Source organism: Magnolia sinica, chromosome 8, assembly GCF_029962835.1.
Source record: "Magnolia sinica isolate HGM2019 chromosome 8, MsV1, whole genome shotgun sequence".
Taxonomy (NCBI): domain Eukaryota; kingdom Viridiplantae; phylum Streptophyta; class Magnoliopsida; order Magnoliales; family Magnoliaceae; genus Magnolia; species Magnolia sinica.
This window is the reverse complement of record NC_080580.1, coordinates 10,669,860-10,771,676: the sequence shown is the minus strand read 5'-3', so window position 1 is coordinate 10,771,676 and position 101,817 is coordinate 10,669,860. Positions and strand designations below refer to the sequence as shown.

General features: G+C 40.6%; 6 protein-coding genes and 1 long non-coding RNA gene across 7 annotated transcripts; 1 reads left to right on the top strand and 6 right to left on the bottom strand.

Annotated features, from left to right (window-relative positions):
• Positions 1-16,097: 16,097 nt before the first annotated feature.
• LOC131252856 (laccase-17-like) lies at positions 16,098-23,047 on the bottom strand. Its single transcript, XM_058253605.1, has 6 exons — positions 22,919-23,047; positions 22,163-22,314; positions 19,497-19,741; positions 19,287-19,415; positions 17,215-18,171; positions 16,098-16,484 (listed from the first exon to the last, which is right to left on the bottom strand). The coding sequence occupies exons 1-6, from the start codon at positions 23,045-23,047 to the stop codon at positions 16,354-16,356; spliced, it is 1,743 nt and encodes a 580-aa protein (XP_058109588.1). The 3' UTR covers positions 16,098-16,353.
• A 6,305-nt stretch (positions 23,048-29,352) lies between these two features.
• Positions 29,353-32,687, bottom strand: LOC131252854 (laccase-17-like). Its single transcript, XM_058253602.1, has 6 exons — positions 32,540-32,687; positions 32,303-32,454; positions 31,597-31,841; positions 31,384-31,512; positions 30,116-31,090; positions 29,353-29,591 (listed from the first exon to the last, which is right to left on the bottom strand). The coding sequence occupies exons 1-6, from the start codon at positions 32,660-32,662 to the stop codon at positions 29,461-29,463; spliced, it is 1,755 nt and encodes a 584-aa protein (XP_058109585.1). The 5' UTR covers positions 32,663-32,687; the 3' UTR covers positions 29,353-29,460.
• A 7,252-nt stretch (positions 32,688-39,939) lies between these two features.
• Positions 39,940-43,161, bottom strand: LOC131252855 (laccase-17-like). The gene is made up of 6 exons (XM_058253603.1): positions 43,028-43,161; positions 42,789-42,940; positions 42,040-42,284; positions 41,827-41,955; positions 40,596-41,561; positions 39,940-40,074 (listed from the first exon to the last, which is right to left on the bottom strand). Exons 1-6 carry the CDS (start codon positions 43,148-43,150, stop codon positions 39,944-39,946), a joined length of 1,746 nt encoding a protein of 581 aa, XP_058109586.1. The 5' UTR covers positions 43,151-43,161; the 3' UTR covers positions 39,940-39,943.
• Positions 43,162-49,521: 6,360 nt separating this feature from the next.
• Positions 49,522-50,204, top strand: LOC131253866 (uncharacterized). The gene is made up of 3 exons (XR_009175317.1): positions 49,522-49,793; positions 49,870-49,967; positions 50,113-50,204. It is a non-coding gene; the product is annotated as an uncharacterized LOC131253866 (long non-coding RNA).
• A 5,355-nt stretch (positions 50,205-55,559) lies between these two features.
• Positions 55,560-55,901, bottom strand: LOC131254128 (uncharacterized). Its single transcript, XM_058255134.1, has one exon. It carries the CDS (start codon positions 55,899-55,901, stop codon positions 55,560-55,562), a length of 342 nt encoding a protein of 113 aa, XP_058111117.1.
• Positions 55,902-73,707: 17,806 nt separating this feature from the next.
• LOC131252853 (laccase-17-like) lies at positions 73,708-76,980 on the bottom strand. The gene is made up of 6 exons (XM_058253601.1): positions 76,836-76,980; positions 76,595-76,746; positions 75,849-76,093; positions 75,636-75,764; positions 74,405-75,370; positions 73,708-73,865 (listed from the first exon to the last, which is right to left on the bottom strand). The coding sequence occupies exons 1-6, from the start codon at positions 76,956-76,958 to the stop codon at positions 73,735-73,737; spliced, it is 1,746 nt and encodes a 581-aa protein (XP_058109584.1). The 5' UTR covers positions 76,959-76,980; the 3' UTR covers positions 73,708-73,734.
• An 8,691-nt stretch (positions 76,981-85,671) lies between these two features.
• LOC131254127 (uncharacterized mitochondrial protein AtMg00310-like) lies at positions 85,672-86,550 on the bottom strand. The gene is made up of 2 exons (XM_058255132.1): positions 86,282-86,550; positions 85,672-86,167 (listed from the first exon to the last, which is right to left on the bottom strand). Exons 1-2 carry the CDS (start codon positions 86,548-86,550, stop codon positions 85,672-85,674), a joined length of 765 nt encoding a protein of 254 aa, XP_058111115.1.
• Between the last annotated feature and the right edge of the window lie 15,267 nt (positions 86,551-101,817).

Genomic DNA, 101,817 nt, shown 5'->3' with positions numbered 1-101,817 from the left:
CAAATTTTGAATCTTTTAAGCTTAGGTCTATTTAATTTTTTATATTTCCTAGCCTTGGAATTAACCCCTTGCAAGCTTTGAGGTCAGTGAAACTTTTATGCATTCGACACTAACCGGTATAAAGTATATAATGGTCCATATTTAACTGAAGAATAATGTGTTGGTGGAACTACGAACCATTAGTTAGTTTAGGCAGGTAATGCCAACTATAGAGTGAAGCAACTTTTTTTGCAATCTAATACATTCAACTACTTTTCTATATGTAGATGACATTCAATGATATGATGTATAAAATAATATGAAATCGGTGCCGCCAGATTGTCCATTAGTCAAATGGGCAATGGCATGTTTGGGCAAGCTATATCATATGAGAGTGAAGTAATGCATTTGACATTTAATATTAAAAAATATTTATATCAATCTACTTAGATGGGAGAATGTCCATTTGACAAATAGCCAATTACCTGTTGAGGTGGTGAGATACAATTAAGAGTATAGCAACTTTTGCTCATTTGACAGTTGAGGTATTATGGTTACAAATGTCTATATTTGATGAGAGAATGTGCCTTAATTAGGTAGTTAACTGTGCGTGGTGAAAAGAGAGGAGAAACCTTACAAGTTTTCTCTCTTCTTGAATACACAATGTATAAAATTTATAAAAATGAGAACATTATTGAAAATAATGAATAAAATCTTTCTTTATAAATGAATTAATATAATTTATATAAGTCATAAATTTGTAACTTTCTTGAAATAATATTTTTTAAAATAGTAAACTTAATTAAAAATATAGTAAAACACATCTAATCTTATCTAAGCTCTTTTAAAACATTCAAAATAAATTGCAAAACTCTTAAAACATTAAAACTAAAAATACAAAGTGTTAATTTTAACCTTAGAATGATTAAATTTTATGAACAAGTTGGAAGCTTATAAAACTCACTTAAGTCATCAATATTATTGATAGCCTTTTCAACTATACCTCATTTGTGTGATTTCTATATCCAATCACAAAGTTAAGGCTAACAAAAGTTATAGAGCGCGTTCGCCCATCTCAGCATGATTTCTTCTATCATGACCCTCTATTAAGATGTCTATGACTTTTTTTTTTTGGTTAGCTTGTTAGTACACCTACTGTCAGCCCACTAAGGAATCGATGCCAAGACCTCAGTGTTGAAACGAGGTATCTTTCACTCAGTCTACCACTTGAGCTATGGATCTGAGTGTAGATGTCTATGACTTGCCTTGAATATCAGGTAGGTTATTGATCGGGGTGGCGCTATCAGGCAATGGATTGCTGGCAAGAAGAAATTTCACCACAAAGACAAGTATTCTCTAATTTTCTTTTCTCGTATATTTTCTTTCTATTTCGATCCTATCATGATTATCCCTTTTATAGAGATTTGGATCATTTCTATTTTAAGATTATCCATCATTACCTGAAAAACTATTACGCGAGAGAGAGAGAGAGAGAGAGAGAGAGAGAGAGAGAGAGAGAGAGAGTGTGTGTGTGTGTGTGTGTGTGTGTAGAGATGGGTGTTTCAGCCGTTACAGTAGAAAGAGATGGAGAGAGCCATTATAAAATGAGGCCATTGAAGTCATACATTCAATTTTCATTTGTTATTTGTAGAGATGGGTGTTTCAGCCGTTACAGGAGAAAGAGATGGAGAGAGCCATTATAGAATGAGGCCATTGAAGTCATACATTCCAACATCTCGCACTTGAACGATTCTGGCCAACATATTTCTCCCACTAATTAGTGATTCACTTCGTCGGTTAATTTATCCAAGATGATATAAGATATTTGTAATATACCAAAAATATATTTAATAGTCATTTTTCTTTTACTCTATGCTATAATTTTTTATTATTTATTTATTTTTTATATCATCTTTGATTTTGCTACTTCATTTGATTTATTCTACAATATGAGGATCTTATTTTTATCATTCACAGCCATAATATTTTGACTTATCATCACTCATATCTCAGACCTATAGAAAACACATTTAAAAAAAATATAAAAAAATCTTTATTAAGAACTATTTTTGTTAATGGATTTGCTATCATTTATTTAGAAGATAAAAAATTTACATTTATATTATCCTTTTGTTCTATATCATATATATAGAAATATTATATTTCAATGTGTTTTTCATTTGAGCTCACGATCCTATTCTTCATGCTTCTTGGTATGACTTAATTGCTACGGTAAATATGTATGAGTTGTTGAACATTAAAATAAAAATAAAAATTATAAACTCTTTTATTCAAATAACTTCAGTAGCTACTATACTTTATGGAATATATTCCACTTTCATTATATATTTAGTTACATATTCTTGTTTCTTACTACATTAAAATATAACTCAACTTTTAAAGTTAAAGATATATCCCGTTGTGAATTTTCTATCATCTATATCCCTAGTAAAGTGTGAGACCCGACCCGAGTTTGCTTGTGTGCATGTGTGTGTGTGAGTATGCATTTTGTTCATTTGGTCCTGCGGTCCTATGGGCCAAATTTCGGTGACCCGCGACCTTTGGATAGTGTTTGCGGATACCCTTGAGTTCGGTCATGTAAACTCGACTCGGGTTGACTTGAGACCTATATCATTGCGTCCGTCTCGTCGCCGCGATTCCAACGCCGCGTCCTGTGCGTTAATCCGATATGTACATCTCAAGTTATAATCATTGATCGATATGGGCCATTGATTGCATGATTGGTGGACCCTACCATGGGTTGCACATTTTTTCATGCCATCATTTCACCCTAGGCTGAGATTCCTAGAAAGGCTATGACCCTAAGCCTTGTTAATATCACCATAGGCCACCATCATTGCCTAAGAGAGAGAGCTCATCATTACAACTCTTAAAAGTCTCTCTCTCTTTTTCCCTCTCATTTCTTTCTCTCTCTTCTCTTCTTCCCCAGCAACTTCCCTTCCATCTTCCTCTCTTCTCCAGCCCCTTCTCCCTCAAATCCCCTCCCATCTAACCTTCAATAATCCATCTCACCCATTGAAACATGTCCCTTGAAGCATGAAGAAAAGATTGATGTAAGCTTGGAGTGAGATCCATTAAGGTGGGTGATTATAATTGTTGATCTTCTTTTCTACCCCTTTGATCTTATTTTTCTTCCTAGATGGACCATATGGGACCCACCAATCCATGGTGGGGATCCCATTTGATCCCATGGATGTGGCTCTTTGGCCCATCCTACATGCATGTCATGATCCATGATGGGGCCATTCTCCATGGACCCCATCATAATGTATTTAATGATCCACTCCATCTTAAAGTCATCTAGACCTTAAGGATCATGTTGGGATGACATCCCAACCATCCATAGCAATTATATATCATGCATGTAGTGATTTTATGTTGCATGTACAATCAATGTAGTTGTATGGGTATGATTCACTCTTGGGAGGGCCCATTAGTGGCGGGGCCCTACCACCCATGGCCGGATTACTCTCTTTTCTTTTATCTTTTCTCTGATGTATGGATGATAATGTGTGTGTGTCCCATTTAGTAGGCCTTGTATGTCCCAAAATAAATAAAAAATAAAAATCCAGCAAGGTGGGATGCCCTTACCACCTAACTCCATGATCATTGGACACCCTAATCAATGCATGCAAGTGTCCTAGTTCTAGTATGTGATCTGAACTTATGTGGGGCCCACTGAGGAAGGCCACACACCCTTTTTATGGCTGAGATTATTGAGATATAGGCTGATGTGTCCAGCCATGTATTGCTGTCCAAAAACCTGGACTGTTGCATGGACTGTCATGTTCAATCTTTGACATGGATTTTTGGATCATGATTGCCATTATTTTCTTTATAATTATGGGGTGTAATGAGAAGGTGTGGACCCCACCATGAGGTGTGATGGGTCATACCTCAGATGGCCCATGAAATGGTACCCAAAAAGGAGGCCCATAGGGGTGGGCGGTCCACCTTGTTGGGCTGTCCAGCCCACATGTATGGAGGGAGCCCACATGTATGGTGGGAAAATATACACTTTAGCTTGGTTTCTTTGAGGGATGGGCCACTTTTATGGACCCCACCTTACTTTATTTTATGAAGAAAATACTAAACTTTCCCCCTCTTGGATGAAGGTTGGGCCCACCTTATTGGGTAAACAATGCATGGACAGCAACATCTCTTCCTGGAAAGATTGAAATTCCTAATTTAATTAAAATATTTATGAGTATCCAAAAATCATAAAATTTTGTAGAGAGATGGTCCACTTATGGTAGGACCCACCTACAAAATTTTGGGGCCAATGGACACCTGTGCACACTATGGTGGTGGCTGGACTGACCCATTACAATACGGTGTCCAGATCAGTCCAATTTTTAGGACAGATTGATTTTTTTAAATAAATTAAAATATTTATATATGTCTAAAAATTTTGAAATTTTGTGGAGATATGTTCCACCCATTCTAGGACCCACTTACCAAATTTCAGGGCCAATGGACCTCTGTGCACACCGTGGCGAGGGCCAGACTGGCCCACCACGTTGGGACGTCCAAGTCAGTCTGATTTCCTGGACAGTCTATTTTATTTAAATAAATTAAAATATTTCTAAGTGTCCAAAAATCTTGAAATTTTGTGGGGTGTAGGTCACCTATGGAAGTATCACTCTGTAAAATTTCAGACCCAAAATATATTTGAGTTACCCGTGGTATGGCTGGAAGTGGTCTGCTAGGCAGGGACGCCCAGGCTGGGGCATCCAGCTTGCTTCGTGGGCCCACCTTGATGTGTTGAATGTCCCACCACCCATCCATGTAGGGTCCTTAGGGGATCGATCATACTTGCCCCCTTTTTATTCAAATAGAACCCATTAGGTGGATTTTTGGGCCAGATACCCCAAGCCTATAGGGCTGCCTACACATGGGACATCCCTGCCTTAGGCTACTGCTGGGCTTGCATTCTAATGGTCTGGCCCATTTCATATATGTATTGCATATCCTCTCTCATCTGGTGGGGGCTCACAGTGATGTGTGTAAGCCATCAAGAATTAATTATACTAAGAAATACTTCTAATGTTGAACTCCAACCAACCCAGAAATTTGGGTGGGCTGGAATTTGGCATTGAGCCCAATAACTGTTGCCTATAGATGTTCTTTGGGGCAATATGGCCCACTAGATTTGAGGAGGATTTATGTCAGTATCTTACCATCTTAATTTTATATTTTTTTGGGCTTAATTAGTGTATGATTAAAGGCCCATCCCAAATAGGATTCTTCTTGGGCTAGTCTCTTAGTTAAGTATGGGCCTTATAGCCTTGGTTGGGCTGGAACTTTTGATAGGCCCATTGAACCCTTGGGTCCTATATTTACTATGTCATTGTGATGGGCCTTGTGGGCCAAATACTCAAGTAGTTGGGCCCTTGTTTGCCCACTATAATAAATCCATACTTGGGCCGAGATGAGAGGCCTAACTTACATGTGTTAAAAATTTAAGGATTTCCCATATGTTGGGATAATGGGCTGCCCATTAGGCCCACCACAATGAATGAACCTATGACCCTTAAGGTTGGGCCCTAACCTTGCTTAAGGGCCCACCAGCTTGCCTTTATTTTTGGGCTTAGTGTATAGCTCACTAGGCCATGGGTTGATTGTGCCTTGGACCTTTCTTTGCATATGTAGCAGGCTACTTTTTGGGACCCAGTTGAGGTTGAATGTCCTCCTTGATGGCCCTAAGGTAGGCCCATAGAGGCCCTTATAGGTGATTAAAGGCCCACCTTGGGCCTGGCTAGGACCGTTCCTCCTTAGGATTTTGACTCTCTTAGTTTGTGGGCTATCCCAAAGTACTGGGCTCCCACTAGAGGACTTCTCTTCTTCTTAAAATACCTGTCAATGTGCCTAGATCTTGACCCTCCTTGGGACAGACAATTTCATATTCCTTAGGTAGCACACTTACATCGTTGCGACCCATATGCATCATCTATATGAATCGATTGTATTGTATAGTGGTCATTCAGGGATGGAGTTTCTCCCCTTGTGCACATTGAGTGCCTGAAACTTGTGCATGATCTGTGTGTGCGACTCATGCATCGGCATCGCATTTCATGAGGATACCGCCCTTGCTTCATCAGGGCCTTGCCTCCACAGGGACATTTGTGGATGACCGCATGTGTGGACACCGGAAATATTACTTGAGCATACCGGGTGCATAGGATGCCCATGGGTGAGATTCTCAAAACTTCCATGGTACCAAGGATCTGCTCTAATGCCGTGACCGGGTGGAATACATGAGCGTACGAGGGCCTTATACCGTTAGGCTGTGACTCCCACTGTCGTATAGTCGGTTGGATAGGGGTGTAGCCTTACCTGCCTGGTGAGAGGAGGTATTGCTAGGCTGAGTCTGACCAGCTCGTAAATGGGTCCGCTACCTTCAGGCCTTGTTAGTGATTGACTGTCCACAGGCGGGTAGTGAGGTCTCTTACGCTCGTTTGACTGTGCAGGGTCTGCAGAGCGGCAGTCTTTCAGCAGTGTAATGGACCCCAGTGATTTCCTTATGATTGGAAACGTACTTGACATATGGTTTGGATATGAGCATTAACATTACTTGCATCGCATTAGCATTGGCTGTACAAGCCCCTTCATGCATTGCCTTGGTACGGCGTCCAGTACTCTTTGCATCATATTCATGGTAAGCCTGGGTAAGGCTAGTGATGTTTTCTTTGATCATGCTTCTCTCCTTGTATCTCCTACTACTCTTCTGTGCACCATTATCACACACCTACACCACCCTCTAAGCTTCTATAAGCTTATGCACGATTGATGCGTGTAGGAGATTCTCGACAGGCGTCGTAGCAGCAGAGCGTGGAGCAGAGCTGAGCATTTGAGGACCCTAGTGTTGCCGACCTTTCTCTCTTTTCCTTTTTATCTCATGTATGTCCTTTTGGACCTTATGGATGATTGTAAAAGTTCAAATTCTTAGTGGATTTTGTGATGTGTGCCCTCTGTTATTCTCAGGAATACTTGCTGTGATCTTGGGTATACTTGTATTGGAATGATTATACTGTTATGGAAATCCTCCTTGTAGGATCCCAGGATTGGAACCTGCCTCAGGAGCCAAGAATGGGGTACTACGGAGGCTGTTGCGGCCAGAACCGGCCATCGGGCTACTTGTGAGTCCAGTTACCGAGTCTGGGGCGTGACATAAAGTCAGCATGAACATATCTTTTAACAGATAAGTGATTATCCTGATAAAATAATTTATATATTTTTTTAATTTTCTGAATATATCTCATATAATGCTTGCAACTGTTATCAAATGAGTAATTGCAGAATTATTTTGTTATCTACTAACTACCAATACGAAACTTAAAGTAAGCATAATACATAACATGGCATACATTATACTTCTTACAACATGTGCATATGATTTGTGTTTTATTTTTTTTCTTTATCATTGGTAGGGCCATATTTAGACAATTTCATCCCTTTAAATATAGGAGAATTTACTAATTTATAGTTATTTATCTTAAATTTCTTTAAAACTTTTTTAAGATATGATTCTTAAGATAAGTCTAGTTTCTTTTTTTTTTTTTTTTTCATCTCTATACTCATTTAAAATTATGAGTGTTAACAACTTTTCATCAATTAACATTCAATATTATGCTACTAATAAATGTTTATATTTGATAAGGGAATCTACATTTTTTGAGTAGCTAACCATTAGCTTATGCAAATGATGTTAAATTTGAAATGAAGTAGCTTTTCTATATTCGGCATTCATTGGTATAATGTTGATAACAATTTGCATTTGGTGGGAGATTGTGTATTGGTTAGATGACAAACGACTTGTTTAAATGACTAATGCCAAATTAGGAGTGGAACAACTTTCTCACATTTGATATTCTATGGTATAATGCCCATAATGTTTTATGTTAAATGAGAGAATGTCTATCGAGCTAATGACTAACGACTTGTTTAGATGGGGATACCAAATAATAAGTGGAATAACTTTTCTTTTTTCAATATTCATAAGTGTTGTTTTAACAACAATACATATTTAATAAGAGAATGTTTATGTTATCAAATTGAGCTTCGGCCAGACTAAGACTTGTTCAGGCCTGATCTATAAAGTAAAACTTGTACCTAAGCTAGCCTTGTTCAAGCATACAACATGCCAAAAGAAATAAATTTGAGCCTAACTTAGCCTCAACTTTAACACCCACTTTTATATAAGATTTTATTTGTTCATTAAATACCCTATGATGCATGATATATGACAAAAGTGTCATTGAACTAACAAGCTGAGCGGGGTTAGATTATGGCTTAGATGGTGGGCTCTTAGATAAAGCTCAAGTACATCGTGGTTGTTAAGCATGCTTAAATTTTAGGCCCAAGCCTAGTTCTCAGGTTTAATCCTAAACAATATGATCTATTGGATAACTTTTCCACACATGACATTCAATAATACGGTGGAGTAACTTTTTCACATTTGACATTTAATAGTATAATGCCCATAATGTTTTATATTAAATGAAAGAATGTCTATCGAGCTAATGGCTAACAACTTGTTCAGATGAGGATGCCAAATAATAAGTGGAATAACTTTTCTTTTTTCAATATTTAGAAGTGTTGTTTTAACAATGATTCATCTTTGATAAGAGAATGTTAATGTTATCAAATTGAGCTTTGGCCAGACTAAGGCTTGTCCAATCCTAACCTGCAAAGCAAAACTTGTGCGTAAGCCTTACTCAAGCATATAACAGGCTAAAAGAAATAAATTTGGGCCTAACCTAGTCTCAACTTTGACACCCACTTTTGTAGAAGATTTGGTTTATTCATTAAGTACCCTATACACTCAGATCCATAGCTCAAGTGATAGACTGAGTGAAAGATACCTCATTTCAACATCGAGGTCCTGGCATCAATTCCCTAGTGGGGTGGCTAATAGTGATGTGTGAACTAACAGTGGGGTGTACTAACAAGCTAACAAAAAAAAAGTACCTTATGATACATGATATATGACAAAAGTGCCATTGAACTAACAAGCTGGGCAGGGCTACACTAGGGCCTAGATGACGACACTCTTAAATAAAGCTTAAGTACATCCTAGTTATTAAGCATGTTTAAATTTTAGGCCCGAGCCTAGTTCTCAGGTTTAATCCTAAACGATGTGATCTATTGGACAACTTTTTCACACATGACATTCAATGTACCTATAATGGTTCACATTTGATAAGAGAATGTTCAGTGATTTGATGGTTAATATTTTGTTTAGGCATATGATATGAGATTTAGTGTAGAGTAGATTTTTCATAACTGACATTTAATGATCTAATGTTCATAACAACTGCCGTTTGATGGGAGAATGTATATGGGACTAATTTGCATAATTTGAGAATTGACAACCCAAAAAGACATATTTTGATAACTATCATAATAAGGGATAATATGATAGATTAATAGTTTAGAAAAAACAAGTTAAAACTACTCAAATAGTACATTAATTACTTATAGTGTCTAATTATTACATTTTTGTGTCATTTGTCATTTATAGTAAGTTAGATACGATGAATGGTACAAATAATTTAGCCATACAACTATGTGAATCCCATTTATAGCATTCTTTCTTATACAATTAATCCATATAGTAGTTAATGTTATTGTCCATGAATAGTATGGTTAATAGATTCAAAGAAATGATGTATTTTTGATACAATCACTATTCTTTGATGAGTTATACTTCTTCAGAAATTCTTAAATATATATCAATTTTTAGAGCTAAAATAATGAAATATGATATAATACATTGCGTAAAGAAGTGATATTTATGTTTTTTTTTTTTTTAATGCTCATAGTATTTTTTTAATTACTTTTATTTAGAATAGAAATAACTTTCGTAATATTTTTAAACTAAAATGGTGCATGCATAAAGAAGAACTCTTGCTTATCCTCCCTTCGAGCTATTATTACTTTTTGTTATTATGCTCATTATCTATAACAACAGATATCTCATGAATATCGTATAAATACAAGAAGCTAGAAATTTCTCTCAAATATTTAAATCTTACATTAAAACAAAATTTATGAGGTGTGAGATTATTATCATTTGTATTAGTTGAATGTGTTTTTTAAAAGCATTATGTTTTTCAAATGATTTCTTTGATATTGCTCAATTGAGCGTCGGACATATGTTATTAATTTGATCTCCATTATAATATGAGACAAGTAGATAATGACTTAATGGATGGAGGAGCCTTAATTGGACAAAAAGACTAAGATGCACATTATAACTTTTGATAACCATAACTTAGTAATTGGTTATTCATTTTACGTGTACATATAATTGAAAAACTATTTAGAGCTCTACCCCCTAATCTCAATTAGCTTCGCAAAATTCAATAAATTTAGATGTTAAATTAGGATTTTAAGTTAAAATATAATATTTTTAATAAGCTCCATTTTTCTATTTTAGTTTAAAGTTTTTATTTTAACCATTTAATAATTATTTATAAGTTTTAGTATGATTAAATGTCTTTTTACCATTTTTAATAATTTTTATTATTTTAAAAATGTGTCATATTTCAAGTTAAAATAGGTTTTAATGTTTTTTATTTTTATTTTTATTTTTTAATACAAGATTATTAGATATATTATAAACAATACTTTATTCAATAATTTCAATTCATTTATCGTTTTTTAAGATTTTCTTTTTAATTGTGGACTTAACAACTATACTTGAGAAGAATGTGATTTCTTCCATTTCTTCAGGCTTAATTTGTTATATTATTTGATATCATAATAAGGTCTTTTCTCGGGTTATCGTGTCCAATAATGGATTGAACAGCAATAATCTTACAAGCAATATTGTAGGAATTAATCATTATTTGAGGTAAATTTTGAGGCTTTTCAATAAGAAAACCAACAACGCATGAGGAGGTGCATGTGATGACTATCTGGATAGCTAAGTTCACAGAGTACCTTTAGATTTAAGGAAATAAATGACCTACAATTATTAAAGGGGCTTGTATTGGCCAGTTCATGGTATAACAAGTCCAATAAATGTGTCATATCATAGACCCTAATACAATGATAATGAGTCTAGCGATGAGGACGTGGACGATATCATCTTCAATATGGGGTATGAAAAACTGCTGAACAAGTTTGAAACTATTAACTTAAGGTACATCTCTCTTTCTTTAATGGTTAGCTACACATCGAGGACTTCCTCAACTAGTTTGCAAATGTAATATAATTCATAGATTATATGAAGATTCCTTGTGAGAAAAAAAGTAAATCTCGTAGTATATAAACTTGAACATAGAGCGTAAGCATGGTATGAGCAACACCAACCCTCACGAACAGGGTAATCGAAGGCACAAATACGAACTTAGTCTCGAATGAGGTTAATGTGAGTATGATTCAACTAGTAGACTATAATCGAGTATTATTCTATCTTACCAAGGAAAGTGAGGGCTTATGTCAAAAAATTCGATTATTTATCCTTACATATTAATTTGATAAAAATTAAGTCACAATAAGTACCAAGGTTCACAAGTGAATTATATAGGACAATATGCTTACGAATATATGACTCAATGGTGGACTCACAAGAGTTTCTACAGGATGTCATGGTTTTGAGCAACCATTGTGGTATGAGGGCATGGGCATGTGTGGGGTGTGTGAGTATGTGTGATGAAAAAAACTACATGGAACAATATAAGATTGGGTTGTGATGCAGCCCAACTTGATGCTTAATGACACTTTCAAATTGACGATCAGAGTATAAATGCAACTAGAGAGGTTTGTTATAAGAACTTAAGCAGTACGAAAAATTGTCATCATTGAACTATTATGGGCTATGATGTAGCCCTGAGAGAGAAGTCCTATCAGTGGATGTTCTTCCCAACATGGAATACTCAATACTAAAAACATGTCTTAAAACCCTATACTCCACCTCAACTAACCAAGTGTTATAGCGATGGTCAACCAAGGCATCGATTCAACCAATGCCCAAAGAGACAAATGACTAACCTAACCATTAACTTGGGTGAGGCAAGTAATGGTCAGTTAGATTTTGAAGAAGAAATGAACAAGAATTCCTAAAATGAAGAGTATCTCTCTTCATAATGTACATTCTAGAGCATAGTGAGAACCCCCATAGGCATAGTACACTCAAAACATGTACGATCAACTAGGATATTATGGTGTGGTCATAGATAAAGGCAACAACAAGAACATAATATGCAAGGTGGTGGTAAATATTTTACAATTGAAGATATTGTAGTGTGATCATAAATAGATGCAATAATAAGAACATAGTGTAAGTTGGTGGTAGATATTTTGCAGTTGAAGATATTATTGTGTGGTCATAGATGGAATCAACAACAAGAATACAATGGGTTAGGTGGTAGTAGATATTCTATAGTTGAATATAGAAAATACAATTTTTTATATACAATCAGATGTAAAACTAAGGTAACCGAATAATGCTTAGTTCCATTTTTAGTCAATAAACATATAAAGATGAAGTTGTATGTGATATAGTTGCCATTACAAGCATGCCAATATAGTTGTCATTACAAGTATGCCATAAGATATTACAACAATCATTACAGTATGATATTGAATCTATCGAAAGAGGTAGAAATAACATATATATCTTTTTCAAAAATGGGAATGAGATTACCCTTGTCCCTATGAGTGAGGAAAATTATCTCAAAGCTTCTCAAATAGAGGGATAGTCTTTTCTAGTAATACGTTGTGTAGAGTTTGTGGCTTGTTTAGAAAAATTAATTCCATCAAAGAAAACTTAATGAAATAATTTCAAAACATCTCCAGATGGATTACCTCTTGACAAAAGTAAATGTTTAAAATATTTCTAAGTGTTCAAAGAAGGTGACCTAATTATGGTTAGCCTAAAAAAAGAGCACTTGTTACTAGTAGTGTACAATAAGTGGAAAGATAAAAAGATCAGACCAGATACTCATGATGATCAATGATCATGCCTATATTGTTGATAATTTCGAGGGTATGTAAATATCACATACATTTTTTGTTATAAACTTGTTCAAGTACTATACATTGATAAGTCATATGCAACCACTAGTTAACTTGGAGATGATTTCTCTTTAGGTGGAGAGGATTGTTACGGGATGAGTAGATGACTACTTAATGGATGACTAGGATGGTACAAATTTGAGTTAGAGGGGCTCTGCTTGGGCACAAACGGCCTAAATACATGCTATTGCGTTTAATGACCATAAATTTGTGATTGGTTATCAATTTTGTGTGTGCAATATATTGTTGGAAAGCTATTGATGAGCTCTATAACTTGTTTAACAAACTAAGGGTTGATGTTCTCAAATAATTTCACAAAAGTCAATCATTTTAGTGTTAAATTAGGTTTTACGTTGAAACTTACTATTTTTAGCAAGTTTCAAATTTTTTTAAAAAAAATTTTAAAATCCAAGTTATAGCTTAAAGTCTTTGTTTTAGTCGTCTTATGGTTATTTACAAGTTTTAGTATGATTAGACATCTTTTATATTTTTAAAGTAATTTTTACTATTTTGAAAAAGTGTTCTACTTTGAGTTAAATTAGGATTTAGAATTTCTTTTTCTTATCTAAGGACACCAAATTCATTGAAAGCAACACTTCATTCAATAATTTCAAATTTATTCCTCATTTATAGAGATTTTCTCTTTCTTAGTGCGTTCAAGCGCTATGCCTAAGAAGATGTGACTTTTCTCTCTCCACGCTTTGATACGTTAATATAACGAATCAACGTATACAATTCTAAATGCATTAATTAATCAGAAAAGAGATTTTTTACTAATTAATATAATACTCTTTTAATTGCTATTTATAGGCAAATAAAATAATTAACATCTTGTAAGGTTATGTGTGCGTTCACCCATTTTTCATTTAGCTTCAAATCTACTATCATTTTTCATATTTTTCAAAGAAAGAAAAGGAACATTTTGTACCAATCTGTCCTTAAACATCCCAAATGCAATTAGTGACATGTGCGAAATTTAAATTGATTGTGTTCACCTTGTTATAAAAGCATAACACCATAAATATAAGCCCATTCATAATGTAACTAGGTTGCGCTAACACTTGACATTTTAACTATTTGCTACTTACTGAAATTGACAGTTAAAGTATCGACCATTGACATGGAAAGGTGAAATATATTCATTTTTTGGATGTCAAGCAAATAAGTACTAAGATAACACTACTATTGTTTTACGTTTGACAAGACATAATACAAATTGTACTAACTAATTAAAAAGAATAGTATTTATAGAACAAGGGAGGCAAGTGTCAATAATTCTTCTTAGAGTGAATACAAAATGTGTTTGAAAATAGTATAAATTGTTACAAATCTATAATAAGATTTGAGATATAAAATTTAATTAATTTAGGGTGATGTATACTCAAAAAGAATATTTAATATAGTATATACATCCAATTACCTTTTTCAAAATAGTTTTCAATAAGCTACCTCATTAATTAAGTAATTATCATCTTATGTCACATTTCTTAACATAGGTTGGGCGTTGGCCTCAAGAGCAAGGGGTTGGAGGCTATGGTGGGTCCCACCATAATGTTTATGTGAAATCTATCCGGAACACTCTATTCTTCACCCCCTGTTAGGCCTAGGGCAAAAAAAAAATAGCATCATCTATGATTTAGGTGGATCACACATTTGGAAATAGTATATAGGGCTCACTCACCCTCCAACTATTTCCCTTGGTATGGCCCACCTGAATCACAAATGAGTTTGATTTTTGATTTTTGAATCCCATGTCTAAATTTTGACATGACAACTGGTGATTGGAGTGGATTTCATATGGTTATCATGGGTGGCCCTGTAAAAATTAAGAGTGGACAGCTCTCTCCCACTTGTTTCCTTTGGTGCAGTCCACTTGAATCATGTGAACCTATTATTTATTTATTTTTATACCCTGGTCGGAGTAGATTGCCCTATATAAAAAAAAAAAAAACAAGAGTGGGTATTGTGTAAAAAATATATTTTAAATATATAAAAATTGGAAACGGTTGGGAGAAGGATGCCCACCATTTAATTTTTGTGAGGACCACCATGACGTGTATCTCTGCTCTGACCATTAAATTTGTAATTCCAAGTTAGGCCAAGGGTTGAATCATTAGAATGATCTATGATTTAGGTGGGCCACACTATGAAAGAAAATAATTGGGAGAGAGAAGTCTAACCTTGATTTTTACAGGGCCCACTATAATGACTATTTGAAATCCACTCTAATCATTAGATGCCACACCAAAAGGCCAGGGGCAAAAAATCAAGCTCATCCATAATTCAAGTGAGCCAGATCAAGGGAAATATTTGGGAAGGTGAATGTTGCCCCCGTACACTCTTTCCAATTGTGTGATCCATTTGGATCATGTATGGAGCTGATTTTTGGGACCTGAGCCTACCATGGTGTGACACTCAGGGTGGATTTCACATAAACATCATAGTGGAGCCCACCCAAGCCGTTGACCATTCGCTCACACGGCACAATTCTGACTTCTATAATTAAGAGATCTAACGAAAGTGGCGTAGTTTATTGAAAACTTTTTTCTTTATTGAAAAAAGATACCGAGATGTAAATACTATATTAGTGAGGTATTATTTTATTAAATTCCCTATAAAATACTTAATACAACGGTGGTACATGCTATAGATAACCAATTGGATTTATGCATAAATATTGTTAAGATCTCCTACAGATCTCCTTTCTATATATATTTTTATTTCATTCTAAATGAAACATAAGTGACAAAATTTTCCAAAACATAGCTTTTAAATTCTACACCTCTTCTTGAGGAATTGCATCCAAATAGGTTCTTTGGTTCTTTCATTATGCCCTTTTATGCAACAAAGAGACAATCAAGGAATGAAAGCCTTTGGATGCAGAGTCCATGAAATGAAAATTTTCATTTAGAGATTAGCTTCCTTTGAAATCCATCTTAAATGTACTTATGGTTCAAATTGGGGGTTGAACCCCTAAATAAGATTACTATGAAATGTAATTTTAACTAATTATCAAAATTCTATTCAATTGTCCATCCACACGCAACCTTAATATAATCTTTAAACATGAGTAGAAGAACTTAATAAAAATCTCAACAGCTTCATTAAGTATAGCAAAATTTCAAATATCGTTCTACATAATTAGAAATCCGCTCAAGAAATTAACAATCGTAGGCTGATGATTAAGATGAGAACATGGATATTACAATCAATAGCCGATTATTTCAAAATCCATGATACACAAGTATAAGATGGACACGGCATTGACCACTACGCCTTCAAAAAATAAGTGAACAAAAAGAAAGAAAGAAGAATGTGGAATCAGGCTCAACATTTGGGAAGATCAGACGGTGGAGGTGGCAGCTTCTGATATTGTCGCTTCCCATCCTTAACGACCCACGCCATCTTCAGACCCCAGCTGAGGTGGGCCTCTATGTGGCAGTGCATGAACCAAACACCTATTTCAGAACATTGTTCATTTCAATTTCCATGTCAGTTTAAGTTTGTATAACTTCAATAAACGGGTGAAATTGTGACCAAAAGAAGGGATGATCATGGGCCCCACCGTGTGTATGTAGCATGGTGTTGGCTCATGGTTCCCAACCTGATTAACTCGACTGAGTCTGAGTCAACTCGGATGAATCGCTACTGACTCGGACCAGTTGGTGATCCATGTTTGACATTGATAACTCAATCACAATATGATAGAATTCCTCTTCCCTCGAGTGGGACTGGAATCCTCTACAACACCCGTTTTATATGCAGTGGGGCCCAACATGTTTAATCCACTCTGTCTATCAAGTTCTTTGCTTGATGTTAGAATCTATGGCCAAAAGTCAGCCAGACCCACAACTCAAATGGGCCACACCACATGGAATAATGGGAATGGGGCTACTGTGGTGGTTATGATTCATCAAAACCGTTAATCGGGCCTCACCAGGATGAAGAAAAGATACAATAAAACTCATATGGGCCACAGCAGTTTTGGAAACAATTCTACATTGGTGTGGCCCATTAGAGTTTTTAATGGTTCACACCTGATGAACTGAGTGGATTTTACATAGACAACAAGGCGGACCCCACAGCCGTATTGTAGACTATTCAGTTCCCTTTGAGTGTGTTCGTTAGTGATTGCAATTCAATTAGATTTGAATGAACCAAACGCAACCAAATCCTATCCATAACTACCTGGATTATCAGCCCGGAAACGAATGGCCACCCAACCGCCAGGTGGAACTCCAACAGTATTCCTCTCCACAGGATCGACTAGGTTGAATTTCGACCGGTCTTTCTTTGCGTTGTAGTTCCCAAGACCTCGTCCGACTACGAAGAAGTTATGACCATGTAGATGGAGAGGGTGATTTTCCGGCCCCACAATGCTAGTGTCCTGCATTACCAGCTCAACGGTCGTATTAAAATGAAGCGGGACCACCTTAGTACCATGGCTCACCAAAGTATTATTTGGAGGTTTGCCGGTGTAATCAAAACGAAAAGGTGGCTTCTTTGGGAAATTGCTAGTATATACACCGTTCGATTGCTTCAAGTAGTGGGCCTCAAGGAGAGCAGTCGTTGGGAGTGTCATTGATACATTGTTAATAGAAGCAGCGAACTTAGCACCGTTGAATCCTTGGCACGTTTGATTCTTTGGGCAACGGTCCGTACCGAGGCCCACCGTGAAAAAGAACCGTTTATCAACGGTCTTCGGGACATTGCATGGAGATCCAGCGTCAGCTAAGCTACGAAATCTTCTGGCGAATTTCATGCTGAAGGAAGTGTCATTGAGAGGTGGAAGCTTTGGTTTGAAAACGGGGAAAGTCTTTATAGAAGATGAATTGGGGCGTTGGTATAGGAGGAATCCGACGGTTGTGGTATTATCAAAGGTGCCAGCACCGGGTGCGTAGGGTCGGGCTGCCATGATGAATGTGGCATTTGAGTTATGGTGTTTGGCTTTGAGTAGGACGTTGGTGGTTTGGCCTGGTGAGATGAGGATGGTAGTTGTGTTGAAGGGCTTCACATAGACAGCATCTGCTTCTACGACGGTGAGCGTGTGGTTGGCGATGCTGAAGAAGAGTTCGTCGTTGAGGGCCGCATTGATCAGACGGAGGAGATACGTCTTTCCTGGCTCTATGGTTAGTCTGAATGTATCTGGCCCACCAAACAAACAAAATCAGAAGTGAACATCTGGACTACAGATTATCCATAAGCCATACGATGCTATTGCCGATCCGGACCGTCCAAATCACGGGACTCATAGTCGATGGACCATGTCTTAAAAAAGTGGAAGCGGATTGGCTGGTGTACCACACACCACCGATGTGGCTGGTGTGTTGACGTCACCAAGTTCTGTGGGTCTCATCATGAGGTGTGAGTTACATCCAAACCTTCTGTTCACTTGGTGAGCTTGTCATAAGGCTTGAGCCGAAAAATAAAACAGATCCAAAAATCAAAAATCAAGTGGACCACATTGTAAAAAGAAGTGGGGGATTGAACGCCTACCATTGAAACCCTTTTGGGGTCACAAAAATTTTGGATTAATATTATATTTGTTTTTTCTTCTCTTCATTAAGTTCTGTGTGACCTTATGAACAGATTGGATGGAAAGTAAACGTTAAGGTGGGCCCTATGAATGTTTTAATGGTGAGAATCATTGTTCCCACTGCTATTTGTGGTGTGGTTCACTTGAGTCTTCGAAATTAATCATATTTTTCATCAAGAACTAAAATGATATCTCCAAATGGATGAACGGTGTAGATATTGTAAATACATCATTGTGGGGCCATGTAACTTTGATCTCCTTTGATCCGTTCGTACTACTCGGAGCTTGAGGAGCGTCAAGAGCGTCAGCGCGCATCTTCGAACGACACGTACCCACATCAGCTAGATTGGTGGTGTGTGGTACACCAACCAATCCGCTTCCCTAAAAAATACACTGATCGCAGATTCCTAACCATCCCATCAATGGCTATCTAATAAATGGATCAAAATTAGCCAAATCAGAACGTTCAGATCATTCGATCAAAATTCAATGGCCTGGATTGTACACTCCAAGCGGCTCATCAAGCCCATTCAACTCACCGAATAATGGGCCGGAGCCCATCTTGCTAATCAAATACCCAGCTTAGACATTGTTAGCTATGATAAATCAGGCCACTGAACTGGGCCATTTGGATGACATTGGCCCCACAAGCCCAAATTAACATGGGCCCACCCTGACCCATTGACAATATTAAATACGTGTGCGTTTATCTTGGTACGTGTACCTCTTGATGAGCAATTGTACAAAGGCCCCGGAAGACCGTTGATTGTGTACGCATCGGATACGTTAGGCCCACCTCCCGTTTGTAACGCCTGTGCGATTATGGCCTCAGGATCTGCATTAAACCACTCACCTGCAAGTAAAGCCCAGTTGATTAGAGAATTGTTGTAAGTAGTTTAAGTCATGTAATAGGAAGATCTAGACCGTTGTTTACCAAAGATAATTGGGACCTCCTTATGTGGCTTGGCAAATGGATAAGGAACGGTGCGCTTGGGCAGGATGATGATGGGCCCGTAGAGGGTTGATCTCAGCCATGAAAAGTGCGCGTGCCAGAAGAGTGTGCCTCGTTGGCCGATGATCGTGAAGTTGTAAAAGTACGTTTGGCCAGTCTGGATGGGGCACTGGGTCACGTAAGCAGGACCATCTGACCATCCGCTCAGGAGCTGTCGGACACCGTGCCTGCTCCGTTGATGACAACCGTCCATCAAACGGATCAAGAAACAATCAGCATTGCTTGAGTAGCTCTAATACATATCATTAAAAGTTTAAGGTAGCTTAGTAGGGAAATGATCAATATTAATTACTATACTTTCAGGCTATGTGGGGCCCACCGTGATGTGTGAGTGACATCCAAACCATCCATTAGATGTGGCCCATGTTTGGCCTACGTCCCAAAATCCAGACTGTCCATCCCGTTGTAGAAACTTCTAGATTGAATGTGGGTCCACCTCGTTGCGTATATGTCATCCAATCCAGTCATCAGTTATGCCACATTAGGATGAAGGGACGATCTGAGATTTTTATCTAGATCATGCTTGGGATGTACGGTGAACAAGAGGAGGCTCACCACACGTACGGTTTGGATTTCGTATAAACATTATGGGTGGGCTGCAACAGCTCGAGCGTATGGTAATTACCGCATGAAGGTACGTGAACGTTGCTGAGATGTATTTTTCTGTTGAAATGTTAGGTGTTTAGACACGTGCGAGATCCATGTCATTCATCATATGGGTATTAATGGTGAGATGCCTTGTCTCAGAAGCAGGCAGATATGATAATCTAGTAGCTAACCGTGTAAAAAAACATGAACGGTGAGGAGAAATTGACGAATGGTCCGATTTCGATGTATGCTTTCCCCCGCCTAACGATCATGTTGGCTAGGATTTGGAGACCAGGGATCTACGTGATGAACATAATACGATGATTTGAACCGTCCAGATTCTCGATACCATCCAAAATCATCCATGATCCCATTAATTGATAATACTAACCATCGATTTATGAAGTTGATTCTGGGAAATCGATAATATTCTTTGTAACGTTCTAAATCTATGACCACACTAATAGCACAGATTCCATAACATGGACGGTTCGGATGGTCGGACCATCTCAGCATTTGGGGGGCTTTCTATGTGGCGACGGATGCTGGCGGTCTCAGTCGCGACAGAGGCAATCCGACCTTTTGAAACCCTTCACCACCGTTGTATGCCTTCTTCATCTCGCAGGTTTCTAGATGCACACGGTTCGGTTCGGTCCGGTCCAGTAATGAGGTGAGATTGAAAACTGAATCGGACCGTTAGCACCCTAGAACCGAACTAAAACAAAAACCAGTTCGATTCCTGATCAGTTTCACGGCTTTAGGCTTTTTATAATCTGGTCCAATTGCATATTTTATTTTATAATTTAACCAATGTCCATTCGTATTATAATCTACTTGATGAATGGTTTAGATATTGTATATGGTGTAAAATATACATTTATGAAAACAAGCAAAGGGTGCATTATAAACCATAAATCATGAGTCAAATATACAACTAAAATATATTGTAAACTCACGATTCTAGGTTTGTTTCCACGGTTCGGATTCATGATTCGGATCACGGTTCGGTTCGATTCTACATACTCCAAATCAGAATCAAATCGAACTAAACAGTTTTTTAATTTTTGGAATTGAACCAGAACCAATGCACTCTAAAACCGGACTAAATCAGATCATTTGGTCGGTTCTAGTCCAGTTCCACAGTTCTACCAGTACGATGTGCACCTCTATTTCTAGTTATTGAAATTTGAAGAATGTTACGGGCAATCACCTCACAAGTGGAAACTAGAAACACGTGTACAAAATCGTATCCGTTCATCAGACGTTCCACACTGAGATAAACGGATGTACCAAAAATCAGGTTGATACGATCACGTTTAAGAGAAATTGACCAATGGCCAATTTATATGTACAGTTCAGTCTATCTTATAAACTGATTGGCCTGATTTTAGACATATCACACAAACGCAGGTGGGATCTCCTGATGAGCGGGTCCGATCTCGAACATGCGTTCCTTGCATCTACGTGTCAGGGCATGCAGTTGCCACGGCCACGGGACGGACTGAACTGAGTATCTCGCGAAATTTCAGAGTTCAATAGAAATTCATGCTAAATCCTACGTGTCCAAATGCAACCACGCGGCAAACGTGTACAAGATCCAGATAACCTTTTCTGTGGCCCATACCAAGAACAAGCCCGGTTGATCATGAGGCTGGTTAGGACAGAAAAATGAGAACCACCCATCAAGCTATTAGGATCGTCCGATTAGCCTGACTCTTGAATCATGGCCCATTTACAACTTTAGTCTTGATCTTGTACACATGTCCACATGGGAATTCATGTACCAATGGTGGGAAACGATCCTTGTGTATTTAACGTTTCTACTACTACTACGTATCCTGGTTTGATGACTTGTCCGAGTCTTATCTGACTCACCTGACCTCAGATTCAAGTGAATCGTGACTCGACTTGGAAGCTAACGAGTCAGGGTGAGTCACTGAGTCAAAAAAAAAGCTATGTCTCGCTCATTCTTAAATCTTGGTGCTGAGAGTGTTTCATACCAGTGGAAAGTCACATTGTTTTGAACATGGTTAACCACCTTAATCACGACCCGATCACCTTCCCTGGCTACGATCCTTGGCCCCGGAAACTGACCATTAACGGTCAGGATGCTCCTGGTGTGGCACAGGCGCGTCACATTTTGCAATTGAATCTGCACCGTTAAAAAATAACATGCAACGTAAGAACATATAACCTACATTTCTTTCATATACGAAAAACCCCGTTAGAAGCTTTGTAGGTTGAGCTAAATCTACAATAGGACGTGTGGGGCCCACAATGCTGTTTGCATGGCATCCAATATGTCTATCATCTGTGTCCCTTCATGTTCTCCTCGCCACACAAAAATGAGGCCCATTCAAAACTCATGCGCGCCACACTACAGGGGAAGTTAAGAGAGGGACACCCACCATTGAAAATCTTCCAGATGGTGTGTGGGGCCCAATGTGTCTGTATATGTCATCCAATTCATTCAGAAGATAGCCCACCGTAATGAACGGACACCCAAAAAATCAGGATATTCCGAAACTTTGGTGGGCCACATCACATGATTCAAGAGTTTTCAAGCATGAGTTTACCTGGTGCGGCTCACCTGAATTTTGGGTTTGCGTGAATTTTGGAAGCAAAGGAGAAAATGAGAGGGCTCACATGATGGATGGATTGGATGCCATGAAAATACAACGGTGGGCCCCACAGATCGAATTGCAGGCTAAGCTTGACCTACAAAGCTTTGTAGATCCAGCCTCAACATCACTTACGTTAAACTTGTAGTGTCTGGTTATGCCTGTGTACTCGCTGCGTGCAAGCTCAGGCCACAAGATCAATGGACACAGTGCAAGTAGCAGAGCTCCCAGTGGAACTGATGGTGTCAATAGAGAAGCACCCATCTGTATTTTTCAACGGTGAAAGCATGTGTGGTGTATTTATATATATATAAATATATATACAGAGATGATCAGAGCATGTGTTTGGTTGGTTAGGTAATGAGATAATCCAAAAGAAAAGACATGCATTTTGATGGCGTCTGATTTTTAAATAGGTGGGCCATCTGGTATGTGGTTGGCACTCATGTTAGTCGACCTGACTGTTAGAGTGTTGAAAAAGAAAGTTTATTTTATTCAGCCACGAGTTAGATTCAGTTACCAGAAATGGACCAACAACTCAAATGGTGGCCCACCAATCAAGGGATCATATTTTATATAACTTGGAAAATGATCAATGCAACGAGTCTGTTATGTTGAACGTGTATATTCCAAAACTTTGATCTGGACCATCCATCCAATGGAGCCCACTCCCCAGCAGACATGACATTACACAAATGGATGATCTATTGATCCTAACCATCCAATGATGGCCCTTTTCGTTCTAGACATCAGTTTTTCTCCAAGCCGCTGATCAAATGGTTACGATAGCTCGTAACCAGATCAAAGTCATCCTTGAGAGATATGAAAATTATTTGGACTGTTCATTTTGCAAGCCATCGATCAGATGGTTAGGATCATGCGATCAATGTGATTTTTGTTATGTGGCTTACGAAAAGTGGGTTGTACTGCGTGTACCAAAAAGATCCTACTGGATATCTTACTCCACGATTTTCTTCAACTCGATAGAGACTGTTGAAAAATTTCTTTCTTTTGAAGCTGTAGACAGGATCGACGGTTCTGATTAGCCTAGACTTGTGCCGCATGTACGGTGAAGATGATGACGTAGACAAGGAACCAGTGGATATTATTTGGATTAACGGTTCCGATTGGCCCTTACGAATCAGAATTATATTATATCTCTTAATTTCCATCTAGATGTACAATATCTTTGATTTCCCCCATCCATCGTCGATCTCGTGATTGCGTGTGGAGCATGCAATTGAAAGTAGCCGTTTGTGCTGTATTGTCCTAAAACAGCATCCATGTGATTCATGACTCAAGCCCATCTGGCATTTCTGGATAGTGTTAGGTTTACAATCGTCCATTTGAAATGCTACAAGTTGGATTGAAACTCATCTAAGATATATAGTGCCCATAAAATGGATGGTTAGGATCATTCGAACATTCAGCCATTTGCGTCGTGGGGGGCAATGAAATTTACTTGGAAGATAAATCCCACATGCATATCAACTTAAGGGTAATTTGATAGAGACCCACGATTGAGGCCCACCCTGATTGACGGACACACCGATCCTTTCTGTATTGGGTGATATAAAGTGGAGGGTTATACTCATTTCTTACCGAAAGTGGAAAGGGTTTGTATCTATCAATCGGGCAGGAGTGCGGATCGGCAGGGTTTCTCTCTCAAAAATATTACTAACTACAGTACTGAATGAGCTTTAAGCATGTGAAACTTTTCTGGGTCCCACGATATGTTTTTTTGTTAAATCTACACCGTCCATCAATTTTTACACGTAAATATAGAGCATGATACAAAAAATGATCTACATCCAAGGCTGAAGTGGATCACACCACAGGAAGAAGTGGGGATTGTACAGACGACTCGTCTGTTGAAACTTTCTCAGGGTCAACCGTGAAGTTTATTTTACATCTGACCTGTTAATGACATCCCAAATACCTGAATGAAGTTAAAATACAAGTGTCAGCTTGATCAGAGCCTTCTGTGATACTAAGAAGTTTTCAACGGTAGCATCAATTCCTACGGTCTTCAGTGGTGTAGTCCACTTTAGCTTTGAATCTGCATTGTTTTTTAGTTAGTTTCCATAGAATGATCTGAAAAAATGGACGGACAGCATGGATCTAAAAAATACATAATCATGAGCCTGACATAAATTTCACACCTCAAAAGATTCAGTTAAAAGTTCCTTGCTGGCCGTGTGTGGCGCAGGGAGTGAATTACGTGAGACCCAGCCTCATCCAAGACGGGGTACCTCTTACCGTGGGGCCCACCTTGATTTCTGTATTCTGTAGCCACTCCGTTCATCCGCTTTTTCAGATCATGATACCAAAATCTAAGAAGATCCAAACATGAAACACTCTACCATTAAAAGCTTTTTACGGCTCACATTAATGTTCTAGTAGATTTTATTTTCCATCCATTCTGTTGGTACGTTCATGTAAGAGTGGATGAAGAGGAAAAACAAATATCAGCTTGATACGAAACTTTTGTGGCTTGTTAACGGTCAATCATCATTTTTTTTTTGATATGGCCCACCTGATAATTGAATCTACTTTATATTTTGGACAATACCTTAAATAGATGTGAGAAAATGAATGAACCAGATGGATACAGAATATACACGCCAGAAGAAAACCGGAAGTACTGACATACGAAATTTTTATGGACCAATACGATATATGTATCAAATCCACACCATTCATCCATTTTCCAGTACCATTATCTTTCCATTCGAAGAATGAAAGTATTGACATATGAAACTTTTAAGGACTCGACCTATTATGATGTATATATTAAATCCACACCGTTCATCCATTTGTCCGTACCAATTCCATGATAGAAAAAATTAAGGTAAATCCAAAGCACAAGTGAGCCACACTAAAGAAATAGTGGGAATTGAACGTGTCGAAAACTTCCTGAGGCCACATAAAGCTACGATGAAGCTTTGTGTTTTCCTTTCATCCGGTAAATAAACCTCACATGGGACCTTAAAAGTTTTCAAGGGTAGTCATTCAATCCCCTGCTTTCTGTGGTGTGGTCCACTTGAGTTTTAGATGTGATTTATTTTTGGAATCATTTTATAGAATTATCTTTAAAAATTAATGGACAGAATAGATCTAAAACATAAATCATCGTGGGTCAGAAAAGTTACACACGTGAAAAATAATGTTATGTAGCGCGTATCTTGTTAGCCGGATTCGTCGGCGAGACGTGGACCAATGAGAAGTGATAGCACTGAATTTTACTGATTTTCGACACAGACGATCCGCACGTAGATATCAGTTCCCCTAGGATGTGGGAGTTGCATTCGGGTAACCAACGCACCCTCGGGCAGTAAATAGTACGTGGGCAGGCTACCCAACGCACCTGCACGTATGGTTAAGTTAGGAATTATGGATACTCGATCAGAGGTTTTGTACTCGGGTCCCATTTCTGACAAACAGGGTCCACCGGGCCCTTTGGTCTGCCGCTTCCTACCGTGGTGAACCACCAGGCCCACCGGCCGGGTCCAATCGGGGTCTTTTTTCAGTTGAATGTCAGCCCTAATTCCTTCAAATTCACCTCTTGATCCTTTTTGCTGTAGCCTTAATTCTAGATGTTAGTATCACTGTAGGAAGGAGACATTTTTTGGGTATGATCCATCCACAGTTGAATACAACAGAGACGGTCTGGATTGTTTTCATGTGGGACCCACTTGTCAGAACTAAGCCCACATGCGGGAAAAAGGCAGGCAGGCAATCTGCATGAACGGTCAATCAGGCGGGGTACTGTTAACAACATATGAATTGAAAGACTCTGGCGAAGCTCATTTCGCCATCTCTTGATTCGCCCATGTTCTTCGTGGTGCTTAATATATTGTGTTGTATTTCTTTTTTATTTATTTTTATTTATTTATTTTATTTATTAAATTATAAAGATATATTTTAAAAATAAAAATTTTATTTTTAAAAAGCAAATATTTTTAATATATATGAAGTTTATTTACAAATGCTAATTAGATAAGTTGCGGGAGGATGAGGTTTTGCTATTAGAACGAGGATTCAAATCTCCATAAAGGTTGTACAAAGTACTGTTTGCACTTCGTGCGGTGTGGACTGTAGGGTTGTTTGGACAATTCTTAGAGCTTTATTAGATGCATTTAGTACTTGGTGCATGCGCATCATCATACAGAATCAAAAGAGCCCATTCTTTTTGGCACATAGTTTATACCTATCTAATCTATGGGGATCTCTTGTGAAAATTGTAGCAACCATTCTGGCATAAATATGAAAATGATTTTAGATTTACAAAGATTTCTTGTGAGAAGACCATATAAAAGGATGTGGCTATGAATGATCTTGAGTAACCTACCTAGGGTTTTACCACCTCTAGAAGCTATAAAAGAAGAACACGACAAAGAGCTCCAGACTTATGCCAAATACAATTTATCTTCATAATATTTACATTTACCTTTATCTTTTCTTTTAACATAGCCTAGCCTAGTATTAAATTAGATCACTACTGTCAAGTGCCACTACGATAGTATCGTAGGAATAATCTAAACATCCACAACCTAACCACGTTCTTATTTAGAAGATCAAACATTCTGATCACATTCTGTTGACCAATTATCTAGATCATCTGTTTATACAAATGATTCAAGTATTTATCCTTTTATTTTATTATCTAGTTATTTGTTACTCTGTCAACTATAACAAGCATTATTTATAAATCAATAAAAATTGATATTATTTTTAGTATTTTTTAAAAATATTTAAATCTATTTATCTATTTCGTTGAGAATGACTGCAATCACTGGTGAAAGAATAAGTCCTTATATTATGAGACAATTTTTTTTATGTTACTCATTGTAACAATAGGTGATTAACAAGGACAATTGGGTCCTAGATCACTACTAAGCGATTAAGTCCTAGAACTCGGTTTTAATCGGTCTATCTCAAATGGAGAGTTGTAAAGTCAATCAAACATTGAGTTAAAGGATGATTCCGACACTCTTATATTTCCTGATCGCACAAGTAAACAGTGTACCAGCCCTCGTTAACATGTGTGGCCTTGAATTGCGCAAACACTTCCACATTTGCCACATTGTCAGGTGTGATGTAAGTACACACATGGGACTTGCTTTTACCGAGCCTAGTAATCTTCAAATATGCTGGACTGGGACGCCATTTAAATGTTGGCGGGGAAGCCCAAAACACCGATGGAACATGAGCTGCAATTCCTACAATCCAAACCATGAGTACGACTGTTGATAGATTATAGCCCGAAATGCATAGTCAGATGGTCTTATTGGTCTGATCTCACCGGTTGAATGTCGACTGTTGAACGTAATATCTTTAGCCATCCATTTGATGGCAATCATTTTGGATGGATAGGATCATCTGAAGGGTGATGCTAAAGTTCCATCCTCATTGGGACAGATTTGGAAAACTAGATTAGTGTGCGACTAGGTGCACATTCCATGGGTCACCTGCAATTTCAAAATGGTGTTGAACTTCTCATAACATCTTAGTAGCCCGAGGACAAGAAAGCAAAATAGAAATAAATTCTAATAAATTCGAAATTGATTAATGAATGAATAAAAACGAGTTCACAACCCTTTAAATAGGGGTACTAAGAGAAATCAGAATCAAACTACAACTAAAACTCTTAGAATTTGTGACTTACTATAAATAGTAAACTTACTATTTATAGACGGTCGTGATGTCTCTTAGTGCCAGGTTTTCGGCCAAAAATAGTAAGTGTCCTGATTTGGCTTACCAAACCGTTCTCTTAATTATTCTAAGCACTTTTCACGTTGGGCACAACTCCTAAAGCGCGTGGATGAAGAGTTATAATCAAACTAAAACTTACTATTTATGGTAAAAACGAAATTAAAACAGGGAAACGACCGTCAATCCAGGGGTTTTTCACAATTTCGGGCTGCGCAACCCGGCGTAGCGGGGTTGGTTGGCTTCAGTAGCTCGTTCTACCCCAAAATCATATATTTTACGTCAGATAACTCGGTTGAATGTCGACTGTTGAACGTAATATCTTTAGCCATCCATTTGATGGCAATCATTTTGGATGGATAGGATCATCTGAAGGGTGATGCTAAAGTTCCATCCTCATTGGGACAGATTTGGAAAACTAGATTAGTGTGCGACTAGGTGCACATTCCATGGGTCACCTGCAATTTCAAAATGGTGTTGAACTATCACCATGGATTTGCTAGCCCCCACATGGCATACACTGACAAGATTCAAACCGTTCATCCTGTATGTCCACAAGTAGAAACGGATAATTTATTATATGGTTAGAACGGTCTGATCGAGGTTAATTTTTGTTAGTGGACTATAAATAGTGGAGCTCACAGAATAAACGGTTCAGATTATCATGCACACGTTCCACACATACAATTCAGCGCACTAGAATTTCGTGCTCCACAGGCCATGGATCACCAATTCATTTTAAAGGGCTATACAATGCCAAAATGTAGGAAGATGGTAAGCTGACGATGAAATCGAAACCGTTGATCTTATTGATGCCACCCGTACAAACTCGATCTTGATAATACAAACTAGTCCATCTTTTCATGGAGGCCGAAAAAAAAAAAAATGCAAAATAGAAATAAAAATGAAAATCGAAGAAAGTGGCACATTCCAAAACGAAATGAGACTGTCACAGCCGTCCAAGCTTAACACTTGGGAAGATCGGAAGGTGGAGGCGGCAGCTTCTGATTGGGCAGCTTCCCGTCCAAGACGACCCACGCCATCTTCAGGCCCCAGCTGGTGTGGGCTTCCAGGTGGCAGTGCATGAACCATACACCTATTGCCATGTCATCCATCATGCCATGTCAGCATAAAATTACGTGTTAGATTATCCTTATATATAAGAATGTATCTGAACGTGAAGAATGCCATGATGCGTCCATTTGGTTGAAGTGGAGCCCTCGGATAGAAGATCAGAACCATCAAACTCCCGGGCCCACCATGCATGTTGGAAATTTCTATCATCCAAAATCTGGCCTTCTTTCTGGACCTTAGCTGTATTTTTAATCAACTGTCTGTTTGTGGGTCACTGATCAAAGGGTCAGAATCTTCTAAATTTCGATATTCTATATATATCTATATCCAAGATGGGACCATCAGAGTGGATGGTTTGGATCAAGTAAACCTGGCTCCACTTGCATGAATCAACGGACACTGTTATTGCTGAGATACAATAACCCATGACTAGGGAGAATACGAACTCAATACACTGGATGACCGAGAGTTGATGCGCCAAATTTAAAATTGCACGTCAGGATTCCCGGCTACCATTTCCTTGTGCATTTTAGATAGATTACTGACCTGGATTGTCTGCTTGGAAGCGGATGGCGACCCAACCACCTGACGGAACTCCGACGGTGTTCCTCTCGATAGGGTCGATGAGATTGAAGTTGGACGGATCCTTGTTGGGGTTGTAGTTTCCGAAGCCTTGCCCTACAACGAAGAAATTGAAACCATGGAGATGGAGAGGGTGACTCTCCGCTCCGAGAATGCTAGTGTCCTGCATCACTAGCTCAATGCTCGCATTGAATGGAAGCACCACCACCTTAGTGCCATTGCTCACCATCGTGTTGTTTGGAGGGGTACCCGTGTAATTAAATGGGAATAGAGGGTTATTTGGGAAGTTGGCATTGTAGACGCCGTTGGATTGTCCGAAGAAGTGGGACTGGAGGAGGGCTGTGGTCGGCTGGACAAACGAGATGTTGTTGACAGATGCGGCGAACTTGGTGCCGTTGGGCCCTTGGCAGGTTTGGTTCTTGGGGCATGGCTCGGTCCCAAGGCCGACTGTGAAGAAGAACTGCTTATCGACAGTCTGAGGAACGTTGGCTGGGAATTGTGCATTGGCGAGGCTACGCAGTCTATTGGTGTAGTTAGTGGCGAAGGAAGTGTCATTCAGAGGTGGAAGGGACGGCCTGAAGAGTGGGAGTTTCTTCATGCCAACAGCATTTGATGGATGAGATGAATTGGGTCTTTGGTATTCAAGTAATCCGACGGTCGTGGAGTTGTCGAACGTGCCAAGGCCTGTTGCATAGGGTCGGGCTGACATGAAGAAAGTGGCATTTGGGTAATGTGGCTTGGTCTTTAGGAGGACGTTTGTGGTTTGGCCCGGTGTGATAAGGAGGATGTCGGTCTCAAACGGCTTAACATAGACTGCGTCGACGTCGACGATGGTGAGAGTGTGGTTGGCAATGCTGAAGAAGAGCTCATCGTTGAGTGCAGCGTTGATCAGACGCAGGAGATAAGTCTTCCCAGGCTCAACACTCAGCTTGAATGTATCTGAGCCACACCATGCAACCCCAAAGAAAAGTGAGATACGATGGATACAAGTTCCAAGTGGGTCGGGATGGTCTCGGACGTTATTTCAATGGGCCCATTAGGCCTAGCCCAGGCATCAATTAGGCCTAGATGGATAAATGGGGTAGTCACAAATTGACTACGCTTTAGATTGAGACCCATTTATGCTAGCATGAGAAGTGGTTGGGCTTGAATTGTAAATGGGCCACGATTCTAATTTCCTGGGCCCGGCCTCTACCTCACATTCCAAATTACTGCAAAGGAAGTAGAACTACCTGTTGCTGAGCAGTTGTACAAGGGACCAGGGAGGCCGTTGATAGTGTATGCATCGGAGACATTTGGGCCGCCTCCTGTTTGTAGAGCCTGTGTGATGATGGCCTCAGTGTCTGCATTAAACCACTCGCCTACGAACCAGATTCAAGTTCAATTTAATTAGCTTGATTTATCGTATTTAGACTGTATAAACATATGATCTTTCTTGTGATTACCGAAGATGATCGGGACTTCCTTGTATGGTTTGATGAATGGGTAAGGGACGCCGTGCTTGGGGAGGATCACGATGGGACCGTAGAGGGTTGATCGCAGCCATGAGATGTGCGCGTGCCAAAAGAGGGTCCCCCTTTGGCCGATAATCGTAAAGTTGTAGACGTAGGTTTGGCCAATTTGGATGGGGCACTGGGTCACGTATGCAGGCCCATCTGCCCATCCACTCCTGAGCTGTCGAATTCCATGCCTGTTCTCAAATCCACCATCCATCAAACAATCCGAATCAAATGCATTTTGGGTTAATACACAAGTATATATTCTAAATGTAATCTCCTTATGCTTACAGAATTATGTGTTTATCCTACTTGTGGTAGATCGTGTTGGTCATAACATGGTGGGACCCACATCGATTTAAAGGCTATTTCTAATGCCTGGTGTGACAAAGTAGATGAATGGTCTGGTTTAGAGACTAGTCCATTGTATTATTCCCCTTGCATTATTACACCGCATTAATGGCTTCCATATATTCTCATGAATTAAGAGAATGGTCCATGCATCCATGGGATACACTTGAGGGAGGTTGTCATGTAGGTGGGCCCCACAGAAAGTTTCTAACAAAAGGTGGGCCCCACATCATTGGTTGGGCATCTGATCATATCATTCCACATAAGAAAACATATATATTAAAGTTGTAAGATGGTTCCATACCAATGGAGGGTGATATTGTTCTGAACATGGTTAACCACCTTAACAACGACCCTGTCACCTTCTCTGGCTACGATCTTCGGCCCTGGAAACTGACCATTGACGGTCACGATGCTCTTCGCGTGGCACAGCCGCGTCACGTTTTGCAACCGAATCTGCCAACAAACAGTTGAAAAATATTAAAGAGGAAAATGGTAAATACAATTAGGTCGACATGGCGGATAACAGGCAAGGACATACATCGAACTTGTAGTGCCTGGTAATGCCTGCATCCTTGGTATGTGCGAGCTCTGGGAAGAGGAACATTGTACTCAATGCTAGAAGCAATGCAGCCATGGGAGCTGAAGCTTGAAGAAGAGCCATCTATCTCTCTCTCTCTCTCTCTCTCTCTCTCTCTCTTCTCTCTAAAGAGTTTGGTGTTGCTACTGGTGGAGTCTGGATGTTTATATAGAGAATGTTTGGCTGATTAGGTGATAAGATTATGGAATTCATCTTCATGGTCATGAATTATATGATAGTTGTCCCCCACAATATTAATGGGTTTTCAGTTCTGACAAATGGGGTCTATTGCCAGTAATCCAATCTATTGGTCTGTTGTGTCCCACAATGGATGAGTAATGTTCCAAAAATCACCAAGATCGGAAGATATCAGCCACCAATATTTTGACCATTCTCACTCGACGGTTGTTGTAATTTTCTCATTTGAACAGCCTATTCTTGACCACAGATGAAAATAATTAAGATTTTCCTATCTACAGTAACTTTGAGGAAGAGATTATCCACTGTTGGATACAACTTACCAACAGCCTGGATTATCGAACTATGGGGCCCCACATGTCAGATTCAAAAGCTCGTGTGTACCCAAGCCATTAACGGATGATCTATGTGCTGGTCGACCTTAACTGTAGAGTATTGACCAAGGGACTTTTTTTTTTTTTATAACCGATAAGAAAGTTGATACTCTGGCAGAGAGATGATGCTCGGCCATTTTCAAATAACTTAGAAATTGCATATGGGACCAAAAAGGAAATCAAATTAAACTGTTCAACTTATCCGTCCCTATTTAGATGTACCCCCATTTCATTTGATTATTTAATTTTCTACTATAGGATTGGAGGACATTTATTGGACGGCTAAAATTGAAAAATTATCCAACGGTCCTATTTCATCAAACAACTATCCATGAATCAGTGGTTAGGATAGTCCAAAAATCTGATTTTGGGGCTATTACTTATCTACAGTTGGTACCACAAACTACTCCGTTTAATAGAGTCCTTCAATTCTGTATCTGAGTGCCTGCGTATCAAACATCATCATCTGCCGGAGTATCAGGTAACCTCGCTTTTCCCATACGTAAGGAAGAGGAGATAATACGCTGCATTTTTAAAGCGTGCCAAAAGAATAGAGGGGCTATGGTAGCTGCCAAAAGAATATAAAAAAGGGTACATGCACCAAAAAGAGGGGCTATGGTAGCTTCCCAGGTTTTGTACGCTGAATTTCATACATTGGGTGGGCCCCAACTTGGATGATTGACCAAAAATAAATATGGTTATAAGATATTGATTGGACCTAGATGCCATTGGTGCAATAAGATATTTTATCATGCGTTCTCTTCCATTGGTTCCTTCTTCTATTTGTACAATGCGTTAGGCCCATCATTCAGTGATCCAAACCGTTGATATTATGGGCCACACAGTGGATGGCCCTTGTATTTAAAATTCCCTGCAGAATTTAAACTCTTTTGCAGCTGCCGACAGATTGATAATTGACGAAGCAAATACAAGTTCCACAAAGAAGGCCAAATATTTTACAGCTAGGATCTTCCAATCTAGATTACTTTTAGTGCATCTGCCATCCTCTGTGAGGTGAGGCCCACCATAGTAGCGGTTTGGATAATTAAACGTTGATTCTACTTGATCCAACTTGTACAAATTGAACCTAAAAGGTACATACAAGTTTTGGGTCCCACCATTGTATGATACATAATGAGGAATTGTTACATACGTTTAGCTAGATGTTAGTGTTATCATTCCCTTTCCTTCAATTCTAACCATTTATCTTGATGGTCACGGCAAACATATGACAATTATCAGACGGGATTCCTCTACAACACTGGCTTTATCACAATGAACACAAGAGTTATCACCTGATAGATGAGTAGATTTCACATATAAAAACATGGTGGGCCCTGAATAGCACAGGTGTTTCACGTAGTGTGTAAAGCAGGTGGTGTAGACTAAGCCGGCCTGTGAGTATCATGTCAATTGCTATTAGGTCGATTTTCACTGTAGAAAGACATTGACAAGCTTTCATGGGCCTGTAATTACAGGTGGTTTTTGGTTTTCCACGATAAGATATGGTCCAAACATGAGAAATGACTTCCCGCCCAACTCAAGGCTCCTACCAACAGGCCCCCCATCACTTCCCTTCAAGCAAACTATCTTCTTGTCTTTCCCTAACCACCCTAATGAAGTTTCCATAGCTAACTACACGTGACAAAAATATTGGGTCCAGAATCCGTGTGCTTTTGCCACATACTCATCCACCATACATCTAGCATACATACATTAATCTAGACCGTTCGGATTGTAAACCCCAATGTGGATGGGAGAATGGACCAAAAATCGCAAAGAGCTGACGATCTCTACCATTTAACCTAACCAGTTGAATTTGGATCCATTGGAGGATTTCAGGTGATCGGGACCATTGGATCAATGGAGCTTTCTGTCCACAGTGGGCCAATGATTTGGATGGGGTTGATTTGTGCGTATGCCATTTCGCTTTTATGTTGGATGTATTGCCAATGTCTACTAAGCTATGGTAAATGCACAACATATTCTGCTTAGGATAAAAATAAAAGATAAGGAATTGGGACGTGCAAGCATACATGTTTGGTATTCATACGGTCGCGAGGATGACAGGATTTGCACCATTAGGTTGAACCAACTGCTCTCCTTACAGGCTACTCTTTCCCGGCCCTGCACCTACTTCCCCTTGCAATACATTAGCATGCACATATATCCATGCATGTACATACCTACATTATTTATTTATTTATTTGAATGTGGGCTCTTTTAAATTCCTACAGGTATCACGGCTAAGTAACAGTAATGGCTGTTGTGAAATGGAAGAACATGAAAAATGATAAAATATTACCTGTGGGAACTCTCTCTCTCTCTCTCTCTCTCTCTCTCTCTCTCTCTATTACATGGCCCGATTTATTTGAATATTTACAAGTTTGGTCGACCACATATACATACATAAGCACAGGCGCATGTGCATGATGTATGTGTAGGCGTTTTTTATATCTTTATAAAATATGAACTCTTAAGTTGTCCAATTCAATTACCATAAAAAATTAATTAAAGACTAATCTAATGAAAAAAGTGAGTCGTTATAGGATTTAAGTTGAATCTAAATTGTAAAATCCAATCATTTAAAAAAATTTAATTTAAAACTAATTTAAAAGGAAAAAATAAATCTTATTAGGATTTAATATCTATAATAAGAGAGGAGAGTGAAAAACCTAAAAATAGAGGACTTCAGGACTTTCTCCATGTGTTTAAAAACGTGTGAAGCTTCTCGCTGCTCGCACACACACACACCTCTAAGGAGAGAAATAGGAAACATGTGAGCCAAGAGTGACAATCAATGCTATTAAATCAAGCACTTGTTTCTCAAGTGCTTTGGAATCACATTATTCAAGATGCTATCTAGTTCTCTAATATTATGGTTTTCAGTTAATAAACCCGTGTATGAAGATATAAAACCCTAACCGTTCATCATATTCTGATAGCGGTTAACATAAATATCACCGGTATGCCAAAACTACTGTATCCACAAAACCCATATACTAAAATGAGTTCCAGTATTATTCATTCATCATGCATCTGAACTCAACTTCCACAGCCACACCAGAGTTGTCAACCAAACACTCTATATCATGTATAAAAACTCTTCCTGTTTTCTTAGGACGTACCAAGTGTGGAATGTCTTCTTGACATTTTGGACGTTTATCTCATGGGCCCAAGTACTATTGATGTGCCATAAGCCATAAATCAAGATGGGCTAGTCACCTGGAGGGCCCCACATGCGCATGGAATTCGTACCAATATTGGCCACTCCTTCCAACTGTCCATTTCATCCACGTTCAAGGATCATCCTAAGCAGTGCAATCCTCATCTCAACTGGGGCGAATATTTTGTGCAAGCACATAGCACACAAGTTTCTCTATGCATCGCAGTTAGAATCTGAAATTTTTTGGTCAGTTCCTTGATGAGTGGCTAATAACAATTGGTCCATCCAAAGTAAACCATCCAAATTAAATAGGCCGGTTGTAATTATCTTTTGGATCTGGGGTCATTTTTTCATGATCCAAACCATTGATATAATGGCCTCACCTTGGATGGGGTACCCAAGAAAACAATAGTTATAGTTTCGGATATTCAAACTCTTTCATCAACTATGAACTGTTTTCGATTTTAACCGTTGTTCAATGGGGCATTAATAGGATGTTCAAATCTTTTATATAATTTTGAGTATAGTCCATCCAAGGTGAGGCCCATCATATTAATGGTTTTGATCATTGCAACATGATCCCTTATTCAACAACTACAGGACGATGAAAAAATAGCAAAGTGATCACTAGGTGTATCCTAGCAAAACACTCCGTGTTTATTACCATATTATGGTTCACATTCCAGGAATTGTAAACGTGGATGGTTTATCATGCCTTGTACTTTCTATGAAAAACAAAAAAAACCCACATCAATCGTGTGATCCATGGTGCTGAATGGTGGATTGACAGTGGAGTCCATTGGAAGTATATGTTCAAGGTTTGTAACATCCAATCCACGAGCTTTACACAATGATATGATGCACCGGATGTGTACCATATCCCTCCCAATAACTACTTACATCCATCTTGGTCCTTTTTAGCCTTCCCATGTTCTTTTAGATTCTTTAGCTTTTTTTTTTTTTTCCTCGAAATGATTTTTTCATTGAAAGGGAAAAATTTTACAGAGGGATATTGGGGCTGACCTAACATCAAAAAGGGGAAAAGATCCGCCTATTGCGAGAAAGTAAAATAACAGCTAAACCCTTAGGTAAAAATCAATCCTTTAGCTTATATCAACTCATTCCTAGCTTGTGGTTCCCTACCCATGGCTAGATTCAGTTAATTTCAAAATTGAGGTCATGGGTTCAAATGCTCATGTCTCGCGCGTGTGGGTGTGAGTGTAAGAGTGTGTGTCAGTAAAAGAAAAAAAAGAGTCACTCATAGCTTGTGTGGTTCCTTATTTGCATTGCACATGAACAAATCATTTAAGTCTATTTTACCTTATTTTTTTATGTAGAGTGGGTCGCGGACAATTTCATGGCGTCAAGATGGACCAAAGAAGGCTCGATCGGAGGCAGAAGTGATTTGGACCGTTAGAACCTTAAAACATGCATATCTCACAAACTAGAATAATTTATTCAACGTACCATATACGATTTTGGGTAGGAGAGGTACTTTATCCAACCAACCCTGCTATAGCGGGTTGCCCATGCCAAATTTGTAAGATTCCATCAAATCGATGGTCGAAAATTCATTTTATCTCTATTTTTACTACTACTAATAAGTTTTAGCTCGATCATAACTTTTGATTCTTTGAGCTTTAAGAGTTGTGTATAACGTGAAAAAGGCTTAGAAAATTTAAGAGAACAAGATGGTTATGCAAATTTAGGACACTATTTTTGGCTGAAAAACAAAAGGTCCAGTGGAAATCATGACTGCCATTACTATTTATAGTAAGTCACAATTTTAGAGAGTTTGAGTTGTAGTCTGATTCTGAAACTTCTTCTTAAGGTTCATATCACTATTCAAGAGATTGTAAACTATAACTATTATTTATTTATTTTTTTATCTTTCTTTGTGGATTCGAGGAATCACTGTGAGGAGTCTAGAGAAGCTCCGCGGATTCAAAGTAATTACTCCTTGATTAAGACAGTGCTTGACCTCATCACGCCCATCCTGGGGTCAATTTTATTATCTATTGATGCTGCTCCAATGTACTTGATCAAGTGTAGTGAGGAGAGTTTTTGCTTGGAGTTGTTAGGCATGGATTATTGGATTTGTAAGGATTTAATCACAAAACGGTATGATTTTATTATCTACAAAAAGTAAGTTTACTATTTATTGTAAGTCACATTTTTAGAATATTTGAGACAAACTTGGTGTAAGTTTGAGTTCCTTATTTAATGAGTTGTAATTTCAATTTTTATAATCAAGTTATTTCAAACTTTATTAGGAATTATTTTTGCTTTTATCCCTGGTAGATTCAAGGTTGCTCTGTGAGAAGTCCAAAGAGCTTCTCAAATCTGGAGTAGTTATCCGTAGAGAGTGATCAACGTCATCAGGTTCTTCCCTGCGCCACTATCAGAACCGTTCATCATCAAGTTAATTTGATCCAATCTCCATGCATTGCATTACTAGACTAACATATGACTCAAAGTATGTTGCTATCTCCTTTCTAGTTCATGATTCCCTGATTGATATCTCTGCACATGCATGAGCTTCATGATCTTAGTCATAAAATCATGACCGTCGAATTGATTCCATGAATTAACAATTTATGTTGGAGATTTTCTTTTTGCTCGGGAATTAGGTTTGGTATTTATTTTACACCAATGGAAAACTTTGTGTGTACGTTGCTCTCTTCAGGAAGTGGACTATTCAGGCCACTTGATCAGTGGCTCGGATGCCTCCCACGCTTGCCACATTGCCACGTATGATGTCAGTACAGAAAATGGGCCCTCCATTCACGCATGCTTTGTAGCCTTCAAATATGCAAGAGTTGGTGCTTGGTCACCATTTAAATGTTGGTGGGGTACTCGTATCACTGTACTGATGGACCATGTCCTGCAATTCGGACCATTCAAAACCACTCGCGAGTCCCATTATTGATGGATTATAGCCCAAAATTCACGCCGTTCAGATAGTCTTATTGGTCTGACCTCGCCCATTGAATATCCACTGTTGATCGTAATATGGTTAGCCATCCGTTTGATGGCCACCATTTTGGATGGATAGGATCATCTGAAGGGTGATGGCAAAGTTACTAGGACAGATTTGGAAAAATGAGATTAGTGTGCGACTAGGTGCGAGTTCCATGGTTGGCCTGTAATTTCAAAACGGTGTTAAACTATCACCATACTATCCTGCGGTTTCCTAGCTTCCCACATGGCATACAGGGACAAAATTCGAACCGTTCATTCTGTATGTCCACAAGTAGAAACGGCTCATTTATTAGATGGTTTGGATGCTTTGATGGAGGCTATTTTTTTTTTTGCTAGTACTAGACTATCAATAGTGGAGGCCACAGGATAAACGGTTCGGATTATCATTCACACGTTCCACACGTTCAATACAGTGCGCTAGAATTCCGTGCATCCAAAGATAATGAATCACCAACTCATTTTTAAACGGCTATAAAATGCCACAATGTAGAAAGATCGCATGGTATAAACTGATGATGAAATCGAAACCGTTGATCTTATTGATGCCACCCTTACAAACTCAATTCTGATAATACAAAACTACTCCATCGTTTCATGAAAATAGAACACTCTAAAACCAAATGAGTCCCCCCAAAACGTCCAAGGTCAACACTTGGGAAGATCGGAAGGTGGAGGTGGCAGCTTCTGATTGGGCAGCTTCCCGTCTAAGACTACCCACGCCATCTTCAGGCCCCAGCTGGTGTGGACTTCCAGGTGGCAGTGCATGAACCATACACCTGTTACCACGTCATCCATCATGCCGCGTCAGCATTAAATTACGTGAAATTAGATTATCCTTAACTGAAAGAATGTATCTGAACGTGAAGAGTGCCATGATGCGTCCATTTGGTTCAAGTGGAACCCCCTGCTAGATGATCAGAACCGTCCAACTCGTGGGCCCCACCATGCATGGTGGAAATTCCTAAAAAATAGTCCACTTTCATAAATACTAACCATCCCAAAAGTTTTCTACGCATTCCGTATCCACGATGGGACCGTCAGATTGACGGTTTGGATCAACTAGAAATGGGCTGCACCGCATCTGGACACTGTTATTGATGAGATATACAATAACCCATGACTCATGAGAATACAAACTCAATCCATACAGGGATAACCTTCTCCCCCACCATTTAAAGGACGTTTGGCGGGAATCCAGCAAGCATTTCAAAATGAGAATTTCCAAAAACCAATTTTAAAATTGGATGTCAGGATTCCCGCCTACCATTTCCTTGTGCATTTTAGATAGATTACTGACCTGGATTGTCTGCTTGGAAGCGGATGGCGACCCAACCACCTGATGGAACTCCGACGGTATTCCTCTCGACGGGGTCGACGAGATTGAAGTTGGACGGATCCTTGTTGGGGTTGTAGTTTCCGAAGCCTTGCCCAACAACGAAGAAATTGAAACCATGGAGATGGAGAGGGTGACTCTCCGCTCCAAGAATGCTAGTGTCCTGCATCACCAGCTCAATGCTCGCATTGAATGGAAGCACCACCACCTTAGTGCCATTTCTGACCATCGTGTTGTTCGGAGGGGTACCCGTGTAATTAAATGGGATTAGAGGGTTATTTGGGAAGTTAGCATTGTAGATGCCATTGGATTGCCCGAAGAAGTGGGCCTGGAGGAGGGCTGTGGTCGGCAGGACAAACGAGACGTTGTTGACAGATGCGGCGAACTTGTTGCCGTTGGGCCCTTGGCATGTTTGGTTCTTGGGGCATGGATGGGTCCCAAGGCCGACCGTGAAGAAGAACCGCCTATCAATGGTCTGAGGGACATTGGCGGGGAATTGTGCATTGGCGAGGCTACGCAGTCTATTGGTGTAGTTAGTGGCGAAGGAAGTGTCATTCAGAGGTGGAAGGGATGGCCTGAAGAGTGGGAGTTTGTTCATGCCAACAGTGTTTGATGAATTGGGTCTTTGGTATTCAAGTAATCCGACGGTTGTGGAGTTGTCGAATGTGCCATTGCCTGTCGCATAGGGTCGGGCCGACATGAAGAATGTGGCATTTGGGTAATGTGGTTTGGTCTTTAGGAGGACGTTTGTGGTTTGGCCTGGTGTGATGAGGAGTATGTCGGTCTCAAACGGCTTAACATAGATGGCGTCGACATCAACGATGGTGAGGGAGTGGTTGGCGATGCTGAAGAAGAGCTCATCATTGAGTGCAGCGTTGATCAGACGGAGGAGATAAGTCTTCCCAGGGTCCACACTCAACTTGAATGTATCTGACCCACACCATGCAACCCCAAAGAATAGTGAGAGATACGATGGATACATGTTCCAAGTGGGTCGAGATGGTCTGAACCGTAGTCCCATTGGGCTTAGTGCATGTGTTCCTCTTGAGACAAGCACAGGCATCAATTAGGCCTAGTTATATAAATGGTCTGTGTTCAAATTGACCACACTGAGCCAAGATCGAACCCATTTATGTCTACCATGAGATCGGGGTGGGCTAGAACTGTAAATGGACCGCAATATAAGTAGAATTACCTCTCGCGGAGCAGTTGTACAAGGGACCAGGGAGGCCATTGATAGTGTATGCCTCCGAGACGTTTGGGCCGGCTCCAGTCTGTAGAGCCTGTGTAATGATGGCCTCAGTGTCTGCATTAAACCACTCGCCTGCAATTCAGATTCAAGTTCGTTTTAATTATCTTGATTTATTGTATTTAGGCTGTATAATCTTATGATCTTTCTTTTGATTACCGAAGATGATCGGGACTTCCTTGTATGGTTTGATGAATGGGTAAGGGATGCCGCGCTTGGGGAGGATCACGATGGGACCGTAGAGGGTCGATCTCATCCATGAGATGTGTGCATGCCAAAAGAGGGTACCCCTTTGGCCAATAATGGTGAAGTTGTAGACGTAGGTTTGGCCAGTTTGAATGGGGCACTGGGTCACGTATGCAGGTCCATCTGCCCATCCACTCCTGAGTTGTCGAACTCCATGCCTGTTCTCAAATCCACCATATATCAAACAATCCAAATCAAATGCATTTTGGGTTAATACACAAGTATATATTCTAATCGTAATCTCCTTATGGTTATGGAGTTATGTGTTTTTCCTTACTTGTGGTAGATCATGTTGGTCATAACATGGTGGGACCCACGTCGATTTACAGGCTATTTCTAATGTGTGGTGTGACAAGGTATATGAATGGTCTGGATTAGAGACTAGTCCATTGTATCATTCCCCTTGCATTGTTACACCTCATCAATGGCTTCTATTCTCATGAATTATAAGAGAATGGTCGATGCACATCCATGGGATAATCTCAAGGGAGGTTGGCATGTAGGTGGGCCCAACATAAGAAGGTGACTAACAAAGGTGGGACCTATGTCACTGATACCAGAAGGGTTTCTAACAAACGTGGCCCCCACATCATTAGTTGGGCATCTGATCGTATCATTTCCCATAAGAAAACAGATATTAAAGTTGTAAGATGGTTCCATACCAATGCAGGGTGATATTGTTCTGAACATGGTTAACCACCTTAACAACGACCCTATCACCTTCTCTCGCTACGATCTTCGGCCCTGGAAACTGGCCATTGACAGTCACGATACTCTTCGTGTGGCATAGCCGCGTCACATTTCGCAACAGAATCTGCCAACAAACAATTCAAAAACATCAGATGAACATAGTAAATGCAATTTGCTCAACATGCATGGCGGGTAACGGGGTAGGACATACGTCGAACTTGTAGTGCCTGGTAATGCCTGCATGATCGGCATGTCCGAGCTCAGGGAAGAGGAACATGGTACTCAATACAAGAAGCAATGCAGCCATGGGACCTGATGCTTGAAGAAGAGCCATCTCTCTCTTTCTCTTTTCTCTTAAGAGTTTGGTGTTGCTATACTGGTCGAGTCTAGATGTTTATATAGAGAATGTTTGGTTGATTAGTGATGAGATTATGGAATTCATTTTCATGGTCATGAATTATATGATAGGTGTCCCACACAATATAGATGGGTTTTCAATTCTGACAAATGGGGTCTATTGCTAGTAATCGAATCCATTGGTTTGTTGAGTCCCATAATGGATGAGTAATGCTCCAAAAATCACCAAGATCTGAAGATCTCAGCCGCCGATGTTTGGACCTTTCTAAGTCGACGGTTGTTGTATTTTTCTCATCTGAACCGTCTATTGCAGACCACAGATGAAATTATTAACCTTTTCCTATCTAGAGTAACTTTGAAGAAGAGTTTATCGACTGTAGGACACAACTTACCAACAGCCTGGATTATTGAACTATGGGGCCCCACATTTCAGATTCAAAAGCTCGTTGTGTACCCAAGCCATTGACGGATGGTCCATGTGCTGGTCGACTTTAACTGTAGAGTGTTGACCAAGTGAAGTTATTTTATTTGACCTTTTTCCACCGAGAAGAAAGTTGATACTCCGGCAGAGAGATGATGCCCGGCCATTTTCAAATTACTTGGAAATTGCATATGTGACCAAAAAGGAAATCAAATTAAACTGTTCAACTTATCGGTCCCTATTTAGATGTACCCCATTTCATTTGATTATTTAATTTTCTACTATAGGATTGACATTTATTGAACGGCTAAAATTGAAAAATTATCCAACGGTCCTATTTCATCAAACAACTATCCACCAATCAGTGGTTAGAATTGTCCCAACAATAAGATTTTGGGGCTATTACTTATCTACAGTTAGCACCACAAACTACTCCGTTTAACTTGAGATAATAGAGGCCTCCAGTTCCGTTTCTCAGTTCCTGCGTATCAAGCATCATGATCCGCCGGAGTATCAAGTAACTGCCCTTTTCCCATATGTAAGGAAGGGGGAGATAATACGCTGCATTTTTAAAGCCCACGCCCTCTCTTCTGCTTTTGGCATTATTACATATCTAGGATAGCATAAGGCTGCCAAAAGAATATTAAAAGGAAAAGAATATTAAAAGGGTGCATGCACCAAAAAGACGGGCTATGGTGGCTTACGCTGAATTTCATACATTGGGTAGGCCCCACCTTGGAGGGTTGACCAAAGATAAATATGGTTATAAGATACTGATTGGACCATGATGCCTTTGGTGCAATAAGATATTTTATCATGTGTTCTCTTTCACTGAATCCTTCTTCTATTTGCACAACATTGTGTTAGGCCCATCATTCAGTAATCCAAACCGTTGCTATTATGGGCTACACAGTAGATGGTCCATGTATTGAAAATACCCGGGAGAATTTAATATCTTTTGCAGCTGCCGACAGATTGATAATTGATGATGCAAATACACGTTCGACAAGAAGGCCAAATATTTTATGGCTAGGATCTTCCAATCTAGATTACTTTTGGTGCATCTGCCAACCTTATGAGGTGAGGCCCACCGTAGTAGCTGTTTGGATTATATTAAACGTTGATTCCACTTGATCCTAAACGGTACATATAAGTTTTGGGGCCCATCATTGTATGATACATAACGAGGAATTGTTACATACGTTTAACTAGATGTTAGTGTTATCATTCTTCTTTCTCCAACTCTAACCGTTAATCTTGATGGTCACGGAAAAACATATGGCAATTATCAGACGGGATTCCTCTACAACACTTGCTTTATGCAAGCTCAGAAACACCCGAGCTCTTTGGAGCTTATCATGTTGTAGATGTAAAATCCACTCCATCGATCAGACCAACTATGTGATTTTAGTACCTGGAGCCAAAAATTAACCAGGTCCACTGCACAAGTGGGCCACAACATAGGAAACAATAGGGATGGGATGATAGCTATAGGTTTGTGTGTGGGGCCATCATGATGTATATCTTTCATCAAATTCATTCATCATGTTTGACTCACCTGGATGAAGGAAAGATACATAAACCACCGCAGTCTAACACTCAAGCGGGCTGAAACGTGTGAACTTAAAGGTTTTAGGTGCAATCTTACTTTTAAATTTTATTATTTTACTTTTATTTATTTATTTATTTATTTATTTATCAGGCCTAATCTCTAGCTTGTACAATGAACACAACAGTTATCACCTGATAGATGGAGTGGATTTCACATATAAAAACATGGTGGGCCCTGAACATCACCTGTGTTTTACGTGGTGTGTAAAGCAAGTGGTGTAGACTAGTCGGGCCTGTGATTTTCATGTCAATTGCTATTAGGTCGTTTTTGCACCGTAGAAAGACATTGACAAGCTTTCATGGGCATGTAATTACTGGTGGTTTTTGGTTTTCTACGATAGGATATGGTCCAAACATGAGAAATGACTTCTCACCCAACTCAAAGCTCCTGCCAAGAGGCCCCCCATCACTTCCCTTCAAGCAAACTATCTCCTCGTTTTCCCCTAACCACCCTAATGAGGTTTCCATAGCTAACTACATGTGTGACAAAAATATTAGGTCAAGAGTCTGTGTGCTTTTGCCACATACTCATCCACCATACATCTAGCGTACATACGTTAATCCAGACTATTCAGATTGTCAACCCCAATGTCGATGGGAGAATGGACCAAAAATAGTAAAGATCAGACGATCTCTACCATTTAAACTAGCCAGTTGAATTAGGATCCTTTGGATGATTTCAGGTGATCGGAATTGTTGGATCAATGCAGCTTCCTGTCCACAGTGGGACAATGATTTGGATGGGGTTGATTTATGCGTATGCCATGTAGCTTTTATGTTGGATAGATTGCCAATGTCTACAAAGCTGGCACAACATATTCTACTTGGGATAAAAATAAAAGATAATGAATTGGGACGTGCAAGCATACATGTTTGGTATTCATACGGTTGTGAGGATGACAGGATTTGCACCATTAGGTTGAACAACTGCTCTCCTTACAGTCTACTTTTTAGCCTCGATTGCATAGGAACCAAAGCGAAAGGTCTACTTTTTAGCCTCGATTGCATAGCGAGGCGAAAGGTCTACTTTTAGCCTCGATTGCATAGGAACCGAGGTGAAAGGTCTAATTTTTAGCCTCAATTGCATAGGAACCGAGGCGAAAGGTCTACTTTTTAGCCTCAGTTGCATAGGAACCGAGGCGAAAGGTCTAATTTTTAGCCTCAGTTGCATAGGAACCGAGGCGAAAAGTGTAATTTGTAGCCTCAGTTGCATAGGAACCGAGGTGAAAAATCTACTTTTTAGCCTCAGTTGCATAGGAACCGAGGCGAAAAGTCTACTTTTTAGCCACAGTTGCATGGGAACCGAGGTGAAAGGTCTACTTTTTCGCCTCAATTGCATAGGAACCGAGGCGAAAGGTCTACTTTTTAACCTCAGTTGCATAGGAACCGAGGCGAAAGGTCTAATTTTTAGCCTCAGTTGCATAGGAACCAAGGCCAAAAGTCTACATTTTAACCTCAGTTGCATAGGAACCGAGGCGAAAAATCTACTTTTTAACCTCAGTTGCATAGGAACCGGGGTGAAAAGTCTACCTTTTAGCCTCAGTTGCATAGGAACCGAGGTGAAAAGTCTACATTTTAGCCTCATTTGCATAGGAACCGAGACGAAAAGTCTACTTTTTAGCCTCAGTTACATGGGAACCGAGGCCAAAAGTCTACTTTATATCCTAGAACCAATGCCAAAAGTCTACATTTAAGAATATTAAAAAAAAAATTTGAGAATATTGAAAGAATTAATAATTTTTAAAATTTTTGACAATTGTGAAAAAATTGAGAATTTTGGAAAAAAATGGAGACAATTGGGAAAAAATTGAGAATTTTGAAAAAAAAATATTGAGAGTTTTGAAAAAGATTTGAATTTTGAATTTTTTAAGAATTAAGAATTTTTTAAAATTTTGAGAACTTTTAAAAAATTTTGAGAACTTTTAAAAAATTAAGAATAAAAAAAATGATAATTATGCAAAAGTATGATTTTTTTAAATTGAGAATTTTAAAAAATTAAGAATTTAAAAAAAAAAATAATAATTTTGAATTTGAGAATCTTGAAAAAAAAAATTGGAAATCTCTTTAAAATTGAGAAATTTCAAATAATTGAAAATTCTGAAAAAAAAAAAAAATGATAAAATTGGACTTTTTAGCCCCGGTTGCATAGGAACCGAGGCCAAATTTCTGCCTTTTAGCCTCGGTTGCCTAAGGAACTGAGGCTAAAATTCTATTTCTGAAATATAAATTCGACAGGCACGCATGGATGGACGGTGTAGATTTCCCACAATCATGGTGATGGGCCCCACCCAGCATCCTTACGTAGGAACCCAATCCGCGCCCCTTAAACAGTCCTCTCACACCATTCCTTTCCAACCGAAACCCAACCCTACCCTAGCTCCTCTCTCTCTCTCTCTCTCTCTCTCTCTCTCTCTCTCTCTCTCTCTCTCTCTCTCTCTCTCTTCTCAGGGATATCCGTCTCCATAGAAGGAGAAAAGCTCCTCCTCCATCTTCGGTTCTTGTCTTCATCGGATCTCTCTCCATCTCTCTCTCCGATCATTAGATCCTTGAAATACAGTGAGCTTTTTTCCAAATATTCTCCACTTAGGGTTTATTTTTTCAAATTTTTTTCTCAATTTTTGGTGCTTAATCTATTTTAATCTGAATCCAGCTTATATCTCTTGATTCTGAGAGATTTCGTCGGATTTTGATCCGGTTCTTGCGGATAGATCTGTTTTCCTTTCGGATCCCATTGTTTGGAGCTTTACTTTTTTATTTTTGTTTTTGAAATGCTTATGTGTTTTTTTATATTTGATTCTAGGTCATGATTTGGATTCTTTGTTTTAGAGTCTGAAATGTGTGGAATTTTTTATCTGGTGGTGGCCTTTGTGTGTTTTTTTTTAGTGTTTCTAGTGTTAGATCTGGAATTCGGTCTGTTTGAGATTGTGGTTGTCTGATTCTTTTGGTTGTATTTGCTAAAATTGCGTGGTTTCGATCGGATCTGGTAATGATTTCTCTGTTCCTGGCCCTTTTGTTTTGGAAATGGTGTGATTTGGTGAAGAAAGCAGTATTTGTGGCGTAGTATGTCCGGTTCTTGTAAAATTTTCTTAAAATTATCTAATAAAGGTTTAATTTTTGGCAATGAATGAGATCTCTAAACATTTCTTTCACTCCTGTGAAGAACTATGGATGGACAAACTAATACAGAACTTTACAGGGGATACAGAGTGTCCGGATACATGTTTTATTCTGTGAGGTAACAAAAGCCATTGAATTTTTCAGATGTGTTCATGTCTTGTATCCATGGTATTAAAAATGGCTGAGTTACAGCCATAATGGCCGTTAGTAGCAGTAAGGGTTGTGACCGTTACGCAATGTGGTGCTGTAATCCCCAACTTGAAAAAAAAGAAAAAAAAGAAAAAGAAAGAACAGCCCATAATGGTCCTGTAATGGGCGTAACAGCTGTTATGGTCCTGTAACAGGCCAACACGAAGCCATAACGTGCCCATTACATACCAATTCGAGCCCATAATGGGCCGATACACCTTTAAGAGAATTTCAACTGTTACAGGGCTGTAACGAATATTACAACTTGTATCGTGATGGCTATAAGGTTGGCCATTACGGTCACTATTACTGTTATTGAATTCCTTGATTGTATCAGACCCTAAGGACACTTGATAGTTAGGAAGCCCCTCCACTTTGTTAAATCAAACAAAACTTCAATAAAAGAAATAAGATGAGCCTAATGAGGAATGGTAACTCATTAGTACGGATTTCAGTTAGTACGGAAACTCGATTGTACCATACCTTTTCATCTCTCTTCGTTCTCCACCATTTCATATCTTAGTTCTTTATTCTCGTCATTCTCTACCATTTCATACCATAGTTGTTTATTCTCTTCATTCTCTGTTATTGATTATGTATCTAAAAACATTGTAATTAATTGTAGTCGATCCGGAATTTAGCTTCATCTGTTAGCTTTACTAGAATATGTTGTTAAGATATGCCTTTTTATATACTGTTGCCAAGAGACTGTTTGACTGGAAAATTTCAGCTGCAAACTGTCACTCTTTAAGAATCTGGAGCAAACTTACGGGAATTAGGCATTTTTTACTGATGGATTTTATAAGGGTGATTGGATATTATTAGTGCTTTACATACTCACCTGATTTTGCACAATGCTGCATATGGAGGTGCTTTTTGGCCAGGGTGCATGTGGTGCTAGCTAATCTCTAGCCATCCAAAAACTACATTGCGGTCCACTAGATGGACTGGGAAATTGCTAGGTTTGGCCGAGTATGGACTGAGGGGTCTCTCTTGCAGGTATGCTGTGGTTTCTTTAAAGCTTCTCTATGTTTTCACAATGCAAAATTCTGCTTATGATTGTATGAGATGGGAGCTTGTTCTATAGATTTATAATAGATGCTGTATTATCTTTCAAAAGAATGTGGTCCCGACCCAATTGAGGAAGTTATGCCCAAAGTGTAGTTAGCATAGTGTCCCAGTGGGAATCAGAAGTTTAACTGGTAATGGTATCATCTCTCCTTGATAAGGGCAATAGTAATGGATAGATGATTGAAAGGAGAAATGAAGTCAACCATATAGGGTACGTTCAATTTATTTGGGTGCATTTTCAGTTAAACTGATACCTTTTTATTATTATTATTTTTCATTTTCTTCAGATACTGAATCTGCTAAGGCATTTAGAAGACAACTGAAAGAGACAATCTACTCAGTGCTGTTTGATATGAATGTTCCTGCTGTTTGTGCCATCAATCAGGTAGGAGCAGTATCTGAAGAATTGTGCAGTGTATAAGCACTTTATTTGTCTGTTTGTCTGTCAAAATCAGGTTGCTTGTTTTGAAAACCAATTACTTCCATTTTCTGTTTTTTTTAGACTGAGAATTTATTTCTCATTGTGGCAGGCGTACACGAACAAGCTGGAGAACAAGGTTTCACGTCTGGAAGAAGAGAATGAAAGGCTCGAGAAGCAGAAGGTCGCACGATGAAAAAATAGCAATGTGATCATCAGGTGTATTCTAGCAAAACACTCCTGTGTTTATTATCTTATTATGGTTCACATTCCAGGAATTGTAAACGTGGATGGTTGATCATGCCTTGTACTTTCTATGATCAGGGAGCTGAATGGTGGATTGACAGTGGGGTCCACTGGAAGTATGTTCAAGGTTTATAATCTGACTATCTTCATGTCCAATCCATGAGGCCCTCCTATCATATCGAGAAGAAAGGAAAAAGGACGTAAGACGTGCGCACCACACCAATCCTTGTCCTATCAAGGACAAGCTCCCCACGGGAAAGGGACGGGAAATCAGACGACACATGGAAAATCTTGTTCTGCTGATTGATGCTACCCCGGCGAGCAAGACTGTCAGCCACCCTGTTTGCCTCTCGAGGAATGTACCTTATGGATATGTCACCCGCAGAACTAATACGGTCAAATTGGTACGTATTTCTAGTAAATCAAATACCAAGGAGGGGTGCTAGCTTTGGAGAAAATATTCGCCACAAATAGGGAGTCGCTCTCAACCTCAATAGTGGAGAACCCCTGCTCTATGCAGATGGTGAGACCATGGACTACAGCTTTCATTTCCGCCTAGAAACTGGATCCGACACCATACCCTTTAGCAAAGGCAAACTGAAAAATTCCTTTGTCATCCCTACAAACTCCCCCACTGCCAGAAGGGCCGGGGTTTCCCCTGGACAAGCCATCAACGTTGAGCTTCATGGCGCCCCTGAGGGGTTTTTCCCATCTGACATAAGATACAGAAGTGCGGGAGCCAGCTAGAGGAGTGAGCCAGAGATCCTTCACCACTTCCCTATCGGCCTGGTTCTTAGTTGGGGGAAGGGGAAAAGCGCTTGATATGTGAAAGAGCCAAGATTGGACCTTGTGAATGGCTTGGGAAGGGTCAAAGCGGGCCCCTTCAAAGTGGAGGGCATTCTTGGCGGTCCATATTTCCCAGAGAATCAGGGCTAGGGTGAGTCCTCTCAGGACGCCCAGAAGGGAGGAGTCCTTGGCCATGGACCACCATTGGGAGGTTCTCAGGCCAGCCGATTGGTTAGGAAGGAGGGCCATCGAAAGAACAGAGGAGAAATGGGACCATAGGGAAGACGCCAGGTCGCCAACCACAAAGAGATATTCACCCCATTCATCCGCTTTGCAAGATTAGTTTTGCACACATGACACAAGATGAGGTGGATACAAAACTCAAGTAGGCTACGCGGAGAGGAAGTACGGAAGTACGTTGAAACATTCTTACGACTAAAGGTGTACATGAACCGAGCTAGCTCCGGTTAGTTCGCTTGACCCGACCATGAGTCAGACATGGTGATATGGGACACTGTGTTCGAATTATCGGCTTACAGTGGGGTGACGTGCCTGTTACATAGGTAAAATATTGGGTGATGAGCTCGCCATGTTGGCAAAACATTGGGTGATAAGCCTCCCCGTATTGACCTGTGAGCACTAATAGATGTGATAGATTATTGTTCAAACGCCCCCTGTCAAATACCTAGCAGATGGTTCCGTGTTAGAGTGTAACACCCTAAAAATTGGGGGTCGTGCATACGCTCAACTCCCAAGTTTCCGGGTATCACTTATGACCAATTTTGTTGTTTTAAGTTTAATCCAGTTTAATGCGCAGCAAGGAATTACTTAGGGCATGAATCACAATCACACCTAAACTACTAAAATGGAAGCGACTAAAGATATACAAGTCCAAAAATATAACTATGGGTCGCATAAGGCGTTGCCCAATAAAATTACAAAAAAAATAATATGTCCGAAAAGAATGATGTGCTGAGTCCCCTACTCAGCGATCCAAATCCGTCCACAATATCTACGGCGAACCGCCCATCAACTGGAAGTAGGACATCTTGTCCTCCTCGTCAATGCCAGCGCCGCTCGGCTCCTCGAACTCATCGCTACCTGCAGCTATTGAAGAGTTAGGTTGGTGTTTTAAAACACCGTCCCAGAGTAGGAGTGAGTGATCAACTCAGTGGGTGCTATTAATCTTAAGTTATATCAGGCATCAGTTATCTTATGAATTTAATGAAAGACAAACATCCATAAATCCTTAACTAATCTTGTTAATGCATATGTATGATAAATGATATGATGCATGACCTCGCCACAACACTCCCTCGACCGACTCTGTCTAACGATCGCACATGACCAGTACTCCTTCATTGCGACCTTAATTGCCGAGTCGCCAAATCCTAACTAATGTAATGTATGAATAATGTTAACCGAGTATTTAGTTAATTCTGTTCATCCAGTAGATTGAAAAAACTGGTACATCACACGTATCAATACCCTCAACTAGTTGCGAGGCCAAGGCCCCTCAACGTGCGAGGCTAGGACCCCATGATCCTTGATCCGTCGGGTTCCCCATCCCCGACTTCAAGCATATGGGCAGTGCTGAGAAAAGGGATCACTCGCGGTCACTACGGGGAGGCTCGTCACCGCAGCGTAGGCCGATAGCTTGGACATAGTGTCCTATTCCACCATGTCTGGCTCATGAGTCAATGGATCGGTTTCAATTTAGTTATCAATGGGTTACAACGGTTGAAGGGTGTTCCAGGTTCCATGTATATGTGACCAGACAGGGTTAACAAAACAAGATTGGTCAGTAAGCAGACTAAACAACACGGGTTCAAGCGAGTATGTGACAGATAACATCGGGTACCAGCAACCCCTGTAGTCTAACTACTGTCACTCATATGCACCTGCCCAAATTCACAGGTTTAGCCTCAAGGTAGTCCTTCCAACGGGACCACCGTCTCTCTCCTTAGATTCCTGACCAACTCATGAGTTTTGATGGTAATCCATAACACTTCAACAATTAGGGTTATCAACTAACATAAGCAATGTCATGCATTCATAATTCTCAATATAAAATTCAGATTTTTCTACGACGCAAATGCTAACATTTTTGTGAAATAAAGATGCATATGTGATGTGTGGGTTAGTGTGGAAACCAAGCATTTCATAAATTTTCTAATACTAAAAATATACACAAGGGTTAGTATATCAAACATGTTATGGGGAATCATCATACAAGAATTGAACAAGGATTATACAAGCAATCATCAATTTCATACCCAATCATGTTGAGAAACATCAAACATTAGATTCATACTAAAATTGGTGCTAAGCCACTTAAGATTAATAATCCGCATCTTGTAACGTTTCGCCCAACTCATGGGGCTCCTTGGGTTAGAAAATTGAAAAAAATGATTCCTATATCAATTTAGAAGCAATTAGGTAAGATTCATGCAATTTATTTTTAGAAAAACCTAGGTTGGGGAGTAGGTTTTGTCTCTTACCTTTCAATCGTGAATGAGGTGGATTCGGCGGAGGGAAATGATTAACATTAGGGCTTGATTAGAGGAGACCGATGAAGGGGAGCACTAAAGCCTCCCCCACCCTACTCTCTCTTCTTCTCTGCTCCTCTCTCTTCCTCTTTCTCTCTCTCTTTCTTTTCTCTAGGATAAAATCGTATGGGGAGAGGGGGTGCCCAAATGAGGCCCTTTTATAATGTTAGATTTGGTGTAAATGGCCCCAAGGGCTAGGTTTTTACTATACTAGACCTATGAGAGGGTCTTTTTAAGCTCTAGGGCCCACTATAGGGTGTACATATTGATATACACCGTAGGATAGTTAGCCCTAATGATGATCTACATATGTATATGATCGGCCCGACATTTGGATGAGCCGATCGACAGATATGATTAGAAGTCTGTTCAACGATCACCGATGGTCGATCGGGGCCGCAGCTATACGGATATGAGCAGGAAAATATCCTTACTTTATGTGTAAATTTTGATCATAAACCGACGGTTCAAAATCCTCAACTTTGCATACGAGTGGATAACTCAATTCACTTAAGTTCCAGCTCCTTTCTTTAGGGTATTTGCACTTTTCATGCACTTGTCATTTGGTTCAAGTTGAGCGGTTCTAGATAGTTCCCTAATCTAACTCCTACGAGAGGCATCAAGCCCAGTAAGATAGACATTATTCTATAGTTTTGGAACTAGTGGCCCACCAATGAGCGGTCTAGAGCTTGTTAGGAGAATCGGGGCATTTCTGGAATGAATTAGGTATTGAGATTTCTCGTGGGCAATGATTAGGGTTTGGATTAGTTATGTTCATAATATGGCCTATTTATCACTAGTGAAAGTGGAGATTTGGTCATGATTACTCTAAACCGTTGATTTTAGGCTAAAAGAGTAACGGGGTTGATTTGGTCTATTATTCAAGATCCGGGCCTTATCTGACTCGGCCCCGGTTAGATCTTTAATTTAGTCATGATTGTCTTAATTAGTTAGCGATGGGTCGGTTAGATTTGGGTCCTATGTGAGTAAATCATGGGGCTACACCTGATGTTCAAGTGATCGGGCGGATTCGTTGGCTTCCTACGGCTGATTAATCGGACTTGTGTGGTTCTTTACTGGTACTATCCTTTTATAAACTAACATTGAGTGCTAATGGTCATTAAGTGATATTATAAGTTAATTAATAAAAAAATTTCAAGGATTTTTGAAAATCCAAAACAGTGAAAATTCAGGATGTTACAGTTCGTTTTTATTCCATGCATACACATAATTCTTAGAGTCGTTCTTATTCCTCCCTACACATTTGAAGATCTACAATATTTGGATCTCGTGAATTTTTATGAACACAAGCGAAGAAAATGGTCCAGGCCCTCTTGAGCCTCAGGGTAGCCGAGATTTCTCTTAAAGTTTTTATGCCGAGCCCACCCTCCTTGGTGGGGAAAGTGATTCTTCTCCAACTTACCCAGTGGTATTTTTTTCTGCCTTCAGACCACCCCCAAAAGAAGTCTGCGAGCTTGGACTCCAGGGCCTGCAGCCTTTTAATGGGAACGTCAACCGCAGCTAGAATATGGACGGGGATACTGGATAGGACATGCTTGATAAAAGTAGTCCTGACAGCCTGATTGAGAAAGCGAGCCTTCCAACCCGAGATCCTGGACTGGATTTTCTCAACAAGGGGGTGGAAGGAGGCCGGGCGGACTCTTCCTTTGGCCAGCGGGACACCGAGGTAGAAGAAGGGGGCGGAAGAACAAGTAATACCAGTCAACCTTTCAATGTTATGAGTCCTCGACAGCGTCATCCTAGCAGACGCAAGAAAGCTACTCTTGGAGTTATTGATCTTGAAGCCTGAAATGTTCTTGAATTCCTAGAGGAAGGCTACCAGATTTCTGATAGAGGAGCGGCTGTCGTTGGTGAAGATGGTAGTGTTGTCAGCGAAGAGGAGATAGGATGGAGGCAGGCTTCATCTACTGGTTTTGTAGGACTCGCAAGCACTGGATGCGGATAGATTCTTCAGGCCCTAGCTGAGGACTTCCATGACCAAAATAAAGAGGTTGGAAGAGAGGGGATCTCCATGATGTAACCCTCTTTCAGCTTTAAAGAAGCTAGAGGACTCCCCGTTGAAGAGCACAGAGAACCATGGGGTCGACCAACACTGCTCAGCAATGGAAATCCATGCCTGGCTGAAGCTAAATTTCTGCAGAACTGCCGTTAGGAAGGGCCAGCTGACACAGCCATAAGCTTTCTCTAGATCAAATTTGAGGATGAGATTACTTCCCTTGACTTTCATATCTAAGTCACAGAAGATTTCCTGCGCCAGGGCAATGCTGTCGGCTATTGACTTGCCTTTGACAAAGGCCATTTGCTCTTCTAAAATCAGCTTCGGAAGGATGGAGCTTAAACGAGCTGCAATCACCTTGGAAAAATTTTGTAGATGTAATTGTGTTGAGGGTCAAATATTGCATACTAGACCCCAATTATTACCTGGATTTATGAAGTTTAATGGCTCAATTTAATCGTGTTTGTAATGCAAGGTGTATTTATGAGCTTAGATCGAAATAAGATGCTAAACGCATGGATTTAACGCTCCGATGACACCAAAGGCAAGGGACGGACCCAGGGGACCGAGATCGATAGATTTACATGACAGAGATCCGAGAAAAATCGAGAAACCGAAACTCAAATGGCTTAAAAAGGGTCTAGAATGCATGATCACGGGGTTCCTACCATCCGTTCGGCTTGAAACTCCATACGTATCCATAGTACCATAAATTAACCGTACACCTCAGATTTGAGCCATTAGATCCTTGTGAAAGTGGCCCAAAGGATACATCAGCCCCTAAAAGCCTGATTTGGGGCCCACCTAATGTCGAGTTCGCTTTAACTTTGGTCCCCACGGTTAAAATGGTATGGGGAACAAAATGGACGGTGTAGATTTATCAAAAGAAACAATGTGGGACCCACTTTACGTGAGTGCGTGTGCACAACACACGTACACTCACGGTGCACCAAATTTGGTCAAACCGGTCAACCACCGCTGACCCGCTCAAATTTGAATTAACAAGGATTTCGCAATCCTGCGAAACAGAGGCTGCGGTTCATTCTTGTGGGCCATCATCGCAATTCAAAGGTCCAATCCGACCATCCATCAACTGGGCCCCGTCCACTAACTATTACCTAGGTGGAAATTTTCTAAGAAGAAGCATGTATCGGATTTTGACCGTCAAAACGTAAGACGGATGGCGGAGAAGAAAACCATGTGGACCACACCGAATCTAACCCAAAACCGGTCAATTCCGACTGGTTTTTCGTAAGGAATCTAATGAACAGGGTGGATTCATCCAAAAACATCACTGTGAGGCCAGCCGAACACATCAGCGAATTCACATGCGTAATTACGTCCGAGAAAATCAGAATTTTAGGAAAGTAATGGCCCACCATCGTTGATCGTATGGCTGATCCAGACCGACCATCTTATAGACCATCCAAAATCGTCAAAGGAACATTGTTCTTTTTTTTTAGGTGGACGCTAGGAGAACCAGCGAGAGTAGCATTCTTGAGTTTTTTCGCTACGTGCGCACGGTATTGTGCAAAGAATTCGCATCCACCGACATCTCCAAGCCAGCCGACTTGCTCCAGCCTATAAAAGACGTGACAGAGAGAGTGGAGGAATGGACACACTGCTCCCCCTCACGGTTTCTTTAATCAAACTGCACAACAACAACCAGAGAAACCTCAAGAGGATCCGATTTTAAAACATTGTGAAAAGCAAGATCTTTTCAATCAGGGTATGCTATAAGCCTTGTAAGACCTTAACAAAACATTACGAGGACGTAAGGCTGAAAATACGATTGGGAATAAGGGGAGCCTCCCAGCTCAACCTCTCCCCAATCCAAAGCTACAATATGAAGTTGGCAACCCAAGCACTTCAAATCAAATGGAGCACACTAAATCCATCACCACTCTTAGGAGTGGGAAGATTATTGATAAAACCCTTCCGGTTAGGCCCAAAAAGCCTCAGAACTCGAAGAGGACAACAATGATGGATTTAGTGATGCCCCATAAAAATTAGAATCGGAACTTTTAGAGAAGCCGGTTGCTCCATTTCCCCAACGGTTGGGTGCACCAAAACCTCTCTCTAACTCTCGGGATATTCTAGAGGTGTTAAAATAAGTGAAAGTCAACATTCATCTACTTGATGCCGTAAAATAAATACCTTTATATGCCAAATTCTGAAAGACCTATGCACAACCAAACGACGACAGAGTATTCAAAAGAAGATCTTCTTAACTAAGAAAGTGAGTGTCATCCTGAAGCAAGACGTGCCACAAAAATTCAAAGATCTCGATAGCCCAACTATATCATGTGTAATCGGGAATTATCGAATTGATCACGTACTTCTTGACTTAGGAGCGAGCGTCAATCTTATTCCTTACTCAGTATACAAACAGTTAGGTTTGGGTAAATTAAAACCCACCCAAACCACACTACAACTTACTGATCGCTCTGTTCGTATACCAAGAGGGATAATTGAGGATGTATTGGTCTAAGTTGATAGATTTTACTATCCTGTAGACTTTATCATCCTAGACACCGAACCCATCAATAACATGAGCACTCAGATTTCCGTCATTCTTGGTCGCCTATTCCTTGCTACTTCAAACGCAATTATCAATTGCAGGAATGATGTTATGACTATGTCTTTCGGGAATATGACATTAGAGTCAAACATCTTTTTTAATCACGGCAGAAACTCAGAGGATGATGACGATTTCCACGACATTAACATGATTGATTCTTTCGTGGAAGATAGAATGCATCTGACCTTATCCTTCGACCCTCTAGAGACGTGCCTGACACACTCCCATGACTCGGATGATGACATGATTCGGGAGAGGTGTGCCTTGCTTAATACTGCACCGGTACTTGAAGTTAACTGGTGGAGGCCACAATTTGAAGAATTGCCCCAAACTGATGTCGAGCCTCTATCGTCTAACCTCAAGCCACTGAAGCTTGACCTAAAACCTTTACCCTCTGATTTCGAATATGTCCATTTAGGTCAAGAAGAGACATACCCAGTGGTGATTTCATCTTACCTTGAGAACATGCTCACACCCCAAGTGCAGGGTTGTGATGTAGTAATAAACTCGGTAAGACCGAGGTCGAATCCACAGGGACTGAAACCTGTACGTTATCTGAAAATAACCAGATCTAGAACTAGACTAAGATGCGATCTAAATCAAATAGAATTTAAGGAATAATTATGGAATAATTATCTAAAACTTAAGGAATTCGGAGGAAGAAAACTAGGGATTCAGAGGATCCACTTGTAGAGATCAGGGAGATCTTATGCCTGCTTCAAAAATCATGAAAATTAAACTGAACTTCTTCTGATATAATTTTAAAGAGATGAAAGGTATATGAATTAGAATGGATTCCATCACCAAACCATGCCTATGAGACAAAGTAAACAACAGAATTAACTAATTACTAACCAATCAACAATGTATGAAGGTTAGGAAGGTTACCGACATCCAACCATGCCCAGGAGACGATGGCGAACAACAGGGTTTCCTAACGTCATAATCAAAATACAGAAAAAGAAATACTCAAAGCCATTGCAGACCCATTGTAATTTCAGTCACAACAGACCATTAAAGACTAAGAAAAACATTCCTTTAATAATCAACTAAAATCAACATCAGTTCAGTCTAAACAAAAGGCACAAGCAAAAAGGTCCCACATCACGCTGCAAGCTTCACCTCTTAGCCCTAGCTAAGAGGTTCAACCGGACATGGATGGGCTGGATCTCTTAAAAACAAAATAAACAAATTAAAATAAAAATAAAAGGAAAAAGGAAAAAAAAACAAAACTCGCTTCACGCCTCAAAGGATGTCTCCAAATTTCCGTCTAAAAAGCTCCTCTCCTCCTTTCACTTTTTCTTTCTTTTATAGGCTAAAAGGACGTGGGCCGGGAGAGAGCTGAAGCTCCTTACGCACGTTGCTGGAGTTGGAGCCGTCCTCTCTTCGCAGTTCGAATCGTAGCAGGAATGGATTTCTTATGGTGTTTTTCTGGTGGGGCCCATTCTCGGTTTCAGACAGGAGATCCACTCCGTTCACCAGATTCTCCTCGAAATTTCGACCGGAGACGGTCGGTTCTAGTCGTCCGTTGATGCGGCCCACTGAGATAATCAGGCTGCAACGGCAGTTAAACGGTCTTCTTGCGATCACTATAACAATCATGTGAATGTACATGGCCGCCAAATATCAGCATGACTTCGATTGATTTTGGAATTCCTACAATATGAACCGGTCGGATCTTCCTCTTGGCCAGCCATGGTGGCCCACCTGGGTCGACAGATCCAGCCGCAGAACAGAGCTTACGCAGCTCTGTTCGCGCTGGTGGGATGGTGGGGCCCATTATTGATGTCATCGGAGAAATCCACCACGTCCATTACGTTCTACTCGAAAAACCGGTTGGAAAAGACTAGTTTTGGACGTCCTCTGATGTGGTCCACTGGATTTCTTATTGCACCGCTCGTCCTACTTTTGAAAGGCAGGGAACCCATTCTCGCTGTCTTTTGCAATTCTGTCCTTTAGGCTATGATAAGAGGAAGCATGGTCTTCTGATGGACGGTCTAGATCAGACCTTTGGAGCATGTTGGTGGCCCACAAGATCGGACCGCGATCTCTGTTTCATAACAGAAACAGAACTTCCCTTTTGAAGAGGAGACGTCCAGAGGACGGTTTGCCATGCAAGTCTTAGTGCAAAAAGTGTACTATGTACACTGTATAATGATTATGAAAAATCCACACCATCCATCTTGTTGTCCATTTCATTTGAGTAGTAGCCGAAGTTAAAGAGTATCTCGGACGGGTGGGCCCTAAATCGTGGTTTTATGGGTGATCTATTAGTTGACCACTTTCACGAGGATCCAATGGGTGAAATTTGACGTGTACGGTTAGTTTTTGGTCCTCGAGCCATGTATAAAGTTTCGAGCTAAACGGATGGTGGGAACCCTGTGGTCTTGCATTCTGGACCAATTTCGAGCCACTTGAGCTTCAGTTTTTCGATTTCCGCGGATCCCCAGCATGTAGTTCCATCGATCTTGGTCCCCTGGAATCCGTCCCTTGCCTTGGTGCATTCTGAACGTTAAATCCGTGCTTTTAGCATCCCGATCCAATCTCAGCTCGCAATTCCACCTTGCAACACAAACATGATTAAAATGGGTTATTCAATGGTACCATGTTCATAAATCCAGGCAATAACTGGGTCTGATAAGTATTCATCTCACCTTGAGAACAAACAAGAGAGTATGCTCATTTCTACTCTCGAAGAAGATAAAGGAGTTATTGAACAAATCATCACAGATCTTGATAGGATGAATGAACTCCTTTCAATTGAATGTTTCAATTCTTTGAATGATTGTTTGGCACACTTTGCAAATTCAAACGATCCCATGATATAAGAAATAGTGGATGCCTCGCAAGACAATACCTCAGTAGTTGTCACAGACCGGGAGAACCCTTATTCTGAAGTACCTCGTCCCCCAGATCCTGAATGTTTACCATTAAAGGAGGAGGAGCTGAAAATTGAACTAAAGAGTGAAACTTCAGCGTGTGTTGAGACTACACCACTTACTATAAAATTTTCTGAATTTCATCTACTTGTAGTCTCAGATTTATCATGGTGTACTAACTTTGAAATTTTTTCTGCCACAGGTGAATCATATATACTTTGGACACTTCGGTTAATTAATTTTTTTTTAATGCTGAGGTCCCTCAATTTCTCTGGACATTCATGCTCCAAGACATCCAAGCCTACTACAAAACGGGCTTTTGGATGAATCTTGTTGAAAAACCTTTTGAGAAATTTACCAAGATACTGCCAAATGAAGAACCTGGATGCATGATTGAGTAGATTTTCCATGCTTTCACAGTTGAGGATAGTAAGTTTATCGCTTTCATAAGACTAGGGTAGTTTGCTTTATGTTGTTCTAAGATAGATGGTTTTATGCCATTAGATTAGTTTGCTTGATGCATTGTTTTAGGATAGTTTATTTTCGTTGTTTAGGATAGCTGACCGACGCCCATGCTACAATCTCTTGAAAAGTCTCTCTCTCGATTTGTTGTCCAGGTACTATCTTCCCATCATGTTTCATTTACTTTCGTTGTCCCATGTGCATTGCATGCTCATATCTTTTACATTGAGGACGATGTAGATTTTAGGTTGGGTGTGAGAGATTAGGTTTCCTAATAAGTGTTTTCTTAGTCTTGAGCAAAAATTGTGAAAATTTTTAATTTTTCTGGAATTTCTTGTGAATTCGAAGTGATTTTGACAGCTATGTAGGGCACTTAGAATTTCAAGATACGTGACGTTAGTAATTTATGACTCTTGGATTCAGTATCTGTTAGATTTCACATTTAAGTTTGAATTGTTAATCTAGAATTAGAAGTTATAAACATTGATTGAGTCATGATTTCACACATCACATCTTGCTTTCACATTAAGGTTTCAGTTTGATATTGAAGGGTTAACTTGGTAATCACTAAGCATGTAAGAAACCAGCTTGGAAAATTTGTTATCATGATCAATTGAAGAAAAAGAAAAACAGATACCTTTGGAAAAGGTTGGGCGAATAATCTTCACCATAGGTTTGCTCCTATAGGTGTAGATTTAATTCTCCATGGATGATATGTGAAATAAGTTGTGTGTACAGTCTTCATCATAGGTTTGCTCCCTGTAGGTGAGAATTTGATTTCACTTCTTGGCGTTACTTTTAATGGAAAAATCAAAAGCTGAAAAATTGTAAGGAAAGTTTTGGTTTAGGTTGGGTTATTCGGAATGCTCTGTTTGATTATCTATGTTATCATGAAAATTGACTATTGGACCCTTCATTGTGATAAGTTGAGGTTACACTATACACCCATGAACTCGATGTTTAGAATTGTTCTAATTGATAGATTAATACTTTGAACTTGACCATGAAGTTTACCAAGCACTCGAGTTTAGGAGAAAGTAATGCCCAACATGCACAAATCTTAGAATTTTCGTATCTGGATTATTTTGCAAAATCACTCGAGTTTATAAAAATTGTCTTGTAATTCTAAACTTACTTTTCTCATACTTTGCTTGGGACTAGTAAGATGTTGGTTGAGGGTTGTGTTGAGGGTCAAATATTGCATACTAGACCCCAATTATTACCTAGATTTACGAACATGATATCTTGTTTAATGGCTCAATTTAATCGTGTTTGTGATGCAAGGTGTATTTATGAGCTTAGACTGAAACAGGATGCTTAAAGCAGGGATTTAACGCTCTGATGACACCAAAGGCAAGGGACAGACCCCAAGGGACCAAGATGGACAGATTTAGATGCCAGATATCCGAGAAAAATCGAGAAACTGAAACTTAAATGGCTTAAAAAGAGTCTAGAATGCAAGATCATAGAGTTCCTACCATCCGTTCGGCTCAAAACTCTATACGTAGCAATAGGACCATAAATGAACCGTACACCTCAGATTTGAACCATTAGATCCTTGTGGAAGTGGCCCAACGGATACATCAGCCCCTAAAAGCCTGATTTGGGGCCCACCTGCTGTCCAGATACACTTCAAATTTGGTCCCCACGGTTAAAATGAGATGGGGAACAATATGGACGGTGTAGATTTATCAAAAGAATCAATGTGGGTCCCAATTTACGTGAGTGCGTGTGCACAGCACACGTACACTCACGGTGCACCAAATCTGGTCAAACCGGTCAGCCACCACTGACCCGTTCAAATTCGAATTAACAAGGATTTCACAATCCTCTTGCGAAACAGAGGCTGCGGTCCATTCTTGTGGGCCACCATCGCAATTCAAAGGTCCGATCCAAACCGTCCATCAGAGTTCTACAGGTCCACTAACCATGACTTAGGTGGAAATTTTCTAAGAAGCAGCATGTATCGGACTTCGACCGTCGAAACGTAAGATGGACAACAGAGCAGAAAACCATGTGGACCACACCGAATCTAACCCAAAACCAGTCAATTCCAAATGGTTTTTCGCCAGGACTCCAATGAACGGAGCGAATTCATCGGAAAACATCACAGTGGGTCCCATCGAACACGTCAGTGAATTCTCATGCGTAATTACGTCCAGGAAAACCAGAATTTCAAGAAAGTAGTGGCCCACCATAATTAATCGGATGTATGATCCAGACCGTCCATCTTGTAGACCATCTAAAACCGTCGAAAGGGACATGTTTTTAATGTTTTTGGTGGACGCTAGGAGAACCAGCGGGAGCAGCATTCTCGGGTTTTCTTCACTACGTGCGCACAGCACTACGTAAAGAATTTGCATCCACCGACATCTCCAAGCCAGCCGACTTGCTCCAGCCTATACAAAGACATGAGAGAGAGAGAGAGTGGAGGGGGAGATTCATCTTGGACGTGGAGAGGAGCACGAGAGAAAGAGCCGTGGAGCGGGCTTCATTGGTTTTTCTTCCTTTTCTTTTTCTATTTTTTTCCTTTTAATGTTTTCTTTTTTAAAAAAAGATGTTTAGCTTAATCATGTCTATTTTAGGCTAAACTTCTTAGCTAGGAGCTAAGAGTTGAAGCTTGTAGCATGATGGGAGACGTTTTGATTGTGCCTTTTGTTTAGTTTGAATGATGTTGATTTTAGTTTAATTAAAGGAATGTTTTTAGTTTTTAATGGTCTTTTGTGACTGAAATTACAATGGGTCCGTGATAGCTTTGAGTATTTTTCTTTCCTTTTTATGTTATGACGTCAGGAGTCTCGTTGTTCACCATCGTCTCCTGGGCATGGTTGGATGACGGTACCCTTCCTAAACCTTCATACATTATTGATTGGTTGGTAATTAGTTTAATTCTGTTGTTTACTTTGTCTCCTAGGTATGGTTTGGTGATGGAATCCATTCTAATTCATATACCTTTCATCTCTTGAAAACTATATCAAAGGAAGTTTAGTTGATTTTCATGGTTACACCCTTCAACTGGATGAAGATGGGACTCTAAGTCCAGTTGAGTTCTTGAAACAGGCATAAGATCTCTCTGGTCTCTACAAGTGGATCCTCTAAATCCCTAGTGTCCTTTTCCTAAATTCTTTAAGTTTTAGATAATTATTTCATCATTATTCCTCAATTTACACTCGATTTAGATTTTATCTTAATCTAGTTCTAGTTCTACGTAGTTTCAGATTACGTATAGGTTTTAGTCCCTTGGGATTCGACCTCGGTCTCACCGAGTTTGTTACTACATCACAACCCTACGAGTGAACAAGTTTTTGGCACCGTCGCCGGCTGACGGTTACATTTTCTGAAATTAATTAGTTTTGAGATTAGTTTAAGATTAGGATTTTTCTAACCTTAGATTTTAAGGTTTAGGTTTTCTTGATTTTTAGAAACTAACCTATTTTTCTTGTTTTGTAGGATTCGATATATACTTTCTAAATTGGTAATATCTTTCTATTTTCTAACCCTCTTTCTCAAGATCAATTTTGAGGATCAGGTTACTTCCCCTGACTTTCATGTCCAAGTCACGGAAGATTTCCTACGCCAGGGCAATGCTGTCGGCTATAGACCTACCTTTGACAAAGGCCATTTGTTCCTCTGAAATCAGCTTCGGAAGGATGGAGTTTAATCTAGCTTCAATCACCTTGGAAAAGATTGTATACGCAATTGCATAGGCTAATTGGGTAGAATTGTGAAAAGGATTTGGGAGCTGTACATTTTGGGATTAAGCATAGGAGGGAAGCGGTGATAGCTCGAGGGAACGTACCTCCCTGAAACAAGAATTTTACTGTAAGGTGAATGTCGATTCCGACAATGTTCCAGCAGGCTGAGAAGAAAGCGCCAGATAGGCGTCCGGCCCGGGGGCCCCGTCAGCGGGCAGATCCGAGATAGCCTGCTTCACTTCGTCGAGCGAAGGGATAGCCATAAGATCATCATTATCTTCGGAGGAGACCAGCTGCGGGATAAGGTTGAGGAAGTCTCCAATGGGGTCTGTAGAATCAGCTGAGTAGAGATCCTTGAAGAAGTTAGCCGCAGCCTCTTTTAGTTGGGCTCGATTCGTAATTTTCATCCCGTTTTGCTGCACTATTTCTTTGATTTGGGAACGGCGGATGCGGTTGGAGACAGAGGCATGAAAGAACTTCGAGTTGCGGTCTCCTTCCTTAAGCCATCGGTTTCTAGATTTCTGCTTCCAAAACAGTTCTTCCAATGATTCCAGCCGGGCGAGATTCTGTTTCTCCAAATCCAACTTAGATAAGTTGGTGGAAGACAGGTCCGCAATCGACTCTTGCTCGAGCTTCTCCACCTGCGCCGTGGAGTCCTTGATCTGGGTGAAAATGTTCCCAAACTCCTTTGAGTTCCAATGCTTTAGGGCTGCTTTTGTGTTTTTCATCTTGCAGAGGAGATGGATCATAGGGTTAATGAACACTTCCGATTTCCAAGGGTTAAGAACCATCTCTTGAAAACCCTCATGGCAAACCCACCGCCCTTGCTAATGATTCCAACATTGTCACATCATTGACCGATCTCCATTATTTCCAGTAGCCAGATACGGGGAAGATGCTGCACTTGGAAGGAAGGAAACATGTGGATCTAGTCCGGGGAACATAAAACACGGTCCAGTCTGGCCCATTTCCTGCAAGTCCCAGACCTGTTATTACACCAGGTGAAAGCATTCCCAGAGAAGCCTGCATCAATGAGGGAGGTCTGATTGATAGCGTTGGAGAATTCCGTTGAGCTAGGACTCGTCAGAGAGTTACCACCAATTATCTTGGTTTGGGAAACAACAGCATTAAAGTCTCCACAAACGATCCAAGGGCCTGATAGAACAGAAGCCTGATGCACCAAATCGGCCCATAATTCTCTCCTGCGTAGGTAGGAACATTTAGCGTAAACACAGGTAATGAAGATAGGCTGATCCAGGAGCGGCGTCGAAGCCCTTAAGGCCAGCAATTGATCGAAGGAAGAAAGAGCGTCGACCTCGATTGAGTCATGATGAAAAACCCAAATTTTACCTCCCGCCGACGTGTTGGAGATAGAACAATGGAAGCCCAATTTCAGACCGGTTGAGATACGCCTGGAGTCAGCAATCATGGGCTCACTGATGATAAGAATGATCGGTTTAAAGGACATAATCAGCCTTTTAACATGTCTGACCGAGGTAGAATTCTCAATTCCCCTCACATTCCACAGAAGAATACTATCCATCTAAAACACTGGCTGAGTTGATGGCCCTGGTACTCTTGCTCCTCTTATTTCCCCTCCAGGACTTGATGAAAGAGCTCAGATAGCCTAATTTAATACTGTCTGCTTCTCCTGCTGGGCAGTTGAGGTCCTCTTCTGGATTAGGGTAAGGACCTGGCTGGGCTGTTGATGTTCTTCTTCTCACATAGTGATGCAGGATACCAGAGTCCGGAGGAATATGATTTGGATGGATAAGGTTCCCTCCCTGAGCACTGTCTGAGTCACAGTTGGAGCAGTCGAGGAAGTAAGGGGATAAATCTACATGGATATTTCCCACGTTCGGTGTAAGAGTGTGAGGGGTAGACAATGGATTCAGCTGAGAAGGGGAACGCTCTCCTGAAAGGGGCCCTGGCTCTACTTCTTGGTCTAGAGAGGCCGAGGTCAGGTTGGGGTTGTCGTGGGTTGGTAGGTCGTTCCCAGTATTAATGTTAGTTGTCGAGGTAGGAAGGAAGGCCGCTAGGGAGGGGTCAATGCCATCAGAGAGGGAGGGGGCATTGCCATCAGAGAGGAAGCATTTAGGCAAAGGGGTAGTGGGGAGCTGAGCGGGGGGGTGGGGTGGAACATGAGGGTGGGGGCTTAGGGATAGGATTGGAGGGGATGGGTGCAGGGTGAGATTGAATCTGAGGGGTTAGGTAGGTAATCAGGGAAGCCCCAGGCTGTAGACAAGGTGAGAATTGATGGTGGAGATCTAGGATCCTGTAAGGTTGTGAATCCCTTACAGGGAAGGCAACGGCTAGGGGTTCAGCCACGTCAGGGGATTCAGGGGTGAAAGGGTTCTCAGAGGCCGCGCCTACCAGAGGACCGGGAACCAGACTCGCCAAGGAGTCTGAAACATGGGAGCTCTGAGAGGCATTTTCTCGAGTAGATGGAGTGCAATGCAGAAGTTGCCCTCTATCCTGGTAAAAGGCAGACAGGACCCAATCCCTAGTGTTTTGGCCCTTATCAGGTGGTAATATAGGTGATTAGGAGGATGCCCGAATTCATTATCAAAATTTTCTAAGATCCCTATGATTGGAAAGTCTCGACCGGCTACCTTAAGGTGGCAAGAGCTGTGAATATCCACTCTTGGTTTGAGAATCACTTGAACTCTGCCAAATGCCTGAAAAGGTCATATCTAGTAGAGGAGTCCACCTGAACTACTCTTCCAAAATGTTGCCCGATATCTACAATCGTCGACTCGAACCAAGCATGGGCAAGGATCCCATACAACCTGATCCAATGGCCATCATGGCCAATCACCGCACGTGGATGCCAAGGTTCCACCCTGTGGATACCCATTTTAGTGCAAAGTCTGAAGTGAATGAGACCAGCTCTTCTTTGGATTTGAACGTGATAAAAAAACTATCCAAATCTATTCGTGCGATGTTAATTGCTGCTGCCAAATACTGGATGATGAGGGTGTTTGGGGATGTGAATCCCATAAGGGACATCACCAGCTTCCTTCTTCTGAACTCTACCGCGACCCAATCTGCTATAACCGTGAAGGAATCCGCAAGGTAAGATTGAGAGGCTTTAGGAGGGGTTTGTTTCTTGAGGATCTCAGCGTAGTGGTGAGGCTGGGGCTGGGTGGGTTCGGGGTAGTGGTGACGTTGGGGCTGGGTTGGTTCGGGGTTTTGTCGAGTGATAAGAGTGGGTTTCGTCAGAGGCCTGGATTTGGAGATTGCTGCTTGAACAGAGACAACCCTCCCATTGATTCTCTTACCATTAAGCACTCCAATGGCAGCTCGAGCTTCGGCTTCGTAGAGGTAGCGGACGAATCCATAACCCCTTGGTTTGATAGATCCAGGTAAAGTGGGAATCACTACCAAAAAAAGGGGCAAAGGATTCCAGAAGATGATTCCCACATCTTCCCTTGAAAAATCAAAGGGGAGGTTGCCGATGAAGACCGTGAATTCGGGAGAAGGATTGTATGCAGGGGCAGCCGCTGTAGCTTCTGCGGAAAAACCGGAGGTGGGTTTATGGTTGGGGAAGGGATTTGGAAGACGCCCCTTTTTTCTGGTAACCCTTGTCCAACTCATTCGGCCACTACTCATACACACCTTTGGAATTGTAAACGTGGATGGTTGATCATGCCTTGTACTTTCTATGATCAGGGAGCTGAATGGTGGATTGACAGTGGGGTCCACTGGAAGTATGTTCAAGGTTTATAATCTGACTATCTTCATGTCCAATCCATGAGATTTACACAATGACATGATGTACAGGATGTGTACTATATCCTTCGCAAGAACTACCTATATCCATCTTGGTCCTTTTTAGCCTTCTCCATGTTATTTTAGAGCCTTTATCTTATATCAACTCACTTCTAGCTTGTGGTTCGCTATTCATGGCTAAATTCAGTGAGTTTCAACATTGAGGTCATGGGTTCAAGTACCCACATAGTACACGTGGGTGCAAGTGTAAGAGTGTATGTGAGTAAAAGAAAAAAAGTCACTCATAGCTTTTGCAGTTCTTGGTTTGCCTTGCATATGACCAAATCATTTAAGTCAAATTTACCTCATTTTATTATCTATTGATGCTGCTCCTAAGTACTTGATGAAGTGTAGGGAGGAGAATTGTTGTTTGGAGTTGCCGTTAGGCACTGAATTATTGGATTTGTAAGGATTTAATCACAAAACAATATGATTTTGTTATCACCGTGTTTTTGTTCATATATATTAAGTCACACGGCTAATCCCTCTCTTTAATATGTTGTCTTCATTAGTTATGGTTGGGTATGCCTTTTCAACTCCAGAGAAATCATCTCCTCTTTAAACATGTTTAGCCACGAACGATTCTCTCTCTCTTGCTATGGGTGAGATGACTTTTCAAAACGTGGTTACATGGTGAGGGCTATGTGACTATACATATATAGCTATACAAATAATAACTTTTGTTAGTGGGTCTACTATCATTTCTTTAAATGATTAAAAAATTATTATTATATCATTCTTTTACATAATATCATATATGTAAGAATGTTGCGATTTGATTTGTTTTTCTTTTAAGTTTATAAATCTTTTTTTTTTTTTTTTTAATTTTTTATTGTGGTAACTATGGTCTGATTATTGTAATAAATCTCCTCACGGGTAAGTCCCACACCCCCAGGATATGGAATTACTGGATCACTGGGATCAACAAGCTGAGACAGGGGGGCACCTCCTCTCTCAGGCTCATCCATAGGGAAGGGAATGGTCCGGCTAACTGGATGGCCCGAGAAGGGAGCAATAGCCAGGCAGTTTCAGTGATCGACTGTCTGGGCAACCTCCATGCCGCGGTTCGCGGCCTCCTCTTCTTAGATAAGGTCGGTCTGGGTTCCCGGGTGGGCAAGTAGCGCTCCCCTAGTTTTTTTTCCTTTCTGTTTGCTTTTTCTTCTTGGGATGGTTGCCTTCAGCCCTGATCAGCCTCCCCTGTACAATTTGTAGATCTTCAATAGGCTTTTATGATAGGTGGGGACTGTTTCTTTTTGTCGGGTCCCACCCGAAGATTTGTATTCCCTTTTTTCTTTTAACCATCCCTTTTCTCCAATATATATATATATATATCTATATATATATATATATATATATATATATATATATTATATTTAATATTAAGTTTATAAATCTTTTTTTTTTTTTTAATTTTTTATTGTGGTAACTATGGTCTGATTATTGTAATAAATATGTATTGTTTATTTAGAGATTTTCTTTAGCCTTGAGTTGAATTCTTTAATACAGACAACTTCAGTAATTACTATGCTACCGTTGATCTATTCCACCTCTATTTTGTAACTAGTTACACAACATTAATTTTTAATACATGAAAATACAACTCCACTTTTTAACGTAAAGACTTAATTTCAATATCTTCAACAAAGTCAACATCAACAAAATCTCTAACTAATAAGTGATAATATTTTATAATTTTTTAATTCCTTGAATATGTTGCATAATATAATTAATTGTTAGCTAACGAGCAATTCATGGATTGCATTAATATCTACTAACTAAATCAGTAACGAAGCTTAAGTCTAATACACATCATTACATAAATTATATTTGTAGAACTGGTAAGCCCCACCTAGCTTTCAAGCATAGAAACTCCACCCATGGGTTTACCCAAACATTGCCACCATGATTTTGACATGGATTAAATTATGTAAATGCTCTTTTAATTGCTCGATCAAAACCTTTCATGTCCTATATATTAATATTTCTTTTATTATTATGTGTGTGAGTGTGTATTTTATACAGTCACCCCTATGCACACACGTGAACACATGTACATACAACTACTTTAGCCTTAGTTAAAATTTTCCTTTAATAACTTGGATTCTAAATTTTAAAACTAAATCATAAAATGAAACTTCCCATCAGGACATACTAACATGTGTAGGATGGAAAGTCCACGAAGGATTGATTTCTATGATAATACAGAGATTCAAATTTATAAATAAGAGAGACTTTTGACTTTTTCCATGAAAGCACACACTCAGATGGAATTGAGCCGAATGTAAGTCATTATTAATATAAAAGAAAGTTCAGATATTCTTGATAGTGTGCCTTGGCTCGTAAGTAACACTAGGAAGGACGTGTTGAGGTCTAGCACCGTCTTCCTCATTGGGATAATTTCTTTGAATCTATTGAGCTTCTCCGGACTCTTCGTAGAGATACTTCGAATCCACGATGAAAAGAAGAAAGTAGAAAATAATTTCTAGAAATTCATAAATCATTGATAATTGTCCGATCTATATGTATCCATGTCACACCATTAATATAGAAAAATAAAATAAAATTCATAATGACAAAAAATAGCAAAATTCTAACTCTAATAAAAATCCTAATTCTAATAATTAAAACTCTTCTAAAGCCTAATTTCTAAAAATAAAAATTCTAAATAAACTTTTGCAAGAAGATTACTAAGATGATTATAAGTTATTCTTAAAAAAGAAGAAAATCTAAAATTTTAAAAATAAAAAATATTTAAAGATTCAAAATTATTAAAAATAGTAATTTTTTCTTAAAAATTTATTTTTGAGCTAAAGCACACGTTTTCTGATGAAACGGACTGATGTAACCCACTTTGTGGGTTGGTTCACCTCGGATGATTGCTAGGTTGAGCGTCCCGTAACTATACTCGGATCAAAAGTTATGATCAATTTACGGTCCACCATCTTTTGGCCCAACCATGCTAGGAATGCATTCATGACACATGTTCTACATTAGTAAGTAGACGTCCATTAATGCTCAAAATATGGACCCTAGCTCACAGCCTGCACATGCATGTGCTTCATGATCGCAGTCATGAAGCCATGGCTGTTGATTCCATGAATTAACAATTTATGATGGAGATTTTCTTTTTGCTCAGGAGTTAGGTTTAGTATTTATTTTAAACCAATGGAAAGCTTTTTCTGTGTATGTTGCTTTCTTTAGGAAGTGGACTATTCAGGCCTCTTGGTTAGTGGCTCGGATGCCTCCCACGCTTGCCACATTGCCACGTATGATGTCAGTACAGAAAATGGGACCTCCATTCAAGCAAGCTTGGCAGCCTTCATTCTAGAGTTGGCGCTTGGTCACCATTTAAATGTTGGTGGTGTACTCGTATCACTGTATTGATGGACCATGACCTATAATTCGGACCATCCAAAACCATGAGTCTCATTATTGATGGATTATTGACCAAAATTCATGCCCTTTAGATACTCTTATTGGTAGGGGTGTACATCGAGTCGAACCAAGTCGAGCTGGCCTCAGCACAACTCGGCTCAGCCACTAGTTGACCTCGGCTCGAACTTGGCTCGGTCCTCGAGCTTGACTGGCCAGCTCGGCTCGGTTCAGTCAGTAGCTCAGGCTAGTTCGAGCCGAGTTCGAGCTGAGTTCCCCTGTGCAGCATTTCCACAAACACCTAAATTGTATTTTCAAGAATCTACTGTATGTGAAATAAAAGCAATAGTTTTTCATGTATTTTATAAAACACCTTCTAAGCAACATAAAAACTAAGAAAAAAAGGATATTTGTTTCATGTACATACCTTCCTTGCCATCAACCACACTTTGTTGAGCCATTTCATCAAACACTTGGTGAGCAACATCAATAGTAAAGTAACCGAGTCACCGAATTGGTTTGATGAGTTCAATTCAAGCTAGATTCAATCCGAGTCGGGTCGAGCTGGGGCCAGGTCGAACTCATTTTTGAGCTCAAAAAATCAGTTTGACTCGGCTCGAACTCAACTTCGATCCGAGTCAAATCGAGCCTTTTCGAGTTGAGACGAGTCAAGCGAGCTAACCGAGCTAGCTCGGTTTGTGTAGACCTCTACTTATTGGTCTGACCTCGCCCATTGAATGTCCACTGTTGGCCGTAATATGGTTAGCCATCCGTTTGATGGCCACCGTTTTAGATGGATAGGATCATCTGAAGGGTGATGGCAAAGTTCCACCCTTACTAGGACATGTTTGGAAAAATGAGATTTGTGTGCGACTAGGTGCACATTCAATGGTTGGAGTGTAATTTCAAAATGGTGGTAAACTATCACCACACCCCAGCTGTTGGCTAGCCTCCAACATAGCATACACGGGCAAAATTCGAACCGTTCATTCTGTATATCCACAACTTGAAACGGCTCATTGATTAGATAGTTTGGATGCTCTGATGGAGGCTATTTTTATTGTTAGTACCAGACTATCAATAGTGGAGCCCACAGGATAAACGGTTCGGATTATCATTCACACGTTCCAAAAGTACAATACAGTGCGCTAGAATTCCGTGCATCCAAAGATAATGAATTACCAACTCATTTTTAAACGGCTATAAAATGCCAAAATGTAGAAAGATCGCATGGTATAAACTGATGATGAAATCGAAACCGTTGATCTTATTGATGCCACCCTTACAAACTCAATTCTGATAATACAAAACTACTCCATCGTTTCATGAAAATAGAACACTCTAAAACCAAATGAGTCCCCCCAAAACGTCCAAGGTCAACACTTGGGAAGATCGGAAGGTGGAGGTGGCAGCTTCTGATTGGGCAGCTTCCCGTCCAAGACTACCCACGCCATCTTCAGGCCCCAGCTGGTGTGGACTTCCAGGTGGCAGTGCATGAACCATACACCTGTTTCCACGTCATCAATCGTGCCATGTCAGCATAAAGTTACGTGAAGAGTGTATCTGAACATCCTTAAAAAGGAAAGTATCTGAACGTGAAGAGTGCCATGATGCGTCCATTTGGTTCAAGTGGAGCCCCCGGCTAGATGATCAGAACCGTCCAACTCGTGGGCCCCACCATGCATGGTGAAAATTCCTAAAAAAATAGTCCACTTTCATAAATACTAACCATCCCAAAAGTTTTCTACGCATTCCGTATCCACGATGGGACCGTCAGATTGACGGTTTGGATCAACTAGAAATGGGCTGCACTTGCATGGATCACCGCATCTGGACACTGTTATCGATGAGATATACAATAACCCATGACTCATGTGAATACAAACTCAATCCATACAGGGATAACCTTCTCCCCCACCATTTAAAGGACGTTTGGCGGGAATCCAGCAAGCATTTCAAAATGAGAATTTCCAAAAACCAATTTTAAAATTGGATGTCAGGATTCCCGCCTACCATTTCCTTGTGCATTTTAGATAGATTACTGACCTGGATTGTCTGCTTGGAAGCGGATGGCGACCCAACCACCTGATGGAACTCCGACGGTATTCCTCTCGACGGGGTCGACGAGATTGAAGTTGGACGGATCCTTGTTGGGGTTGTAGTTTCCGAAGCCTTGCCCGACAACGAAGAAATTGAAACCATGGAGATGGAGAGGGTGACTCTCCGCTCCGAGAATGCTAGTGTCCTGCATCACTAGCTCAATGCTCGCATTGAATGGAAGCACCACCACCTTAGTGCCATTTCTGACCATCGTGTTGTTCGGAGGGGTACCCGTGTAATTAAATGGGATTAGAGGGTTATTTGGGAAGTTAGTATTGTAGATGCCATTGGATTGCCCGAAGAAGTGGGCCTGGAGGAGGGCTGTGGTCGGCAGGACAAACGAGACGTTGTTGACAGATGCGGCGAACTTGTTGCCGTTGGGCCCTTGGCATGTTTGGTTCTTGGGGCATGGATGGGTCCCAAGGCCGACCGTGAAGAAGAACCGCCTATCAACGGTCTGAGGGACATTGGCGGGGAATTGTGCATTGGCGAGGCTACGCAGTCTATTGGTGTAGTTAGTGGCGAAGGAAGTGTCATTCAGAGGTGGAAGGGATGGCCTGAAGAGTGGGAGTTTGTTCATGCCAACAGTGTTTGATGAATTGGGTCTTTGGTATTCAAGTAATCCGACGGTTGTGGAGTTGTCGAATGTGCCATTGCCTGTCGCATAGGGTCGGGCCGACATGAAGAATGTGGCATTTGGGTAATGTGGTTTGGTCTTTAGGAGGACGTTTGTGGTTTGGCCTGGTGTGATAAGGAGTATGTCGGCATCAAAGGGCTTAACATAGATGGCGTCGACATCGACGATGGTGAGGGAGTGGTTGGCGATGCTGAAGAAGAGCTCATCATTGAGTGCAGCGTTGATCAGACGGAGGAGATAAGTCTTCCCAGGCTCCACACTCAGCTTGAATGTATCTGACCCACACCATGCAACCCCAAAGAAAAGTGAGAGATACGATGGATACATGTTCCAAGTGGGTCGGGATGGTCTGAACCGTAGTCCCATTGGGCTTAGTGCATGTGTGCCTCTTGAGACTAGCACAGGCATCAATTAGGCCTAGTTATATAGATGGTCTGTGTTCAAATTGACCACACTGAGCCAAGATCGAACCCATTTATGTCTACCATGAGATCGGGGTGGGCTAGAACTGTTAACGGACAGCATTATAAGTAGAATTACCTCTTGCAGAGCAGTTGTACAAGGGACCAGGGAGGCCATTGATAGTGTATGCATCCGAGACGTTTGGGCCAGCCCCAGTCTGTAGAGCCTGTGTAATGATGGCCTCAGTGTCTGCATTAAACCACTCGCCTGCAACTCAGATTCAAGTTCGTTTTAATTATCTTGATTTATTGTATTTAGGCTGTATAATCTTATGATCTTTCTTTTGATTACCGAAGATGATCGGGACTTCCTTGTATGGTTTGATGAATGGGTAAGGGACGCCGCGCTTGGGGAGGATCACGATGGGACCGTAGATGGTCGATCTCATCCATGAGATGTGTGCATGCCAAAAGAGGGTACCCCTTTGGCCAATAATGGTGAAGTTGTAGACGTAGGTTTGGCCAGTTTGAATGGGGCACTGGGTCACGTATGCAGGTCCATCTGCCCATCCACTCCTGAGTTGTCGAACTCCATGCCTGTTCTCAAATCCACCATATCAAACAATCCAAATCAAATGCATTTTGGGTTAATACACAAGTATATATTCTAATTGTAATCTCCTTATGGTTATAGAGTTATGTGTTTTTCCTACTTGTGGTAGATCATGTTGGTCATAACATGGTGGGACCCACGTCGATTTACAGGCTATTTCTAATGTGTGGTGTGACAAGGTATATGAATGGTCTGGATTAGAGACTAGTCCATTGTATCATTCCCCTTGCATTGTTACACCTCATCAATGGCTTCTATTCTCATGAATTATAAGAGAATGGTCGATGCACATCCATGGGATAATCACAAGGGAGGTTGGCATGTAGGTGGGCCCAGCATTAGAAGGTGACTAACAAAGGTGGGACCTATGTCACTGATACCAGAAGGGTTTCTAACAAACGTAGCCCCCACATCATTTGTTGGGCATCTAATCATATCATTTCCCATAAGAAAACAGATATTAAAGTTGTAAGATGGTTCCATACCAATGCAGGGTGATATTGTTCTGAACATGGTTAACCACCTTAACAACGACCCTATCACCTTCTCTCGCTACGATCTTCGGCCCTGGAAACTGGCCATTGACAGTCACGATACTCTTCGTGTGGCATACCCGTGTCACATTTCGCAACAGAATCTGCCAACAAACAATTCAAAAACATCAGAGATGAACATAGTAAATGCAATTTGCTCAACATGCATGGCGGGTAACGGGCTAGGACATACGTCGAACTTGTAGTGCCTGGTAATGCCTGCATCCTTGGTATGTCCAAGCTCTGGGAAGAGGAGCATGGTACTCAATAGAAGAAGCAATGCAGCCATGGGACCTGATGCTTGAAGAACAGCCATCTCTCTCTCTCTCTCTCTCTCTCTCTCTAAAGAGTTTGGTGTTGCTAATGGTCGAGTCTGGATGCTTATATAGAGAGTGTTTGGTTGATTAGGTGATGAGATTATTATTTCATTTTCATGGTCATGAATTATATGATAGCTGGCTCACACAATATTAATTGGTTTTCAGTTCTGACAAATGGGGTCTATTGCCAGTAATCCAATCCATTGGTCTGTTGAGTCCCATAATGGATGAGTAATGCTCCAAAAATCACCAAGATCTGAAGATCTCAGCCGCCGATGTTTGGACCTTTCTAAGTCGACGGTTGTTGTATTTTTCTCATCTGAACCGTCTATTGCAGACCACAGATGAAATTATTAACCTTTTCCTATCTAGAGTAACTTTGAAGAAGAGTTTATCGACTGTAGGACACAACTTACCAACAGCCTGGATTATTGAACTATGGGGCCCCACATTTCAGATTCAAAAGCTCGTTGTGTACCCAAGCCATTGACGGATGGTCCATGTGCTGGTCGACTTTAACTGTAGAGTGTTGACCAAGTGAAGTTATTTTATTTGACCTTTTTCCACCGAGAAGAAAGTTGATACTCCGGCAGAGAGATGATGCCCGGCCATTTTCAAATTACTTGGAAATTGCATATGTGACCAAAAAGGAAATCAAATTAAACTGTTCAACTTATCGGTCCCTATTTAGATGTACCCCATTTCATTTGATTATTTAATTTTCTACTATAGGATTGACATTTATTGAACGGCTAAAATTGAAAAATTATCCAACGGTCCTATTTCATCAAACAACTATCCACCAATCAGTGGTTAGAATTGTCCCAACAATAAGATTTTGGGGCTATTACTTATCTACAGTTAGCACCACAAACTACTCCGTTTAACTTGAGATAATAGAGGCCTCCAGTTCCGTTTCTCAGTTCCTGCGTATCAAGCATCATGATCCGCCGGAGTATCAAGTAACTGCCCTTTTCCCATATGTAAGGAAGGGGGAGATAATACGCTGCATTTTTAAAGCCCACGCCCTCTCTTCTGCTTTTGGCATTATTACATATCTAGGATAGCATAAGGCTGCCAAAAGAATATTAAAAGGAAAAGAATATTAAAAGGGTGCATGCACCAAAAAGACGGGCTATGGTGGCTTACGCTGAATTTCATACATTGGGTAGGCCCCACCTTGGAGGGTTGACCAAAGATAAATATGGTTATAAGATACTGATTGGACCATGATGCCTTTGGTGCAATAAGATATTTTATCATGTGTTCTCTTTCACTGAATCCTTCTTCTATTTGCACAACATTGTGTTAGGCCCATCATTCAGTAATCCAAACCGTTGCTATTATGGGCTACACAGTAGATGGTCCATGTATTGAAAATACCCGGGAGAATTTAATATCTTTTGCAGCTGCCGACAGATTGATAATTGATGATGCAAATACACGTTCGACAAGAAGGCCAAATATTTTATGGCTAGGATCTTCCAATCTAGATTACTTGTGGTGCATCTGCCAACCTTGTGAGGTGAGGCCCACCATAGTAGCGGTTTGGATAATTAAACGTTGATTCCACTTGATCCTAAACGGTACATATAAGTTTTGGGGCCCATCATTGTATGATACATAACGAGGAATTGTTACATACGTTTAACTAGATGTTAGTGTTATCATTCTTCTTTCTCCAACTCTAACCGTTAATCTTGATGGTCACGGAAAAACATATGGCAATTATCAGACGGGATTCCTCTACAACACTTGCTTTATGCAAGCTCAGAAACACCCGAGCTCTTTGGAGCTTATCATGTTGTAGATGTAAAATCCACTCCATCGATCAGACCAACTATGTGATTTTAGTACCTGGAGCCAAAAATTAACCAGGTCCACTGCACAAGTGGGCCACAACATAGGAAACAATAGGGATGGGATGATAGCTATAGGTTTGTGTGTGGGGCCATCATGATGTATATCTTTCATCAAATTCATTCATCATGTTTGACTCACCTGGATGAAGGAAAGATACATAAACCACCGCAGTCTAACACTCAAGCGGGCTGAAACGTGTGAACTTAAAGGTTTTAGGTGCAATCTTACTTTTAAATTTTATTATTTTACTTTTATTTATTTATTTATTTATTTATTTATCAGGCCTAATCTCTAGCTTGTACAATGAACACAACAGTTATCACCTGATAGATGGAGTGGATTTCACATATAAAAACATGGTGGGCCCTGAACATCACCTGTGTTTTACGTGGTGTGTAAAGCAAGTGGTGTAGACTAGTCGGGCCTGTGATTTTCATGTCAATTGCTATTAGGTCGTTTTTGCACCGTAGAAAGACATTGACAAGCTTTCATGGGCATGTAATTACTGGTGGTTTTTGGTTTTCTACGATAGGATATGGTCCAAACATGAGAAATGACTTCTCACCCAACTCAAAGCTCCTGCCAAGAGGCCCCCCATCACTTCCCTTCAAGCAAACTATCTCCTCGTTTTCCCCTAACCACCCTAATGAGGTTTCCATAGCTAACTACATGTGTGACAAAAATATTAGGTCAAGAGTCTGTGTGCTTTTGCCACATACTCATCCACCATACATCTAGCGTACATACGTTAATCCAGACTATTCAGATTGTCAACCCCAATGTCGATGGGAGAATGGACCAAAAATAGTAAAGATCAGACGATCTCTACCATTTAAACTAGCCAGTTGAATTAGGATCCTTTGGATGATTTCAGGTGATCGGAATTGTTGGATCAATGCAGCTTCCTGTCCACAGTGGGACAATGATTTGGATGGGGTTGATTTGTGCGTATGCCATGTAGCTTTTATGTTGGATAGATTGCCAATGTCTACAAAGCTGGCACAACATATTCTACTTGGGATAAAAATAAAAGATAATGAATTGGGACGTGCAAGCATACATGTTTGGTATTCATACGGTTGTGAGGATGACAGGATTTGCACCATTAGGTTGAACAACTGCTCTCCTTACAGTCTACTCTTGCCCGGCCTTACACCTACTTCCTCACTTTCATACATACGCATATATACAAGTATATCCACGCATGTACATACCTACATTCCTTATTTATTTATTTGAATGTGGGCTCTTTGAAATTCCAACTGGTGTCATGGCTACGTAACGGTATTGGCTGTTGTGAAATGGAAGAACATGAAAAATGATAAAATAGAACTTGTGGGAACAGACACTGAAGATACTATTGAATCAAGCACTGGTTTCTCAAGTTCTCTCGAATCACATTACTCAATATATTATCTAGGTCTCTACTATTATGGTTTTCAGTGTGTATGAAGATATAAAACCCAAACCGTTCATCATGTTCTGATTGCGGTTAACATAAATATCACAGGTATGCCAAAACTACTTTGTCCACAAAACCCATATACTAAAATGAGTTCCAGTATTATTCATTATGCATTTGAACTCGACTTCCACAGCTCCACTAGAGTTGTCAACCAAACACCCTACTTCATGTATAAAAATTCTTTCTATTTTCTTAGGACGTACCAAGTGTGGAATTGAGTGTTTTCTTGACATTCTGGCTGGCCCTTTGTCTCATGGGCCTAACTATTGATGTACCATAAGCCATAAATCAAGATGGTCTAGTCACCTGGAGGGCCCCACATGCCCATGGAATTCGTACCAATATTGGCCACTCCTTTCAACTGTCCATTTCATCCACGTTCAAGGATCATCCTAAGCAGTGCAATCCTCATCTCAATTGGGGCGAAAATTTTGTGCAAGCATATAGAACACAAGTTTCATCGCACTTAGAATCCAACTTTTTTTTTTTTTTTGTCAGTTCCTTGATGAGTGGCTAATAACAATTGGCCCATCCAAAGTAAACCATCCAAAATACGGCCAGTTGTTATTATCTTTTGGATCTGGGGTCATATTTTCATGATCCAAACCATTGATATAATGGGCCTCACCTTGGATGGGGTGCCCAAGAAAACAATAGTTTCAGGTATGGATATTCAAACTCTTTCATCAACTATGAACTCTTTTCCTTTGAATATAGACCATCGATTTTAACCGTTGTTCAGTGGGGCATTATTTAGCAGGATGTTCTAATCTTTTAAATAATTTTGAGTATCATCCATCCAAGGTGAGGCCCATCAGATCATTGCAACATGGCCCCTAATTCAACAACTACAGCACGATGAAAAAATAGCAATGTGATCATCAGGTGTATTCTAGCAAAACACTCCTGTGTTTATTATCTTATTATGGTTCACATTCCAGGAATTGTAAACGTGGATGGTTGATCATGCCTTGTACTTTCTATGATTAGGGAGCTGAATGGTGGATTGACAGTGGGGTCCACTGGAAGTATGTTCAAGGTTTATAATCTGACTATCTTCATGTCCAAGACAAAGTGGCCCTCCTATCATATCGAGAAGAAAGGAAAAAGGACGTAAGACGTGCGCACCACACCAATCCTTGTCCTATCAAGGACAAGCTCCCCACGGGAAAGGGACGGGAAATCAGACGACACATGGAATATCTTGTTCTGCTGATTGATGCTACCCCAACGGGCAAGACTGTCGGCCACCCTGTTGGCCTCACGAGGGATGTACCTTATGGATATGTCACCCGCAGAACTACTATGGTCAAATTGGTGTTTCCAGTAAATTACATACCAAGGGGTGCTAGCTTTGGAAAAGATAGTCACCATAGATAGGGAGTCGCTTTCAACCTCAATTTTAGAGAAACCCTGTTTAATGCAGATGGAGAGACCGTGAACAACCGCTTTCATTTCCGCCTAGAAACTGGATCCGACACCATACCCTTTAGCAAAGGCAAACTGAAAAATTCCTTTGTCATCCCTACAAACTCCCCCACTGCCAGAAGGGCCGGGGTTTCCCCTGGACAAGCCATCAACGTTGAGCTTCATGGCGCCCCTATTAGGTTTCTCCCATCTAACATAAAACACCGAAGTGCGGGGGCCGGCTGGGGGAGCGGGCCAAGGATCCTCCACCACTTCCCTATCTGCCTTGTTCTTGGTTGGGGGGAGGGGAAAGGCACTTGATATTTGAAAGAGCCAAGACTGGACCTTGTGAATCGCTTGGGATGGGTCGAAGTGGGCCCTGTCAAAACGGAGGGATTCCTAGCGGTCCAGATTTCCCAAAGAATCAGGATCGGGGTGAGCCCCCTGAGGACGCCCAGAAGGGAGGAGTCCTTGGCCATGGCCCACCATTGGGAAGCTCTCAGGCCAGTCGATTGGTTAGGGAGGAGGGCCATCGAAAGAACAGAGGAGGAATGGCTCCAAAGAGAAGATGCCAGATCGCCAACCATAAAGAGATGGTCAAGGGATTCCTCAGAGTGGGAGACGTTGCAATAGACACAAGAGGAGGCCAAATGCACGCCCTTCTTCTTGACGTTGGAGTCCACAGGGACGACATTGTTCAAGACTTTCCAGCAGAATACAACGACCTTAGGAGGAAGGTGCGGGTGCCACGTCCACCTGGCCCAATTACGTTCCTGACCATGGAGGTGAGAGAGCTCCCACGCTGATTTGACGGAGAAATTACCTGACTTTTCTCTCGTGTAGACTGCTTGATCCTTGCCTGATTTTAGCGCAATACCTTCTACGAATCTTGACCTTTAACTGGTGATTATCATCGTTCTGGTGGTTAGATTAATCCCAAACCGAACATCAACCATTAAAATGGCCTTGGGACCTATTTAAGTGAGTCTCAACGGTATATTCAATTACTAGAAGGTAAAGATTGTCAAACGGTGGTGTAACACCACGAAAATTGGGGGTCGTGCATACACTCGGGTCCCAAGTTCTCGAGTATCACTTATGACCAATTTTGTTGTTTTAAGTTTAATCCAGTTTAATGCGCAGCAAGGAATTACTTAGGGCATGAATCACAATCACACCTAAACTACTAAAATGGAAGCGACTAAAGATATACAAGTCCAAAAATATAATTATGGGTCGCACAAGGCGTTGCCCAATAAAATTACAAAAAAAATAATATGTCCGAAAAGAATGATGTGCTGAGTCCCCTACTCAGCGATCCAAATCCGTCCACAATATCTACGGCGAACCGCCCATCAACTGGAAGTAGGACATCTTGTCCTCCTTACAACTCGTCCTCCACATCCAGACTCGCTCCGTCATACTCCTCGTACTCTTGTTGAAAAGTCTGAGAGTGAGTGATCAACTCAGTGGGTGCTATTAATCTTAAGTTACATCAAGCATCAATCATATTATGAATTTAATGAAAGACAAACATTCATAAGTCCTTAACTAATCTTGTTAATGCATATGCATGATAAATGATATGATGCATGATATTGCCACAACACTCCCTCGAGCGACTCTGTCTAACGATTGCACATGACTAGCACTCCTTCATTGCGACTTCAACTGCCGAGTCGTCAAATCCTAGCTAATACAATGTATGAACAATGTTAGCCAGGTATTTAATTAGTTCTGTTCATCCAGTAGATTTGAGAAACTGGTACACCCCACATATCAATACCCACAACTAGTTGCGAGACCAAGGCCCCTCGACGTGCGAGGCTAGGACCCCACGATCCTTGATCCCGTCGAGTTTCTCATTCCCGACTTCAAGCACATGGGGAGTGTTGAGAAAAGGGATTGCTTGCGATCACTACGGGGAGGCTCGTCACCCCAGCGTAGGCCGACAGCACGGACACAGTGTCCCATTCCACCATGCCCAGCTCACGAGTCAGTGGATCGGTTTCAATTTAGTTATCAATGGGTTACAACGGTTGAAGGGTGTTCCAGGTTCCATGTATATGTGACCAGACAGGGTTAACAAAACAAGATTGGTCAGTAAGCAGACTAAACAACACGGGTTCAAGCGAGTATGTGACAGATAACATCGGGTACCAGCAACCCCTGTAGTCTAAGTACTGTCGCTCGTATGCACCCACCCCAAATCTACGGGTTTAGCCTCAGGACAGTCCTACCAACGGGACCACTGTTTCTTTCCTCGGATTCCTGACCAACCCAAGAGTTTGATAGTATTCAATAACATTTCAATAATTAGGGTTATCGACTAACATAATCAGTATTATGCATTCATATTTCCCAAACCAAATTTCAGATTTCCCACAAAGCAAATACTAACAATATTATGAAATAACGGTGCATGTGTTGTGGAGGTTAGTGAGGAAAGCAAACATTTCATATATTTCCTAATACCAAAATATACACAAGGGTTAGTACATCAAACATGTTATGGGGAATCATCATACAAGAATTGAGCAAGGATTATACAACCAATCATCAATTTCATACCCAATCATGTTGAGAAACATCAAACATTAGATTCATATTAAAATTGGTGCTAACCCACCAAAGAACAATAGTTCGCACCTTGTGACGTTTCGCCCAACTCATGACGCTCCTTGGGTTAGAAAATTATGGGAAAATAATTCCTATATCAATTTAGAAGTAATTAGGTAAGATTCATACAATTTATTTTAGAAAAACTTAGGTTTGGGAGTAGATTTTGTTTCTTACCTTCCAATCGCGAATGAAGCGGATTCGGCGGAGGAAAATGATCGACGCTAGGGCTTGATTGGAGGAGACCGATGAAGGGGAGCACTAAAGCCTCCCCCACCCTACTCTCTCTTCTTCTCTGCTCCTCTCTCTTCCTCTTTCTCTCTCTCTTTCTTTTCTCTAGGATAAAATCGTATGGGGAGAGGGGGTGCCCAAATGAGGCCCTTTTATAATGTTAGATTTGGTGTAAATGGCCCCAAGGGCTAGGTTTTTACTATACTAGACCTATGAGAGGGTCTTTTTAAGCTCTAGGGCCCACTATGGGGTGTACATATTGATATACACCGTAGAATAGTTAGCCCTAATGATGATCTATATATGTATATAATCGGCTTGCCATTTGGATGCGCCGATCGATAGATGTGATTAGAAGTCAGTTCAACGGTCACCGATAGTCGATCGGGGCCGCGACTATAAAGATATGATCAGGGAAATATCCTTACTCCATGAAAAAAGTTTGGTTATAAACCGACGGTCCAAAATCCTCAACTTTGCATAAGAGTGGAAGATCCAATTCACTGAAGTTTCAGTTCATTCTTTTAGGGTATTTGCACTTCTCATGCACTCATCCTTTAACTCAAGTTGAGTGGTTCTGGACAGCACCTAGGTCCGACTCCTACGATGGATGTCAAGCCCAGTAAGACGGATATTATTCTATAGTTTTGGAACTAGTGGCCCACTAACGAGCGGTTTAGAACTTGTTCAGAAAATCGGGGCATTTCTATAATGAATTTGGTAGTGGAATTTCTCGTGGGCCATTATTAGGGTTTGGATTAACTATGTTCATAGTGTGGTCTATTTATAACTAGTGAAAGTAGAGATTTGGTCATGATTACTCTAAACCGTCGGTTTTAGGCTAAAAGAGTAACGGGGTTGATTTGGTCTATTAGTCAAGATCCGGGCCTTATCTGACTCGGCCACGGTTAGATCTTTAATTTAGTCATGATTGTCTTGATTAATTAGCGATGGGTCGGTTAGATTTGGGTCATACGTGAGTAAATCATGGGGCTACATCTGATGTTCAAGTGATCGGGCGGATTCGATGGCTTCCTACGGTTAATTAATCGGACTTGTGCAATTTTTTTACTGTTTCACCCATGTTTAAACTATCATTAAGTGCTAATGGTCATTAAGTGACATTATAAGTTATCATTCCAGACATTGCTATTGTCGTCTCCCAGTAAAAGATGGGAGTTGTCTTCGACAAGATGGAGAAGCTTCCTGATACCTTTCCACGCTGGGGAATCAATGTTGCGCTGACTAGCGGATTCACGGGAGTCGTTGATCATGTATTTGGATCTCATGAATTTCGCCCAAAGAGTGTTCTTATGGGCAAAGAAGATGGTCCACGCCCGCTTGAGCCTCAGGGCAGCCGAGATTTCTCTTAAGGGTTTTATGCCGAGCCCACCCTCCTTGGTGGGGTAAGTAATACGCCTCCAACTTACCCAGTGGAATTTTTTACTCCCTTCAGACCACCCCCAAAAGAAGTCTGCGAGCTTGGATTCTAGGGTCTGCAGCATCTTAATTGGAACATCAACCGCCGCGAGAATATGGACGGGGATACTAGAGAGGACATGCTTGATGAGAGTTGTTCTGGCAGCCTGATTAAGGAAGCGGGCCTTCCAACTTGAGATCCTGGACTAGATTTTCTCAAGAAGGGGATGAAAGGAGGCTGGGCGGGCTCTACCTTTGGCGAGAGGGACACCGAGGTAGAAGAAGGGGGCGGAAGAACAAGTAATACCAGTCAACCTTTCAATGTTATGAGTCCTCAACAGCAGCATCTTGGAAGACGCCAGAAAGCTACTCTTGGAGTTATTGATCTTGAGGCTTGAAATGTTCTTGAATTTCTGGAGGAAGGCCACTAGATTTCTGATGGAGGAGCGGCTATCGTTGGTGAAGATGGTAGTGTCGTCCGCAAAGAGGAGATGGGATGGAGGCAGGCTTCTACTTCTGGTTCTGTAGGGCTGGCAGGCGTTGGACGCGGTCAGCTTCTTTAGGCCCCGGCTGAGCACTTCCATGACTAGAATAAAGAGGCTGGGACAGAGGGGATCTCCCTGACGCAGCCCTCTCTCGGATTTAAAGAAGCCAGACGACTCACCGTTGAAAAGCACTGAGAACCATGGGGTCGGCCAACATTGTTCAGCAATGGAAATCCACGCCTAACTGAAGCCAAATTTTTGCAGAACCGCCATAAGGAAGGGCTAGCTGACACAGTCGTAAGCTTTCTCAAGATCAATTTTGAGGATCAGGTTACTTCCCCTGACTTTCATGTCCAAGTCACGGAAGATTTCCTACGCCAGGGCAATGCTGTCGGCTATAGACATTCGGTGCACCAATAGAGCATTTGAGCCGTGATCGAATTCGATCCAAAGTCTAGATGTTCTGTCAATCGTCTCAGCTGATGGAAATGACGGCAGGTGTTAAGGGTCAAATATTGCATACTAGACCCCAATTATTACCTGGATTTACGAACATGATACTGTTTAATGGCTCAATTTAATCGTGTTTGTGATGCAAGGTGTATTTATGAGCTTAGACTGAAATAGGGTACAGCATGGATTTAACGCTCCGATGACACCAAAGGCAAGGGACGGACCCCGGGGATCAAGATGGATAGATTTACATGGCGAGATCCGAGAAAAATAGAGAAACCGAAACTCAAATGGCTTAAAAAGGGGTCTAGAATGTAAGATCACAAGGTTCCTACCATCCGTTCGACTCGAAACTCTATACATAGCCATAGGACCATAAATAAACCGTACAACTCAGATTTGACCCATTAGATCCTTGTGGAAGTGGCCCAATGGATACATCAGCCCCTAAAAGCTTGATTTGGGGCCCTCCTGCTGTCCAAATACACTTCAAATTTGGTCCCCGCGGTTAAAATGAGATGGGGAACAAAATGGACGGTGTAGATTTATCAAAAGAATCAATGTGGGACCCAATTTACGTGAGTGCGTGTGCACAGCACACGTACACTCACAGTGCACCAAATCTGGTCAAACTGGTCAGCCACCACTGACCCGCTCAAATTCGAATTAATAAGGATTTCACAATCCTGTTGCGAAACAGAGGCTGCAGTTCATTCTTGTGGGCCATCATCGCAATTTAAAGGTCCGATCGGGACCGTCCATCAGAGTTCTACAGGTCCACTAACTATTACCTAGGTGAAAATTTTCTAAGAAGCAGCATGTATTAGATTTTGATCGTCGAAACGTAAGATGGACGGTGGAGAAGAAAACCATGGGGACCACACCGAATCTAACCCAAAACCAGTCAATTACAAATGGTTTTTCTCCATAAATCCAATGAACGGTGTGGATTCATCTGAAAACATCACAGTGGGGCCCACCGAACACGTCAGCGAATTCTCATGCGTAATTACGTCTGGGAAAATTAGAATTTCAAGAAAGCAGTGGCCCACCATCATTAATCGGATGTATGATCCAGACCGTCCATCTTGTATACCATCTAAAACCGTCGAAAGGGACATGTGTTTAATGTTTTTTGTGGACGCTAGGAGAACCAGCGGGAGCAGCATTCTTCGATTTTCTTCACTATGTGTGTATGGTGCTGCGTAAAGAATTCGCATCCACCGACATCTCCAAGCCAGCCGACTTGTTCCAGCCTATAAAAGACATGAGAGAGAGAGTGGAGAGGGGGGGAATGGACAAACTGCTACCCCACAAGGTTTCTTTAATCAAACTTCACAACAGCAACAAGAGAAACCTCAAGAGGATCCAATTCTAAAACATTTTGAAAAGCAAGATCTTTTCAATCAGGTATGCTACAAACCTTGCAAGACCTTAACAAAACATTACAAAGACTTAAGGCTAAAAATATGATTAGGAATAAGGGGAGCCTCCCAGCTCAACCTCTTCCCAATCTAAAGCCGCATTATGAAGTTGGCAACCTAAGCTCTTCAAATCAAATGGAGCACACTAAATCCATCACTAGTCTTAGGAGTGGGAAGATTATTGATAAAACCGTTCCAGTTAGGCTCAAAAAGCCTTAGGAATCAGAAGAGGACAACAATGATGGATCTAGTGATGCCCCACAAAAATTAGAACCGAAACTTCTAGAGAAGCCAGTTGCTCCATTTCTCCAACGGTTGGTTGCACCAAAACCTCTCTCTAACTCTCAAGATATTCTAGAGGTGTTGAAACAAGTGAAAGTCAACATTCCTCTACTTGATGCCGTAAAATAAATACCTTTATATGCCAAATTCCTGAAAGACTTATGCACGACCAAATGACGGCAGAGTATTCAAAAGAAGATCTTCTTGACTAAGAAAGTGAGTGCCATCCTAAAGCAAGACGTGCCGTAGAAATTCAAAAATTTCGGTAGCCAAACCATATCATGTGTAATCGTGGACTATCGAATTGATCATGTACTTCTTGACTTATGAGAGAGTGTCAATCTGATTCCTTACTCGGTATACAAACAATTAGGTTTGGGTGAATTAAAACCCACCCTAACCACACTACAACTTGTTGATCGCTCTGTTCGTGTACCAAGAGGGATAATTGAGGATGTGTTGGTCCAGGTCGATAGATTTTACTACCCTATAGACTTTATCATCCTGGACACCGAACCCATCAATAATATGAGCACTCAGATTCCCGTCATTCTTGGTCGCCCATTCCTTGCCACTTCAAACGCAATTATCAATTACAGGAATGATGTCATGACTATGTCTTTCGGGAATATGACATTGGAGTCAAACATCTTTTTTAATAATGGCAAAAACTTAGAGGATGATGACGATTTCCACGACATTAAGATGATTGATTCTTTCGTGGAAGATAGAACGCCTCTAACCTTATCCTCTAACCCTTTAGAGACGTGCCTGACACACTCCCATGACATGGATGATGACATGATTAGGGAGAAATGTGCCTTGCTTAATAATGCGCCGGTACTTGAAGCTAACTAGTGGAGGCCACAATTTAAAGAATTGCCCCAAACTGATACCATGCCTCTATCGTCTAACCTCAAGCCACCAAAGCTTGACCTAAAACCTTTATCCTCTGATTTAGAATATGCTCATTTAGGTCAAGAAGAGATATACCCAGTGGTGATTTCATCTCACCTTGAGAACAAACAAGAGAGTATGCTCATTTCTACTCTCGAAGAAGATAAAGGAGTTATTGGACATATCATCACAGATCTCGATAGGATGAATGAACTCCTTTCAACTAAATGTTTCGACTCTTTGGATGATTGTTTGACACACTTTGCAGATTCAAACGATCCCATGATACAAGAAATAGTGGATGCCTCGCAAGACAATACCTCGGTAGTTGTCACGGACTGAGAGAACCCTTATTCTGAAGTACCTCCTCCCCCAGATCCTGAATGTTTACCATTAAAGGAGGAGGAGCTGAAAATTGAACTAAAGAGTGAAACTTCGGCGTGTGTTGAGACTACACCACCTACTACAAATTTTTCTGAATTTCATCTACTTGTAGTCTCTGATTCATCATGGTGTACTAACTTCAAAATTTTATCTGCCACAGGTGAATCGTATATACTTTGGACACTTCAGACAATTAAAAGAAAACTTTATGCTGAGGTCCCTCAATTTCTTTGGACATTCACGCTCCAGGTCATCCAAGCCTACTGTAAAACAGGCTTTTGGATGGTCTTGTTGAAAAACCTTCTGAGAAATTTACCAAGATACTGGCCAACAGAAGAACCTGAATGTATGATTGAGTAGATTTTACTACTTTCATAGGACTAGAGTAGTTTGCTTTATGTTGTTCTAGGATAGACGATTTTATGCCATTAGGTTAGTTTGCTTGATGCATTGTTTTAGGATAGTTTATTTTCGTTGTTTAGGATAGTCTGACCGACGCCCATGCTACAATCTCTTGAAAAGTCTCTCTCTCGATTCGTTATCCAGGTACTATCTTCTCATTACTTCTCATTTACTTTCATTGTCCCATGTGCATTGCATGCTCATATCTTTTACATTGAGGACAATGTAGATTTTAGGTTGAAGGTGAGAGATTAGGTTTCCTAATCAATATTTTCTTGGTTTTGAGCAAAAATTGTGAAAATATTTCAAAATTTTTCAAAATTTTTCTGAAATTTCTTGTGAATTTGAAGCGATTTTGACGGCCATCTAGGACACTTAGAATTTCAAGATACGTGATGCTGGATTCAGTCTTAGATTCAGTTGTCTGTTAGATTTCACGATTAAGTTTGAATTATTAATATAGAATTAGAAGTTATAAACATTGATTGAGTCATGCTTTCACACGTCACATCTTGCTTTCACATTAAGGTTTCATTTGATTGAAGGGTTAACTTGGTAACCACTAAACATGTAAGAAACCAGCCTGAAAAATTTGCCATCATGATCAATTGAAGAAAAAGAAAATACCTAGCTAAAAAACAGTACCTTTGGAAAAGGTTGGGCGAATAATCTTCACCATAGGTTTGCTCCCTATAGATGTAGATTTAATTCCCCATAGATGATATGTGAAAGGGGTTGGGTGTGCGGTCTTCACCATAGGTTTGCTCCTATAGGTGAGAATTTGATTCTCCTTCTTGGCGTTATTGTTAATGGAAAAATCAAAAGTTGAAAAAATAAAAAGAATGATTCTGTGAGGCAAGTCTTGGTTATCATGAATTCTTTTGTTGATTACTAATGATATCCTGAAATAGAGAAGTGAATTTTAATGATGATAAGTCGAGATTAGACCATGCACCCATGGAACTCGGTGTTTAGAATTGTTCTAATTGATGGATTAATACTTTGAACTTTATTATGAAGTTTATCGTGCACGGAGTCTAGGAGAAAGTAATACCCAACATTCATAAATCTTAGAATTTTCACATCTGGATTATTTTGCAAAATCACTCGAGTTTATAAGAAATTGTCTGTAATTCTCAACTTACTTTTCTCATACTTTGCTTGGGACTAGTAAGATCTTGGTTGGGGGTTGTGTTGAGGGTCAAATATTGCATACTAGACCCCAGTTATTACCTAGATTTACGAACATGATACTGTTTAATGGCTCAATTTAATCGTGTTTGTGATGCAATGTGTATTTATGAGCTTAGACTGAAACAAGATGCTTAAAGTAGGGATTTAATGCTCTGATAACACCAAAGGCAAGGGACAGACCCTAGGGGACCAAGATGGACAGATTTACATGACAGAGATCCGAGAAAAATCGAAAAACTGAAACTCAAATGGCTTAAAAAGGGTCTAAAATGCATGATCACGGGGTTCATACCATCCGTTCGGCTTGAAACTCCATACGTATCCATAGTACCATAAATCAACCGTACACCTCAGATATGAGCCATTAGATCCTTGTAAAAGTGTCCCAAAGGATACATCAGCCCCTAAAAGCCTGATTTGGGGCCCACCTGATGTCCAAATACACTTCAACTTTGGTCCCCACAGTTAAAATGATATGGGGAACAAAATGGACTGTGTAGATTTATCAAAAGAAACAACATGGGACCCACTTTACGTGAGTGCGTGTGCACAGCACACGTACACTCACGGTGCACCAAATCTGGTCAAACCGGTCAGCCACCGCTGACCTGCTCAAATTCGAATTAACAAGGATTTCGCAATCCTGTTGCGAAACAGAGGCTGCGGTTCATTCTTGTGGGCCATCATCGCAATTCAAAGGTCCGATCCGGATCGTCCATCAAAGTTCTACCGGTCCACTAACCATTACCTAGGTGAAAATTTTCTAAGCAGAAGCATGTATCAGATTTTGACCGTCGAAACGTAAGATGGAAGGCGGAGCAGAAAACCATGTGGACCACACCGAATCTAACCCAAAACCAGTCAATTGCAAATGGTTTTTCGCCATTGAACGGTGTGGATTCATCCGAAAACATCACAGTGGGGCCCACCGAACACGTCAGTGAATTCTCATGCGTAATTATGTCCTGAAAAACTAGAATTTCAAGAAAGCAGTGGCCCACCATCATTAATCGGATGTATGATCCAGACCGTCCATCTTGTATACCATCTAAAACCGTCGAAAGGGACATGTGTTTAATGTTTTTTGTGGACGCTAGGAGAACCAGCGGGAGCAGCATTCTTCGATTTTCTTCACTATGTGTGTATGGTGCTGCGTAAAGAATTCGCATCCACCGACATCTCCAAGCCAGCCGACTTGCTCCAGCCTATAAAAGACATGAGAGAGAGAGTGGAGGGGGGATTCATCTTGGACGTGGAGAGGAGCGCGAGAGAAAGAGCCGTGGAGCGGCCCAACTTCATTGGTTTTTCTTCCTTTTCTTTTTCTATTTTTTTCCCTTCAATGTTTTCTTTTAAAAAAAAAAAAGATGTTTAGCCTAATCATGTTTATTCTAGGCTAAACCTCTTAGCTAGGGCTAAGAGGTGAAGCTTGTAGCATGATGGGAGAAGTTTTGATTGTGCCCTTCGTTCAGACTGAACTGATGTTGATTTTAGTTTAATTAAGGGAATGTTTTTTAGTTTTTAATGGTATGTAGTGACTGAAATTACAATGGGTCTGCGATAGCTTTGAGCATTTTCCTTTCCTTTTTATGTTATGACGTCAGGAAACACTGTTGTTCACCATCGTCTCCTGGGCATGGTCGGATGACAGTACCCTTCCTAACCTTCGTACATTGTTGATTGGTTGGTAATTAGTTTAATTTTATTGTTTACTTTGTCTCCTGGGCATAGTTTGGTGATGGAATCCATTCTAATTCATATACCTTTCATCTCTTAAAAACTATATCAAAGTATGTTCAGTTGATTTTCATGGTTACACCCTTCAACTGGATGAAGATGAGACTCTAAGTCCAGTTGAATTCTTGATGCAGGCATAAGATCTCCCTGATCTCTACAAATGGATCCTTTGAATCCCTAGTTTCTTTTTCCTGAATTCTTTAAGTTTTAGATAATTATTTCATCATTATTTTTCAATTTACACTCGATTTAGATTTCATCTCATTCTAGTTCTAGTTTTATTTAGTTTCAGATTACGTACAGGTTTCAATCCCTTGGGATTCGACCTCGGTCTCACCGAGTTTATTACTACATTACAACCCTATACTTGGGGAGTGAACAAGTTTTTAACGCTGTTGCCGGGGATTGACAGTTACATTTTCTGAAATTAATTAGTTTTGGGATTAGTTTAAGATTAGGATTTTTCTAACCTTAGATTTTAGGTTTAGGTTTTCCTGATTTTTAGAAACTAACCTATTTTTCTTGTTGATTCTAATATATACTTTCGAAATTGGTAATATCTTTCTGATTTTTTTTTCTTTCTAACCCTCTATTTCTATATTAGGTTTTGTTTTAGAAAATTTCCTAATTTATTTCATCTTTCCTTTCTTTTATTTTATTTTTAGAGACTTTCTTCTTTTACTTTTAGAAACTAGTTTAGTGATTTCCCTTTCTAGAAAATCTTTCTAATTTTAAGAACTTTTTATTTTTAAATTTTCTATTTTTTTCCTCTAAAATCAGCTTCGGAAGGATGGAGCTTAAACGAGCTGCAATCACCTTGGAAAAATTTTTATATACACAATTGCATAGGCTAATTGGGCGAAATTGAGAGAAGGATTTGGGGGCTGTACATTTTGGGATTAAGCATAAGAGGGAGGCTGTGAAAGCTCGAGGGAATGTACCTCCTTGAAACAGGAACTTGACTGCACGGTGAATGTCCATACCGACAATGTTCCAGTAGGCAGAGAAGAAAGCACCAGAGACCCCGTCCGGCCTGGGGCCCCCATCATCTAGTAGGTCCGAGACAACCTGGCTAAGAGATAATCATTATCTTCCGAGGGGACTAGCTACGGGATAAGGTTGAGGAAGTCGCCAATGGGGTCCGTTGAATCAGCCGAGTAGAGATCTGTGAAGAAATCAGCTGCAGCCTCCTTAAGTTGGGCACGATCCGTAATCTTCATCCCGTTTTGTTGCACTATTTCTCTGATTTGGGAACGACGGATGCAGGCTGAGGCGGAGGCATGAAAGAACTTTGAATTTCAGTCGCCTTCCTTAAGCCAACGGTTTCGAGATTTCTACTTCCAAAACAATTCTTCCAGAGATTCCAGTCAGGCAAGATTCTTTTTCTCTAAATCTAAATTAGACAAGTTGGAAGAAGACAAGTCCGCAATCAACTCCTGCTCGAGCTTCTCCACCTTTGCTGTGGAGTCCTTAATAAGGGAGAAAATGTTCCCAAACTCCTTTGAGTTCCAATGCTTTAGGGCTGCTTTTGTGTTTTTCATCTTGCAGAGGAGATGGATCATAGGGTTAATGAACACTTCCTATTTCCAAGGGTTAAGAACCATCTCTTGAAAACCCTCATGGCAAACCCACCGCCCTTGCTAATGATTCCAACATTGTCACATCATTGACCGATCTCCATTATTTCCAGTAGCCGGGGAAGATGCTGCACTTGGAAGGAAGGAAACATGTGGATCCAGTCCGGGGAACATAGAACACGATCCAATCTAGCCCATTTCCTGCGAGTCCCAGGCTTGTTATTACACCAGGTGAAAGCATTCCCAAAGAAGCCTGCATCAATGAGGGAGGTCTGATTGATAGCGTCGAAGAATTCTGTTGAGCTAGGACCCGCCAGAGAGTTACCACCAATTCTCTCAGATTGGGAAACAACAGCATTAAAGTCTCCACAAACGATCCAAGGGCCTGATAGAACAGAAGCCTGATGCACCAAATCGGCCCATAATTCTCTCTTGCGTAGGTAGGAACATTTAGCGTAAACGCAGGTAATGAAGATAGGCTGATCCAGGAGCGGCGTCGAAGCCCTTAAGGCCAGGAATTGATCGGAGGAAGAAAGAGCGTCGACCTTGATTGAATCATGATGAAAAACCCATATTTTACCTCCCGCCGACGTGTTGGAGATGGCGGTGTAATTCTTCTTTTAACTGAGATTGTGTTGTAGCAGTCGTGCGTTTAACCTTAAGAATGAGCCTGGCTTGATCAGGAACATCAACCAGTTCAGATTCCAGAAGGGAAGCAGCTTCCCTACTCTTCGTCTGCTCTGCTTGCTCGATATCGATAACTTGAGAATTTGTTTTAAGTTCTCTAATTTGACGAATAGTCAAATCTTTTGCTTCTTTTTTGCCCCTGAGAAGCAGATTCTCTTTCTCGAAAACGGCAATTTGATCATCAATGATTGCCTGGGCAGTTGAGGTCCTCTTCTGGATTAGGGTAAGGACCTGGCTGGGCTGTTGATGTTCTTCTTCTCACATAGTGATGCAGGATACCAGAGTCCGGAGGAATATGATTTGGATGGATAAGGTTCCCTCCCTGAGCACTGTCTGAGTCACAGTTGGAGCAGTCGAGGAAGTAAGGGGATAAATCTACATGGATATTTCCCACGTTCGGTGTAAGAGTGTGAGGGGTAGACAATGGATTCAGCTGAGAAGGGGAACGCTCTCCTGAAAGGGGCCCTGGCTCTACTTCTTGGTCTAGAGAGGCCGAGGTCAGGTTGGGGTTGTCGTGGGTTGGTAGGTCGTTCCCAGTATTAATGTTAGTTGTCGAGGTAGGAAGGAAGGCCGCTAGGGAGGGGTCAATGCCATCAGAGAGGGAGGGGGCATTGCCATCAGAGAGGAAGCATTTAGGCAAAGGGGTAGTGGGGAGCTGAGCGGGGGGGTGGGGTGGAACATGAGGGTGGGGGCTTAGGGATAGGATTGGAGGGGATGGGTGCAGGGTGAGATTGAATCTGAGGGGTTAGGTAGGTAATCAGGGAAGCCCCAGGCTGTAGACAAGGTGAGAATTGATGGTGGAGATCTAGGATCCTGTAAGGTTGTGAATCCCTTACAGGGAAGGCAACGGCTAGGGGTTCAGCCACGTCAGGGGATTCAGGGGTGAAAGGGTTCTCAGAGGCCGCGCCTACCAGAGGACCGGGAACCAGACTCGCCAAGGAGTCTGAAACATGGGAGCTCTGAGAGGCATTTTCTCGAGTAGATGGAGTGCAATGCAGAAGTTGCCCTCTATCCTGGTAAAAGGCAGACAGGACCCAATCCCTAGTGTTTTGGCCCTTATCAGGTGGTAATATAGGTGATTAGGAGGATGCCCGAATTCATTATCAAAATTTTCTAAGATCCCTATGATTGGAAAGTCTCGACCGGCTACCTTAAGGTGGCAAGAGCTGTGAATATCCACTCTTGGTTTGAGAATCACTTGAACTCTGCCAAATGCCTGAAAAGGTCATATCTAGTAGAGGAGTCCACCTGAACTACTCTTCCAAAATGTTGCCCGATATCTACAATCGTCGACTCGAACCAAGCATGGGCAAGGATCCCATACAACCTGATCCAATGGCCATCATGGCCAATCACCGCACGTGGATGCCAAGGTTCCACCCTGTGGATACCCATTTTAGTGCAAAGTCTGAAGTGAATGAGACCAGCTCTTCTTTGGATTTGAACGTGATAAAAAAACTATCCGAATCTATTCGTGCGATGTTAATTGCTGCTGCTGAGGACTCGCAACAGGTGGATGATGAGGGTGTTTGGGGATGTGAATCCCATAAGGGACATCACCAGCTTCCTTCTTCTGAACTCTACCGCGACCCAATCTGCTATAACCGTGAAGGAATCCGCAAGGTAAGATTGAGAGGCTTTAGGAGGGGTTTGTTTCTTGAGGATCTCAGCGTAGTGGTGAGGCTGGGGCTGGGTGGGTTCGGGGTAGTGGTGACGTTGGGGCTGGGTTGGTTCGGGGTTTTGTCGAGTGATAAGAGTGGGTTTCGTCAGAGGCCTGGATTTGGAGATTGCTGCTTGAACAGAGACAACCCTCCCATTGATTCTCTTACCATTAAGCACTCCAATGGCAGCTCGAGCTTCGGCTTCGTAGAGGTAGCGGACGAATCCATAACCCCTTGGTTTGATAGATCCAGGTAAAGTGGGAATCACTACCAAAAAAAGGGGCAAAGGATTCAGAAGATGATTCCCACATCTTCCCTTGAAAAATCAAAGGGGAGGTTGCCGATGAAGACCGTGAATTCGGGAGAAGGATTGTATGCAGGGGCAGCCGCTGTAGCTTCTGCGGAAAAACCGGAGGTGGGTTTATGGTTGGGGAAGGGATTTGGAAGACGCCCCTTTTTTCTGGTAACCCTTGTCCAACTCATTCGGCCACTACTCATACACACCTTTGGAATTGTAAACGTGGATGGTTGATCATGCCTTGTACTTTCTATGATCAGGGAGCTGAATGGTGGATTGACAGTGGGGTCCACTGGAAGTATGTTCAAGGTTTATAATCTGACTATCTTCATGTCCAATCCATGAGATTTACACAATGACATGATGTACAGGATGTGTACTATATCCTTCGCAAGAACTACCTATATCCATCTTGGTCCTTTTTAGCCTTCTCCATGTTATTTTAGAGCCTTTATCTTATATCAACTCACTTCTAGCTTGTGGTTCGCTATTCATGGCTAAATTCAGTGAGTTTCAACATTGAGGTCATGGGTTCAAGTACCCACATAGTACACGTGGGTGCAAGTGTAAGAGTGTATGTGAGTAAAAGAAAAAAAGTCACTCATAGCTTTTGCAGTTCTTGGTTTGCCTTGCATATGACCAAATCATTTAAGTCAAATTTACCTCATTTTATTATCTATTGATGCTGCTCCTAAGTACTTGATGAAGTGTAGGGAGGAGAATTGTTGTTTGGAGTTGCCGTTAGGCACTGAATTATTGGATTTGTAAGGATTTAATCACAAAACAATATGATTTTGTTATCACCGTGTTTTTGTTCATATATATTAAGTCACACGGCTAATCCCTCTCTTTAATATGTTGTCTTCATTAGTTATGGTTGGGTATGCCTTTTCAACTCCAGAGAAATCATCTCCTCTTTAAACATGTTTAGCCACGAACGATTCTCTCTCTCTTGCTATGGGTGAGATGACTTTTCAAAACGTGGTTACATGGTGAGGGCTATGTGACTATACATATATAGCTATACAAATAATAACTTTTGTTAGTGGGTCTGCTATCATTTCTTTAAATGATAAAAAAATTATTATTATATCATTCTTTTACATAATATCATATATGTAAGAATGTTGCGATTTGATTTGTTTTTCTTTTAAGTTTATAAATCTTTTTTGAATCCAACTCGAAATTAGTAATCAATCTCCTCACGGGCAAGTCCCGCTCCCACTGGATCTGGAATTATTGGGTCTCTCGAATCAACAAGTTGAGACAGGGGGGCTCCTCCTCGCTTAGGCTCATTCAAAGGGAAGGGAATGGTCCGACTGATTGGATGGCTCGAGAAGGAAGTAACAACTAGACCGTCTCAGTGATCAACTGTCTGGGCAACCTCCCTGAGATCGAAGCGCTCCTTGTGGGAGCCCGTGTATCTGCTGGTGTCCGTCAGCCGGTCTACAGCACCCCCTGTTTTTGCTTTCTGTTTGGACAGAGTTTCCCCAGGGGCACCTGATGAGGGAGCCCAGCCCTTCCCACCCACAGCCACGATTCCCCACACCCCATTCCGTGGCCACCCGAGACCAGCAGGGCACTTTTTTTTCTTTTAACCATCCCTTTTCTCCAATATATATATATATATATATATATATATATATATATATATATATATATATATATATATATTATATTTAATATTAATATTATTTATAAATCTTTTTTTTTTTTTTTTTAATTTTTTATTGTGGTAACTATGGTCTGATTATTGTAATAAATATGTATTGTTTATTTAGAGATTTTCTTTAGCCTTGAGTTGAATTCTTTAATACAGACAACTTCAGTAATTACTATGCTACCGTTGATCTATTCCACCTCTATTTTGTAACTAGTTACACAACATTAATTTTTAATACATGAAAATACAACTCCACTTTTTAACGTAAAGACTTAATTTCAATATCTTCAACAAAGTCAACATCAACAAAATCTCTAACTAATAAGTGATAATATTTTATAATTTTTTAATTCCTTGAATATGTTGCATAATATAATTAATTGTTAGCTAACGAGCAATTCATGGATTGCATTAATATCTACTAACTAAATCAGTAACGAAGCTTAAGTCTAATACACATCATTACATAAATTATATTTGTAGAACTGGTAAGCCCCACCTAGCTTTCAAGCATAGAAACTCCACCCATGGGTTTACCCAAACATTGCCACCATGATTTTGACATGGATTAAATTATGTAAATGCTCTTTTAATTGCTCGATCAAAACCTTTCATGTCCTATATATTAATATTTCTTTTATTATTATGTGTGTGAGTGTGTATTTTATACAGTCACCCCTATGCACACACGTGAACACATGTACATACAACTACTTTAGCCTTAGTTAAAATTTTCCTTTAATAACTTGGATTCTAAATTTTAAAACTAAATCATAAAATGAAACTTCCCATCAGGACATACTAACATGTGTAGGATGGAAAGTCCACGAAGGATTGATTTCTATGATAATACAGAGATTCAAATTTATAAATAAGAGAGACTTTTGACTTTTTCCATGAAAGCACACACTCAGATGGAATTGAGCCGAATGTAAGTCATTATTAATATAAAAGAAAGTTCAGATATTCTTGATAGTGTGCCTTGGCTTGTAAGTAACACTGGGAAGGACGTGTTGAGGTCTAGCACCGTCTTCCTCATTGGGATGATTTCTTTGAATCTATTGAGCTTCTCCGGACTCTTCGTAGAGATACTTCGAATCCACGATGAAAAGAAGAAAGTAGAAAATAATTTCTAGAAATTCATAAATCATTGATAATTGTCCGATCTATATGTATCCATGTCACACCATTAATATAGAAAAATAAAATAAAATTCATAATGACCAAAAATAGCAAAATTCTAACTCTAATAAAAATCCTAATTCTAATAATTAAAACTCTTCTAAAGCCTAATTTCTAAAAATAAAAATTCTAAATAAACTTTTGCAAGAAGATTACTAAGATGATTATAAGTTATTCTTAAAAAAGAAGAAAATCTAAAATTTTAAAAATAAAAAATATTTAAAGATTCAAAATTATTAAAAATAGTAATTTTTTCTTAAAAATTTATTTTTGAGCTAAAGCACACGTTTTCTGATGAAACGGACTGATGTAACCCACTTTGTGGGTTGGTTCACCTCGGATGATTGCTAGGTTGAGCGTCCCGTAACTATACTCGGATCAAAAGTTATGATCAATTTACAGTCCACCATCTTTTGGCCCAACCATGCTAGGAATGCATTCATGACACATGTTCTACATTAGTAAGTAGACGTCCATTAATGCTCAAAATATGGACCCTAGCTCACAGCCTGCACATGCATGTGCTTCATGATCGCAGTCATGAAGCCATGGCTGTTGATTCCATGAATTAACAATTTATGATGGAGATTTTCTTTTTGCTCAGGAGTTAGGTTTAGTATTTATTTTAAACCAATGGAAAGCTTTTTCTGTGTATGTTGCTTTCTTTAGGAAGTGGACTATTCAGGCCTCTTGGTTAGTGGCTCGGATGCCTCCCACGCTTGCCACATTGCCACGTATGATGTCAGTACAGAAAATGGGACCTCCATTCAAGCAAGCTTGGCAGCCTTCATTCTAGAGTTGGCGCTTGGTCACCATTTAAATGTTGGTGGTGTACTCGTATCACTGTATTGATGGACCATGACCTATAATTCGGACCATCCAAAACCATGAGTCTCATTATTGATGGATTATTGACCAAAATTCATGCCCTTTAGATACTCTTATTGGTAGGGGTGTACATCGAGTCGAACCAAGTCGAGCTGGCCTCAGCACAACTCGGCTCAGCCACTAGTTGACCTCGGCTCGAACTTGGCTCGGTCCTCAAGCTTGACTGGCCAGCTCGACTCGGTTCAGTCAGTAGCTCAGGCTAGTTCGAGCCGAGTTCGAGCTGAGTTCCCCTGTGCAGCATTTCCACAAACACCTAAATTGTATTTTCAAGAATCTACTGTATGTGAAATAAAAGCAATAGTTTTTCATGTATTTTATAAAACACCTTCTAAGCAACATAAAAACCAAGAAAAAAAGGATATTTGTTTCATGTACATACCTTCCTTGCCATCAACCACACTTTGTTGAGCCATTTCATCAAACACTTGGTGAGCAACATCAATAGTAAAGTAACTGAGTCACCGAATTGGTTTGATGAGTTCAATTCAAGCTAGATTCAATCCGAGTCGGGTCGAGCTGGGGCCAGCTCGAACTCATTTTTGAGCTCAAAAAATCAGTTTGACTCGGCTCGAACTCAACTTCGATCCGAGTCAAATCGAGCTTTTTCGAGTTGAGACGAGTCAAGCGAGCTAACCGAGCT

What these genes read in the sequence shown, in the direction of transcription:
- LOC131252856 (XM_058253605.1), bottom strand. Translation starts at nt 23,047, where the DNA reads ATGGGTGCTTCTCTATTGACACCATCAGTTCCACTGGGAGCTCTGCTA. An exon ending in CCAGACACTACAAGTTTAAC is followed by an intron (nt 22,315 to 22,918) that starts GTAAGTGATGTT and finishes TTAACGGTGCAG; the next exon opens with ATTCAATTGCAAAATGTGAC. An exon ending in TTTCCGGGCTGATAATCCAG is followed by an intron (nt 16,485 to 17,214) that starts GTAGTTATGGAT and finishes GTTCTGAAATAG; the next exon opens with GTGTTTGGTTCATGCACTGC.
- LOC131252854 (XM_058253602.1), bottom strand. Translation starts at nt 32,662, where the DNA reads ATGGCTCTTCTTCAAGCTTCAGCTCCCATGGCTGCATTGCTTCTAGCA. An exon ending in GTACAACTGCTCAGCAACAG is followed by an intron (nt 31,091 to 31,383) that starts GTAGTTCTACTT and finishes GGTGTGGCTCAG; the next exon opens with ATACATTCAAGCTGAGTGTT. An exon ending in CTTCCAAGCAGACAATCCAG is followed by an intron (nt 29,592 to 30,115) that starts GTCAGTAATCTA and finishes ACATGGCAATAG; the next exon opens with GTGTATGGTTCATGCACTGC.
- LOC131252855 (XM_058253603.1), bottom strand. Translation starts at nt 43,150, where the DNA reads ATGGCTCTTCTTCAAGCATCAGGTCCCATGGCTGCATTGCTTCTTGTA. An exon ending in GTACAACTGCTCCGCGAGAG is followed by an intron (nt 41,562 to 41,826) that starts GTAATTCTACTT and finishes GGTGTGGGTCAG; the next exon opens with ATACATTCAAGTTGAGTGTG. An exon ending in CTTCCAAGCAGACAATCCAG is followed by an intron (nt 40,075 to 40,595) that starts GTCAGTAATCTA and finishes ACGTGGTAACAG; the next exon opens with GTGTATGGTTCATGCACTGC.
- LOC131254128 (XM_058255134.1), bottom strand. Translation starts at nt 55,901, where the DNA reads ATGGCCTTTGTCAAAGGCAAGTCAATAGCCGACAGCATTGCCCTGGCG.
- LOC131252853 (XM_058253601.1), bottom strand. Translation starts at nt 76,958, where the DNA reads ATGGCTGTTCTTCAAGCATCAGGTCCCATGGCTGCATTGCTTCTTCTA. An exon ending in CCAGGCACTACAAGTTCGAC is followed by an intron (nt 76,747 to 76,835) that starts GTATGTCCTAGC and finishes GTTTGTTGGCAG; the next exon opens with ATTCTGTTGCGAAATGTGAC. An exon ending in AACAATATCACCCTGCATTG is followed by an intron (nt 76,094 to 76,594) that starts GTATGGAACCAT and finishes ATTTGAGAACAG; the next exon opens with GCATGGAGTTCGACAACTCA.
- LOC131254127 (XM_058255132.1), bottom strand. Translation starts at nt 86,550, where the DNA reads ATGGAAGTGCTCAGCCGGGGCCTAAAGAAGCTGACCGCGTCCAACGCC. An exon ending in AGGACTCATAACATTGAAAG is followed by an intron (nt 86,168 to 86,281) that starts GTTGACTGGTAT and finishes AATCTAGTCCAG; the next exon opens with GATCTCAAGTTGGAAGGCCC.